The following is a 144179-nucleotide window of genomic DNA, read 5'->3' on the forward strand; positions in this document are numbered from 1 at the left end:
ACTCTTAGATGAGAATGCCTTCATTTGTTAGAATAATCTCCTGACTTATAGTAAACTATTTTTAACCAAGAAAAATTTAAATATGCATGCCTAATTGTGTACTAATGTCATGTTTATCCTGTTTTACTTGTTCTTGGAGAGATCTTGCTGTGACCCTAGGGGTCATGTTAAAGAAACTAATTCTTTTTTATTTATTTTATTTTATTTTATTATTTTATTTTATTTTATTTTATTTTGGAGAGAAAGAGAGAGTGTAGTGGTTGGGGAGAGGGGTAGAGGGAGAGAGAAAGAATCTTAAGCAGACTCTGTGTTGAGTGCCAACAAGGGATTTAATACCAGGACTCTGAGATCTCAACCTGAGCAGAAATGAAGAGTCAGACACTTAACAGGCTCAGCCACCCAGGTGGCCCTAAACTAATAAATCTTGAAAGCTAAGAAGTTTTATTTTTATTTGTTGTTATTTTTTAAATAGAAAATTTAATTTTTGAAGTGCTTATAAGATAGAAAGTTTTTAGGTAGGCATCTATCCTTGTCATTTACTTTGCAAAGTCTATTGATAAGTATGTGATTTACTCAGAAAATCTTATGAGTGGAAGTAAATACATATTTGTGACAGTTATGGACACAATGCAGATGAATCCATTAAAATTAACACTATATACAGATGCAAAGCAACATTAATGATACTCTGACTAGAAAGACATTACAGTACTAAAACTGTTAGAAATATTGTGGTTTAACATACAAAAAATTGCATTTATGATTTTTATAGGAACATTTCTCTTCATGTTACACTGTTAGAAGAGCCAAATAATTGGCATTCATTTTTTAATGCTTATATTTGGATCTTCTTCATGATTACATTTATTTGAAGAGAAAGAGTAGCTTTAAAACAGTAGTATTCATTTATCCATTTATTCAAAAAAGTAATTAATAAGTGCCTAGGTCATTGTGATCATACATTGTAGATACAGCTGAGATCAATGTAGAGGAGAGAAAACAGGAAGGAGAACTGAGAAAGACTGGTTTTCCAGACAAGGGAGGAAATATTTGAAAAAGAAGAAATGATAGACTTTCAAGTGGTGTTGAGGGGCCTGGTAAAATAAGCACTGTAGATTGACCATAGGGCTTAATACAGAGGAGGTCATTGGTGATCTTGACAACATCAATGTTGGGTAAACAGTTAGTGGCAAGGGATGGCTGGCAAGAGTTCAAGAGAGAATTGAAGAACAGGAAGGAGAAACAATGAGTATTGAAAACTCTTTTGAAGATTTTTATTTGAGAAGACTAGATTTCAACATATAAATTTTCGAGTGCAGGGGGAACAGACATTTAGTCCATAACAGGGAGATGGGAAAGAAAGGACAGTGTCTGCAGAAGAATGTGAAATCAAGGGAGTGTTGACTGGTTGGTTTTAAAATGGGAGATATAAAACATATAAAATGTGATATGTCTTCAGGCTATGATACAGATGTGAAGGCAAAAGCAATGAAAAGGAGAAATCTCAAAATTATAGGAGCAGTGTCCTTGAGTTTGCTCTTAGGATCCCAGTCATACCTGGGGATGATTGCTAATTGCATCTGGAGTACAGATAGAGTATATGGGCACTTATTTGTTCATTGACTGATTTGGTGTTTGGTATGAAGAGGAAGATCTATCAATTCTTTGCTCTTCAAGGCTGCAGAAAGTTCCCTCTGGGAGTGTTAGTATTCAGAAATAAGGCTTGATCATTACAATTAATTTTTAGTTGTCTCCTAAGAAAAGGTGAATCTCAAACAAGATAAGGACTTCAATTCACTCAGCCTACAGTATAATTATAAATCACATTTTAAAAGATGTTATCCTGGGGATCCCTGGGTGGCTCAGCAGTTTAGTGTCTGCCTTCGGCCCATGGCATGATCCTGGAGTCCCGGGATCAAGTCCCAGGATTGACTGCTGCATCAGGCTTCCTGCATGGAGCCTGCTTCTCCCTCTGCCTGTGTCTCTGCCTCTGTCTCTCATGAATAAATAAAATCTTTTAAAAAATGGTATCCTTTGAGAAAAGGAATTTTTGTCAATGAAATAAAAAAGAAGTACAAAAATAGGGAAAAAATATGCTGAGCCTTCATTAGAGGACAATTTTATCAACATACTGGTGTAAAGGTAAAGTTGGAATGTATTGCCTGTGTAAGGCTTATCTTGCTCCTGTGTTTAATTTCTGGTAAATTAGCATGATGTTTGGTAGGGCTTATTTGTAATTCTCAAAAAGTTCCACATTCCAGTGACCACTGAGAAGTTTATCTTAGCTATCTTAAATTTTCCATTTCTAACAAAGAAAGATCCTCTTGACAATGACCTTGCGGAAGATTCAAAACTTTGAGCATATAGCAGCTGGGTGATTTACAGCAAGATGATCATTAATGAAGATCACAAAAATAGAAAAGCATAACTCAAAATTAGACACATATGATTTTATGAGAGATTGTAATGCTTATGTTATGTAAGGTCTTTTAATTAGAGAATGCTACAATGGAGAGAATACCAAACTGCATTTGAATATTGATTTTACCACTAACTAATTCTGTGACCTTGAATGAATCATTTAATCTCTCTTAAAATAAGTTCCATCATATTAAAAAAATAATGATATCTACCTCATAATATGCACACAGATAATAAATGAAATCTTGTCTCTTTTGTGCATAACTGTGTCAGACATGCATTAGTTCCTTTGATGTTTTTTTCCCACTGAGGTAGAATTTACATGCAGTGTAACAGATAAATCTTAAATTACAGTTCCGTATGTTTTCACAAATTCATATAAACTGTAGTCCCACCCAAATTAAATATAGAATATTTCCATTATTCCAGAAATACTCCTCATGCATTTCCTGGTCAATATCCACCTACATGTGCAAACATTAGTTTTATTTAATTTTTATCACCATTTTTGCTTCATATATGTCAAGGTTCTGCTATTAGATGAGACTTATTTAGGATAGTTGCATTCCTTAGATGAACTGGCTCTTTATTGACATTAATGCCCTTCTTTATCTCTAATAATATTCCTCATTCTGAACTCTATTTATTTTTAAATATTTTATTTATTCATAGATACAGAGAGAGAGGGGCAGAGACACAGGCGGAGGGACAAGCAGGCTCCATACAGGAAGCCTGACGTGGGACTCCATCCCGGGTCTCCAGGGTCAGGCCCTGGGCTGCAAGCGGCGCTAAACCGCTGTGCCACCGGGGCTGCCCTAAACTCTAGTTTATGTCATATTAATATAAGCATTCTAGCTTTCTTTTGATTAATGTTTGCATGATATATATCCTTCTATCCTTTAGTTTCAACCAATTGGGTCCTTCTATTTAAAGCAAATACCTGGGATGCTTGGGTGGCTCAGCGGTTGAGCATCTGCCTTTGGCTCAGGGTGTGATCCAGGGATCCAAGATCCAGGATCGAGTCTCACATCCGGCTCCTTGCAGGGAGCCTGTTTCTCTCTCTCTGCCTCTTTCTGTGTCTCTCATGTATAAATAAATAAAATCTTAAAAAATAAATAAATAAAGCAAATATCTTAGAGACAAGCCTTCCTTTCTCAGTTTAGTCTGACAAAAGTGCCTTTTGTTTTCATTTAACTTTATTGTAATTATTTTTGTGGTTGCATTTAGCTCTACTATATTTCTCTGATATTTGTCCTGGATTCTATTCCTCCTTTGCTGTGGTAATCAAATATTATTTTTAGTCCATTTTAATCCCACTATTGCCTTTTTATTCTAGTTTTCATATAGTTAGTGGTATTCTAGGGATTATAATAGATACTCATAATTTATTACATTTTGATCAGAGCTGATGTACAATGAAAGTAAAATGCAAGACTTGTGCAATATCTCCAACTTTTGTAATACTCTTTACACACACACACACACACACACACACACACCAATATGACAAACCTCACATTAGGATGTTTCCATTTAAAGCTCTTAGTTAATTTTTTAAATAAATATAGGGAATAAAAATTAAAATGGTCTTTTATATGCTTTATGTATTTATCCATGTATTTTCTATTTCATAAGTTTTCCATTCTTTTTTGTGGAGCTAAGAATTCCATTTTACATCACTTTCCTTCAGTCTCAAGAACTTCATCTAGCATTTTTTGTAGTTCAGGCCTTCTGAGAATAGATTCTCTTGGCACCCGTTTACCTGGAAATATCTCAACTGTTAAGTCTGTGTTTGAAGAATATTTAAGCCAGATAGATAATTCTAAGGTTGATATATATTGTTTCTTTTAATACATTAAAGATATCATAACATCCATTGTCTTCTATCCTTCGTAATCTATGAGCAGAATTTAGCCAGTATTATCATCAATGCTCCCCTTTATATAAAGTCTTCTTTTATTAGCATCCTTCAAGATTTTTTCCATGTTTGGTTTTTCTGTAGTTTGACTGTGATGTGTCTAGATGGGAGTGTTTTCATATTTATAAAGCTTAGAGTTCTCTGAGCTTCTTAGATCTATGAGTTATATATTCTTCTAATATTTCTACAAGTATTATTGTTATTTTTGTTTTCCATTCTTTCTCCTCTCTTGCTGGATACACAATTTTATATATGTACATAATATTTATGTTTTGCATTTGTATCATATACATGTTTGATTTTTTGTTTTGTTTCTTTTTTCTTTGTTTTGCATATTAGATAAATTCCCTTCTATTATCTTTACATCCTCTGTCCCTGTCTCTCTCACTTTGCCAACTTTAATATTCTCTGAAACCTGTAAATTTTTAAATTCACATATTGTACTTTTTGCTCTGGAATTCCTATCTCCTTTTATAGTGTCCATTTATCTGTTGAAGTTATCCATCAGTCTGATTATCATGACCAGATTTTCCTTTAATTCCTTCCACAAAAAAAAAAAATAATAATAATAATAATTCCTTCCACATTTTATATTTGCTACTTTGAAGTCCTTATTAATCTAATCTCTGTGTTGCCTAAGTGTATGTTTTTGTGTGCTACTTCTTCTCTTGAAGATGAGTTCAATTTACCTATTCAGATTACTAACTTTTACTATCATCTGGATGATTTATTTTAAAGACACTTGTTCTTATTATTCATGTGAAAAATTGGTATTCTAAATGATAGGCTGACTGATTTATAATCCTGAAGTCTTGGTTGTATAGTTTCTCAGGGTAGCTCTATATTTATTTTACCTTTAGTCCCAGAGTGAGTTCCTTAGAGCTGAGAAACAGGCATGGATGTTCTTGGATTTCAACAGAAACCTGATCTGTTTATCAGTATCTAAAATGTCCTGATTTCTGTGTCTCTTGTGCTGTTAGCAATATATTATTTTCTGCTGGGCTCTTTAAATTCTCCCCATGAATGCACAGTTTCCCGGCATTTGATATATAGGTTTTGGGTCTCCCCAGTGTTTCCTACTGTGTGCCCTTCCTTTCCAGTTTTTCTTTTCCTTTAAATTCCAGTGGTCTGGCAGCCCCAAATCTTGTCTTGTGACACCTCAACCTAATAAGTCTGTGGCTTTTTTCCCCCCGAAGTTTAGCTACTCCTTGACCTTCAGATGTGGGAATGCCCTTAGGGGAAAATCTGTATAAACATGGATTTGATCCAATGCAGTTTCTTTCTTTCAGGAGTCAAATTCTCTCCAGTTTCTGTCTGATTTTGATCACTCTGTAGTGCCCTTTAATCTTTGTCCAGAGGCCACACTTGTTATCTGTACAAAAGTAAGTCCAGTAAAGCTATTCCACCAGTACCAGTCTTTCTTTCTTTTTTATAACGGTTAGTAGTATCTGTAATTGTCATTAGTATTTACTAAAACATGCTGAAGTTTGAAGAATGGATCTATAAACTAGCATATGTTATACGGAAAATATTTTTAAAAATAAGTTGTTGCCTGATATGCATTGAAATATTTTAGATTTTATAAATACCATAGGTGGTTTAAGATAAATAAACTATTATTTAGGTAAAATAAAGTTCATTAATACAAACAAAGGTCGTCAAGCAAATACACCATTAGAAGAAACTAACAATTCATAACTGGGTTGATTTTTCTTTCTAGGGTTGATTTGTGAAATAAGTTTCCAACTATAATTATTTAAATAATATTACCAATTACACCATGAAGTAAACTTTGAGGACTTATAAAATGTAAGATAGATATTGTCTCATTATATAAGTGAAACAAAATAAAGTTAGATGAAGTAAATAAAAAATATGTCACTAAAAGTACATGGGGGTAAACAAAAACAGTTCTTGAAACCATAGAAACCTTCAAGAAAGGAGAATTTCACAGTTAGAATTGTAAGAAAATTTTGAAGGGGACTATATTTGTAAGTATGAAGTATTCTTTATTTTTTTTTTTTTTGAAGTATTCTTTAAAGTCATTAGTGGGGGCATCCCCAGTGGCCCAGTGGTTTAGCGCTGCCTTCAGCCCAGGGCGTGATCGGAGACCCAGGATGGAGTCCCACATCAGACTCCCTACATGGGGCCTGCTTCTTCCTCTGCCCGTGTCTCTGCGTCTCTCTCTCTATGTCTCTCATGCATAAACAAAATCTTTTAAAAAAATTCATTAGTGGAAGTAATTTAAATGCCTTTTGAATTTTATTTTCTTACTTTTTTTTTAACCTAAATAACTTAGTTCTAGACTAAAGAACTAAGATAAAGTTTTATCTTCTCAGTATTCCAGGTTTTTCATTTCAGCACTTCTTGATACTTCTTTATTCCTGTGCTTAAAGAAATCCTTCCATGTCTACCACTAGCACAGGCTAATCTCAGGTCGCATTTGGTGGCCATCCAGAATATATTTTTTTTCACTGTGAGCTGACCAAATTGATCTACGTTCCCAATCTCATTGTCAGGATCAATTGCCAGTTGTTTTTCTTATTTATATAAAGTAATGTTGCAAGGCTTAGAACTGTACCTTCACAGTTCATTGTTGAATGAGAATATTGAATGAGAATATTGAATGATCTTGCACATCATGTCTATAGCACTGCTTTATTATATCAATACTCACCTCCAGCCAAACTTGGAAATGTGAGAACCTCACAGCAAGCAATGTTTACCCTACATTGCTGTGAAGTCACTCTTTCCCCAAGGCCTCTACTACAGCACCCCAAGTTGCAGGTATAAAATACAACTCTTCTATCATTTTCCTCCTATGTTGTGTCTACTTTGCCATTTTGACAGCCAAAAGCCCACAGAAAGACTTAAAAGGCAGAATTTCAAAAGATTTCAGAGGAAATGTGTCCTATTCCCTTTCCCTAGGCAGCTTTTACTATACACCTGGGTTTTGGATATTTTTTTCTGTAAACCTCTGGCACACATTTTCTTCTGAGTTGTGCTCTGCCACATGCTGTCATTTGACTCTTCTATACTAAGCAAGAAGAAAAGAGTTCCTGGCTCTCACTGGTATAGTATTAACCTTTTATTACCTAAATAGTCACATGTCTGAGTATAGCAGCCAAAGTTTATTGCTGTTATATTTCCAAATCACACATGTATTTAATTTTTACATCAAATAGCTAGAATTGAAGCAGGAAAAAGAAGATACAGGGGATGTTTTCAGAGTTATTGTTGGACTGGCAATGATTTCCTGAAAGAAAAGTAAAGAATTTAAATATTGGGTGCATTGGTTTATATTGTTGTTGTTGCTTTGCATGTTGAAATTTATTGAAGAAAACTAACATAGAACTAAGTCTGGATTATTATTCAACAAACATACATTTTAGATCTACTGTGTGCCAGGAACTCTATTAGATACTGAATAAAAAATAGCTAGAAAAGAACATATCTTGAGCATCCTTACAACTAGGAATTTCTAATATGATTTAGAAGTTTGAGTCATAGGATGAGAAAAAAATCCTTTACTATTATTCTGACTAGACTCATCCAGTCTCTTTGTTCCTTAAGGATCCTCTCCCAGAGCATCACAGCTCAAGATTCCAAAGTACACCTCCCAGCTACTTTAAGGTTTTCAACTTGTCAAATGATGTTTGTTGATCTGTAAGAGAGTTTGTTCTTAGATTTTATATCTTGGAATATCATATTTCTAAACTCACTTTACTTGTTTTTCCTTAGTTTTCCTGTTTCTCAAAGCTCTTCCTCCTCTTCCTCCTCTTCTTCTTCTTCTTCTTCTTCTTCTTCTTCTTCTTCTTTTCTTCTTCTTCTTTTCTTCTTCTTCTTCTTCTTCCTTCTTCTTTATTTACAACACACGAGTCATAATGTGAGAGATATTCCTGAAATTGGTGAACTTAAGGTACTTCAAGTTTCCCTCTTGAAATGGGCTCTGTAGTAAGTTATCAGTGAACAGTAAATTCCTCAATGAAATCCTTAAACTTTAACTCAGAACACAAGGAAACTGAGAATTTAGGAAAAAGAAAAGAAAACAAAAAGCATTGTGTCCTAAAATTCCAAAAACAAAATAAAACAAAACAGAAAACCAAACAGGTTAAAAAGTCACTATGACCAAACCTAGATAGACAAAAAATAAGTTTAATCCTAAGAAAACATTAGAAGTATTTTTCTTAATGTATGTCAAAAACAATTTCTTCTCTTTCAGAACAAATACATTAGCTATGCAACCCATTACTTTAACAATTTGAAAGCAGCTCACAATAGATAAGGAGATGGAAATGGGGGGATAATCTCATCCAGAGAAGAAACCCACAGCGTAACTCTTCTAATTTCACATAATACTTCGTGGAAAAGACACACCAGAAGAATCATAATCATATCACTGCCCCTTTACTTTGGCCTGTACTTTACATAAACCTCAACAAATTGATTTTTCTACCATCAGAGCAAGGCTTGTAACAGATAATTTTATGGTTTAGGTTTTATTAATGTTCTTCTTAAAATAAGAATTAAACAAGAGTTGACTAGAATTGGGATTGTGCGCAACAAGGTTTTTAGGAAATAAATGATGTTGATTTTTATCTCTATATCTTCATCAATTAAAAAAAAAAAAAAAAGAATCCAGAAGAGACAGAAAGCTTTTGACTGGAGTAATGATACTCAAAACTTTTGCTTTAAGAACTCTTTTACTCTTCTATAATCTTAAAAAAATCTGAGTACGCCAAAAAGCTTTTGTTTACAGGAGTTATATCCACCAATATTTATTGAATTGGAAATTAAAACCAAATTTTAAACTATGAATAATAGTAAGTTCATTATGATAGCATAAAATTATTTCAATAAAATAACTGCAATTTTCAAAATAGAAATGTAAGTACTGATAAAATCATTTAAAATATATCTGCTAATCTCTTTAATGTTTAGTATCGTAGAAGATACAAGAAAATTTTTTTCTGTCTCTGAATTCAACCTGCTGCAATGTTATTTTGGTTGCAGAACATAAGAAAATCTGACTTTATACAGATATACAGTTGAAAAAGGGAAGCATATTTAAGTAGCCTTTTCAGATATTTTGGAATATTCTTTGATTCTACCTCAGAAATCAACATATGGGGCACCTGGATGGCTCAGATAGTTAATTGTCTGTCTTCAGCTCAAGTCATGATCTCTACGTCCTGGAATTACACCCCACAAAGGGCTTCCTGCTCAGCAGGGAGTCTGCTTCTCTGTCTTCTCCCTCTGCCCCTTCCCACTGCTCTCTCTCTCTCAAATAAATAAATAAAATCTTAAAAAAAAATTAACATGTGATTTCTTTAAGGTCAATTGCCATATAGAATGTTAAACAATATCATTGAACGTTTTTGTAGATGATTACCTTAAAGTCCACTGTCTATTTTGCATTTTGATTGGCTCATTTTCTTGTGGATTATTTGTGACATCATACATTGGTCACTTGCAAAATATTTGTCCCCTGAATTATGAAAATCTTCCAGATTTTGGCACATTTCATCATATAAATCAAATATCAAAAGGTCACTTCCATTAATATTACCTCTCTACTTATCAGGAAATTATTTATCTATCAGGAATTTTTAGGCTCATGGGAATGGATAGACATTTTTCAGAATCAACTTTGTGCTTAAAGTCTTGGCAACATATCTGTCACTTGTTTTCCTTGACATGGCAGGTTCACTTTATCTATTTTCAAGAAAATGTCTACCAAAACCCCAAGTCTGAATAGCCATAGTTTGTGTGTCAGTCATCCTGTCAAGAAACTGTGTTTCATGAAAAAATGTGCTTAATTTTGGCTCAAAAAAACATATAAGCACACATATCTTCATACAAGTTTCCTGTGAGACAACCATTGTGCTTTATTATATAGCAGCAAGTTTTTGTATGTACTTCTCATATTATTGCACAGAAAATTAAAATGATGTATACTCAAGAGTTGAGATTTCATAAAATCAGTATATTTACTGCTTCATCAAGGACATTTTTAGCTAAAATTTGCATTTTCTTTCATCACAGTGCATGGTTGAGGAAGGCATAACTACTCATACAGTTTTGAGTCATTGCTTTGATTTGTGCCAAGATCCCACCAGTTTTGCCTACTTCTGCTTTTCCATCATCATTGTAATGTCAACACTTTGAAATGACAAGTAATGTCTTAGAATTATTATGTATTGTTATTATTACTTTTGATCTTACTCACTCCCTGAAAAAGTCTCAGGAGTTCCTTGGAGTCCTGAACCATACTTTGGGCACTGCTGGACTAGAACAGGAAAACAGAAAAATAGATGGTGAATCATCTTTTTATTCTGAAAGCCAGTGTTGAAGGCTTTGAGAATAACTGGGGCATATGAGATTAAAAGGCATGTGGTTTGGATTTGCTGTCCGTCTACCCAATAAAGAAACCAGTTCTATAAATTCCTAGAATTAGAAGCGTCAACAGGAAATGAACCTGCTTCCTACAGCCTGAACTCTTTCTGAAATATTTTTTTCATGCATCTTCCTCAGTAAGAATTACAGTAATGCTAAATACAGACTCAGTGAAACTGTATCCATAAAAGTAAAGAGCTGCTTCTTCCCTTGGGAGCTTTTTCAGAGAACTTGGGAGTTCTCTGAAGTTACTTTTTCTGATTGCTCAGTATCTAGACAATCCAAATGCAAATACCTTAACCAGGATTTATATGAAAGACAGTAAAGTGCTATAATAGGCAATGACAGAAATTAAACTCTCGATGTGCCTTGGTGTTGTTTTATTATTAGAACAGTGATCATGCTTGCCAGTATGCTCAGGAAATCTGGTTTATGCCTTCTTATGGGATAACTATTAAGAACATTCCTTTTCATTCTTGAAGGTGTCCCAGAGAATATGATTAACTATGAGGTCACCTTAGCTATAAGAGACCCCTGAAACTAGTTCATATATGCCTAAGGCTTTAGAATCTTCTTTTTCTCAACATGTGGGAATTTAATTTCAGCAGACTTTATGATAGGCCAACTGTCATAAATACAAATAATATCAGAAACATAGTTTCTGAAATAAATGGCACAGAAAAAGACATATTTCTTTTAATATTGAGTAGTTTTCCTAATAAATTAAACCTGGCATAATTTTCAATAGGAAGAACCTGTAAAATTAATCAGGAAAATTTTAGAGAAGAGAAAGTGATAAAATGGACAGATACACTGAATCATCAGAACACAGCAGAAAGTATTGGTCAGCTATTATATAAAAATTCTTGAAACAAACTGCTCCAAGTTTGGTGACCATAATGGTGCTACAAAAGTGATACAAGATGCATTAATAAAACCTTTCCAAGTCCTGTCTCCCCCTTCCATCTCTCAGTAGTTGCCAGGTTACCAGAGGGACCATGAATAGCTGACGCTCCATGTAGTTTTTTTTTAGATATTTTTTTTTGACAGATTTTATCTTTTCTACACTCCCTTGTATGTATTTGTCTTGATAATGAATACAAGGATAACTTTTATATTATTCAGACTGATTTTCATGAAGACTCATTAGAAATTTAATCTTTAATTTTTAATAAAGATTTTATTTATGATAGACACGGAGAGAGAGAGGCAGAGACACAGGCAGAGGGAGAAGCAGGCTCCCTGTGAGGGATTGGGAACCTAATGTGGGACTCGATCCCAGGACCCTGGTGTCACGACCCGAGCCAAAGGCAGATGCTCAACCACTTAGTCACCCAGGTGTCCCAAATCTTTAATTTTTAGGTTTAGAATCTATTCTATACATTTATGCTGCTTTGTGAATGGTGGGTCTGTGATAGTACCACTTGCCAAATTTCTCTCAGAGAATATAATATAAAAAAAATGATTTCTTCAGACCTCTTTTAGAAATAATACCCTAAAGTAAGGCAGGAAACACTAAGAAAAATGTATCCATAAGGACAAAAGTATTTTTATGCTGCCAGTTTGGTTCAGTATTTGAAGACTGATTGAAATTTCTAATCAAGATCCAGAGGTGTTTCATATTTAATGTTCACATTTAAATTAATATAATACTAAAAAAAATATATAATACTAAAGAAGAATAACTTAAATTACGTTAATCTTTTTCATTTTTCTTTTACTCCTACTGTCAGCCTAGGTTAACAATGCTCATAACTGGAATGTTAAAGTTCAAGGGAAAGAAGAGTAGTAGACATATGGTGTTTAGAAAAGGCACATTATCATTTTTTTTTTTTCTAAAAACCAGATGCCAGTCAGGAATGGCTGAAAGGCAGTTCTCTTCTGCAGAGACTTTATTCTCTTAAATTAAACCCACTTAGCTTTTAACTTAGGGGAAAAAATGACCTAAGATTGACAAAAGATTTTCATTGCATTATCTCATTTGATACTTGCAAAAACCTCGAAGAGAGAGAAAGATAATATTGCTAATTTTGCAGAACAAATTAAGGTACAAAGAGTATAGGATACTTTGTAGGGTAGGCAGCTAGTGACAGGAATGGTATTAGAATTCATATTTTATTCATTTGTTTTTCATCCATTTATTCATTGGAGACATTTAATATAGACTACCATGTCCTACATCCTTTGTAATGACTTCTACTTTAGATTGAGATTAATATTTTGTTTAGGAGAGTGTATTTAAATACATGGCATTTTTAGAATTGGAGAAAATTGCTTTTCATTAGAAATAATCTCCAGTTAGAGAGCATTGAGAGTGAGAGAACATATACCTGTGTAGAATCTCAGAACCCTGTATAGAATAGAATGTTTCTTGTCAGCTCCTTTACCTTTGGGCTACTATTGGCTAATAAAAACAAAAATGCAATGCCTTGTTTTATTCTCTAATCTCTCTCTCCTCCCTGTCTTTCTGTCTGTTTTTCTCTATTAGTTTCTGTGGATGCTTGTGTATTAGTGGTTTGGAAAGAAGAAGAAAAAAACACCAAGCAAATCTTGTAAGAAGCCTGTCCTATATCTCTCTTACCCACTCTATTTCTTCATCCATATTTGTGAATGTTTTATTTTGATCTATCTTCCAGTTCCTTATCCTTTTTGTCTATGTCTAATCTAATGTTTAAATAATCCTTTAAGCCATTGATTAAGCTAAAAGTTATTTTACCTTTCAGGTTTTTATGATTTATGATTTGTAATTCTCTGTTAAAATTCTTAATCATGTCTTTTTTAATTCTATGAATATACTTAGCATATTTTTAGAATACCATCTAATAAATTCATTATCGGAGGCATTTGTTGGACTGTTTTTATTGTCTGTTTTATCACTTTCTTGTGTGTTTGAAAGTCTGATTACGTTTAATTAAAAACCAATCATTCTATGTAAAAATTGGAGAAATATTTGAGGCCAAGAATAATTATATTCTTCTACTGAAGATTTATGTTCGCTTCTGAGAAGTAGCTAGGGGAAACAGAAACACTATTTTCTAATTTCAATGACTGAGATCATTTGAAGCTTGTCTCTTGTCTCTAATCTCTAGAAAGAACAATATCCATTTTTCCCTATTCTTTTGTATCTAAACCTAACGAGGGTGTGTGTATGGCGGGTAATCAAAAGCTCCCACATAGCAACAAATCTCAGGGTCAAATTTACTGATAGTCTTGTTACACCATCCAAATAGCTGCTTTAACTTTTGAAGCTCTCCTTTCTATAATCCACATATGCCCTTAGAGGTAAGTGATGAAATATCCTATGTTGTCTCTCTGCATTTCTTTATTCTTCTGGATCTTGACCCTATAGTTTTTCACTTTTTAAAAGCCTTCTTAAAATTTTCAAGAAAAGAGATCATCTTTTGTTCATATTTTCCAAATGTCTCAATAAAAGTGTTGGTACAAATTAGTCTGCCTTACTAAAACAAAAGTCTTAATGTTTTAAATCTCACTTTATCATTAACTCACTAAAAAGTCAAATGCAAGGTTTTATGAGTGCAATTCGTACCAAATAACAGTATTGCACTGATAAATATTCTTCTGAAGTACCTACTTTTGGAAAGCAATGCATTATAGCTTTTGGTTACAGAAACAATGCAATTTGATGAGAGATTGTATGTATTTGTAGGGTTTTGGGTAAAGGTGATAAAAATGTGTTATGTGGCAGTGGACAATTAACATGCACCATTGGCTTACTACATTGTTTCCTGTATCAAGAATAGCCTCCACTTTTTGTGTCTTATGAACTTCAAGTTTTATATCACCTAACACTTATATGAGAGAGTCCTCAAACATAATTATGTAGAAATCATCACTTCATTGTTTACTCCACAATACTTTGTTTAAACTCTTTTATTTATTTTGAAGCATTTATCCTGCTCTATTATAATTAGATAAAAAATTGTCTTAAGACAAGGAAATATATCTTCTTCATCTTTATGTTCACATTGCTTAGCAAAGCTCTCTTCTTAAATGTGTTAAATGAATAAAGGAGTGATGAATGGATATATACAAGAAGACTGAGATGGTGTGCTGATTGCTCTAATCTCATAATCAGACTCCTAAAATCAAAGTAATTCATACACTTTGGCTCTGAATGTCTATGGGTTCTTTTTTGTTTGTTTAACAAAAATTACTGTCATCTTCTTTTGTTTACACATATAAATAATAAACATTTTGTTCAAGTTTTTTGAAAGGGGCTTTGTTCCCAATAATATATCATATTAGAAGTGGTTTGTTTTTCTGGCCTCTGTTAGAATAATCAGAGATATGTAATTCTCGCTCTTGTTTTGATAAGAAATCCTAGCAATAAAAGAAAGGTCTCACACAGGAAAAAATGATAAATCAAACAATAACACATACACACTCTAATATATATTTTTGTATAGTTGATAAAAACATGAGTTTTGAAATAAAATAGGGGTTCATATTTTAGCTTTGTAAATTCCTTTTTAAATTTTTTATTTGAATATCGTTGACATACAATGTTATATTAATTTCAGATTACATCATAGTGATTCAACTTCTTTCTATACTCACTTTAAGTGTAGCTACCATCTGTCACCATAGAATGCTACTACAATACCATGGACTCTATTTCCTATGCTGTGTCTTTTATTCCCATAACATATTTATTCCATAATTGGAAGCCTGTATCTCCTACTCCCTTTCATCCATTTTACTCATCCCTGCAGCCCCTTTCCCTCTGGCAACCATCAGCTTGTTCTCTGTATTTCTAGGTCTGATTCTGCTTTCTGTATGTTTGTTTGTTTTGGTTTGTTTGTTTGGTTTTTTTTAGATTCCTCATATTAGTGAAATCATATAGTATTTGATTTCACTTAGCATAATACCTTCTAGGTCTGTCTAAGTCACCACAAATGACAAGATCTCATCCTTTTTTATGGCTGTATAACATTGCATTATATATGTACGTACACCGCCACATCTTCCTTATCCATCCACCTGTCAGTGGACATTTAGGTTGCTTGGTTATTGTAAATAAAGCTGAAATAAACAGGAGTGCATGTGTCTTTTTGAATTAGTATTTTTTGTTTTCTATGGGCAAATATCCAGGAGTGTAATTATTGGGTCATGTGGTATTTCTATTTTTATTTTTTTGGGGGGAAACTTCATACTGTTTTCCATAGTGGCTATACCAATTTACATTCCCATCAGAGGTTTATGGATTCCTTTGATGATGTTGTTCAACTGTGTATATCTCCTTTTCCTTATCTGAAAAAAAGGGCTTACTAGTAGTTCCTATCACATATAGCTGCTTCAGGATTAAAGTCAATACATGGGTAACATTCTTAGTGGAGGTCCTGACATGATGTAAGCACTTACTACATGTTGGTATTTAAAAATTTGGCTTCCTTAATTTCCAGTCTATTTCTTCTTAATAAACTCTGACCTTGGGTTTGAAAATTCAGTGAAATATGTGAGAGGCCCAGACTGCTATTCTGTCTTTGTTGTACTCTCAATTTATATTGATAAATAGCCAAGATCATGAGTTATCATGACATTCATCAGTCTACTACAGTGAAATACTATGGTTAGAAAGTGTTTGTGTATCAAATTACATCAACTCCTCATTTACCCAAGATTATCAAAAGTTCTTCAAAGTTTGAAGCTTAAAAACTATTATGGGGTCAGAATAAATGGAAAAGTCTTGTATCAGATTTCAACTCAAGTGTTATGAAATATTACATCAGTCTTCCTTTCATGTATTTTTAAATAATTTGTTCAGATTTTTATCCAAATTTTGTGATAGGCATCAGTCTGACAAATATGAAGACACCGCTCTTGCATTCAATGAACCACATTTCCATTTTATGCATATTATAAACACGTAAACTTTTAGAAAAAAACTCTGTTTACTATAGTAAATATGAGAATGTCTCATTCTGTATTAAAAATATCTTTTTTTCCATCCTAAAACCTGTGCTCTTTGAAATATCATTTGGTCTTTTTAAGTAGTGTCAGAAAGTGCACTTTGAGACAACTATGGGAAAAAAGAACTCTGTTTAATTTGGAAGATAGTATGCAATCTTAAAAGGAGAATAACAGAACCCACCCATTTGATCAATTTGCTAAATTAACTGTTGACACATTTTACATCTGACTGACCCTAGCAGGACCATTTACGAGCATAACTATTCAAAATCATACATTTGATAGAAAAGGTCAAGTTAGACAACTGACAACATCTCCTCTAAAAATATTCCTGGTTAAAATCTTATCTTCCATGCTTTGTGGTGCAGAAATCCAGCAATTCAGTTATGTGTTGGGCATTTAAATAGACCTAAATATTTTCCTATCTTTAGGGAAATGATCTTTTAGAGTTAGATTGGTCCCTCTTTTGGGGAAGAATGTAACTTATATTTTTCAAATTGCATAACAAATTTTGTCTTGACTTGGTATGCAAATTATATTTTTTTTTTCAAAAATGGAACTATATATTATGTGGTACTCATATGGGTACCCCTCAAATCTACCCATATGGTATAATATGAATTGTATAATATGAATTGTTATTCATCTCTCAAAACCTAACATTATAATTGATGTTCATGAAGAAATATATGTAACCATGAAGTATGGTTGCAAGATAGAGTTTATTAAAAAAACTAAAATAAAAGCTTTATGATCACAAATGTGTAATTCAAATAAATGAAGCTGTGTATGGAAAGAAAGGGCAAAGCCATAAAGACACATTTAATATGTCTTAACATAGACATATTTAAATGATTAAAATTGAATATTTTTAAGTCAAAAGACAACATAAATAAGTTACAAATGAAGAAACAGAATGCAAACTTATGACTAATAAAAATCAACGTGCATAATATCATAGGAATTCTTTTAATGATGAGAAATAAGTTAACCTAAGAGGAAAATAGATAATTAATAAAGATATAATTCAGAATAAATGAAATCACTTTACCAGTAAAATACATAACATTTTGTTCAATCTCACTAAATGTCAAGGAAATGGAAATTAAATTAATACTGTAATATAGTTTTAACCAACAAAGTTAGAGGATAAAAGAATAATGTCCATGGTTGATGATACTACGTGCAGAGATAACTATGTTAGGGGAAGTCTTGTTCCCTGGCTTTGGTCCTTGAATTCGACCAAGAAAGAATTCAGAGCTGAACTCTTAAGCAAGCATGTAATAGTGGTCCAAGAGAAAGTATACTCTCAAAGTGTAAGAGTAGGCAGGCCCAGAAGTGGTAGCATTGGGGGTTGGATGGTGGTGGAGGTGAGGATTGTCTTATTTTTTTATACTTGCATGGGTAGTGGGTCATAGCAAGGGTAGTCTCTGACTGAGGTTGCCTCCAAATCATTTAAGAGAATCCACCTACCATCAGGAGGGGAAGTGTTTGGTTCTATATGGTCCTTCTAGGAACTGTCATGGCAACCATCTGCATCCCACAAAAGAGGATCAAAACTGCAATGTAAATGTATTATAAGGAAGCTATAGGTTACTATAGGACCAGGGTTTTAGGGAAGGTCCAAGAGTGTTCTGCAGGGTTTTCCTTGGCTGTTTGCCTTGGGGAGGTGGTTGGCTATTTCTTTTTCAACAGTTAATTCCACTCCCTACTTATGTTTAGCTAACTGCCTACTCTATCGAGTATTTTCATATACCTCCACTCAGAGAGGGAATTACTATAAACTTACTGGAAAACAATTTGCCAGATTAAGGTTCTAGCTCTGGTGACAAGATTTTGTCACTCTCCCATCTCCCCAATGGTAAAGATTGGTGGATTAAAAAAATTCTTATACAGTTATTTATTTTTGCTGTAGACTCTGGAATTTTTAACAGCTTCCCCCAATTTCAATGGCCTATGCTATAAATATCTTTTAAAATTTTAAATACGGATCCATTTTTACCCAGAAATTTTACTTTGTGCATGCAATTTCCCCCAAAACTCATTAATTTTATGTATGTACATGTACATACATTTTGTAAATTCATATTCTAACAGATTTATACAAAAACATTTATTGCAAATTGTTTATGGAAGCAAAAATAAGAAATGTGTATGTTAAATGATGTCCATCAATTGAGAAATTATTTATGTGTGTGTATCTATGTTTGTGTGTATATTTATAAATAATGTAACACTTGTAGGAATGTCAAGGATCAATCTAAAAATATTGAATTTCTCTGTATTTATCTATATACAGATTATGCTAACATTTGCATACAAGTATATATGTAAACATGTATATGTTAGAAAGTACATAAAAATTAATCCATTAGGTATGTATGTATTAGGGGTATATCTCTTTTCTTATCAAGTAGATAGACCTCTTAAATATACCTCTTATGTCTTGCATATTATTTTTAAATATTACATGTATTTATAACTTAATTTTTATTTTTAAAATATTTTATTTATTTATTCATGAGAGACACACAGGAAGAGGCAGAGACATAGGCAGAGGGAGAAGCAGGCTTGCTGCGGAGAGCCTGATGCAGAACTCTACCCCAAGACCCTAGGATCATGACCTGAGCAAAAGGCAGATGCTCAACCACTGAGCCACCCAAGCATCCCTGTATTTATAACTTTAAATTTTATATATTTTTTTTAATTTTTATTTTATTTATTTATGATAAGCACACAGTGAGAGAGAGAGAGAGGCAGAGACATAGGCAGAGGGAGAAGCAGGCTCCATGCACCGGGAGCCCGATGTGGGATTCGATCCCGGGTCTCCAGGATCGCGCCCTGGGCCAAAGACAGGCGCTAAACCGCTGCGCCACACAGGGATCCCCCTAAATTTTATATTTATATAACTTATAGGAAAAATATGTAGTATAACTTGAAAAAAATAGATTTTTATTAGACATACACATATGATACTGACAGTGGTGACAGTGACTTCTGGAATGGACTGAAGTTGTTTCAGGAAAAATATTACTAATCTTTTCTGTAAGTCTATAACCAGTACTTAAAAACAATAAGATTGTATTCTTGTATAGTTTTAAAGGAGTGATTAAGGGAAAAGAAGAGGAAAATGGAAATTAAATCATTTAAACTTTTAATAGGTGTTTCAGTAGGTGAGTTTGACCATCAATTTATCTCAGGTCCTAAATTAGGGTCCCCAGAGCTCAAAGGCTTCCATGGGTTTTCTTTTTCTTTCTTTTTTTTTTTTTTTTTTTTTAGATTTTATTTATTTATTCATAGAGATGCAGAGAGAGAGAGTAGCAGAGACACAGACAGAGGGAGAAGGCTCCATGCAGAGAGTCCGACGTGGGACTAGATCCAGTGTCTCTAGGATCATACCCTGGGCTGCAGGCGGCACTAAACCGCTGTGCCACCGGGGCTGCCCTTCCATGGCTTTTCAATTGTATCTAGAGACATAAAAGAGATGCTGAACATGAACAAATATATTTATATGCTTTGACCAGGACACATTTCTTCTGCTTGAAAATAGTCAAGCATGAACTAAACTAGAGGCCCAAAGCTCAGACAGTTTAGGGAGAGGATGACACCAAATCAGAAAAGGTCAGCCAGAAACTTCAGTGAACTTCTTTATTCTGTGTTAAGAAAACACACCCAAGTGAGAGATTCAAGGCAGCAGTTACAATCTGCAGATCCTACTACAAATCAGTTAATAATAATACCAACATTTATTTAGTGAGAACTGCATTAAGAACTTTTCAGTAATTAAACCATTAATCTTTAGATGACCTTCTAATGGAAATACTATTTCTAATCTATTTTTCAATGTGAATATATTGAGGGGAAGAATGTATATGACTGCTCCAGGTCTCACAGCAAGTAGATGCTGAAATTCAAAGTCAATGTGATGATGGGCTTTATTTCACATGCGTAGCAACTATGTTTTAATGTTCTATTTGGTATATTTAAATGGAGATTTCATTTTATTCAAAACTTGTCATACTGTGAAACACTTAGCTTGAATTTTTCTTTCAACTTGTTATTTTTTCTAAAATGTACTCTAAAAGTTACTATTAAAGTGTGCAATGATATTTAAAATCAGCAAATATTATAGAAATCTTTTGGTTTGGTTTTCTATCATTGAAATGTACAAATACAGTTATAGTTGGTAAACATACTAATAGACAATGGAAATATTAATGTGACTAATGAATACTTCATGAGAAAATTATTACAAATAATTCTTTGTATTTCTATATTTTCTTTTGAGCACTCTAAAGTCTGTGTGGACTTTTATATTCAGCTGTTATTATGTTCTGAACTACAACGAGTTGGTTTTCTTTGGAACCTTTACATAATGGCTTTATTTTAATCTTAAAAAAATAATAGGCTGAAGTAAAACCTTTTGGTACTATTTCCATGTTCTCATCCAACTACTCCTCTAGGGAAAAAAGGGAATATCTAATTCTTAAATATATATAAATGTATGAAAAATTTAACTCTCATTTAACTTATTTTAATGATCCATTTCATATTTATTTTTCTTTTCCTTGCAGAAAGAGTACTGTAACTATATTTGTTGCTTTCTGATATTTTAATACATTTCTATACTATGTATTTTTACTGATACCCATCTTCCGGTAAAATATATGTTCCATCTTAACCCCAGCATAAGCAAATTATAGGTCTTTAAAGAATTTGTAATTGAATTCATTATCTTCCCCAACAGATTTTTGATACCTTGTTAACATATATGAGCAGCCTTTCCCTTTTTCATATAGAAAACAGAGAGCATCTTCATAGTTAATTCAATTGCATGTGGATGGATTGACTAAAATTAAAAGTCATTCTGTTTTATTATTTATTTATTTATTTTTTAAGATTTTATTTATTTATTCATGAGAGACAGAGAGAGAGAGAGGGAGGCAGAGACACAGGCAGAGGGAGAAACAGGCTCCATGCAAGGAGCCCGACATGGGACTGGATCCTGGGTCTCCAGGGTCACGCCCTGGGCTGAAGGCAGGTGCTAAACTGCTAAGCCACCCAGGCTGCCCCATTCTGTTTTATTTTTTGAGTAAAACTACTTGATACAAAGTAGAATATGGTAATCTAGGAATTACAATTTTGGATTAAGTTCTGGCGCTCGGTATCTAAATGGGCCTGATACAGCATGCTCTTTTTTAAAGCATAAAAAAATATGAAGATGGCAACTTTATGTGATGCAAGGGCAAAGGTCAAGACATCAACATTAATGATCATAAATAGATTTCACCCATTCCTTCAAAACATAAAATTAGAGCCTCAGGTTTTTAAACAGTTTTCAAGCAATCTTGCTTATAAGTTTTGCATATGTATAACTGTTAGCCTTTGCACACATCTTCCTACACACCCAAATAGGAAAGACGTCTTCATATTTTTACAGTAGCTTAAATGCATATTACAAGCATTCTAACTTAATCTTGGAATATTTTTGGTTAGACTTTGGGACTGAAGTTTTATATAATTTTTTAAAAGAAACTATGGTAAAAAATATGTTGCTTAAGTAACTTAGAACCAAATAAATGTTATTAAATTCACTTGATATGCTAAATAGTTTTTTTTAATAAAGTAGGAAGTAGATCAAAGTGTTTTTGCTACATTTAAAATAGGATACAAACTCTTTTGTCTTTGGAATATAAATCTATTATAAAAACTTTTACCTTTCAATGACATTTTTGGCCTTTTAAAATTATAGTAAGCACTTCTGGACATTTTCTTTGTCCACAATGATACTATTTCATCTAGCTGTCATTTTACATAATCATACTAATTTTTTCAAGAAATATTTTGAAATAAGTATTTTAATATATTTTTATTGAAGTTTGATTTGCCAACATATCGTATTACACCCAGTGCTCATCCTGTCAAGTGCCCCTGTCAGTGCCTGTCACCCAGTCACCCCATCCCCCCCACCTCTCCTTCCACTACCCCTTGTTTGTTTACCGGAGTTAAGAGTCTCTCATGTTTTGTTACCCTCTCTAATTTTTCCCACTGATTTTCCCTCCTTTCCCCTATAATCCCTTTCACTATTTCTTATATTTCCCGTAGGAGTGAAACCATATAATGATCGTCCTTCTCTGAATGACTTACTTCACTCAGCATAATACCCTCCAGTTCCACCCACATTGAACCAAATGGTGGATATTCGTCCTTTCTGATGGCTGAGTAATATCCCATTGTATACATAGACCACATCTTCTTTATCCATTCATCTGTCAATAGACATCGAGTCTCCTTCCGCAGTTTGAAACAAGAACTATTGATAAAGATCTTTTGATCATTGTGTAGTTATTTTTTCAGAGTAGTCTTTGTTGATTAAAGGATACATCATATTTAATTTTGTAGTGTTTATAAAGGAAGCCATTGACTCTAAATAAACTATCCTGCCATTGTAAAAATAAAATAATGCCATAAGAAAAACGAGGAAAAAATGGAAATGTTATTTTATTTATTACTTATTCTGAAAAAGTGAGCTTTTTACTCACTAATTTAATTGACTTGTTTTAGGTAAATTAAAATAGATTTCACTGCAGTGTTTTACTTGTAATAATTTATTCTTTAAATTACATAGAGATTGAGTAGATCTATGTCTTATGCCATGGGGATATTAGAATGGGACATTAACAGAGTTTTTATTATAGGTTTTTCCATTTTTAAGTACTAGATTATGTCATCCAATTTGTTTTTTGAAAGAAAAATGAAGGCAAGAACCTGGAAGTCAGGGGGAAATGAGAAGATCCTGATAGTTGGAATGTCAGCAGAAAGGCTAAAAGGAGGCAGTGCAGTTGTAACTATGAGGAGGAATCAATTTAATATCATTGTTGAGTCCTACAGTTTTTTTCTAATAAGTGAGAACAAGAAAGATGAAGAAAATGAGGGATATTGATAACCAAGGTTCAAAATATATTAGGACCAGGTGTGAAAGTTGTTAGGTTCATAAAGTACTGATGGAGATATGTAGTAACTGTATCTTAGCAATAGGATGGAGTCTTTAGAAGTTTCTAATAATACTGTTTTCCTACTGCTCTTTCAGTGAATCTCTTGCATCTACTTTCTTTTTTTTTGTTTGTTTTGTCTTATTTTTTTTTTTTATTTGTTTGGGCTAAGTTTAAGAGTACCGTCATTTCTGTTTGAGAACTCTCCTCTTCTATCGGATATATGTGATGGGTAGTAACTGGGTGTTGTCATTTGATCCAGCCTAGACAAAAACAATGCTCCCATGCTGAAATATGAACTTCAAATGTTGGACTGGAAAAATGTTAATTATATTTAGCATTCTGTAGTATGGGTCCTTCCTTCTGGCACAGGAGTTACATTGGTTCGTAAGAATCCACTTCAGTCATTTGTCAAAAGTGTGGTTTACCAAGAGTCTAAAAACTGTGTTCAACTTGTAAAAACCTGTTTCTTTTATTGCAACCAAAAAAATTCTAATTGATGCAGTTTGTCTTCAAGCATCAATGGGTCAAGATCAGATACTTACATAGATGTCAGGTTTACCTCACCAAAGGAATTCTAGCACTGGAGTGTGGAGCTCCTGATGGATGTGGCACTACTGCCCCTTTTGGAGAAGTATAGGAGAATTTAAATATTTCTTTAAAACTATTGTGTATTTTCAACATTATTTTAAGCTATGAAATACTGTGAACATTCAGAAAAGTACATATAATAATATCATGGTAAGAGTTTTACTCTCTATAGAAACATTACATAATCATTCAAATTTGGACTGTGGAGACATAATCTTTCCATGAATTTCTCATTTCTGCACGTGTTAGAGGAGTGGCATTGGCAGGTTTGTGCTGGACTGTCTTTCAAAGCATATATTTATAGCAAGAATTCTTGAAAGACTTCATTCTTCATCTCCGTTTACTCTTTGCATTCTTAGCATTTCCATTTGATTCTTTTGTATAGGTTCCATGTATCCCTTGAAATTACTTACCCAGCATTGCATATTGTTCATCTTTTCCTTTAAAGCCTTTATTAATCATAGTTATTTCAAGTTTCTTCTGAAAAAATTCCAGCGTCTGTGTGGCATATATTGATCTGGTTCTGATAATTAATTCACCTTTTAGGGTATTGTTTTCCTTCCCCTTTAATAGGTCTCATATATTTCTGTAGAAAGTTGGACAGACATCATTTGTAAGACAATAAGAAGTGAAGTACATCAGTGTTGTATCTGGAAATATTTTTCTTCTGTTTTGTCTCTAGTGCAAGATGTGAGATAATCTCATTTGAAGTTGAGTCAGATTTGAGGTTTGTTGTTTCCATAGTTATCCCCAGTGCACCCCTGGCTTCAAATTCCTCTAGTGATACCTTGTGTTTAGTGTGGGAAATGGTTTGCTGGAAGATTTTGTTTTCTGATCATAGATTGCTCTCCTTTCAGCTTTAAGTTTTCTCATTGTACTGTGCCTCAGAGAGGCTCTGTGTCTCACAAATTATTTTTTCCTCAACACTTGCTAAAAGAGGGAAAACTTGTGAGGCATTCTTTGTTGCTCTAATGAAGCCTCTATGTGAGATAGTCTGTAAGAGTCCTGGGTGTGTGGCCCAGTGATTTTTATTCTCTCTAGGCATAGTTCTGAACCTAGCTTGTATTTCTTCCTCTCCACCAGAGTTTGGTTTTTTTGTTTTTTGTTTTTTTTTTTTTTCTTTCTCATCTCTACCACAGATGCAATGGGATTTCATTCATGCACCATGACCGACAGTGTTTGTCACCCCTCTTTCCACATTTTAAGGCTTTTATTTTGTGTAAGAGATAGGAGAGAAATGTTCAGATGAGTTTCTTATTGTTTTTGTAAGTATACTTTCATATTATAAACATCAAAATATTTCCTTGCATGCCCTTTGTTCACACATTTTACCTTATTGAATAAGAAGACAATCAACAATTTGATAATATTTATGATGATAAGAATAGAGATAATTATATCCGAAAGGAAAGCAGAGTGGTATTATTTCCCTTTAGGAGATATATTAAATATCCTTTGTCTCTATTTCACATTATTGTTTTTCATCCACAGGTATTCCTTCAGGGTCTGTTAGATCTTTGGTTTTACTCTTCCTTTCATATCATATTCGTTATTGAGTCCTTTAAATTTTTATTCTCCATCATCTGCTCTCTCCTCTGTCATCATTTAATATGTAATCTTTTTTCTCCCATAATTCTAAGATAATTATGAATATTATGGTATTTTAGGTAAAAATAAGAATTACTTCATCCATATTTTATTAATAAATTAGAGAATTCTAACTTGTGGATTCTTTCAAATATGATTCATTGCCTCACTCATTAATACTGATGGCTTATTTGTGTTACTGTCATAGCTATTGAAGAGACTGATACTATAATGAGAAAAATTCTTGTCATTTCAGTCTGTCTTTGAGACAGTGTCTTTGAATGAGACAGTGAAATCTAAAATTTTTTCAATATTATAGTACGTACATACATGAAAAATACTTACGTTCTAGAGACAATACTCAGTGCACCTGAATGACCTGTAAAACTCCCATAAGTAATGCTGCAGCCTGTCAGATGTCTGAAGTACACAGACTGCTGACAGAGCTAGGAGTTATTATTAAACAGCTAACGGTTCTATTCCATGTTTTCTCCTCTGCACAATGGAGAAACTTACATCTACCCTAAAAATTTCACAAGATATATAAGGATCCCATGAAATTTTATATCCACAATAACAGAAAATAAAAATTCCACAAAACAGTAAGCAACCCTTCTATAGTCTTTGAATTCATTTTATAAAATATTTTGTACAGTGTCATTTGTACTGTTTGATATTGATGATGAAAAATACATTGTGGGGTAGCCAGTTAGAAGGTGGAACATTGTTATTTTAGAGATATTCAGAAGCATTGGCTCTGTTCAATATCTTGTTTTCTACTATTGAAGCTGAGCCAAATGCAAAGATCTTTCTGGAAGTCAATGGGAGTTCTGAACACAAGCCGGAGCAAGATGAGAAAAATGAAACAAGGTGAGAAACTGGCCTGAACTCAACTGTTTAAAAAAATGAAAATAAAACTTTCTGATATGTTCCCCTAATGGAAGATAATTATATATTATGTTTTAGATGGTTTTCAAAGTACCTAATTCATTCATTAATCAGTGCACTTTATAATAGTCTTTGAATAAGATTGAAGTACTGAGGACTTACCTTTTGAGTTCAATTAACTTTCATATGGGTAACACAGGTACTATTGAGAGAGTTACCCTGCTGCCCTTCATGGAACTTATAGGGGAGGGAAATGGAGCCTTAATAAAAGAAGTACATGATCCACATTTAAATTTCCTTTTACTAGGCTAAAATATTTTCCCTGATAGATATTAGGGAAAAAAAATTATCTCTTTCCATCAAACATTTCCTTTCCCATCCTCATTTTTTAGTTTCTGAAACCTTGAACACTTCATATAAGGTTATAAAAAAAAAAATGACCTAAATTCTACAGCACCAAACCTTAATTTCAACAATTTTAGTGCTTGACCTTATTATAAAGTAGAAAAAATATAGGGAAGCAGAATGATTTCAGTTTTCACCTCATTAGTATCATGGAACTATTTAAGAACTATTTCACACTTATTACATTCCTACTTTTCCGGAGGGCATCATACACAAAACTGAGATCTCATTTGACATTTTCTAGTTGTTCTTTAGTATGAGAGTCATTCTATCACTATCCATGAACTGCAGGAGTAAAGATACTGTGAGTATACCTTGTCTGTGGATCCCCAGGAGCATGTAAGATGTTGGCTACAACTCCTGGCTAGTGTTCAGGCAAGACACAGAGAGCTAAAGAAGTTGGCCCACCCCAGAGCAAAAAACTCTTGATTTAAAAAAAGCTGATCCCATGCAAAATGTTGTAAAAGAGAATGGAAATTTTAATGTATTATAGAAGAGAAAAATAATAATCTTGAGAAAAACTTTAAAAATCCACATAAGAAAGAAAATATTTCTCTATTTTGTAATGGATGGAAGATGTAGATAATATATTTAAAAGAGATATCCAGGGCTAGGATTGTGAAAACTTCAGTTTTTTTGTTTTGTTTTGTTTTAAGATTTTATTTACTTATTTATGAGAGACACAGAGAGAGAAAGGCAGAAACATAGGCAGAGGGAGAAGCAGGCTCCCTTTGGGGAGCCTGATGCGTCACTTGATCCCGGGACTCCGGGATCACACCCTGAGCCAAAGGCAGGCGCTCAACCACTGAGCCACCCGGGCGTCCCTGAAAACTCCAGTGTTAACCAAATCTTATTTCTAAAGCAATTGTGATTAATGTAGCTATAATGTTTGCATCTTATATTTACTATTAATCAGTAAAATAAGTGAGGTGTGAGTGAAAGAAAGATAAGTCTTACCTTGATATTTTTCTTATAAAACTAATAAATACATACAAGTCTTACCTTGATATTTTTCTTATAAAACTAATAAATACTCACCATTGAAAACAAATCCAGATAATATTAAAGAAAGTAGCATTCACCTTAGTCATCTTACCTAGAGAGACCTATAATTAACATTTTAGTGTGTTTATCTTCTGGTATTTCTAAGTTTTGTTTTTTTTTTTTTTTTTTTTTACACAGCTGAGTATGTACTATATATGCCTATTTCTGTCTTGTTTTTTACACTTAATTCATTTTGCACTTGCTAAATAAATCTTAAGATTCTTTGGCACACTTCTGTCGATACCAAGTGTTTACAATACAAAAGCACTTATATTTTATAGGATACTTCTAATTTGTAAAAATTTATTTAGATTTAGATTTCATTTCATATTAACAACGATCCCTTAAAATAGAGAAGGAAAGAATTCTCTTCTCATTTTCAGAACTGAAGCCTAGGGCATCTGACCACTGTAATGGTTGGAATCTGTCTCCTGGATATTTGTTGTGTGCTTTTTCCTCAACATTACAAGGCATTTCACTGGTACTTTAATTATTAAAGCGCTCTGGATGGGATCCAGATGGAGCATACCTCATATCCAGGAATATATATATAATGCCAGAATTTCAAATATGGATTCATACATTTGAATAGAAATGGTATAATGAGAAGGGAATGGATTTTGGCTTCATATATAATTATTTGTTTCCAAAGTCTATAAATTCTGAGTGTATTTTGGTCTGTTTCAAAAACACGATCAAATACTAATAAAATGTTTTGAACAACAGCAGCCAAAAAAGTTATTGACAGTTTTTCAGTGTTGACATCTTTCCAAGCAATTTACTCTCCTTGGCAGAGCTCGGGAGGCAGTTCTACTCTTTGGTGACTAGCTAATGTTTTAAACATACATCTCAACCTTTTTCTTAACCCAAATGAAAATGAAAATAACTGCAATTTTGTAAAAGGGACAAAGTGTGGAAGAGCTAATTAAACTTTGGACAGAAAGCTCATAAAACGGTTGTTTCAAAGAGAAGAAACAGGTTATCCACATTTAGCACACATTTTCATATTAAAAGAAAACTCTAAAGAAACGTACCATCTGTCATGATGCCACAGATACTTCAAGTTGATAGAATCTTCAAGTGCTGAAAAAACCAGACTCACACAATATGCTTTTGTATTATTTTAAAGTGATTAGTTGATAACGTAATTGCAGTGTGCTAAAATTATTGATAATTCTTATTTTCTCAAAAAAAGAAATCCTAGTGATTTGATTGTTCAAACAATTACAGTTATTACTCCTTTGTTTCTACAAATGATAGCATGTCCTGCTCATTCTAGACCATAGAAACACAAGAGTTTTAGCACAGAGTTGCATTAATATCAATAAGGAATTCCTATTTCTTATTTCAAAGGGAACAATTAGTGTCGGGATAATGGGGGAAAATGCAATTTTAAGTTTACTAAGTTACACAAGGTTATGGTTATGTTCTTTTCAGAGAGGTATTAAAAACATGTCTAATTCTCAATAAATATTGGTTGTTGAATGAATGAATGCAGGTTTTGATGAATCAATATTCTGCATTCCAAGAATTTCTGCGATTTCTGATAGTGCTTGCTATTGCTTTTCATTTTAGTCAGGCATTTTTGTTTTTGTTTGTTTGTTTGTTTGATGTTCAGGGAAGAAACTAATGTTAGAGAGTAACTTAAATGAATCAGAAGAAAATCTTTTGGTAAGGAAATGGGAGGGGAAGTTAGAGTCAGAAAAGAGAGATGATAAATGTGTTTGCAGTAAAGGAATGACTACTATGAAAGCATGTAGACAAATTGCTAATCCACTTTCTATGTTTATATTGTTTTGTTTCTCAAAATTAGTGTAGTTTACTGAAATTTATCTATGCGCTAAGCCACTGACACAACTCAGGGTATGATTTTTTTTCTTAAAATTTCTAAAAAGTATGCTATCACTTTTTATAGTAGGGATGCCAAAGATTTCTTTTAAGATTCTGTTAAAATATGGATACAGTGTGTACTATTGAGAAAAAAAAAAAATACTGCTCATTCCTTGCATTCAAGGTGACTCTTGTTCTTGGTGGTGGTGACACTGCCTATCCCAAACAAGCAAACAAAAAACACTGAATATAAAAGATCAAGTGAGAATTCAACATTCCTGTCCATGATGTGTTTTAATATAGTATTCTTTGAAGAAATCTTTGAGGTATGAGTGCCATCTATTATCTGTGTTTTAACACTTGCCTACTTTAGTAGCCTTTCCAGTAATAGTGTTTTCTAGAATGGTTCTATGTGAAGCAGTTTATAGAATTTTATAAGGCCAAAGGAGCTTATCACATAGAAACTGGAAAGAGCAGATTGCAATATACGAGTCTATATATTGAGCAAAAACGTGATCTGCTATTGAAGTACACCACCTAAGAGATAGTTCTATTTCTCTGTCTGAATACAGGGGTCCTTCATGTTACTGAAAGTTTTTGTATTTAGTATATACTAAATACTTTTCTAACATTTTAAGTAATTCTTAGCCATTATTTTGAGATAACCCAAGAATAATCATCAATTGCCACATTTTACACTGTAAAGCTCTAAAAGTTAATTTAATTATTGTGTATTTAAACACAAAATGTAAGATCTGAGGATAGGGAGAGGAATGAAGAGCTCAGTGACTGAAAACAAGGTAGTGTTGCTCTAACCATGGAGTCCTGAGCTGCCCCCAATTCTAAGAATCCTTGCTTTTATTTTGTATTCTGGATATTTTTGAAATTTGGAACTAATCAAGGGGAGATGCAGTGTTTTCAAGAAAAACAGTATTCTTGTGTTCAAATTCTAGCTCCACCACTAACTACATGAAACCTTAGGTAAGTTACTTTACTCTGGGTGTTAGTTATAAAGAATAAAGTAACTTATGTAAGTAAACAGTAATAAACTAATTTATACTATTTATCTCCTTGTTTTTTGTGAATATTAAGTGAGATAATTAATATGAAGGAATTACTACAATATTTGATCCAGGATAAGAAATGAATAAATACATAACAACCATTATTGTTTGAGTTGGGGGTGGGGGGATAATGTTTAGAGAATTCCCTAAAGTATATTTTTTCCTGGAGGTTATTTGATGTAGAACAGGGCTGTCTTATCTGAAGACCAGAGCTCTTATGGTTATATTTCTGCAAGACTAGGGTGGTACTTGTGTAAGGTAGAAGCAATAACCAATGACAAAAATACATCATCAATTATTTTCTCTCTCTACTCAAGAAATTTGAATCAAGGCCCACATCACTGTACTTAATGTGAATATGTGTGGATGGCAACTGGCAACCCATGAGTGGTTGCAAGGTTTTCATGAGAAGCCTAATGTAATTCTAAAAGATGAATTGTTTTGACTCATACTTGGGCTTGGGAGAGTATTGCAGCCAAAGAAATAAATGATATTTGCTGAAAGAGAAAACATAAACTACAACCCTTAGTTCACTGTAATTCAGTAGACCGATTAAACAAAAGTCCATATCCTTTCAATGGCTCTGGAATTGTTCTAGGCACTGAGACAATATCTATCCTGAAGAAAACTGGAATCAAATGAGGGTCCAGTCTTTTGGTAAAATGGAAACATTTATCCCAAACAGAAATACTATTCATAGAAGCATATATGGCTTGAGATGTAAAAATACATCCAAGGCAACCAAATAATTTAAATTAGTTTTTCTCATAAACAACAAAAAAAATTATAGAGTCAAGATTTCTAGGGCATGGAAAACAGAAAAAACTGACTACTGGTGACTATTAAAGAAAATATATTTTGTCATTAAATATTCATAGATAAGGGAGAGATCCTATTTTGTATGCTGAACCATAGTGCTTCTAGTAATTACAGATCCACCTATTTTTGTCCTACCCTATCCTCTGTGGGTTGTTTTAAATGCTTTTCTTAGTAGGGTGGAAAGCTCATAAGCTTTAAACTATGGCTTTGTAATGACACAAATGTTTGCTCAGTCTTTAAAATGCTTTGGGGAACTCTTAAAATTGTATCACTGCCTGTTTGAAAAACCAACCTGGTGCTAATTGTGAATGTGTTATTTCACACCGCAGCTTCATGTAATACTGCCCTTAAATAAACACCCTCCAATACTAATCAAGTTGGCTTATGGAGATATTATAACTTTTTCTCTAAAGCACTGTGATATGAAATATTTGAAAGCTTCTTATTGTAGGTATGTATCCTAGTTTTCAGGCTGAGATGGTATAAATATCAAAGAACCTTGAGTAGGGTCATTGTAATACCATTTGTTACTACAAACATTATCGAATTATTGGATTAATTTCTGATGTAACAAAGATCTTAGGAGAATAAAGACCTCTTCAGCCCTCTATTAATAGTTTATGACTTTTATATTTTTGTTTCTTTTTTTTAAATTAATTAATTAATTAATTAATTTATTTATTTATTTATTTATTTATGAGAGACAGAGAGAGAGAGAGGCAGAGACACAGGCAGAGGGAGAAGCAGGCTCCATGCACCGGGAGCCCGATGTGGGATTCAATTCCGGGTCTCCAGGATCAGGCCCTGGGCCAAAGGCAGGCGCTAAACCGCTGAGCCACCCAGGGATCCCATATTTCGTTTTTAAAACCATAGTTTAAATATTGCAGGAATCTAAAATTCTCAATATTTTCCTGTTTATTGGATGGAAAACTTTAAAAATACAATTAGTTTATTAATTTGTTTTGACATATTAATAGACATTCCTATTTCACGAAATTTATATATATATGTATATATATATGTGTATGTAAATATATATATTTATTTGAGAGGGAAAGAAAGAGAGTTTGAGTTGGAAGAGGAACAGAGAGAGAAGCAGACTCCCCACTTTGCACGGAGCCCAACATGGGGCTCAATCCCAGGGCCCCTGAATCATGACCAGAGCTGAAGACAGACGTTTAACTGACTAAGCCACTCAGATGCTCTTCATTAAGTTTATATTTTATGTAGCTATGTTCAATTTCTCTTTTAGAGAAAATTACTCTTTGTGCTTTAGTCACTTCAATAATTAAGTACTCTACATTTGAAGTGTCTTTAGTGTCCCAACAGCCATTTTGCAAGCCCTCAGCCAGTCACTTAACCTCTTTAAGCTTCATTTTCTTTATCTAAAGTGCAACCGAAACCTTGTAAGTTTATGGTAAAGATTAGAGACAATGTATGTAGATCACATAGCCTAATGCTTATCATGTAATAACTTATACGATAAATATGTATGTGAAATACTATAATAAAAATAAATGTATTATTATTATTATAGCTTAAGGAAAAATAAAATAATATTGTGTGTCTTGAGGGATGCTTGGGTGGCTCAGTCGGTTAAACATCCAACTCTTGATTTCAGGTCAGGTCATGGTCTCAGGATTGTGAGATCCAGCCCTACCTCCAACTCCTTGCTAAGCTGATGTCTGCTTAAGATTCTCTTTCTCTCTCCCTCTGGCCCCACCTCCCTAAAAGAAAAATAATAAAATAATAAATAAATAAATAAATAAATAAATAAATAAATAAATAAATAAATAAATTATATGTCCAGAAAAGTCTCAACAGGTGTTGGGAAATAAGATGATTTGGTCAGCTATCATAGCAAGTTTTGTTTTTCTACCCAAAGATGCCAAAAAAAAAAAAAAAATCCTAGTGGTAAGTATAATAAAGAAAAACTAATACCTTGCATAAAAGATGAATCAGTTGACTTTGGGTTTTCTTTAGCTTACTCTTATGATTTATTATTTACCTTCTGGTTGTTGTTGTTGTTTTCCTGAGTAAGATAAATTACCTGTCTGCCCGCACTTATCCAGTGACTTCTGTGATCGCAAGCCCATATTTCTAAGATAATAGACAAATGTGAGTTCTTTGTATGTTAGGCATTGAAAAGAGCAAAGAAGATATAAGGTTAGGAATGATAAGGGTCTCCCATTAGCACAACGTAGAAGACAGTAGAAGCTCAATAATGTGGAACATGATTGAATTTATTAGTTGTCCTGTGATTTAACAAGGTTATTTTATGACAAAGTATTGTTACCTTTCCTGTATTTCACAGTCTCCCTTAAGCATGGCACATGTGAAGACAATCAGAAGGAAAAATCCTGAGGCTCACAGCAATGTGTAGTATTTTATTAGGGATGCCTCCATGTAGCCCAATTAAATATGGCACATCTGAGGGGTCTGACTGTTAAATCCAGAATAAGTACAGTTTCTGAAGCAGAAGAACCTCCAGGGGACATAACAAAAAGTAATAGCAGTTATTTCCCACTTTACATGAGCATAACATCCATCACAAGGAGAGAAAACAGCCGCCAAGGCCTTTTTAATGAACTGTCTCCAGGAAAAATGTCTGATACATAGTTACATAGTAAAAAAGCTACAACACAACATTCTGGATTTCTCTGTGCTCCTATCCAAGATAATGTCGGAAGGATGTGGCTTTGAGAATAATCTTTAGCTGATATCATTGTCTCTTAAACAAACAAACAAACAAACAAAAAACTGAATTTGGGAATGGTAAGAAAGAGCATATCTAAGCAATGAGATATGCTTAAAATCACGTTTTAAAATTATTCCATAGGAGCTCTGACAGCATGAAATACTAAATGAAAAAAGAAAACAAAATCACATAAGGAAAAAAAAATGAGAGCATGTAATAAAGATACAAATGCCCAGGGCAACAAAAGAAGAAAAATATAAAATTATATTCAGTAGGTTTACCAATTTGCATGGATTTCCATATAGTTTAATGTATAATGATATTAACAGATATTGACAGATCAATGTTGCATTCAGTCGCTTCTAAAGAGCATCATGGGAGCTATAAAGATATAGCACTAATTTCCCTGCATCTGTTTTCTTTTCAAAGTATTCCAAATCATATGCTTTGTCCTTTGCAAGTGTTCTCTCATTAGGTTTGGAGTTCATGTTTCCCGAGGGTTTTGATAAATCTGCTTGCTGTATGTGCTAAAATATTCATATTATAGTGTTTACACTTTGTGGTATTTACTTAAATAAGGAGGAACCTCAGTTATGCATTTCAACTGTATCTTTTCTTTCACTTAAAAATCTTTAAAAGGACATGAAACATTCTTTTGAAACAACTGGCTAAATCAGGTATAAATCTGTTTGTAATGAGTCTACTTTAAATTGCCTCCATTCAATATGTATCTTTGACATTCTTCATATCTCTAGGAAATTGAAGAATTTTGTATATAAAGAAAACAGTTGATCAATAGGGAATTTTAAAAGATAAAAATATGTGGGGTGGTTCATCTTAGGCTGCATATTAATACTTTAAACATTTGGTTTATGCTAGTTTTGTTAAAAATAAAATATATTAGGAATTTTTTTCTAGATATCCAATGCATAACAAATCATGAGAGATTAATGGGACATTTCAGTTTGCAATTAAAATCTATTTAAGCTCATTAGTTGCTGTAATATATTAACATAGTGTTATTACAGAATTACAATTATTACAGTGTTAACCCAGTATTAACTATAGTAGTAGTCAACTTTCAAGATAATAACAAAATATTAAAGTTATAATTATATTCCTTTTAGATTTTTTACTCTTAGCCAATTATCTTCCATTCACTTTCTGTGTATGTGTGTGCATATATGTGTATAGGTCTTTGTGTGTGTGTGGATTGGGGAATTGAACTGAGTTCTCAAATTCAAACACTTATTTATCTCTTTATAGTTTCCTTGATATTTGTATCCTTAAATTGCTTCTCTCTCACAATGACTTAGGTTTATTTCAATCTCCTATCTTGTCTCATTAGTATTTCCTTGTCTCTTAATATCTTGCTCAATGCCTCTCCCTTCACTCCTCCCACCCCTCTTCACTCTTAATATATACCTCAAATCTTCAAGATATACCCTTGCTTTTATTACTGAAGCTTTCTTTCCACTTTGATCTGGATATGGTTTCTGTTTACTCCTGTGCTGTTGGTCTCCATCTACTGATGCTCAGTAGCACGGTCTTGCAAATATTTTATATTGAGTCTCCTTGAAATGGGTTTTCCAGGCCTGAAAGTAATCCATGTATCTAAGGCACTTTTGAAAATAGAATGTGGTGGGAAGGAGTCTACCAAGTGGACTTGAGAAATAACACAAATTCTACTTTCAGTAGCTTCTAACTCTATATTGTATAGTAGGACAACCAATAGCTTCATGTGGCTATTGAGCACTTGAAATAAAAATTAGATGAGGGGATCCCTGGGTGGCGCAGCGGTTTAGCTCCTGCCTTTGGCCCAGGGCGCCATCCTGGAGACCCGGGATCGAATCCCACATCAGGCTCCCGGTGCATGGAGCCTGCTTCTCTCTCTGCCTGTGTCTCTGCCTCTCTCTCTCTCTGTGTGTGACTATCATAAATAAATAAAAAATTTTAAAAAATTATATGAAATGAAAAACTATAACATAAATACACTTGAACCGTAGTCCAGTAAAAAACAGTATCTGAATTGAGATGTGCTACAACTATAAAGTATACACTGGGTCTTGAAGACTTAGTATGAAAAGCAGAATGGAAATTTTCTCACTAGTAACTTTTAAAACAATGAGCATATGTTTAAGTGGTATTATCTTAGATATTTTGGATAAAATAACAATATTATTAACATATTTCATCTTTTGAAATGTAGTGGCTGGGAAATTTAAAATTACTGATCACTATCAGATAGTGCCATCCTGGCTAAATATAGTTCAGTCCTTATCTGTAAATAAAAGGAATTAATAGAAGATTATTTGCTACAGATACTTTTCATAAACTGTTTGGAACAATGAAAATATTTAATAGCAATCATGGAATATTTTCAGCATCGTATACTCTGTACACTTAGATATTCTAAATCTCAGAGATCATTTTGCTTATATAGAACCCTCCTCTAATACAGAAAAATTCATGAGGGAAGGCATAACCTTTGTTAAGAAGTATTTATGTGCCAGGGCACCTGGGTGGCTCAGTGGCTGAGCATCTGCCTTTGGCTCAGGTCATGATCTCAGGATCTTGGGATAGAGTCTCACATCAGGCTTCCTACAGGGAGCCTGTTTCTCCCTCTGCCTGTGTCTCTGCATCTCCCTCTGTGTCTCTTGTGAATAAATAAATAAAATCTTTTAAAAAAGTATTTACATGCCAATGCTAAATAAAAATGAAGATCTAAATGATAGACATATTGACAGAACAATAATAATTAAATTTGTATATGTTATACTTTACAAAGCACAGTCTTATGTACTGTCCCACATCATTTTACAGTGACACTAAACAAATTAAACATTACAATACAGATAGATATTTGTGTGCTGCATGTGTATACATGTTTAGGGCAGGTAACTTCTCATGCTTTTAACTTATTAATATACACATTTTTTTTAAAAGGAAGGGAGTTTAAAAAAAAAAGGAAGGGAGTTATGTTGGGAGAAAATTCTACTTGGATTATTCACATTCCTGTATGTATGCTGTGTGAGCCAAGGCACTGCCAGCTTTATGCCCAGTCTTTTTGAGATGTTTGTGTAGCAAAAAACCTTGAAAGATAAAGGTAATATCTTCCTCTAGAGCAGAGAGTATGTTAATTTAGTATGCTGAATAAAAAAGACAGTATCTCTCTCTGGGGAAAAGGTCAGGCATGTTTCCTTGCAGCCCATTACAAGATAACATATCAAGGTTCCCTAAGCCTGAGGTACCATAGCAGTAACACAAACTCGTTTTGTGTGCACCATTTGCCTTGGCTGTTCCTTTTTGCCCCATGAGACTTGAAGGGCAAGAGTGAGTAACTGATGCAAATATGAAGCCAGTGCTGTCTGCTATGCTGTGAGTAATAAAATACTTTGTCTCTGACCCAGGCGTCTCGTGTCTTCTGTCACTATTCCTGAAGTTCCTGCAGCTTAACTTGTCAGCTCACAAGTAGGGTAATATCTCAAACCCTCTGAAACTTCAGAGAAATTAACATGATCAAGAATAAAAGTTGTTTAGGCTCAGAAAAGAATAATAAAAAGACAGCAAAAAGTAAGGGCCAAAGGAATTATTGGGGATGGGGTACAAATTGAGGAGGGAATATCCCTATGATTTATGATCACATAAGGATGCATACATAAAAAATAGACAGTTTTACTCAATTTGAATGTCACTTGATTTTTATACTTCATATGAAGAAACAGTTTGGCTTGCGCGGAGGGAAGGGGAACTTCTTACCCCCTCAAATAGCAAGAAACTTATTTTTCTCTGAGGATGAAATTGGTAGTTCATTTAAAACATACTATACAAACAGGAAAAGAGAAAGCTATTATTTTTAAGTTTCACTTGGGTAAAAATGAGCAGAAAATGTGATGTTGGTTAGTGTACATAGATCTATATCTTGCTTTTCAAATGTTTCAGTGTTCTAGTGACTGGCTCAATTTTATTTTTTCCTGAGGGAAAATATCAGTTTTGTTTTTGGTAGAAAACATAATTGTTAGGATTAAAAGAATTTTTTTTTCCTACAAATTTAATTTCTTACTGTCATTTTGTATGGAGCATTAAGCAAAATGCTCCTGATTTAGTCTTCTGAAGGGAAAGAGAATAACTTAGGGAACTGCAAACAGTTTAGCTTTATGCTGATGATTTTAGTAATTGTATTTATATATTTTAAATTTAGATGTTTTGTTTCACTCTTGCTATATAAAATATGTCTTATGAAACATATTTTTTCTTGATTCAATACAAGTTTATACATTTCAACTATATTAGTGAAACCTAAATATACCATCTTCATAAAAATAAAACAAATGACATGAAATGAGATAATTCATTGGGTATTACAAGCAGAATCAGCCCTACATATTTCACATAGAGAAACATTTTTAGTAGCTAAAAGTTAGTAAAATTACAGAGAGAAAAGTTTTATGTTAGCAAATGGCTTTTGAGTTTCAGGTTTAACTGTAAAAATATACAAATATATGAAACTGAACATGCTCTGTGACTATTAATTTTTTTCATCGTTCCAAATATTAAATTTATGGGGTTGGTGATGGGAATTTAAAATATATCCCCACTTTGAATTGAGTCCCTGTACCTTTATTATTAATAAATACATATCCTTCTGGTGATTTGAATGACCAATAATTGAGGTCTTTGACTAACATCAAATGAGACACTGTATTTCTAAATAATTATTATTTACTATGAAAATAAAATTTTTTATACCTTTTACTGATTCCTACTTTTCTCAAGTGTCTTATATATGAATAGTATGAATAAGTACATCATTCTAGATTTGAGCAGCTAATATATGATCCAGATTCTAAGGAAACAGATCTAAGTTATATTTTGGTAATTGGATGTTTGATTAGAAAGAGCAAGACAGCTTTACCCAAATAGAGAATAGGAAGAAAATTTATCCAAGGCAACAGAGAACTGAATGTAGCCATGACAATAACTCCTAACATACCATGAATTCAGTTTCAGTTAAAAATTATGATTCTGTTTTCCATGGGCTGTTAAAAAATATGACCTTGCTGTTAATACTGTCTTTTTAGTGTGAAACTGAGTGAGATATACATATCTGTTAGACAGCAGATTAAGACTTAAGAAATAAATACTGTCTTGGTCTACTTGGACTTCAATAACAAAATACCATACACCAAGGAACTTAAATAACAGAGATTTATTTTCTCATGATTCTGGAGGCTAGAAGTCCCAGATCAAGATGCCTGCTGATTCTATTTCTGGTGAGAGCTCTCTTCTTGGCTTGCAGATGGCTGCCTTCTCGCCACGTCCTCACATGGGTACACAGATATAGAGAGAATGATCTCTTTCCCTTCCTTCTCTTATGAGGCCATTAACCCTATTGGATTAAGGCCCCAACCTAATAAACTTTTTAACTTTAATAACCTCCTAAAGACCTTCTCTGCAAATGCAGTCACATTGGGGATTAGGGCTTCAACACAAGAATTATGGGTGGGAGGCACAATTCAGTCCATAGGAAATACCGTGACAACATATTCAATGACACAATTTAGTCATAATTCCTTTCATTTCATTCAGCAAATACAACCAGAGTAGCTTTTCCAATTGCTAAATTTCTGGAAGGTATCACCATTACATACCATAGCACCTGCTCATGTTAATTTGAACAATTCAGCAGCTCCGAAAAGAGTTCATTTATTTTTTAAAGAGCTTTAAGTGTTAATGTATCTGACCCTATTCTTCAGGTAGGAAACTTTATGCTGCAGTAGCAGGACCACAAGGTTCTTTCTGGAATTGTTTTACCTGTGGATTAAAACTCTTTATCCTAGACAATACTCTAAACCAGAAGTTTTCCATAAAGCCATTCATTCATCAATGTGTGTACTATAGTACCTGTGTCATCTCTTCCTTTTTTCTGTGTTCCATTCTCCCAGATAAAGATACTGATAATGCCGCTAAGAGTTCTTGCTGGCCACCTCAGGAGTATGTCTGTTTTCTATGAAAATACTCAAATAAGCATTAATATTCAATTAATCTTTTTTTTTTTTTTTTTTAGTTGGCCAGAGAGACCAACTTAAGTATAGTGTTCCCAGCCTTGCAGAAAAAGACTAAAGGCATGGGAACAATGCTAACTTTTATTTATTTCTTAAATGCTTTCCTGTTTTGAAAAACAATGTGAAATTTTGGATTAAATATAGTAACATTAGCATTTTCTTTAGGAAAACCTTCTCTAGTTAAAAAAAGAAGATGTAACTTTTCCTGCATGTATAGAAAAAGGACCTTATATGAAAATGGAAGCTTCTAAAGAATTTGCTGAAAAATCTTGTGTAGGACTTTGGACAACTGCACTGAAAGGAAATAGCTTAGAAACGGTTTATGGAATAAGTCAATTCTCCCTGAATTTTGAGTGGCTGGCATCTGGGATGCATTCATTTCATTTAACCAGGCACCTAATATCTTCTACTAGTTGTATAATGGAAGTATACAATACTTTGTAATATTTTAGTGCAAAATTCATTAAAAACAAAGACAAACACACACTGTATAATAATGGTCTTCAATACTGTGTATCTTCCCATCCAAACATGAACAAGGTATAACACATTTATGAGAGTGATTCATTATTGTTGATTCTAAAGATTTGGAAGCTAATCCCAGGGGCAGGAATCGGAGTGTTGAAGGTGTATACCTGACTATCTAGGACTTGTGGAAAAGATTATAATGCTTTCTTAAAAGAAATCCTCTCATTTCCAAAACTTGCTGTTCTTCAGGTTGATTAAGCAAGCATTAGTCATTAATTACCAGATTGAAAATATACCTGGCTGAAAATATACTGCTCAGGCAGTAGAGCATGTTACTCTTGATCTTGGGCTTGTGAGTTTGAGCCCCACACTGGGTGCAGAGATTACTTAAAAAAATAAATTCTTTAAAATAAAAAAGAAGAAGAAGAAGAAGAAAGAAGAAGAAGAAGAAGAAGAAGAAGAAGAAGAAGAAGAAGAAGAAAGAAGAAGAAGAAGAAGAAGAAGAAGAAGAAGAAGAAGAAGAAGAAGAAAGAAGAAGAAGAAGAAGAAGAAGAAGAAGAAGAAGAAGAAGAAGAAGAAGAAGAAGAAAGGAAGGAAGGAAGGAAAGAAGGAAGGAAGGAAGGAAGGAAGGAAGGAAGGAAGGAAGGAAGGAAGGAAAGAAGAAAGAAAGAAGAAAGAAAGAAAGAAAAAGAAAGAAAGAAAGAAAGAAGAAAGAAAGAAAGAAAGAAAGAAAGAAAGAAGAAAGAAAGAAAGAAAGAAAGAAAGAAAGAAAGAAAGAAAGAAAGAAAGAAAGAAAGAAAGAAAGAAAGAAAGAAAGAAAGAAAGAAAGAAAGAAAGAAAGAAAGAAAGAAAGAAAGAAAGAAAGAAAGAAAGAAAGAAAGAAAGGAAGGAAGAAAATATGACTTTGGCACTACAAGTCACAAAAACTGTCACTTAAAAGACAAGCAGCTTCCCCTGTTATTAGTTCAGACATTTCTCCCTAATTCATCTTCAAGATCCAGTGCAATGTCAGTTGTAACAATGAAGTGTTAGCTAACTTCTCCATGTAATTACACCCTTCTCTCCCTTATACCCTCATTGATAAGTGAGAAACTGTGAAAAGTAGGAGATATTCCCCAACTTCAAGTTACCAAGTTAGCCTGTCACCATTTCATAAATTATAGCAGAAAACACAAGGCTTTTGGATCCAATGTACAAGAGAATTTCTTACTCACTGCACTCACAGAAGCCAGAGATATATTTTGTGCCAGCTGTCTGAGCCTCGGTTCCCAAAAAGGGATGAAAAAGAGGTTAGGGGTTCCCTACACGGGCAGAGTAGTTGGTGTGTTTCCCACTATAGGAGAGAAATTCTGAGATTAGGAAACCCTCCTATAGAAGAGCTACTGGAAAAATTGTCCATCCTCTCCTACAGAGAGAGAGATTATCTTTGTTAACCTGGACTGAAAAGGTATCTACCCTAAGGTAGGAGAGAGAGAGTCACTATTTTCACTACCCTGGAATGTAAATAAACCTGGGATAAGGTGGGGGAGACATCTCTATCTTTCTTTCAGGGGAAGGAGAGAAACCACCATTCATCTGAGACTCTCTGTTTATAAGGACATTCTTGAAAAAAGGTAATCTGGAGCAAATTGACAATGATATACAGAAATACAAATTATCTCTCAATACTCAATAACTTGCAAATACCCCTCTTAGAACATTTTTTTTCACTTCTGTGGTAATAACCTATTGATGTTTTTGACCCCCTCAGCTCTTGGTGCAATACAACAGCTTATAGTAGAAATTTAGCTAATGTGTTGTTAAGGAAGTAGTGAACACAATTTTATTATAAGTACAGAAAATTTGTTATCTTATTTCTACCATCAAGGCCACTCTGCTTCATGTCACTATTACCTCACACATGTTCTAGTAAACATCTCTTTCAGGCTTTATTCTTGAAATCATTCTCTTTCAGTTGTGATACATTTTACAAAATGTTGCTAGCTTATTCATTGTAACCAAATTAATAATAATGACCGTAAAACCCATGGAACAAAATAAAATTGTTTACTCTTAATCAAAACTGTTATTTCTTTTGTTACTGTTTTTACTCTAATATTAATTTTACCTGGGACACCTGGGTGGCTCAGCAGTTGAGCATCTGCCTTTGGCTCAAGGCATAATCCTGGGGTTGGGGCTCCTTGCGGGGAGCCTGCTTCTCCCTTGCCTATGTCTCTGCTGCTCTCTATGTCTCTCATGAATAAATAAAATCTTTAATAATAATAATAATTTTACCTATTGCTACTCACTGCAACCAAGGTGAATGGCTATTCTCTTAACCTTTCACTATTTGTATTAAACTCTCCTTCCAGAGTGTCTATAAATTAGGATGCTTCAAATTTTCTTACAGTATAGGCACTAGTGACTAATTCTTTTGGCTTTTCATTTTCTGAACATGACTTGACTTTGCTTTCATTTTTGAAGAATATTTTTACTAGTTACAGACTTGTTGAGTTTTTATTTTTCCCTCTCAATGCTTTAAAGATGTTCCATTGATTTTTGGCTTGCTTTATTTAAAAAGAAAGTGATTATTTTTACTTTTCCTTCCCTGATGCAGTGTGTCTTTATCTCTCCTTTAACTATTTTCACTTTATCATCAGTTTTCAAAATTTTGAATATGAGACGTTTTGGTATAGTATTCTTTCTGTTTACACATATTTTTTGAGCTACTTCGTTCTGTGGGTTTATGTTTTTCAATAAATCTAGAAGATGTTTGACCATTATTTCTTCAAATATTTTGTCTGCATTCCCTACCCCATTTCCTGTGACTTAAATTACATGTACTCTAAATTGTTTGATATGATCCCAGAGATCACCCTGGCTTTCTTCATATTTGACAGCCTCTTCTGTTCATATTTATTATCCTTTCCTGCATTGTCTAATGTGCTAAGACCATCCTATGAATTATTTTGTTTCACATTTCCTTTGAATTTTTGAATATTTATAATAGATGCTTGATATACTTGTTGGCTAATTTCATGATTTCTGTCACTTCTGAGTCTATTTTAATTTTCATTCTGTGTTGGACCCTGTTTTTTTGCATGTCTAGTAATTTTTTGATTGGGAAGCAAGTGGTGTGAATTTTAATGAATGTTGAATTATTCAGTAGTTCATGAGTATTTCTAAATTGTGAGTTTCCTGAATTCTCTATTGAGAATTTTCAGAAATTTAACATGAAATTTCTATTCATGCCTATCTCAATCCAACTTTAGTGCATAGAGTGACCACAATGATTTTTATACAAGGAATAAATAATTGAATTATAATCTTTCTATCCTTCCAAAACAGAGTCAAAGGTCACGCATAAGATTCCAGTCCTACTGATATAAACCTTTTAAGGTTATTTACTGAAAAAAGAATACATTAATTTGCCTTTTGAGGATTATGGTAGGAGAAAATAACATTCATAGGAAACAAGGAAGATCAGAGAATTTTCTTAATACAAATAGGAAACACTTCTTAAAAATTAGTGAAAACTTACCTTTTAAAAATCTTTTTATTTACTTACAGTAAAATTTATTTACTCAGTGTACAATTCTATGAAATTTAACAAACATACTGATACTTAATTACAAACACAATCAAGGTACAGAACAGTCCCATCACCTCCAAAATAATTTACTTTCTCTCTCTCGGTTCAAAGTCCCAAATGGTTTTGTCTCATTGAGCTAAAATAAGGATATTGATAGGGGTGTTTTCCTTCTGGAAGCCCTTGGAGAAAGTTTTGCTTTTTTTTTTTTTTTTTTTTTTCCAGTTTTTAGAGGCCAGTTGCATTTCCTTGGCTCTTGGCCCCATTCCATTATCTTGAAAACTAACAAGATTGGACTGAGTTCTTTTCACATTACCATCTGATTCTTTCTCTGGAGTCATACAAGGGGCCTCGTGATTACATGAGGCCTACATAGATAATTCAGAAAATCTCCCTGTTTTCATCTCCTCAATTCAATTACATTGCAAAATCCCTTTTATCATGTAAGGTACATATTCCTAGGTTTTGGGGAGTAGAATGTGGATATATTTGGGGGACATTGATTCTGCCTATCACAGCATGGTTTACACACTCTGACTTTGTGGAAGTATAACACCTTTCATGTCTTCTTTGATGTTTTCCTGGCCTATGGTTCTGAAGAATGGCATTGTCTATAATTATGCTGACTGGAGGGTACGAATTGAATGCTCACCTTATAACTTTATCTTATTTATGAAACTTTTTTGGTGAAGGTTGAGATTTAAGGAAAATAATTTGATCCAAAGTTTATTTCAATACATGTAATAATGAACTCAGCTCTGATGGAATGCTAATATGTTTATGAAGTGCATAATTGTGTTTCAAAGCCATTTCAAAGAGCACTGTAGAAATAATCTGGCACCAGAGTTCAAAGCTATTTGTTACTTGTACTACTAATGAGGCTAAAATTACTAATGCTATATTCCCCCTTAAAATGTATATTATTCTTATTTAATATCAAGATGTTTTCTTCTCACTTCCATTTTGTCTAATTCTGTGACAAATCCACAGAGCCCCGGGCCTAGGTCATGTTATTTTAAAAATCGCCAACATCTATTTCCTGCATTGATATCCTTAGAGTTCTATTTGTATGGTGAGTTGAGAAAAGAAATAAGTCTCTGTGATCCCTGAACAATTTGTATCTAGATGACAAAACCAAAGGAATCCAAAATTTGTTCTTGGCTCACATGACCACTGAGAAAATTATGTAACTTTATTTTCTGTCTTTTTATCCTTAGTCTTTTATTATTAGAAATTATATTTTGACAGAGTAAGAATTGTATTATAATTCGAACTTTTTGCCCTTTTAAGTTTTCCCTTTAGCTATGTGCACCTTGCAGCACTGCTGAATATAGTATGAGTTTGTAAAATCAAAGCCACATTATCACACATCAGTCTTTGAAGAAAAATACCAGAATATTTCAGGTTAGCATCCAAGAAATAGTAGGGTACATATTCTCACCATGGATATATATTTTTATTTAACATAAGCATTCATATATACAGCAATGTGTTTTAATGGACCTTATAAATTAACTAAGAGAAGCAGAAGGGAAAAAGAATGAAAAATATCTTATGCTGGCAAGTCACTCCAAATGTGAAGCTATTTTTGTCTAAATGAGAAGTATTTAACTTGGATAGTTTTTTGAAATTTCTTTTCCTCTATCAGTACTTTAAGTATGAACTTGACTTAAATTAAAATACATAATAATACATGTGAACATTAGTTCTGGGCAGCTCATTTTGCTTAGCATGTCTTTGAGATATTTTGAGATAATTTCAACTGCAGTCTGCATTGCCTGACAGATCTCTTTGAAAACTTTTCTGGAAGAGCTTTATGCCTAACACAGAAATACTGTTTTTAAATTATCATGACTTATTTTTCAGAATCTTGTTCAAGATCAAAATCTTGAGTAACTTGGAGCTTAAGTTTAAAATATTCTCTGTGAAGTATTTGGATCATAAAGGCTAAAAAAGTAAGAGTATTGTTTTCAGCCAAATTTCAGATATGTCAGTTTATTCTTTGAACTCATAGAAAACCTATAGCACTTTATTTATTTATTTATTTTAAATATTTTATTTATTCAGGAGAGACACACACAGAGAGAGAGAAAGAGGCAGAGACAGAGGCAGAGGAAAAAGCAGGCTCCTCACAGGGACTCCGATGTGGGACTCATCCTCAAACTGGGATCACGCCCTGAGCCAAAAGCAGACGCTCAACTGCTGAGCCACCCAGGTGTTCCCCTATAGCACTTTAAAAATAATATCCAATTTCAAATAATGGGATTTTTTTTAATTTCATTAGTTATATCTAATTATATGGTTATAGTTATTGGTAATCTGTCTAAGGATAAGGATGTGCATTATCTCTATTTCTACAAAATATATTATGATAGGGTACAGAGAATGTTTTATGTTCATTGTAATTTAATTTATGATTTTGATTACTTAATTCAATTACTTTGGTTGAAATGTGACAGTCTGATAATTCTTCTTTACACAAATTGTAACTATAAATTTTACCACCATGTTATTTTAAAAGTTTATCTATACAAATATAAGTGCATTCTGAATTGCTTTATTATGCTATAAGTAGGGAGACATTTAATCACTTTATAATAAAGTAAAAACTTCTGTGTGAAGCTCATTGCCACCTGAGACTAACATCAACAACTTTTTATATTCCAAAGAAAAATTAACCAAAGTATTTGGGTTATTTTCCAAAGAATTGTTGTTTGGTAATTAGTAGTACACAAAATTAAAAATCAAGTTTGAAATATAGATAATAAATAAATTACAGTTGATTCTGTTATTCATGGTAGTTATGTTCCGTAAAGTCTCACAACCACTGAATAAGCAAACATTAAATCATTATTCTGCTCTCAGGGAATATTTTCTATTTGTCTATTTATCTATCTATCATCTATTATAATCTTAAACCTCTAAACCACTTATCCTGGTAGATTTATTTCATTTTACAAAAGAGAAAACAAAGATTCAGAAGTAAATGACTTTTCTGAGGTTCCCTACTAACAGGTGTCAGAGTTGAGATTCGTGATTTGAACCCTCTCCAACTAGCTCCAGAGCAGGAGCTTCTTGCACTACACTACACTGTTCCCTACTCTCTCCATCCTTTGCCGGTGTCTGTGTGACAGCGAAACAAGAAGGCAGTCTTCCTTCACCTGATGTCAGGTAGGAGCATGGCAGCTGGGCAACTCAAACCCCATCTCCCATCCCCTGCCCTTTGCTCTCTGTATCTCAGTGAATTGCCCTAAAGTGCTGCGAGTGTTTATATAGGGGTTACAAATAAATTTTAGCTATTAGGCAAATTGGTGTAAACAGGATCTGTGAATAACGAGGGTTGGTCAGTTTTGCTTTTTAGTATTCCTCCTTAGGTTATATAAATAAAAATACTTGTGTCTAGGCAAAAAAATAAATTAATAAAGCAAGGGGAAATAAAGGGAAATAATAAAGTTCATTATTTCTTATTAACGGAATTTCTCTGTGACAAATTTAGATAAACATCAGAATTCCATTAATCTTTACTGTTATTATTGAAATTTGGGGGTAACAAATATATAAATATATACAATCTCAAATAGCTGTATTGTGCCAGGTAAGATGTCCTTTTTGTTCACTATTTCATTTAATATTTGAGGCAAAACTGTGAAGCAAGCTTAGCCAGCGTTCAGTTAGGGAAATAGTTTCATACAGGTTAAATAACTTTTCTGAGATAACAAAACTAGAATGTGAGTGAGAATGCTGAAAGCAATTATCTGCAACTCCAAAGCTCCTGGTCTCTCCAGTACACCACATAGCTCCCTGGAGAAAATACTTTATGAGACATATCATTCTTAATTAGATTTGTGTGTTTAACTGAATGTCTAATTTGCTTGGGTGAAAGTTCTGTGAAAGCATGACCAAGGCCCTCTGGCCCAATATTGTATCTCTGGTTCCTAGTAGAGTGTCTGGCACACATTAACAAGCTGTAAATATTTGTTGATGTTATGCATGAAAATAAATGGATTAATGATATCCTAGTTATAAAGATTAGCTTCCAAAAGCTTTTAGGTAATTATATCATTCAGCTTCGGTTTTGTTGTTGTTGCTGTTTCTTTTCTTTTTTCCTCTCTTTTACTTTTCTTCTTCTTCTTTTTTTTTTTTTTTTTTGGCCAGGTATACTCTGCCAAAATTGAAAACCTAAATTTTATAACTAATGATTACTTGTGTTACTTTCAGGTTTTTAGGATATTTCTGTATGCAACACAGGGTTCTCCTTTGAACCATTTCCTGCCATTACTATGCTCATTGATGACTCTTTATTCTACCTTCTAAGTCTACATTGTTGGCAAACCTCAGGCTGAACACTGTGCCCATTCTTAAACAGCCATCTGCATGTGCCAAGGAAAAATCGCAAAGAACAGAAAAAACCCTGTCAAGCTCTTATTCTTTGCCAATTTCTTCATTCAGTTTTACTGTGTCCTATGAGTGCTAGTATAAAGTGGGTATTCTGATAGCTTCACTTCTTCTCAATAGTTTGTGTTTTAAAGAGGCAGGAAGAACAGAGACACAGAAAAAAGAAAACAGCTAGAGCTGTCATTACAAAACACTGGATTGATATATATTATTATGTGATGTATGATGGCAAAAAATACTCCAAAAGACATAATCTCTAAATGTTAATCTTCATACTCAGGCTTAAATTTTCTTATGAGTACTTAGACATATGTAGAAATATAATAGAGAATTATTACAATAGCTTAAACTCAGAAAAGTTTACCCAGGGAAATTCTAAAAGAAGGAAAATTTACTAAACAGCTTCTTATGTAAATATATTTTACTAAAACAGTATACAAACAAATTGATTAAATTTAGAGCAGAACCAATAGTTTAGGTATATAGTATTATCTTTATAAGTAATAACTTTTATCTTGTAATTCATATAAGCACATGGCTACTAAGACATTCTTAGAAGCATAGAGCTTTTTGGTTACATTTTAAAGAAAAGAGGTGATTCTGCTAGCAGTGTCCCTTCATTCAAGCATTCTGGCTAGAGGTATTAAAGATAGAGTTTCTTAGAATTAACCCTTTAATAACTAGGAAAAATCCTTGTTGCTCTTGGGTGCAGTGTCTTCAAATATGTCCCTTGGAGATGTGAGTTCTTCAGGAGTAATTCAGGGGAAGCTGAAGGTGATGAAGGAGAGAGACCAAGCAGACAATCTTTTGTCAGTTTACATTTGGGAGTTTTGAATCAGAATTTATGCACTTAAAAGGAATCCGTGCAAACACAAGATTTGAGAATCATTTATCTAGTCTTGCTTCCTCAGCACTAGATCAAACGCCTGCAGAATGCTTATGCATGTACTCTGGGTAGGTCACAAAGAATTTGTGTTGGACACTATAAAATATTTGAGGGAATGATTATTACTTGTATTTTGTGGAGCACATGATCTGCAGAGATTCTAGACAGGATTCTCTACCAACTTGCTTAATAAGACCTAAAATCCACACAACACTGAATCTGACTATTAATTCCGTTTTTTCATCTTGCGCCAGCACAATGCCTGGTACACAATAGGATCTCAATTAATGTTTGTTAAAAGAACAGGTCCTTGAGGAAAGCATTTCTGCAGAGTAGATGTCCCACTCCATATGAAATCTTTGGTCAGAGAATGCTGATTCCTTTACCATGTTTTTGTTTTTCACTTTTGTTTTCCACAGAGAAGTTCAGCTCCTTTTCTCAAGGGAGAAATAACACAGTAAACACTTTTGGGCTGTCTTTATACACCTCACTCCAACCTCCCTTTAGTATACTGATGGGCTTAGCTAATTTCTGAGTTTCACATTCAGTGGCTCCCATTTTCAAAGTAGTGATTGCTATTAGTGCATTCTGATTATATTGCCTGTTTACCTTTAAAGTTCTCTCCTCCTCTGATTCTAACTTCTGGCTGCAACCTTCAGGTTGGGTGGGGAGGTGGAGAGGGGAGTGTGTTATGAAGGAAGAGGGTTATGTCACTCTTTGGCCTCTCTACCTGAGAAAGTCAGGACTGCATGGGTCTGGTGGTTTCAGTTCCAAGTAGGATAGAAGACTCCTTCATGTTTTGTAATCTGGCTCCGCAAGTGAGAATTGATAACTGTATATGAATTCCCATTTGCATGCTTGTGTCATTTATCATTTGATCAGAACTTGAAGAAAGAATGATTTATTAATGTGCTCAGACTACAAACATTATTTAATAACTATCTCATACTTGGGGCACTCAGGTGGCTCAGTCGGTTAAGGATCTGACTCTTGATTTCAGCTCAGGGCATGATCTCAGGGTCATGAGACCCAGGGTTGTGTCAGGCTTTATGCTTGGCATGGAGCATGCTTAAGCTTCTCTCTCTGCCCCTCCCCACTCCTGCTTGTACTCACGCTCACTCTCCCTCTCTCAAAAAAACAAAACAACAACAACAACAACAAAACAAAACAGAAAAACATCTAACAAAAACTATCTTATTTAATGTATGTCAGATTCTTCCAAGCACTTTATGTGAATTAATACATTAGTCCCTATATGTCCATTTGAAGTATGTAGAATTGAGATGAGAAAACAGAAGCATGGAATAGTTAGGCAACTTTTCTAAGGACACAGAGCTTAGTAAATAGCAGAACAAGAAATTGTATTTAAATATTCCAGACTCAGAAAACCTTAAACATTCTGTTATACTGCTTCTTTCATATTATCCACCCTTATCCACTCACCTGCAATTAACTAGAAGTGTCTTGAATTAGAAGTCTGAAGACCTGGGCTCTGGTTTTCTTTGAATCTCCTATGACCTTGAAGTTTTATTGTCTATTGTAATACTACACTTTTCTACTGGTTAAAAGAAAATACTGGTCTAATGGGAGGGAAATGATGGATTTGGCTTGGGAAATGTTTAATATAATGGCATAATGGAAGAATTCAACTGAATTGCAAACTCTTATATTGCAGACATGGGCTAGAATTCTGCTTTTGAAATAGGTCTTTTGGAGTCATCTCGCTAAAAATGAAAACATATCAATTCCTTCATATATAAAAAATGACAATTTGCAAGGCTTTTTCTTGCACATCTTCTATCACATTTGCCAATGGTTCTGATTTCTACTTTACAGAATTTAGAAAACAAACTCAAAAAGACTCAGATGTGTAGTTCTGCAAGTTTGCACTAAGTCACTCTGGTCAGGGTCCGAGAAAGAATATGGCCCAAAAGCTTGGGTGGTATTATATTTTAATTTAATATAATTTAATATACTCTATTATTATTTTTTAAATTTTATGTATTTATACATGAGAGACACGGAGAGAGAGGCAGAGACACAGGCAAAGAGAAGAGCAGGCTCCCTGCAGGGAGCCCGATGTGGGACTGGATCCTGGGACTCCAGGATCACGCCCTGGGCTGAAGGCAGATGCTCAACTGCTGAGCCACCCAGGCATTCCTATTTTATTATTTTTAAACTGAAAAATGCTGTGATATAAAAATGGAGGGGGAACTATATATGCTATTTATTATATTTTATAATATGGTTTATATGGTTATAAAATATAATAAATATAAAAACATGAAGAATGTTGCTTCTTTAGCCATTCACATTCACATAGCATACTTTCTTTGGACCACAAATTTAGCTTTCAAATTAGTTCTTTCTCTTATATAGGGACAAATACACGTAAGTGCTTTCTACATAACAAAGCTGTCAGATTCCAGTGAACTCTTTATTTCAACAATATTGTGTTAATGGTAATAGCTGAAATTGATTGTAGTTTATGTGATAGGCTCTATGGTTATTGTTTTACATGCATCCTTGAACTTCATCTTTGGACATATTTAATAAAATAGTTTTCAGGCTGGTCTTGAGGAGACAGAATTGCTGAGTGACTAAGAATTTGAAGAAACTAAGAGCCAAACTACATGCTCTGTTCCATCAGTAAATTTTAGTTGATCTTGGGCAATTGATGTCACCTCTCTGGTTCCCATTTTCTTATCTACGAAGAGGAAAGAATAATTGAGCTTAAATGATTTATTGTTTTTGATTATTTGTTTTTTTTAAAGATTTATTCATTTATTCATGAGAGACAGAGAGAGAGAGAGGCAGAGACACAGGAAGAGGGAGAAGCAGGCTCCACGCAGGGAACCTAATGGGGGACTTGATCCTGGGTCCCAGGATCATGCCCTGAACGGAAGACAGGTGCCCAACCTCTGAGCCACCCAGGCATCCCAGTTTTTTAATATTTGAACAATGCCTGGGAAAGAGAATTATTCAGTGACTATAAGCTTTAAAATGAAGAAACCGGGCAGCCCAGGTGGCTCAGCAGTTTAGTGCCGCCTTCAGCCAAGGGCCTGATCCTGGGGACCCGGGATGGAGACCCACGTTGGACTCCCTGCATGGAGCCTGCTTCTCCCTCTGCCTGTGTCTCTGCCTCTCTCTCTCTCTCTCTCTCTGTGTGCTTCTCGTGAATAAATAAATAAATAAAATCTTTAAAAAAAAATGAAGAAACCAAGGTTTAGGACAGATGAATGTCCAAAGCTAGCTACTATAAGTAAGTCATATTTGAGATGTTCTTTAAAATATAAATGTCCTTTCCAGCCTTCTAGGCCTTGATGCTTAGCTCACTTGGATGCTTACATTTTCATCTTCTCTAATTAGGACTGGTGTCCCAGTTTTTTTCTATCACTTTATTTTTATTTTCTATCTGTAGTGAGGCCATCAGCCTCTCTTCTGGGCTTAGAAACTCCTTGCCTTCACCTCACAGACCATAGATAGTCACAACAACAATCACACATTAACTGTGTGATTCTCCTGGGCAAGGTACTTTATGTACTTTCATTTACCCTTAAAAATAGCACTTTGATTGGATCTTATTATATCCATTTTGAAGATGGAGAATTTGAGGTACAAAGTATTAGTAACTTGCCATATGTCACACAGCTTCTAAATTCCAATTGGCATTTGAACTCCAATCTTCTGAATCCTGAGAGGAGCAGGTGAGCCTCTGTGTTCCAGAAGTGCTCCAGAACACTAAATTGATGGGGACTTTCTGTGAGAATTCATGAGTCTATAACAGTCCACTTTTGACTGCTTGTTTGGTTCATAGGGCTTATGTAACGTGGTCATCAGTGCCAAAATAGAGAGCATGCCATTAGGAAGCAAGGAACATCAGCATTCCTTAGAAGTGCTGAAAAGCACAGCGCAAACAGATATGCTAAATCTGCACAACATGAAAGTAATAACTCAGCTAATGGGAAACATGAAGCCACGAGCTAATATAATAATGGGTTTGGAAGAGAGTTAGAAAAATGCATTCTTAGGAATTTTTGTGAATTTTGGTTAGAACTGAAGGGTTGATACGATATTCAGCAGAATATTCCTTCTTTGCTATTTAGTATGCAGCCGTTTGCAAATTATTAGTTTTCTTTGCTGATGCTTCTAATTTAGTTGCATTTCTTAGCTTGTTATGTCAAAGCACCTTCCTAGAGAATAACTCCTTGTGAAAGCCCTAACATAATTAAAATAACTGGGTTCTACTCCCGGCTCTGATATTTTCCGGGGTTTGACCTTGGACGAAATACACATTCTTTGGGCCATTAGCATAGTTGTCTCTAAAATAATGGAATCGGAAGTAATTATCAAGGCACCTGAACTTTTCAATCTATAGCTGGTTACTTTAAAATTCTTTAAAAGAAGAGAAGCCTGGGTGGCTCAGCAGTTGAGGGTCTGTCTGCCTTAGGCCCAGGGCGTGGTCCTGAAGTGCAGGATCAAGTCCCACATGGGTTCGAAGGAACCTGCTTCTCTCTCTGCTTGTGTCTCTGTCTCTGTCTCTCTCTCTCTGTGTCTCTCACGAAGAAATAAATAAAATCTTAAAAAATAAATAAATAAAATTCTTTAAAAGAGACAACTTTTGAATGGGTGTATGTAGTAGGGATCTTTTGTTTTCTCTCTAAGACTATCACCTTTCTTTGGATAATATGTTGATTTCTCCCTGATGGGCCACCTCCTCTTTCGCCCTACACTAAACTCATTTACTTTCAATAGAGGTAGGGTAATGCTTTGGCTCAAACCCGGCCCTTTTATCATTATGTTACTTGACCACAATGACTCATTGTGTTTTACTTTTGTATATGATAATGACGGTAATGGAAAGGCTGCAGCAATGGCAACAGGAGCAGACACTTCTGGCCCTGGGGACTCACCATTTGACTTTGTGTTTTTCTTGCAATTTAGTCACCTAAAAGTCCAGTATTTTTTTTTTTTTTTTAATTTCTGTTCACTTCAGAAGTAGGAAAATTTGGATGTGCAGTGTTTCGGATAGAGCCACTTCACTAATGCTGGAGGTGAAAAAACTGAAGTTAAGCAAATAATGATAGAAAAGACATATCATTTACTGAGCATTTACATGTGCCAGGCAATGTTCTCAATGTATTTCATATATTATCTTACTGTATTTGAAAGTAATAAAGTAAGATGGTCCTTCTATTTCCACCAAGTGGACATAATTACTTTGCTTATTAACGTTGGCTTTTTGAGCCAGAAGAAGAAATAGAATATAATGAGTAATGTATTTGCCATAAAAACACATGACTTAATGAGGAAAAGGAGAGCCATATTGCGTGTTAAGAAAGAATATTAAGTGTGATTCATTAAAAGGAAATAAAGAATGAAAAAGTAAGTTGGGTTCAGAATGTGAAGGTCTAAATTAAGGAGTTTAAATTTCATTCTGTGAGAAGAATGAATATAACTTTTTAAGCAGTATTCTAACATTATAGGATTTGGGGAGGGAGGGACTCATTGTAAAAAGTGTGCAGGAATGGACTGAGTGGGCTGCATTTATTTGTCTTCAGTATCATGGAATTAGTAGCTTGTTCCACCTTACTGTTTGCTTTAAAGTTAGGCAAAAAGAAAAAAGAATAAATTAATCTAGTACTATAAAATATGTATTAATATTATTAAAATGAAGGATTTAGAAAGTCTTGAGACTTCCATCAATCTTGTTGTGGTTGCCGATAGTAATTAAGATAAACTTTGCTCCAGATTGGAAAATATGTAATAAAGGTAAAGCTTTACTTTCTTCAATTAATCGTAATGGGGGAAACTGGACAGGAATTAAAAAAAAAAAAAAAAAAAAAGATGCAAGGGGTGCCTGGATGGCTCAGTTGGTTAAGCATCTGTCTGCCTTCAGCTCAGGTCATGGTCATGATCCCAGGACCCAAGGATCTAGCCCTTGCAGGGCTCCCTCTCAGCAGAGAACCCACTCTTCTTTTTCCTTCTGTCCTTCCCCCACCCCCTCCCCTGCTCCTTTCTCTCAAATAAATAAATAAAATATTTTTTAAAAAGATGCAAGAGTTTATAGTTGATACTTTTTATATTCTGTTAAGAAGGAAAACAAAGCAACAGAATCAGTGTTACAAATCCAGTTAGGAGAGGAGGTAAAAGAGACACACTCATTGATAAGATAAATAGCTATGACAGGAATCAAATTATTGCCTCTCAGCTGTGCTATTTCTCCTTGGCCAGCCGAACTAATGTTAAGCTTTACCAGTAGAGTGCTTTGCCAGAAGAGATGCTGGAGGAGGCAGGGGCTTTTTCTTCCTGGTTCTGCTGTGTTCCTCTGAGCTTGTAGTTTCTGTAGCTCCTGCCTCTGCAGTTCAAGGCAGCCAGCAGCACTCAGCAACACGCAGTTTTCCGGACATCCTTTTGGTTTGATTCAAATTCTGAAGAGTGGCACTTTCCTGTGGGTGGTTTTGCCAAGCACCCAGAGGACAGGTTCCTAGCAAGTTCCAGAGGGAGGACTTCCAAGTTCATAGAGCCCAGCACCAGCACAATGTCTCTGTCATCTGATGAGTCATGGCCATGCCTTCTCCAAGGAGGTGTGTGGATCCTGGCCCTGGGCTATGGGTGAGGGCACACAAGGAGGGAACACTACCCCGTGTGCTTTCTCTCCACCATTTGGGTAGTGAGTCTGAATCAGTCCAGCCTGATTTGACAGACTATCATAGACTAAGTGGTTTAATCAAGAGAAATTCCATTTCTCACAGTTCTGTAAGCTGGAAGTTTGAAACCAGGGTGCCAGCATGGTCACGTTATACATTATCTTCACTATTATATTATTCATTATATCTGTGATTCCTGTGTAACTCAGAATTCTCTTTATGGCCTACTAGCCAATCCTTTGTTTCTCCAATCTCTTGCTATAATTGATAATTCTCTGTTAATTTCTTTCTGTTCAAATTATTGTATTTTTATTTCCTAACTGAACTCTGATAAAGTTAAGTAAGTGGGAGAAGATGGTAATCTGTATTAAAGAAATAACATGTAGCTCTTTGCAGTTTCTGATTACTATAAAAATTTCAAGTTTTTTTTTTTCTGATTTAAAAAAAAAAAGGTAGAGCTGAGTTTTAAAATATGTTACTTTGCACTTTGTTCAACTCGTTTTAATTTGTATTGCAGATTTTAAATCTATGGTAGCTAGCCAAATCTAGAGTAACTGGCCAACTGATAAAACTAACCAAATATGGAATAAAAACTAAGTACTAAGCAATCATAGCCATGCCTTATTAATTGGGTCTTATTAAGTAAGCAACTAGCACTGCTCCAAATTTTTTTAATTGACTTTTAAATGAATTGCTAAAGATTGTGATTTCAAAGTATACTCAGTATTGATTCAAGTTATCTAAATAGAGCTCCATATATGCCATTCTAAAAAGTGACTGGTTGGATTTCTCATTACCCTTTTTTTTTATACCATAGTTTTTTTCATTTACTGTTTTGTTTTACTTTTAAATGTTTATTTTTGTTCTGGTAGGATAAATGGAGAAGGAATAAAGCCTGGAGGAATTTTTCTTTTTCTTTTTTTTTTTTAAGATTTTATTTGTGACAGAGAAAGAGGCAGAGACACAGGCACAGGGAGAAGCAGGCTCATCGCAAAGAGCCTGATGCAGGACTTGATCCCTGAACTCCAGGATCATGCCCCAGCCAAAGGCAGATGCTCAACCGCTGAGCCACCCAGGCGTCCCCGGAATTTTTCTTTAATTAGCAGAGGAACTACAAATTGGGCCATTCTAAAATCTTTTGGAGATAAGGGAAGGAGAATGAGATGATGATTCTAAAGCAGTTTCATGATTGATTCTGTCATAGGTGAAAAACTTAATTTTTTTTCTTTATAAATACTGAAATCATGTGAAAAGTAAACATTCAATAGCAGCAATAATTTGAAGTAATTTACATTTAAGTATGAGAAGTCAAGGATGGTGTAGAAAATTTCTATGTAAAATAAAAAAAAAATGGATTTAATTACTTTTTTTTCCAATACTGAGTGCTTTAAGTCTATAATGCCTTTTGTCCTTATTTATAATATTATTATTTAAAATTTATTATCAAGAATTTGCAAATGCTATGCAGTTGCATGTGAAGTTATACATGAGTATACATTATAGTAATTCTAATATATAATGTAAAATTTAAGAGCCATTATGTATTTTTAGACTTCTAAGTATGGACTATTTAAACATACTAATTTATAAAATCTGAATGGTATACTTACATTCTAGAATGATTTTTCTTTTTGAAATGTGACTTCAAAAAGCATTACTTATTCTGATACTTTTCTAGTGAAGTCAAGAGTTTAATATATGTGGACATGTTAATACATAAGTACTGAAAATTGCAGTAGAATAAATGAGTTTGAATTCATTGTCATCTGCCAAACAAATTCTTCACATCTAATCTAATATAAAAAGGCCACAAAATGTAATATTATTTACCTCTCCAGATTTCAGCTTTAGCAACCTACATGGGGAGAAATATCTATTAGCTTTTCTATTTACTGTGTTGTTGGTTGCCGTTTTTTAAAAATAAGAATTGTACCTGCATCTTTTTTGCTTCAATTGAAATACTATGAAGTGTTTTCATAAGCTCCCATTTAAAAGTATTTTCTTATTGAATAATTGCAATATAATGGCCTGCAATTGCATTAAGCATTTGGAATGAATAGGAAAGAATTGAGTGAAAGCAAAAGGAATCTATTAAGTCTCTGTGGAATAGAGACAGGTCAATAGACAGAAACCCTTAATGAAAACATGTATTTACGTAACTATACAACATGTTTACTCCTAAACTCTCTAGGTAGGGCCAAAAGTGAGGTTAACTTTATACAATCTAAAAGATTATACCCCGATTTCATGGGGCGATAAATGTTGTTGTCATGGTAGTCTCCTAGACAGCAGTGACAATCCCTGCCCAGTGTGACTCTGCAGGCAGAAGAGTCTGGAAAGAGAGAACAGAGTCATGGAGATACTTGTGAATCCAGAAGTTGACCCTGTCATTGGAGATCAATCCAAACCACTCTTGATCAGATAGAATCCAGTTCTAATATGTCATTTACCTAGGATAGAGGGAATGAAAGAGACGGGAAATTTTACTCATGCCTTAGGGAAAGGACAAGAAAGAAATATTTTTAAATTCCATGGTTGTTCTTTATTAAAAGGCTAAAAACAATACTACCTTGTAATGTTGTAATGTTTAATATATATTAAATACCTTATCTTGGTTTCAGCGCAGATGAAGTTTCTTCATTTAATCCTTCCTGCCTTCAAGCCTACCATTTTAATGTTTCATTAAAATTGTGGTCAGATTCTGGGCTTCAATGGGTTCTAGTGCTACAATTTCTCCTGGAGTTTTCTATATTTTAAGTGTTGAGATAGCCCTAGATTGTTGACCTAAAACAAACTTGTTTACCACCCACTTGCAGAAACTAAACAACCACTTTCAATATATGTCATTTCTCATCTCCAAATGGTTTGGTAACCCTGGTAATGGTAACTAGTTACATAAGTATTTAGTGACCTGTCTATTTAAATAAATAAGTATACCAACTACATTCAAGTTGTTTACCTTATGAAAAAATGATATAGAACTTCTTGCATCTTATACTTTCTGGAGTCAAATAGATATTATAAAACCTAGCAAGCATATACTTCTTACTTTTCTTTCTTGATCTCTATCTAAAAAATTGGAAATATAACAGTTGTCACTCTCGTATTTTCATTTTTAGTCTTTTGCACAGAAAAAATAAAATTGAATCTGCCTGGACATTTAGTGCTTTTTTCATATTGCAATGTGCATTTTTTGGTGGCTTTTAAATTTCTTTAGACCCTCTCCAAAGCTTCTCCAAAGCTCTCACTTTTATTTTCAAATGTTAGTGGACAATTTTTAATTCAAGAAACATTTACTGGTGAACACAATATGGTGTGTCCTACAGGGATATAATGTTGAATAAAATATGATCTTTATTCTTACAAAGAGTATATATAAAGGTAAATATACTTGACCTTTTAATTTTTTTATTTTCATTTTTATAATTTTTAGGATTTTATTTATTTATTTGAGAGAGAGAGAGAGCATAAGGGGAGAGATGATGGAGGGGCAGAGGGAGCAGGAGAAGCAGAACTCCCCACTGAGTAGGGAGCCCTATATCTTGGGGTTTGGTCCCAGACCCTGAGATCATGACCTGAGTGGAAGACAGACTGGGCCTCCCAGGTTCCCCTATTTTGACCTTTTTAACTTTGCAATATATTATTCAAGCATCAGTTACTAAAATAATGCTTTTGTAAATTTGTGAACTTTAATAAAACCTCTCAAACTCTTTTTACGTTGTGGGCATTTAAAAATATAGACTCTTCTTACTCTGACATAGTCATATGGCATTTTCTCTCATCCAGATGGTAATATTAAAGTTATTTTTAGTATAAAATTACCATATTTTTATTTTTCATATGCTCCTTCCTTAGTTGGGCTTCAAATCTACCAAAATATTCAATAGAATACACAGGATTAGTGTTTTTCTTAGCTCTTCCAAATTCTTTAGTTATTACATGCATAGTAATAACCACCTTGAAGCGGCTCATTCACTGGAGCCAGCTGCTAGGGTCATGTCCTAAATACAGCTTAAACAGCAAGCTCCAATCTGATGAAACCTGACCGGAAATCGTGGAGCAAACAGAAGCCCAGCACTTGTTCATATTTAAGATTCAGCAAGCACACAAAGCTGAAAGCACCTCTTCTGCTTTGACATTATCTATAGGTCCAATCCTCAATATGCTGATTCTATCGTAATACAGAAAATTGGTTAATTCCCTCTGGAAATTAGCAATAAAAAAAAAAAGTCTCTCCTTGAATTGCTCTTGCTTCTTCTTTTGATTGGCTGATGCTATCTTTCCTTTACCTGGGGATAAAAGGAACATTTTTTTTTTAAAGCATGTGCATTTATAAGACATCTGTATAGTTTCTGAATGTTTTCAGGGTACAGCATGAGAACTGACATGTGCAAGTGTATTAAGGTAGGTATTCTCCAAATCTAACTAGAATATTCTCAAAGAATTCAGGAATTCATGAAGATTTTTCATTAATTCTTATAGACATAGCTATTTTATGATATATAGTTGGCATTTGACTTGGAGATGTGTTTAAATGCTGGGCACAGACTTCTGAATGGTCTGAGTAATTACCTCCTGCTTCTCAGGTGCATTGATGTATCCTCCCTCTACTATAATTCAGGAGATGTGCACATGCACACACGATATAGTATCCTGATTGTGTGATACATTAAAATATGATATAATACAGGCAACCACTCACATGAAAACTCATTATGGAAAAACATATAAAGAGATCTTTCTATCATAATCATTCTGAAGGTGACAATTTTGAGATTTGTGGGTTACTCAGTGTACCTTACACTAGCTACTTCCTCTGGCTTTTGCAAATGGGCTCGGATGGTATCTATTAAATGTGCCACAATATATGTAATTACTGTAACCTTTAAAATTGGGATTAAATCAGTCTTGTGATGTAAGTGCACACTGATGAAACTCTCTATTTTAAGGAACAATGGAAGAGCTACTTTCCATATAGAATCATTTAGAAATATGATGGATCCTCTTTTTTTCTGTTTTAATCCTAATGCATATAGTTTTCTTATCAATGTATTTGGTTAATGTTATTCCATTTGTCTTTCATACCAGATATACAGTTTTTTATCTTTTTCACTTTCCCCAGAGTAGGAATCATTATGTTTTAAGCTGCCTTGTTCACAATGCCCAACACTGCACCACCAGCCAATTTAGATGTGGGTTTAATGAATGCTCTTGATTAAGATAATGATACTTATCTAGTTACTATTTACAGACCATTTAGCAACAGTGATCACTTTTCAATTCTCCAGCGTACCTTGTGGGTTGTATGCAAATTTGAAAGAGACAAGTACAATTTTTAAGAACTATTTTGATCTTAACCTTTATGGCTTGGTTGCCCTCTTCACTGATTCTGAAGTCATTTCCCGGTCTTGGATGTCACGTTTATATTAGACGAGCTTACACAGTTTCGAACTCAATTTCCTTCTTGCTGAGCAATTCTTCTTCCTTTATTCTCACTGGTTTTGAATTAGAAACTCATGACCACAGGGTAGAGAAAACAGAAGTTTCTTTCAGTGGCTTAAACATAAATTTTATCTATTGTCACCATTTCAAGTACTTATGCTTAGTACATTAGACAGTGTTCACTGAGGTAAATTTTTTTTTCTATTAAATAATGGGATTGTGGTGAATCTGTTTCAGTGACTCAGTAGCACTTTAACTATCTGCCTCTACTAATCAAATTTATGCATATTGCCCCCTTATAAAATGAGGATAGAGAGTCTAGAATGTACTATTGTTAGCGCAATAGATTATCATTCAGATATGGCAGAAATAAATCTTTGAAGTAATAAACTACTATGACTACTACTATCTATCACTACTATTATTAACAATGGTATTTGCTATTATTCTCAAATATTTACTCTGAACCTTATACACATCATTCCAGTTAAGGCAATCTTTTTATTTATTTATGAATTAGATATTTTCTTTCCTAATTTTGCAGATAAAAAAATTGAGGTTTAAAAGTTTGAGTAATTTGGCAAATTAAAGCTACTAGATGACAGCCCTGGCATCAAGTCTAGGTCTGTAGAAATCCAAGTGTAATTCTCCTAGCCTGTCCATTTTACTCTGTATTTGAACATGGGGCAAAAGTTTGAACAGAAAAAAGTTTCACATATCTGGTAGCTAAGCTTTAAAATGCATTTTTAGAGAGTCCTAATTATCTAATGCCATTCTTTCTGACCGGCTATTGCTTGAGGGTGACTAGAGGCAACTGTGACATTTTGGGAAGTAAAAAAATTCTGTCCACACATTTCTTAAACTCAACCCAGTGAGAATTCATTGTCAGAAACAGTAATGTCTGGCTAGACAATCTGAATTCTTCAAATGACTGATGCAGATTTGGAATTGTAGGGATAGGAGTTTGAGAGAAAACATGGAAAACATCCAGTCTGTTAGAGTTGAAGCTTACCTTAAGCAATATATCCTTTGCTCTAATAATAATGCAAAATTAATATGGATTCCCGATTAAGTTTGAAACATTAAAATTGTGTATAATAGCCTAGCATATAATTACAATCTTTTCAACATCAGAATCAATTTCATAGCATCCTACCTAGATTTTAGTCAATACTTTTTCATAAAAATCCCCATACGCATGTCCTGAATAATGTAAGGACCAGCTTCTGATCTTACTGAAATATATTATTCACAAGCAAATATGCATGATTTGAAATTTGTGGTTTCTCTGCTAAATAGTTAAGGGAATTTCACCCTTCTCAGATAATGTCCCAGACTTTCCCCCTAACATGTTAGAAATTATTCACAGAAAAAATATTGTAGGCAAATCTTAAATTTCCATTTCATTCATGAAGCTCCATATCTGCTTAGTACCACTCTACTTTTTTCCAAGGATATAAAAGTCTTTCTTTTAGTTCATCCACCATCAACATTTTTAACCATTATCCTGATCTGAATTTTGTCAAGAAGATACGATAGTTAAATGAAATTTACCTAAAAGCTAGGGGGAAATAAGATAAGACAAATAAAAACATTACATTATTGATCATTTAAAAAAAATAAAACAAATTTCCTGAATAAATATGGCCAGTGAGCAAATTTGTAAAATATGTAAAAGTAAAAATCGTTAGTTTAAAATCCACCCAAAATCCCCTCAAAAAAAGATAAAATTGTCATTATTGGCCATAATGCGTTGCACCTAGACTCAGATCCAGGCTGTCTGATTCTCTAGCCAGGCCTCCTGTCTGTTATCTGGCTATTTCTGTATAATATCAAGTGTTTCATTCAGTCTAAAATTCATTTTTCCTTTCTACATCCTTGATTGATATTTTCAAATTGGTGTTCCTCATACGTGCAAATACGTTACTCAAAAGAACCTGGCTACCGTTTTGTTCTACTTCCTTAACAGAGATTTTTAATGAAATGTTTATACTGAAGATATTAGTATTTATATAAATGTTTATTGGAAAAAAATATTTTTGTTTTTAAGTTTTGTTTAGGAAGTTTTGCTAATATGAAGACATTTAAATTTTATGACCACGTGTATCCATAATTTTCTTTGCAATATTTTTATTGCTTTAAGAATGAAATGAAACTCCTTATTCCAATGATTATATGTATATAGTCATCATAATTCCCTTTATTTTGATTTTTTTTCTATTACATCTTTTATTTCATTATTTTATTTGTAATGTTGTATAGCATATAACTTGAGCTGAGGATCCAAATTTTACTTTTTGTTCAAACAGAAATTGATTTAATATCATCTGTGATTTCCTATTTCTCTTAAGCTAGATTTTAATAATATGAGAATCTATTACTGAAAACTTTATAATACTTAATTCATCTTAGTCCTGTATTTTTGTTTATTGTCGCTTATTGATATGTTAAAATCTAATAAGCAAAATGTTTTCTTTAGTCTAACTTTTAAATTGTTCATAGTTTGTTTTTTTTTTTTTGGAAAAAAAAATATACAGTCGTTTATCAAAAAGAGACGCCATCCCCATCAGTTCAGATATTCTGAGAAAAAGAGACCAAGACAAAAACAAGCACCCACGATATTTATTTAGGGCAATGCTTGTGAATGATAGAAAGAGAGGGAGCAGCAGCAGGTGGAGAGCCTTCAGACTATAGTGCAGGTCTGGCCCTCATGAAAGGAGAGAGCTAGGGAAGCAGGATTTGGTAAAAAGAATCTCAGGTGCTAGTGTAGCTCTGATCAAGTTTTGGCCAGACCAATAGGGAGATTTAGAACAAAGATTTCCCATTACAGGAGGCTGATGTCAGGCCAGAATGGCCTGGCTCTAGTGCCCTCACTGTGCTCAGCCATGACCTGGAAGCAGCCCAGTCAGTGAGTGACTTCAAAGGAAGTAGGGTGGCAGATTGTGAAGGCGCAGTGGCTGGAAGTCATAAGCTAACTACACTCTTCATGGCAGTTTGTCTCTTGAAGAAAGACCTGAGTGGCTGCAACATCACTCTTTTGAAATTCCTTCGACTTTCCACCATTCTCCATAATAAAGGGCTGTCCTTGCATCCGTATTTTTCTTTCTTTATCCTAATACTGAAAAGGATGTTCTTTTTACAGTGCAATGGCAATTCTTCCCCTTGTGTTGTGTGGAAGCCTTGTGTATATCACCATGGATGTGGCTCTTTAAGATATTTCTTTCTTTTAATTTCCCCCAGATCTTTGGTTTTTCTCCCTCTACCTACTCTTTCTCATAAGTACATAAATACTCCAAGGATTAACAATGACAGCAAAATTAAAAACAAGACATCATCTCCCTTCAAAGCCCCACTCCAACCATATGCTGTTGATTCTCACATTCTACTGTCCTTTTACCTATGGCTTAGAGCCGAATTTTTGTAAGAGTTATGTTCATCCTTTCTCTTTTGTCTATTTTGTATTATTCTTTATCCCCCTGTACTGTTTCTGCTTCTGCTATATTCTCATAAAACTTTTCTTCCAAAATCACCTATGACGCTGAATTTCATTACCAGCTTTCCTCTCTTTATGCTTTTTGATTTGTCAAGTTCAGTCCATTGTACTTTCTAAGTATCTATTGAATATATTCAAGATAAATATATATATATATTTCTCTACATGTTTATATGTGTTTATCATTGCACACACACACACATCCTTTCATCTCCATTGCTATTTCCAAATTATTTTTACCTTCTACGTGGATTACTCCAAAACCCACTAACAAGAGCATCTTGAATTGGTATTAAAGTTGTTGAAAGACATAACTGAGGCAATATTTGAATAAACAAAAATGAGAGAGAAATACATAGTAAAATGTTGCTGGTGAAATTATGGAGTTGACAAGCGGGATTGCTTAGGAGAAGGAAGAAATTATCGAACATAAGAGAATGATGCAGACTTTGGTATCAGGAGGATTATGGTGTTCTGATGTGATGACTTTTATTTTATTTGGAGTCACTGTTTTAGGATTGTTGGCAGGTTTCAAATTGCTACTGTGCAATGGATAAGAGTGAGAAAGTTCATAGAGGTTGATAACCTGGCATACATTTGCTTTCTATTGTTTATCTGTGACTTTTCCAAGAAAATTGGGGCTTCTTGGCACAGACAAGAAGAAATCAAATGGTTGACTTTATTGAATTTATTTTTTTTAACCTCTTCTTGGGGCCTTTATAATTCTAGCCTCCTAATTCTGGAATGCTTGCTTTATCATGGATTATGTCAATAATGCTCTAACTGATTCTCCTTTTCTATTCATCTTCTTCTAATGCATGAACACAGCAAACCCAGATTGTATAGTCTTGTAAACTATACTACTCTTGCTTAAAATCAAGTGCTTGTGTTTCTTCACTTATAAATGATCACACTGTTTAACAAGGCTCACAATACCCCACTTAAACTGGTATCTGATTACTTTTCAACAACTTCTCTCACGTCAATTAAGCGATTTTCTCTTTCTCTTCTTTTTCAAAGTCCCCATATATGGAGCTCTTTATTAGCCCTTTTAAATATCAACAGTCAGGAGCACCATCTCATTCTACTCATTCTTTATAACCTTGTCCTGTTTTTTATTTTAAAGAATTTATCATAAATAATTGTAACTTGGGGCACTTGGGTGGTTCAGTGGCTGAGCATCTGCCTTTGGCTCAGGTCGTGACTCCAAGTTCCTGGGATCCAGTTCTGCATCAGGCTCCCTGCAGGGAGCTTGCTTCTCCCTTGCCTATGTCTCTCTCTCTCTCTCTCTCTGTGTCTCTCATGAATAAATAAATAAAATCTTTAAAAATAATTATAATTGTAACATGTTTTAATTATCTACCTTTTTACTATAATGCAAATTTCAAAAGAACAAGATTTTGTTCACCACTTTAATTCTAAAACATAGATTTGAAAATGTTGAGTGAATGATGACAATATTTTTAGCCTCTCAAGTGCATCTCTGCAAATAAGAAAATGTTATCTACAGACAATTTTATGTCAAGAACTTTATATTTAGTGTTTTATTTAGTTGTTTTGCAAAAAAGGTACTATTATCCACAGTTCTTAAATTAAGAAAATAGCATTTATAAAAACTGTAATTTCTTTTTTGTCACATAGCAAGCTAGTCACAGAGAAAGGGTATAACCCCAGATCTAACCACAAATTTAGCAATTTTTGAATCATACCGACCTGGATCTAAGCATCCAGTTATTGCATATAAAATTAACAATGGCTTAGTACTAGATGGCAAAGCAGAAAGAAATGAGAAGGTTTCTGTTTGAGCCTTTACTGACCATTAACTACTTTAATTATAGTTAGCTCAATTTATCCAAAGGATGGAAAATGCTGAAATTTAGTTTTTTATCATTTACCCTGTGACTTACAGCATCATAGTTGAAATGGCAGTGCAGTGTAACTTATTTGGCTGATAATACTTTCTTTTTATATATAAAAAAATATTTATTTATTTGAGAGAAAGTGAGCGAGAGAAAGTGCAGGGGGAGAGACCAAGGGAAAGGGGAAGCAGACACTCCGCTCAGCAGGGAGCCTCACATGGGACTCAATCCCAGGACTCTGGATCATGACCCCAGTCAAGGGCAGACGCTTAACCAGCTGACCCACCCAGGTGCCCCTGATCATATTTTTTACAAGAAGCTAGTGAAAGACTACTTCAACTAGTAATTTTGTTTAATAAGCAATGCTTTTCGTTTTGTTTCTTTTGATAGTGTTTTGAAGCAACTTTGTTCATGAACATACACACAGATACACACACGTACATGTACACACATATACACCCCATCCCTAAAGCCTTCCTTAAATGCAGTGTTTTGTTTTGTTTTACTCTCTAAAAAAGTAGAGCTTTACAGTTTTTAAATGTACAAAAATATAAAGAATGGGTTTTTACTATAATTTTGCTCCTGTGACATGCACATTATTCTATAACCTTTGTGTTATGTTTATAGTTAGCATTATACACAGTCATTAAGATTGCTTATTAACTAAAAATTGCACCTAAATTATAAGCCACTTTAAGGGTGTACTTTTTATACACAGTAATGAAAGTCTTGTGAAGACAATTCAGGGATATGCATTCTGTATAAACACTTAGTGTTGGTACAAACTTCCAACATAATATAAGGATCTGCTGAAGTGTAAATCTACAATTAAGATGATGTTATTGGTCAATGAGGACAACGAGGTATAGCCTCAGTCTAGTTTATTCTATTTCTAAGCCTGCAATTGATGTCATTTAGAAGTTTTCCTTTGATTTGGGTCTGTATCTCTAATTAGGTATAAAGATAACCAGTTAACCACAATGCCTAATTTCAAAAATCTAAATTTCTTGATATCAGAATAGAGCTTATCCCATAATAAATAATTTCACCTTGGAAAAAATTGCATTACTCTTCTCTCATGCACATATACACAAATACAAAATATCTTGGATAAAATTATGACATAGATGAAGTTTGTTGTTAAATCAAAAGAGTAATTTATATTATACATACAGTATTATATATAACACATAATATTATATATATAATATTACTTACATTCCAAGTTTCCAAGAGATAGAATCAGGATATCCCAGTTTAGGTGATTTTTCCAACTGTATTCAATCACCTGCATCCAGGGATTAGAATCATAGAAAAAAAAATACATTGATAGAAGGAACAAACCTGTGGATGAGGAACTCTCAGTATAGAAGTCTGGACTGACACTCAAACTGGTGCCCATGGCAATTTCTTGTTATATGCTGTTACATATTAGCTAGCAAGTTTTGATTCTCTGAGATAACTTGACTACCATCTTCTCATGCTCTACAGGTAATTTCGGGAAAACAGAAGTGATATCCCAGGAAGCATTCACATTTTTTAAGTTTACTATATGTGAATTAAAGCATAATAAAATTGGTATCCCCACCCTCATATACATTTATTTCGTACACTCATTTATTATTCTTTTACTTTGTTAATAATATTTCCTAGAAGCATAATGAACTACCTCTCACATTTATTTATTCATTCATTCATTTATTTGTTTGTTTATTTTTAAGGATTTATTTATTTGAGAAAGCGAGAGAGAGCATGTGAGCGAACGAGTGCTTGATGGGGGGCGGGCAGAGGGAGAGAGAGAATCTCAAGCAGACTCCAAGCTGAGTGGAGAGCCAGTTGCAGGGCTGGATCTCACCGTCCTGAGATCATGACCTGTGCTGAAACAAACAGACTGTACCACCCAGGTGCCCCTAGTCTCACATTTAAATATGCATTTTACATGTAATTGCTTTTCTGTATGTGTATAGTATGAGTCATATATCAATAAATATATATATCATATTATTGTGAAAACTTTTCCTACTGTTCTAAAATGCCATTTTTGACATAAACAAATGTTATGCTCCATTAATTTATGTAGGTTCTCCTTGCACCAATAGAACACATTCCTAATTACCAAAACTTAAAATCAATCTTAATATTCTAATTTTATCCAAAATGCTATAAACTGCTACTTTTTAAAAACTAATTTGTCCAAGATTTGATTGGTAGGATCACCTTTTTGCTAATTTCAGTGTCTTTTTAACATTTTTATTCATTCTTTAGGCAAGATGATATTTCAGGATCATCCTGTTCTTTCCCTTCCCCAGTTATGGAATAGTCAATTCTCCAAGGAATTCTGGTCCCTTTTAGTGAAGAATTGTTTTTAAACATCAAGATCTAGGTGCTAGATATGTTCATGATGTTGGTCACAATGTAAAGACTAGACCCTGCATCCTGTGAGCTCTGGACTCCCATTACTTTCTTTTTTGAACTGAAACTAACGAAAGCTTTATTGGGCTTTTTAACCACTCAGCTACCACTCTTTCTCGGTTTCAGGCTTTCAGTTTTTATTTATGAATGAGTCAACAACTGGCTTCTCCAACTACTGTTTAAAATAAAAGGAAATGCAATAGTTACTGTTACTTGGCTTTTAGTTCACTTTGAAAAGAACAAGAATGGTTCCTTTCTGGGACTGTGTGTGTATGCGTGTGCATATGCTTGTGTGTGTGTGTCAGACTAGTTAGTAGCAGAAGTTTATGGCTACTAAGAGATGGGAGGAGGAGAGGGGCTGACTTGTTAGTCTTTGCTCTGTGTATTTGATAATGTCAGAAATTCCTTTAAAGGAACAAAAACTGTCAGTGTTTCAGTTCAAGTTAAATGACTCAAAGAGACCTAAGTTCAGATGTTTGTTTTGCTAATTATCAGCTGTGTCTCCTCGACAACTACTTTTCTTGTGAGAATGGTAATAATACCAACTTCCCAGAGCAACAGAGACAAATTAAATTAAAATGCCCTTATTTCCAAGTTGACTTAATTTCATTCAAAATCATTGAGGAGAAAGAGGAATGAAATATTACAAGAGTGTTTGTAACTGCAGTTGGAATTTAAGTTGTGAAATAAATTGCATGAGAGGAAAATTTAAAGTATCCTGAACATTAGTCCTTCTTACTTTAATATTTTTGCCAAGGGTCAGTTTGGATTCTCTGTAGGTTATATGCATACTAATAGGGTACTTTGAAGAAATAAAATTTTTTGAGTCTGCAAAAAAAGAAGAGTAAGGAGGATAAAGTGACATATTTTATGTCTGTAGTTTGGACTAATGTGTTGGGTTAAATCAGAATATAAAAGTAACCAACTCTTTATTATTTTTAGGCTTATACTACAAACAGTGATGTCTCAGCATTTTGAACTATCTTTTTTGGCTATGCCTTGATCCTAAGTCTTTGCTCAAGAAAAGCTCTTTAATGGTCTTTATATAGATATAAATTGATTATGTTGTGTTCTTTTTAAAATTCACACAGAAAGTGATCTATGATTGAAATATTTTGACTCACAAAGAATGAGAATAGAAAATACTGGAAATGTTTAACTATTAAATATTTTTTGTCCAATGAATTTCATTGATTTGACTCCTCTCTCTCTCTCTGAAGGTATAATACCATACATTATATTAGTTTTAGGTATACAAAATAATAATTCAATATTTGTGAATATTGCAAATGGTCATTACAATAAGTCTAATTAACATTCATTACTATAAGTCTAGTTACAGATTTTTTTTCATGTGATAAGAATTTTGAGATTTACTGTTTTAGCAACTCTCAAATATGCAATACAGTATTATTAACTATAATTGCCGTGTTGTATATTACATACCCATGACTCATTTTTTTTTTTAACTGTAAGTTATCTTTTGACTCTCTTCACTCATTTTGCCCACTCTCCACCCACTGCTTCTGGCAACCACCAATCTATTCTCTGTTTCTATGAGCTTGTTTTGTTTGTTTGTTTGTTTGTTTGTTTGTTTACTTCTCTCTTTAGGGGGTGTGAAGGATAACTTCCAGTTATAAAATAACTGGAATAACAGATCTCTATTTTTAGATTTTTGAGGAATCTCCATAGTGTTTTCCATAGTGGCTGCACCAATTTAAGTTCTATCAACAGTGCATATGAACTCCCTTTTCATCAACACTTGCTATTTGTAGGCTTTTTGATTATAGCCATTCTAACAGCTTGAGGTAATATCTCCTTGTGGTCTTAATTTTCTTTTCCCTGAAGATGAGTGATGTTGAGGATCTTTTCATGTATTTGTTAGCCATCTGTATGTCTTCTTTGGAAAACTGTCTATTTTGATTATCAGTCTTTTTTTTTCAATCATATTATTTGTTTCTGGGGATTTTTTGCTATTGAATTATATGAATTTTAAAAAATTTATTTTGGATATTAACTTCTGTCAGAAATATGATTTGCAAATATTTCTCCAGTTTAGCAGGTTGTTTTTTCATATTGTTGATGATTTTCAGTGCAGTAGATTTTTAGTTTCATGTAGTCCCACTTGCTTATTTTTGCTTTTGTTACCCTTGCTTTTGGTGTCAAGCCCAAATAATCATGGCCGGGACTAATGTCACAGAGCTTACTGCCTATGTTTTCTTCTAATGGTTTTATGGTTTCAGGTGCAATATTTAAGCCTTTAGTCCATTTTAAGCTAATTTTTGTGTAAGATGTAAGATAGCAGTCCAGTTTCATTCTTTCACATATGGTTGTCCAGTTTTCCCGGCACCATTTAGTGAAGAGACTTTCACCCCACTGTATATTCTCAACTCCTTTGTTGTAACTTAATTAACTATATATGCATGGGTTTATTTCTGGGCTATCTGTTCTGTTCCATTGATATATACGTCTATTTTTCTATCTCTTAGTTCCATATGGTTTTGATTACTATACTTTTGTAATATAGTTTGAAATCAGGGATTGCTGGGATGCCTGGGTGGCTCAATGGTTGAGTGTCTGCCTTCAGCTCCAGGCCTGTTCCCGGAGTCCCAGGATCGAGTCCCTCGTTGGGCTCCCTGCATGGAGCCTGCTTCTCCCTCTGCTTGTGTCTCTGCCTCTCTCTCTCTCTTTCTCTGCGTCTCTCATGAATGAATGAATGAATAAAATCTTAAAAAGAAAAAAAGAAATCGGGACAGTTGATGCCTTCAGATTTGTTCTTCTTTCTCAAGATTGCTTTGGATCTTTCAGGTCTTTTGTGATTCCATATAAATTTTAGGATTGTTTGTTCTATTTCAATGAAAAATGCTGCTGGAATTTTTTTTTTTTTTTTTTTTTTTTTTTTTTTTTTTTTTTTTGCTGCTGGAATTTTGATAGGAATTTCATTGAATCTGTATGTTGCTTTGGGTAATATAGACATTTTAACAATATTAATTCTTCCAATTCATTAGCATGAAATACCTTTTTATTTATGTGTCTTTTTCAATTTATCTTATTACTGACTTATAATTTTCAGTGTTCTTTCACCTCCTTGGTTAAATTTATTCCTGGTATTTTATTCCTTTTAATGCAATTGTAAATGGGATTGTTTTCTTAAATTCTCTTTCTTACCGTTTATTTTTAATGTATAAGAAAAACAGATTTTTGTGCATTGATTATTTCATCCTGCAACTTTGGTGAATTTATTCATTAGTTACAACAGTTTTTTGGTGGAGTCTTTAGGGTTTTCCATATATAATACTGTGTTATCTGTGAAGAATGACAATTTAACTCCTTCCTTTTCTTTTTATTTTTTTAAGACTTTATTTCTTTGAGAGGGAATGAATGAGGGAACACAAGCAGAGGGAGAGGCAGAGGGAGTCCCAGGCCCCAGGATCATGACCTGAGCTGACACCAGGGATGCTTAACCAACTGGCCATGTGCCCTAGTTTAACTTATTCCTTACCATCTTGGATGTCTTTTATTTCTTTTATTTGCCCACTCTGGCTAGAGCTTCCACACATTCCCTGTGTACCTACATCACTGGGATTTTTTTTTATCATAAATGAATGTTGAATCTTGTCAAATGCTCTTTCAGCATATATTGAGATGATCATATGATTTTTATCCTTCATTTTGTTAATGTAAAGTGTCACATTGTTTGATTTGTGGAGGTTGAATCATTCTTGCATCCCTGAAATACCACTTGATTAAAGTACATGATTCTTTTAATGTATTGTTGAATTTGGTTTATTAACATTTTGTTAAAGATTTTTGCATCTATGTTTATTAGGGATATTGGCCTGTATTTTTTTTTTTTTTCTTTTAGTGTTCTTGTCTTGTTTTGTTATCAGGATAATACTGGCCTAGCAAAAATGTATCTGGAGATGTTTTCACCTCTCTTATTTCTGGAAAAAATTGAGAAGAATTGGTGTTAATTCTTCTTAGAATGTTTGGTAGAATTCACCAATGAAGCTACCTGGTTCTAGGTGAGGGGTTTTGGTTTTGATTGCTGATTCAATCTCCTTACTAGTAATCAGTCTGTTCAGTTTTGTTTTTTTTTTTTTTTAAGATTTTATTTATTCATTCATGAGAGACACAGAGAGAAAGAGAGGCAGAGACACAGGCAGAGGGAGAAGCAGGCTCCATGCAGGGAGCCCGACATGGGACTCCATCCCGGGACCCTGGGGTCATGCCCTGGGCTGAAGGCAGCGCTAAACCGCTGAGCCACCTGGGCTGCCCGTTCAGGTTTTCTATCTCTTCATGATTCAGTCTTGAAAGCTTGAATATTTCCAGAAATTTATATTTCTTCTAGGTTGTCCAATTTGTTGAAATATAATTTTTCGTAATAGTCTCTTAAGATCCTTTGTATTTCTGTAGTATCAGGTGGAATGCCTCCTCTTTCATTTCTGATTTCATTTATTTGAGTCCTCTCTCTTTATTTTCTTGGTAAGTCTAGTTAAAGTTTTGTCATTTTGCTTATCTTTCCCAAGATGACTTCATTGGTCATTTCTATTGTCATTTTAGTCTCTATTTCTGCTGTGATCTTTATTATTTTCTTCTTTCTACTAATTTTGGGCTTCATTTGTTCTTTTTCTGGTTTGTCATGGTGTACAATTAGGTTGTTTATTTCAGAGTTTTATTTTGGATGTTTTTAGGCTTCAACATTTTACATATAGAAAACCAGAAGTCTGATAGGTTAAGTTCCAAAGAAGAAAATATAATTCACTACTAGCCACTTTTAAAATGCACTTTTTCCATGTAAATATGTAAAATCCATTTAAAATGACAATATCCTTCTCTCTAGAAACAGAAAAATAAGATGAGATTTCTGGGTTTTTTATTGTCTTTCATATTTAATGGTTAACTGTCATTGAGCAACCAAGGAGGATACAGTGATTATGATAAAAAAAAGATTAGCTATATAAATACAAAGAAAAATATGTCAACCTAATCAGAATTTCATGAAAAAATTAAAATAAAATAGTCATATAATGGATTTTAATGAACTCTAGGATTTGTTGTTTTGCCAGTGGCAAGTATTATTACTCATTAAATATATCTCTTAACTCAATGAACTATGGCAAGAGATGGCTAAGATCAAATTAAACCCTGTTTTCTATGTCTTATAATTAACCTAATGTGTTGAACTGTCATCAGTAACTAAGTTATTCAAACTTACAAATATTATCCTGTAAAAGAAGGACATTAATGAATTCCTCTTAGTCTGCTTCTATTTGGAAATACATAATGATAAAAGACATTCTTCTGAGCAATAATAGGAGCAAAAAAAAAGAAAGAAAGAAAAGGCAATTAATTAATCAAAATGTGAATTTACTGAAAGACAGGACTGGAAGCAGTATGACACTATTGGTACCCTAAATACTAATTATTTCCAGTATCTGCCTAATGAGCAAAAAGAGTTCCAACTTACAAGCTATATGAGTAATCATTAGATCATACAATGTGTGATGCCATTTCTGCATTTGTGAAAATCTCATTCACAAAACAAAAAGACATTTTACAGTCTTTAAAGCCCTCAGTACTATATAAGGCTTTAATGTCTCTTTCAAATGCCTTTAAAATCTATTATAAATACATTAATCCTGCATCTTTATGCAAATCCTATAATTGGTGATGTAAGTGAAAGTGAAATTGTGCTGTGGAGGTGTTAAGCCCTTTTATTCTTTGTGTTTTGTTTCAAATTAAAGTTTTAGTAAGTTTATATTAGACCGTACTCATTGTTCTTCCTGTGTCAGTCCTTTTACATAATATTTGATCTAAATTTTATTGGTTTCATAACTCAGAATGTGCTGTGTGAGAGATCATATTATTTCCTTTCTGAGTTTAAAATAAAATGTGACAAATGGGCTGTATTTACTAGCATTGCTACCACCAAGAATTTGTAAATCTAAACAGTCTAATATTGAGCCCTGCAAGCACTTTATTCCTCAGTAAACTTTCCTAGCCTGTGTGTACAAGAGATAGAAGATGGATGGTATTATTTGTTTGGTGCCCTTAGGAGGAAATTAAATATTTATTAAAAATGTGTTTTTTACTTTGATAACAAATCCAATAAACAAGTGCTTTGATTAATGAATATTAGCATTTCTTATTGTAAGATGTATGGATTACTTATAGCTTGAAGGCAATTTTAGGAATAGCTTTGTGGAAGAGGAAGTGACATTTGTTCTAGCACTGAAGATTTTAAGAAAAACGTTTCTGGAACAGGAGCAAAAATGTTAGATTCTTGATCTAGCACTGACATCTTTTGGCTAAGTGACCTTGGATAGGTCACTCAGTACCTTAAACTCAGTTTCTTTATTTCATAATTAGGATTAAAATAATACTTAAAATATTAATACTTAACAAATTGTGGCATTGTAGAATACCAGGAAAAACATCCATACACTACATATAATGTGTCATTATGTTTCAGATGCAAACCAGTTTTGGCTAAATGGTTTTGCTTGTGAACTGTTCTGTGGCTTTACTAGTATGTATTTTCTCCCCCTTCTTTGATCTTTCATTTTACTTATGGACACAGTATCTTTTGTAAAGTCTTGAATTGTTTTTAAGTGTTTAGGTGGAAGACTGTCTGTACATTAATATAGTAAGAGCTTTGGGGAAAAGAGGGACTTTTATCTTTGTCATCATCATCATCATCGTATACTCAATTTTATAAAAAAATATCTGTACTTCTTGGGGCACCTGGGTGGCTCAATCAGTTAAGCATCTGCCTTCAGCTCAGGTCATGATCCCAGGGTTCTGGGATCTAGGCCTGCATCCCAGGGTCCTGGGGTCTTAATCCCTTTTGCTCCTACCTGCCCCCCCCCCCCCACTGTGCATACTATCTCTCTCTCTCTCTCTTGAATAAATAAGTGAAATCTTAAAAAAAAATATCTGGACTGCTAACGGAATTCCAATTCAAATCTTATCTCTACCTTCTCTACCTTTGAGTAAGTTATTTGTCAATTCTTTGCTCCACTCTTGGTTTTATAAAACAAGGGGGATACCATTTTTTTTAGGGTGAGTGCAAGGGTGAGATGAGAAAATATACCTTGTATGATTCCCTCTAGGTTTTCCTGAATTAATATGAGGGTAGTTTCCAGTACACATTTTGAGAAGTTTACTTTAAGTTCGGATCTTAAATGAGGAGTTAAGAAAAGGATACTTTTTCAATAAATTAGCTCAAAGACTAAAAACTTTCTAATTTATTGGCTTGCTTATTTCAAGGAATATGGAAATTAAATGAAAGAGATTGAAATAATAGTAGATTAATAATATCATTCCATACTTGGGAAGAGGTATAGATTATGAAGCAGAGATTGCTTTTTCTGGAAAAATTCTTGCTGATATCTATGAGTTTTGTTAGTATATTTTAAAATTTGGAGCTCAAAGTCTTATGTCAATAATATTTTAGGAGAATTCAATTTCAGAGTAGATTTATGAAACAAGTATCTTCTTAGATGTTGTTTTCACTGTGGATTCCTTAGAGAAGCTTTGTTTTCCATCGTCCAAAGCTTTATTAAATGATATAATTTGGGTCTCAAAAATGTACTCTGTTGAGTGAAAATACCCTAAGCAGTACTAATTCTGTAATGGATGTATAAAACTGGAGGCAGCTCAATTCTATCTGTGATCCTTGGCATCCAGTGGAATTTTTAATAGAATCTATGCATTTACATCTGCACATCATTTAGCTTAATCTCAAATGCCAAACACAATTTTATTTTCCATAATTTATTAATACTAATTTTGCTTTGGTAAACTAATTATACATATTTTACTAGCAGGGCTGTTCAAGTGAGAGGTTAATTCTTAAAGAATATAACATAAAGTCCACCATATTATATAAAGTGTAATTGGATTTTATCTTAGCTTGAGCTGTCATAGCAAAATACCTAAGACTAGCTTAAACAAGAGAAATATTTTCTCCCTGTTCTGGAGGCTGGGAAATCTAAGATCGAGTTGCTGTCCAGTTTGGATCCTGGTGAGAATTATCTTCCTGGCTTGCAGAGAGGGCTTCTTTTTTCACTGTCCTCCCATGGTGGAGGGTGAACTTTGGTAGCTTTTCCTCTTCTTACAGGGCATCAGCCCTATCCAATTAGAACACTACCTTTATGTCTTCATTTAACCTTTGTCACTTTCTCTCAATAAAGTCTAGTAACATTGGGGGTAGGGCTTTAAAATACTAATTTTAGGCAAGAGGAGCACAAGCATTCAGTTCATAATAGATTTCAAGAGTTCTTTGTGATCTTAAACACTAGTATCAGTTGATAACTATGCATTTTAATTTGAACGTTGTGGGTTTTATTTATATTTAATCAATTATTTATTTAGTGCTAAATATTTAGGCTCTATCCTAGACATGAGAGGATAGAAATGGTGAAATAAGCCCCATCTCAAGGAACTCGTGATCAACATTGTTCTGCAAGATTGAAAGGTGGATGGTTCTATAATAATGCAGATTAACGTATGCACCATACATAGAGCAGAGCAGGCTTCAAACTGCTGACGAAGAGTTGAGAAAGAGTGGCATGGAGAGGAGACAGCATTCTCAGAGATACGGATGGTGATGGTACAATGAGGAAAGTATTATGAATACAAAAGAATGATAAAAAAAAGTTGATAAAATAAGGCAGGGCCATTTGATGAGAGTTATCTGCTGAGTTTTTAGGAGCAATATATAAATATTTATCTTAAAAGTTAGCAATAAGTGCACCCAAACTAAAGAATTGTTATTTTAAATGACCTTTCATTTTAAAAGCTACCATTGGGGATCCCTGGGTGGTGCAGCGGTTTGGCGCCTGCCTTTGGCCCAGGGCGCGATCCTGGAGACCCGGGATCGAATCCCACGTCGGGCTCCCGGTGCATGGAGCCTGCTTCTCCCTCTGCCTGTGTCTCTGCCTCTCTCTCTCTCTCTCTCTCCCTCTGTGACTATCATAAATAAATAAAAAATAAATAAATAAATAAAAAATAAAAGCTACCATTGGGCAGCCCAGGTAGCTCAGCAGTTTAGCACTGCCTTCAGCCAAGGGTGTGATCCTGGAGACCTGGGATCTAGTCCCCCGTCAGCTCCATACATGGAGCCTCCTTCTCCTTCTGCCTGTGTCTGTTCCTCTCTGTCTCTCTGTGTCTCTCATGAGTAAATAAATAAAATCTTAAAAAAAAAGCTACCATTATAATAATTGAAAAAAATTAATGAAGTATAATGTGATTTATCGGCCAACAGTAAAATTATTAATTAAATAACCATCACAATTTTTTTGGTGTTAAGGATATAGTAAGATGGAGACCAATGTAGGTAAAAGAACAATTTTATTAATTCTGAAAAAGTCTAAAATTTATTGAGCTGAGTTTCTATGTGCAAGACACTATGTCCAATGAGTTACATATAGTATCTCATTCCAGGTTTGCCATAACTCTGTAAGAGAGATACTGTTATCTCCATTTTACAGATGAGGAATTTAAGCCTCTGTAAGATTCAGGAATTTAACCAGATTCCCTCATTTAATAAGTGGAATTCCAGTCACATCTATCTGACTTTAAAGTCTACTCACTTTCCATTACTTTACCCTGCTTCTCCTAAGAAAGAGACTTAGGCTAGTTTAACTTACATCAGGTAATTGATTGAGGATTTTAGCTCAGTCACTCTCAGTGGAGAGATTACATGGCACCAGTCTGAACACTAGAAGAGTGTCAGTGGAAAGAGAGTTGGTAAAATGAATATGATATTAACTGCAGTGTTTCCTTTAGTCTTCTAAAAAATGAATGATAATGAGTCACTAATAATCTTTCAAGTTCTTTCTTACTTTTATACTGAGATTTCTGTTTAGGTAAACCCAAAATAATGTTCTCTCTAACATTATAACCTATGATCATATTAAGTGCAAGATATTTTACTATAAAGAAATATATTACTATCATTTTGAATGTTATCTTTAAAAAGGTACACTAAAATTCAGTTTACCTTCCATAGTTTAAGGCCCTGGAATCATCTTCAATTTGCCTTTTTCCCTTTTACCCCTCCCATCCATCCTATCAGTGAGTGCTGGTTGATCTACTTCTAGGTTCCCCATCCCCTCTGTTATCACTTAGGACAAACTTTCACATGGACACTTCTGATATCTCCCTGGATAGTTGCCCTATTCCATACATTCTCATTCACAGTTCTATCAGCTGCTAAACTTATGTTTTAAATATGTAACTAAGACCATATTACTTTATTTTTAAACATCAACCAATAGATTCCCATTCTTAAGATGCAACTGTATTTTTCCAAGGTCTTCTGCTAGACACTGTACACGAGCTGTTTAACTTTTAAATCTCCAGTTGCTCCACTTTTATTATCATTCAATTTGCTGTATCTACATTGGCTTTCATTCCATTCCTCTAATATATCTCACTCATCCTCTAGCTCTTTGTACTTGCCCTTTCTCTGGCTCCAGCCCCCAGTGGTGACTTCCTTCTCTACATTCCAGGCTTAATCTGATATGACTCTTCAGCAAGATCTTCATTTACTGTGCTATGGCTATTTAGTGTTGCCAACTGTTGATCACACCCATCAATCACACTGTATCACTTAATTATACTTATTCCTTTCATGATATTATCACTGTCTAAAATCTTATTACTTATTTATTTACTTGTTTATTGTCAAATTGTCCTGCTAGATTGTCGGCTTTATGAAGAAAGATTGCTTTCTATCCTGTTCACCTTGCTATTCTGAACATCTATGAGCAGTATGTGACACATGTAACAATGAATATTTGTCAAATAAATGAACATATAAGCTTAACCTAATGAATCTAAAATATCTCCTTTAAAATGTCATCTGATAATGTCACTATTTGTTTAAAATCCTAAAGTAGCTCCTATCCTGGTAGAACCACTCTTTAATTTGAGATATGCTATCTCTCATTATTTGTCCTGTGGCTTTCATCTGTTATAACTCTTGCCTTGTTGAACTATGTGCAATTTTCTCTACATAAGGCCAACTACACATCCCTGAATACTGTTCCTTTGAAAAGAAACTGATCAAATTGCTGACTGAAAATTAACCATATCCTCAGTCTGTAGCATCATAAAACATGAGGAATTTATAAAATGCTCAGGTGTGGCTAAGATTTCTAAGTTGTTCCTATTTAATTTTTTTCATTGACACTCCCACCCCTGACCTTTTGGGAAGGAGTTGTTCTCAAATTTTTCTTCTTTTACCCCAATTAAATATTTTAGAAGTTGCTTCTCTTTGTCAGGAGTATTTGGCTAGTGCAAATAAATTTGAATAAAACCTGGGACCAACATTGTCCAAACTAAAATAACCCTTATACTAAATGGGAAACACAATCCAGAAACCAAAACTAATCAAAGTTAAGTCAGTCCTTATTTTGTTCTTTAAAGAAAATGTGTGTTCTTAAGGCAAGTGTAGGGTCCAAGCACAGGCCACTCAAACGTGGGCCACTTTGATATGAAGATTATTTTGAGTTAAAAAACAATTGAAACCCAGTAGAATCAGGAAAAGCACTTTACTTTCTTCTTCCCAACTACCTGAAGAGAATGTAGACAAAGAAACAGCTCTGGGGAGAAAGCTATCACCATAAATATCTACATTATGATAGAAACTAGAAACAGTAGACAGAGAAGAATGGAGCACTATCTGTTTGACCAAAGTCCTCTATGTCCCATTGCTTCTGAGTGGACCAGTAAATGTTTGTTTACCAAGTATTTACTTTTTCATCTTTCTGCGATTTGGATTGTTTCCCTTCAAAATTCCAGAGTCTATCCTCTTCTTAATTCAGAATGACATATATACCTCATTTTTCATAACCATCTTTAGAATTTCCATGTCTCTGTGGATACTCCATATGTACAAAATTAAATTGGATTTTCTCCTATTAATCTATCAAATGTCAATTTGATTCTTAGCCCAGTTAGAAGAACCTCGAAGGGAAAAGGAATTCTTTCTCCCTAACACTAATAAATGTGTCTGATTAGTACTTACTTACTTACTTACTTTATTTATTTATTTAATTTTTTTTAATTTGTTTATTTATTCATGAGAGACACAGACTGAGAGAGAGGCAGAGACACAGGCAGAAGGAGAAGCAGGCTCCACACAGGGAGCCCAACAGGGACTCGATTCTCTCCAGGATCACATCCTGGGCTGAAGGCGGCGCTAAACCTCTGAGCCACTCGGGCTGCCCCAGTACTTACTTCAATATCCTTCACAACAGTGGCAGTTGCTCTCTTTATAAAATGCTTATGTATCTATAATTCTAGATGTTGCACTTTGTTATAGTCTAATCATTTTACGTGTATTAATCATTTAATTCTTGTAATTCCATGAAATAATTATTTTTATAATTTTTAAAGTTAAGCAAGCATTTATCTAGTACTTTTCTTTTTGAGTTGTCTCTTGGGTTGAAAAAAGAATTGAAGAAACTTCAAAGATTTTAAAACTTAGGCTCGAAATGTTATAAAGTATACATATGTTTACGTTCATCCTCTTACCACTATTGGGTTTGATGCTGCAGACTCAAAGGAATATGTTTGCTTGGCACAGTATGCCTAGGTGGATATTTCTGTAATTGGGACAGTGTCAGACATCAAGTCCCATAAGGCAACAGGTGATAAACCTACCTCAGGCATGAGAGAAGAAACCTGAGGCTGGCCAACAGGCTTCTATTCAGTTTCTGTCATGGACTTCTCAATTTAACTTAATTTCTTAAGGACCATGGATATAAATTTCCAGCATTTTAACTCTTAGGAATGGCTTAAATACAGAATTGGCTTCAGTTACATTAGTGTACTAAGACCTAAGCACCGAGGCAACACCATATGGTAGGTAGGACATTCTCAGGTTTTTACAAGATGGCCAGAAATGTGATATGTGGAGAAGCAGGATAGATAGAGCAACAAAACTGGTTTAGACATTGTAGATAAAGGCATCTGAACTATCAAAGGCATATTAAATCGCTTTAAAGGAATCTTTGTTGGATACAGTGGAAGTCTGTGTAGCTATATTGTCAACATCTTTCATTCTAGTGTACATATAAAAATGCATTGTTTTGAAATACACTACTGTGAGAAATTGCATACTTAAAGATAAAAGTGTAGTTTAAAATATTAAATTTTAATACATTCACAATAATCTCTTAAATTTCTTTGAAATAGCCTTAAATTTCATGTTAGCAAAAGTTATAAATTTTTATTGAAATTCTAAAGCAAAGTCAAATGTAGATATACTCAATTGGAGTGGCTGCTTTATTGTTTTCCTCAAATACATGAATATTAAATCCTTTTGAAATCTGATTACATGTACAAAGAATATCATGCAATTTTCCTTTTTTTTTTTTTAAGATTTTATTTATTCACAAGAGACACACAGAGAGAGGTGGAGAAATAGGCAGAGGGAGAAGCAGGCTGTCTGCAGGGATCCTGATGCAGGACTGGATCCAAGGACTCTGGGATCGTGACCTGAGCTGAAGGCAGATGCTCTACCACTGAGCCATCCAGGTATCCCCAATTCTTCTAATTACATTTTGGTAGCCATCAATATTGATAAGAAGAGTAACTACTTTAGACTTTAGTAATGTCTGCATCTGCAGTTATATTACTCACAAAAAAAAAAAAATCAAAAGATAAACACAGTCTTGTCTTAAAACTAACTTGCAAAAGCTAAATTCATACAAATAATTTAAGTCTTACTTCTTTCCTTTCCTATGAAATAATAATTTATTAAGTTAAATTGCTAATGCATGAATTAAAATAATTTGGTTTTAGAATGTTCCTGTTTAGGAGTTTATACATTTGATTCACAGCGGATATAAGGGATATTGTTTTGAAGAAATATGAGTGGTCTTATATTAACTTACAAGTTAAAGATCTTAAATGCATACTAGTTCAGAAAGTAATGATTAATATAAAAATATGACAATACCTTGAGTAGCTCATATTATTGATATTTGAAAGCTATCTGTAGAGATCCCATAATATCTAAAGAATAATAATTATTTTAACAAAAAAAACCACTAATGTAATATAATTAATTACTGTTTTCATTTAGATATATTCCAAACAATGTGTTTAGTTGAATCAAAATACCCTCATATAATGGCAACTTTTGGTTTCTTAAGACACATTGATTGCCATCTTCGTGCTTTTTATATGTGGAACTTAAAGGTCTAATTATAAATAAAATGAAATAAAGTTGATGAAAACTTTGAATTATAAATCTGTAACACATGTTTTATGATAGGATTATAGTGCCCACTGTTATGAATATGTTTTATATTTTAAAATACATAAATAATGCTTCAATTTCATTGCTTAATCAATACATCTTACCATGAAGATTATTGCATTGTTTTATTATGACTACATTAATATTTTATTTATAAGAAATCATAATTAATTTTTTAATAAATTTATTTTTTATTGGTGTTCAGTTTGCCAACATATAGGATAACACCCAGTGCTCATCCCATCAAGTGCCCCCCTCAGTGCCCGTCACCCAGTCACCCCCACCACCCACCCACCTCCCTTTCTACCACCCCTAGTTCGTTTCCCAGAGTTAGGAGTCTCTCATGTTCCGGCTCCCTTTCTGATATTTCCCACTCATTTTTTCTCCTTTCCATTTATTCCCTTTCACTATTATTTATATTCCCCAAATGAATGAGACCATATAATGTTTGTCCTTCTCCGATTGACTTACTTCACTCAGCATAATACCCTCCAGTTCCATCCACGTCGGAGCAAATGGTGGGTATTTGTCATTTCTATTGGCTGAGTAATATTCCATTGTATACATAGACCACAGCTTCTTCATCCATTCATCTTTCGATGGACACTGAGGCTCCTTCCACAGTTTGGCTATTGTGGACGTTGCTGCTATAAACATCGGGGTGCAGGTGTCCCGGCGTTTCACTGCATTTGTATCTTTGGGGTAAATCCCCAGCAGTGCAATTGCTGGGTCGTAGGGCAGGTCTATTTTTAACTCTTTGAGGAACCTCCACACAGTTTTCCAGAGTGGCTGCACCAGTTCACATTCCCACCAACAGTCCAAGAGGGTTCCCCTTTCTCCACATCCTCTCCAACATTTGTGGTTTCCTGCCTTGTTATACTAAGCTAGTAATAGTAAAACACTTTCTTGAGTTCTGTGAATCATTGTAGCAAATTTTCAAGTGGATTGGTAGCAATCAATCAGAAGTACAGGAGACCTGGGAGTTGTTATTAGCATCTGCAGTATGAAGGCAGTTTTGTGGGACGGAATCCTCAACCTGTGGCGTCTACATTAAATCTTGATAGTTAGTTTCAGGATTTAATTGAATTGTAGGACACACACTTGGTGTGCAGAGGGTGAGAGAATTGGTTGATGTGAGGAAAACCCCACACAAAAATGCTGTGAATAAAAACAATTCATAGTGTCTCACACTAAATTCATGTAAATATTGCACCTTTATCAAGAATTAGATGAAAAAAAACTGTTCTTGCTGTTCTTCAAAGGAAAAAAAGGGCCTAGATTAAAAATTACCATACAATCATATCTTTAGAAGATGTATTAGAAGACTAAAATCTAGTCCAAAAAGTCTTCATCTATATTACCGAGAGAAGTGTTTAGTTTGTCCAGCTGTACTTTTTTTTTTTAAGTCAAGCTCTAAAGACACAATAATTGCAAAATTACTGAAACCATATCTTTTCTCCACACCAGTATAAATTGTTTCATACCTAGGTCATTATATGACTGTTACTTTCCAGGTCCAGGATAGCTGTTTTAAAATCTCTTCAGAAAGATAGTATTTTTATAAATATTAAAGAAACTTACTATGTGAATTATGTAAAAAAATAGAAAAACTTAGTTATTTTAACATTTTTTGAAGGAGAATTTTAAACTTGTTTAGCTTAACTCAGTTGTATTATAATTTGAGAAACGGTATCCCCATGTAATCAAATGTTTTAAAAATATGCTTGTGAATGATATTCATATCATTTGACTATAATGATAGAAATTTTATGAAAGTGAAGCATAAACAATAAAACAAAAAATAAACATTTATTCAAATCCTCAAAAAAAGATTTATTGAGTTTATAATTAAAGCAGTATTTCAAATCAATGGGACAAAGATAAATTCTTAAATAACTGGTCTAGAAAATTGGGTAAATTTGAGAGAAAGCGTTTGATTCCCTCCTACATACCCTACACAAAATTGAAGTTTAGAAGAATTGAAGAGAAAAATAGAACAGTTTAAACTACAAAAGTATTCATAAAAAATAAATGCAAATATCTTGAAATTTTTGAAGTTGAAAATGTTTTCTCTCTCTCTCTCTCTCTCTATATATATATATATATATAATTTATTCATTCAGAGAGAGAGAGAGAGAGGCAGAGACACAGGCAGAGGGAGAAGCAGGCTCCATGCAGGGAGCCCAACATGGGACTCGATCCCGGGTCTCCAGGATCACACCCCAGGCTGCAGGCGGCACTAAACCACTGCATCACCAGGGCTGCCCAAAAATGTTATCTTAAGTAAGATAAAAATTAGAATCCATAAAGAAAAAGACTAATAGAGATAATTAGTAATTTTCAGCTTATATTCATCAAAGATGAATAAACAATGCTAATAGACAAATGAGAGGCTAGAACAAATATTTAGAGTGGGTATTACTAACAAAAAGTAAGAATGCATGATATAAAAATTGCTTATAATGCTATGCAAAGAACAGAATTAACCTAGTATGAAAATGTGTAGGGGCGAAATAAATGTGCAATTCTAAAAAAGCCCATAAATTCCAATAAAAATAGAAAAGAATCCAGAATTTCACATACACTTATCAGTGAATACAGTAGATACATGGGGGGGGGGATAAAGGAAGGAATGGGGGGAATAAAGGAAGGAAGAAAGGAGGGAGGGGGGAAAGAAAGAACAAAAGAAAGAAAGAAAGAAAGAAAGAAAGAAAGAAAGAAAGAAAGAAAGAAAGAAAGAAAGAAAAAGAAAGAAAAGAAGAAAGTGATAGATCATACTGCTCATTTTTTGCCAAGAACTGGGGTTGGGATTCCTACAAGCTACACTTCTAGTACAATCAGAATGCAAAATTAGATAATTTAAGAAAGTGCATTCCTTTCACCTCAGCAATTCTACTTTTATAATCCATCTAATAGAAATAAACATATGCACAGAAATATGTGTAAAAGGATGTTTATTGCAACATTATTTGTAATAAAGGAAAACAAACACTCTAACAATTCTTTTTTTTTTTTTTTTTTTTTTATTTTTTTTTTATTATTATTTTTTTTATTGGTGTTCAATTTACTAACATACAGAATAACACCCAGTGCCCGTCACCCATTCACTCCCACCCCCCGCCCTCCTCCCCTTCTACCACCCCTAGTTCGTTTCCCAGAGTTAGCAGTCTTTACGTTCTGTCTCCCTTTCTGATATTTCCCACACATTTCTTCTCCCTTCCCTTATTTTCCCTTTCACTATTATTTATATTCCCCAAATGAATGAGAACATATAATGTTTGTCCTTCTCCGACTGACTTACTTCACTCAGCATAATACCCTCCAGTTCCATCCACGTTGAAGCAAATGGTGGGTATTTGTCATTTCTAATAGCTGAGTAATATTCCATTGTATACATAAACCACATCTTCTTGATCCATTCATCTTTCGTTGGACACCGAGGCTCCTTCCACAGTTTGGCTATCGTGGCCATTGCTGCTAGAAACATCGGGGTGCAGGTGTCCCAGCGTTTCATTGCATTTGTATCTTTGGGGTAAATCCCCAACAGTGCAATTGCTGGGTCGTAGGGCAGGTCTATTTTTAACTGTTTGAGGAACCTCCACACAGTTTTCCACAGTGGCTGCACCAGTTCACATTCCCACCAACAGTGCAAGAGGGTTCCCATTTCTCCACATCCTCTCCAACATTTGTTGTTTCCTGCCTTGTTAATTTTTCCCATTCTCACTGGTGTGAGGTGGTATCTCATTGTGGTTTTGATTTGTATTTCCCTGATGGCAAGTGATGCAGAGCATTTTCTCATGTGCATGTTGGCCATGTCTATGTCTTCTTCTGTGAGATTTCTGTTCATGTCTTTTGCCCATTTCATGATTGGATTGTTTGTTTCTTTGGTGTTGAGTTTAATAAGTTCTTTATAGATCTTGGAAACTAGCCCTTTATCTGATATGTCATTTGCAAATATCTTCTCCCATTCTGTAGGTTGTCTTTGAGTTTTGTTGACTGTATCCTTTGCTGTGCAAAAGCTTCTTATCTTGATGAAGTCCCAATAGTTCATTTTTGCTTTTGTTTCTTTTGCCTTCGTGGATGTATCTTGCAAGAAGTTACTATGGCCGAGTTCAAAAAGGGTGTTGCCTGTGTTCTTCTCTAGGATTTTGATGGAATCTTGTCTCACATTTAGATCTTTCATCCATTTTGAGTTTATCTTTGTGTATGGTGAAAGAGAGTGGTCTAGTTTCATTCTTCTGCATGTGGATGTCCAATTTTCCCAGCACCATTTATTGAAGAGACTGTCTTTCTTCCAATGGATAGTCTTTCCTCCTTTATCGAATATTAGTTGCCCATAAAGTTCAGGGTCCACTTCTGGATTCTCTATTCTGTTCCACTGATCTATGTGTCTGTTTTTGTGCCAGTACCACACTGTCTTGATGACCACAGCTTTGTAGTACAACCTGAAATCTGGCATTGTGATGCCCCCAGATATGGTTTTCTTTTTTAAAATTCCCCTGGCTATTCGGGGTCTTTTCTGATTCCACACAAATCTTAAAATAATTTGTTCTAACTCTCTGAAGAAAGTCCATGGTATTTTGATAGGGATTGCATTAAACGTGTATATTGCCCTGGGTAACATTGACATTTTCACAATATTAATTCTGCCAATCCATGAGCATGGAATATTTTTCCATCTCTTTGTGTCTTCCTCAATTTCTTTCAGAAGTGTTCTATAGTTTTGAGGGTATAGATCCTTTACATCTTTGGTTAGGTTTATTCCTAGGTATCTTATGCTTTTGGGTGCAATTGTAAATGGGATTGACTCCTTAATTTCTCTTTCTTCAGTCTCATTGTTAGTGTATAGAAATGCCACTGACTTCTGGGCATTGATTTTGTATCCTGCCACGCTACCGAATTGCTGTATGAGTTCTAGCAATCTTGGGGTGGAGACTTTTGGGTTTTCTATGTAGAGTATCATGTCATCGGCGAAGAGGGAGAGTTTGACTTCTTCTTTGCCAATTTGAATGCCTTTAATGTCTTTTTGTTGTCTGATTGCTGAGGCTAGGACTTCCAGTACTATGTTGAACAGCAGTGGTGAGAGTGGACATCCCTGTCTTGTTCCTGATCTTAGGGGAAAGGCTCCCAGTGCTTCCCCATTGAGAATGATATTTGCTGTGGGCTTTTCATAGATGGCTTTTAAGATGTCGAGGAATGTTCCCTCTATCCCTACACTCTGAAGAGTTTTGATCAGGAATGGATGCTGTATTTTGTCAAATGCTTTCTCTGCATCCAATGAGAGGATCATATGGTTCTTGGTTTTTCTCTTGCTGATATGATGAATCACATTGATTGTTTTACGGGTGTTGAACCAGCCTTGTGTCCCAGGGATAAATCCTACTTGGTCATGGTGAATAATTTTCTTAATGTACTGTTGGATCCTATTGGCCAGTATCTTGTTGAGAATTTTTGCATCCATGTTCATCAGGGATATTGGTCTGTAATTCTCCTTTTTGGCGGGGTCTTTGTCTGGCTTTGGAATTAAGGTGATGCTGGCTTCATAGAACGAATTTGGAAGTACTCCATCTCTTTCTATCTTTCCAAACAGCTTTAGGAGAATAGGTATGATTTCTTCTTTAAACGTTTGATAAAATTCTCCTGGGAAGCCATCTGGCCCTGGACTCTTGTGTCTTGGGAGGTTTTTGATGACTGCTTCAATTTCCTCCCTGGTTATTGGCCTGTTCAGGTTTTCTATTTCTTCCTGTTCCAGTTTTGGTAGTTTGTGGCTTTCCAGGAATGTGTCCATTTCTTCTAGATTGCCTAATTTATTGGCGTATAGCTGTTCATAATATGTTTTTAAAATCGTTTGTATTTCCTTGGTGTTGGTAGTGATCTCTCCTTTCTCATTCATGATTTTATTAATTTGAGTCTTCTCTCTCTTCTTTTTAATAAGGCTGGCTAATGGTTTATCTATCTTATTAATTCTTTCAAAGAACCAACTCCTGGTTCTGTTGATCTGTTCCACAGTTCTTCTGGTCTCGATTTCGTTGAGTTCTGCTCGAATCTTTATTAGCTCCCTTCTTCTCTTGGGTGTAGGATCTATTTGCTGTTTTTTCTCTAGCTCCTTTATGTGTAAGGTTAGCTTTTGTATTTGAGTTCTTTCCAGTTTTTGAATGGATGCTTGTATTGCGATGTATTTCCCCCTTAGGACTGCTTTTGCTGCATCCCAAAGATTTTGAACGGTTGTATCTTCATTCTCATTAGTTTCCATGAATCTTTTTAATTCTTCCTTAATTTCCTGGTTGACCCTTTTATCTTTTAGCAGGATGGTCCTTAACCTCCATGTGTTTGAGGTCCTTCCAAACTTCTTGTTGTGATTTAGTTCTAATTTCAAGGCATTATGGTCCGAGAATATGCAGGGGACAATCCCAATCTTTTGGTATCGGTTCAGACCCGATTTGTGACCCAATATGTGGTCTATTCTGGAGAAAGTTCCATGTGCGCTTGAGAAGAATGTGTATTCAGTTGAGTTTGGATGTAAAGTTCTGTAGATATCTGTGAAATCCATCTGGTCCAGTGTATCATTTAAAGCTCTCGTTTCTTTGGAGATGTTTTGCTTAGAAGACCTATCGAGTATAGAAAGAGCTAGATTGAAGTCACCAAGTATAAGTGTATTATTATCTAAGTATTTCTTCACTTTGGTTAATAATTGATTTATATATTTGGCAGCTCCCACATTCGGAGCATATATATTGAGGATTGTTAAGTCCTCTTGTTGAATAGATCCTTTAAGTATGATATAGTGTCCCTCTTCATCTCTCACTACAGTCTTTGGGGTAAATTTTAGTTTATCTGATATAAGGATGGCTACCCCTGCTTTCTTTTGAGGACCATTCGAATGGTAAATGGTTCTCCAACCTTTTATTTTCAGGCTGTAGGTGTCCTTCTGTCTAAAATGAGTCTCTTGTAGACAGCAAATAGATGGGTCCTGCTTTTTTATCCAGTCTGAAACCCTGCGCCTTTTGATGGGGTCATTAAGCCCGTTCACATTCAGAGTTACTATTGAGAGATATGAGTTTAGTGTCATCATGATATCTATTCAGTCTTTGTTTTTGTGGACTGTTCCACTGAACTTCTTCTTAAAGGGGAATTTTAAGAGTCTCCCTTAAAATTTCTTGCAGAGCTGGTTTGGAGGTCACATATTCTTTTAGTTGCTGCCTGTCTTGGAAGCTCTTTATCTCTCCTTCCATTTTGAATGAGAGCCTTGCTGGATAAAGTATTCTTGGTTGCATGTTCTTCTCATTTAGGACCCTGAATATATCCTGCCAGCCCTTTCTGGCCTGCCAGGTCTCTGTGGAGAGGTCTGCTGTTACCCTAATACTCCTCCCCATAAAAGTCAGGGATTTCTTGTCTCTTGCTGCTTTAAGGATCTTCTCCTTATCTTTGGAATTTGCAAGCTTCACAATTAAATGTCGAGGTGTTGAACGGTTTTTATTGATTTTAGGGGGGGATCTCTCTATTTCCTGGATCTGAATGCCTGTTTCCCTTCCCAGATTAGGAAAGTTTTCAGCTAGAATTTGTTCAAATACATATTCTGGCCCTCTGTCCCTTTCGGCGCCCTCGGGAACCCCAATTAAACGTAGGTTTTTCTTCCTCAGGCTGTCGTTTATTTCCCTTAATCTATCTTCATGGTCTTTTAATTGTTTGTCTCTTTTTTCCTCAGTTTCCCTCTTTGCTGTCAACTTGTCTTCTAGGTCACTCACTCGTTCTTCCACCTCGTTAACCCTCGTCGTTAGGACTTCTAGTTTGGATTGCATCTCATTCAATTGGTTTTTAATTTCTGCCTGATTAGCTCTAAATTCTGCAGTCATGAAGTCTCTTGAGTCCTTTATACTTTTTTCTAGAGCCACCAGTAGCTGTATAATAGTGCTTCTGAATTGGCTTTCTGACATTGAATTGTAATCCAGATTTTGTAACTCTGTGGGAGAGAGGACTGTTTCTGATTCTTTCTTTTGAGGTGAGGTTTTCCTTCTAGTCATTTTGCTCAGTGCAGAGTGGCCAAAAGCAAGTTGTATTGGGAAAAAGAGAAAAAGAGAGGAGAGAAAGAAGGAAAGAAAAGAGAAAGAGAAAAAAAAAGGGAAGAAAAAGAAAAAAAAAGAAAAAAAAAGAAAAAAAAAGAAGAAAAAGAGAAAGAAAAAGAAAGGAGAAAAAAAGGGGGTGGGGGAAGGAAACAAATCAAAAAGCAAAACAAAACAAAAACAAAAACAAAAACAAACAAAAAAAGAACCACCGGGGAGTATCTTCTGATTCTGTGTACTTTAAGTCCCTTGGCTTCTCCTGGAAGTTGTCAGTCTAGCTGGTGTTCTGGGGGAGGGGCCTGTTGTGCTGATTTTCAGGTGTTAGCAGTTGGGGGAGCTGCTGTGCCCCTGCCTGGTGCAGGGCTCGGTGGGGGTTGTTTACCCCGTGAGGCCGCAGGAGGAACAGCCCCAGTGGCGGGGCAGCTCTGGAAACCTGGATTCAGCTCCGGCAGGAACTCCGTCTGCAGGGCCTGGAGGCTCCGGGGCGGGGCCGCTGATCTGCTCAGCTGGGGCAGGAGCGTCCTCGCTGTCCTGGGCCCTCCCGGCCTCTGCCTGTCCCGGGGGAGGCGGGATCCTGGGCTGTGTCCCGGCGCCCTGTGCTCCGGGGCCTGCGCTGGTGGATTCGCGCTCCCGGGCCGCGCAACCCCCTCCGCGGAGCTGCCGCCCGAGCCCCTCCGAGCTGCTCCTGGAACCGCGCAGCCCCCTCCGCACGGAGCCTCTTCCTCTGCCCGAGCCCCTTCAGCTGCTCCGGGTCCCGCCGGGTCCCGCCTGCGCGCTGCAGCCCTTAGGGAGCTCGGAGCACTCTCCTGGGCGCGCAGTTGCTCTGTTACTGTCCCCGGGAGCCCGAGGGCCTCCTCGCCCTCCTGGTCCTGCTCCAACTCCCCACGAGCCCCTTTCCGCCCGGGAAGGTCGGTGCAGCTCCTGCTCCTCCGGGACGGGGCTCTCCTGTCCTGGGGACACTCGCCCCGGCCTCAGCCCGGCTCCTCGCGGGGTCCCTCCCCCTTGGAGGTCTTTGTTCCTTTATTTCTTTTTCCCCGTCTTCCTACCTTGATAGAAGCGCGAACTCTTCTCACTGTAGCATTCCAGCTGGTCTCTCTTTGAATCTCAGGCCGAATTCATAGATTTTCAGGATAATTTGAAGGTTTTCTAGGTAGTTTGGTGGAGACAGGTGATTTGGAGACCCTGCTCTTCCGCCATCTTGCTCCTCCCCCCACTCTAACAATTCAATTAGAAAAATGGTCAAAGAATTTATGACATCCATGCTATAGAATATCACACGACTTTAAATATAAATAATTACACCTTTAATTAAGTTGACACAGATGTTTAGGATCTGTTCTTAATTGAAGAAGCAAGTTGTCAAACCATATGCATTGTATGATCCTATTAATGTAAAATAGGAAATACATATATATGTATAAAAATGTACTTCATGCGCATAAAAAGAATTGGACGGGTATACCAACTTTTATCCCTAGTTATGGAGTATAAATGGTAGATGTGGGAGGGTGCTGGCAAGAGAGGACAGTCACATGCTAATACAATTCTTTATCGGAAAACTTAAAAAATGCATCCTAGTTATACATTGTAAGAGAAGAATGAAAAAATTTGCCCTCAAAAATGTATTTAATTGTTCTGTTAAAAACCTTAACAGAAAACTCTCATATTTATCTCTTGAATGTAAATGCCTTGGTATCCAACTTCCCAAAAGAATGGCTCAATTTATTTGTCTTAATGACTCTGGGACATCTAAGTGAGTGAATTAAATAACTTCAATATTGCATTTGATGAATTAGTACATCATTGGTTTAAAAACCAAGTTGTAGAAAATGTGGAGCTAGTTTGAAATTCACTGGCTATGCAAATTTGTGATTTGTTTAATGTTTTCCTACAACAAATATCCTCAGTCAACAACATGAGGGAAAAATGATTCTTTATCAAATGTTTTTACTTTCTTTCAGTTTGTCCTAACGCTTTCTCATGAAATGTTACCTAGTTGGAGCAACATGGTTGACATTTCTTTGCTAATAGGCCAATTTGCACCACACATTGGCGTGAGTGGAATATCAGAATGGCCAGCAAAATAATATCTACCAATACTTGATATCAAGAGTGCAAAAATGAACGGAAGCTAGAAAAACCTATATTCATGCTAAATAATTTTTTTTCTGTTAGTATATAGCGCCACCCAGTGTTATAGAATTCTCTATGGAACCCTCTACAAAGTAGGCTATTGTGCCAAGGTGGAAAGGGACACAAATGACACTATGTGAGCTCCATAACTCTTCTCTTTATGGAACTTTGTTGCTTGAAAAAAAAAAAAAATCCAGGAAAACTGTTACAGTTTTATTAAGTCACTGTGTATTTCAAAGTACTTTAAGATATTCCAAAGAGATAATTCCAGAGGCCATTATAGATTCAGGCATACTTTACACTTCTGCATATCTAAAATGATAACTTCTCTTTTGAATTAAATTACAGCTGAAAATGGGAATGCATTTACAGAAAGAAGCAGTGGAATTTTTAGCTTTCTGTAGTGGCTTTTCCTATAGGGATCTGATGCTGTGTAGAGACACCATTTGGCAATTAGGCAACACAATTAAAACATAAATATTCATATTAAGGAAGATGTAAAAATTTTTTAAAAGTAATAAGACATTTCTTCATTACTTTATTGCTGAATTAATAAAGAAAATGTAAAATTCCATCTGAGTCCCCAGAACTTAAGTGGATTGGAAGAAAGTAACTAAATCTAAGATAAATTGCACTCTGTTTCTCATTTTATTCTGTTCCTTGAGTGTTCTTCAAGACCCTACTCCCCCTTGTCTTACTGCCTTTAAAAATCATGGCTGAAGGCTTCTTCTTTAGAAGAGCATATAGTCACATCAAACTTGGAACTCCTAGAACTCAATTTTTCTCATTAAAATTGCTCTTACTCCATGCTCTCTCTGGCACTAACACTGTTTCATTCTTCTCTGCTTGAAATATTTGTCAGTACTGAGCAATATAACCTGTTGTTGTTCTTGTTATTATGATTATCATATTTTACTCCTCTCTCTTGTGTTTCCCAGGTCTTTTCTCCCAGTAGGCCGACTCCTTCATACTCTGTTTCTTGTTTGCTCTTTTCATTCTTATGCCATCATTGTGTTATAGACCCTTCTTACGTCATTTTACCATTACAGGTTTCCCCCACCTGATCTGTCCGTTGCTCACATTCTCTTCTTTCATTCTAACCTGCATGGAACAAACAAAATTAATCTATTGAAAATTTTTCTCTTTGCAACTCTTAGACTGCAACTCTTTAAATGTAAAAATAATGTCTTTCATTATTTATTCTCAGTATTTAACACTGCATACCTAAGATACATTGCCATGAAGGAACTAAATGGTAATGCAGAATAAACTAGTGATGGTGAGTGGAACTGTGTTGTGTGGAAAGATTCATGGTGTTTACATTGTTTTGTCACTGGAGATCACTCCTCAGATGAAAACACATGTCAACTTTTTATTTTCCCCACCAGAGTTAGTCTAATAAGCCTTTTCCGTATCCTAAGCAGAGCAGAAACACACACTCACCAAGAGAAATACACTTCCAGAAATCTGGTTAGAAAGAAAAAGAGAGAAATACTATATAGCAATTACCATCATTAAGAAGGAAAAGAATAATGACTATCTGTGATTAACGATGAAAGACTCAATGCAAAACATATGTCAAGGAAACCAGAGATACACAAAGATCAAATGTAGACAAAATGCCTAGAGTCCAAAGCGCACTAGTTCAACTAGTGTACATCTATCCCTTGTTTCTGAATAAGGAAGAAAGAGAAGTTGTTATTAAAGTATATTTAATCATTATGATTTATTTTATCTATTTATACAGTGAACTTTACGTATTTCAATAACTGGGTTTAAATGCTTTCCTTTTTAGTGAATATTTTTATTGTCTTTATGCATTCCTTAAGGAAAGATCCTTTATAGCATATAGATATCTGGAAAAATAAATGTCACCTGATGTTTAGAGTCAAGGCTTTGCTGTCTAGGTGAGGATGGGGAACTTATGGTGAACATAAGCAGCAATGAGATTTAGGAGATTTCTGGTCAAGATAACTTTGTGAATACTCCAAGCTTCCCCTTTTCTTCCAAACATGACAAAACTAAAATAAATAAATATATATATGTTTTATATATTTAAAATATATATTTATATATCTACCTATATTTTATATATTTAAATATTTATGTATATTCTATTCTATTCTATTCTATTATAAATATATTTTATATATTTATATATTTTATATATATATATATATATATATATATATATATATATACCTATATTTTCACAAATTGTTGCTAATCCCATGAGTATGCTGGTATTAAGGATTTTAAATAAGCAGAGGCATCATATTTCAACTCCTATGGTGTAAAATATTGAATGGCAAAACTGAGGTGTAGGACAAGAACCAGTCACTCAACATGAAAATGAAGGTTGCAATAAGATTCCTTATTTCTGTAAGAAAGGAGACTAAAAAAGCTGTAGCCATTTCTAAGAGCTGTTTTTTTTTTTTTTAATAAAGCTGCTTGATAGAAGGAATAAAGTGAAGAAATCATCGTATACCATATCTACTCATTAATTGAGTAGCTAGATCTAGAGCCCTGAGTCATTACAGAATGAGAGTTGGTATATAATTCCTGATTCCAGAATAGGGTCTGGGAATCCAGATAGGGGCAAATGTAAAACCAATGGACAAAGATGGGAGAAGAGGTATGGAGCAGGGTGAGGGGGGGTAGTTCTCATGTGAGTCTTGTGCAAATATTCCAAGTATGTGAGGAAAGCTAACACTAAAAAAATTTTTTTTAATGATCAGCAAAATCAACAACAACAAAATAGAAACAATTAAATAAAATGCAAACATTAGGGCAATTTCAAAATGACTTTAAAGTACATTGAAGATAATAAAAGAGAAAATGGAAAAACCTAACATTTCTAAAATCATTTAGAAATTATAAAACCAAGGCAGACTCATATAAGAACTGATGGATGTTAAAATCAAATTATAGTTTGTGGGTATTAATATACAATAACTGATATAAAAATAAAACTTCCTACAGCACCATAATCTTCATACTGAACACAAAGAAAGATTTTTGAAGAGGAAGGTATACTGAGTAGTTCACCTGGAATGCAGCACAGAATGACAAAGTAATTAAAAATTATCAAGAGAAATTGAGAGTTACAGAGAATATTCTTAGGACTCAACCATATCTAATATGAGAGCACAGTGGAGGAAAAGCTTATCTAAGTAAAAATGCCTAAAAATATTTCTTAATTGAAAATTATCTTAGCCTGCAGATTGAAACTACACACAGACTTCTAGAAAGGATAAATGCAGTTAATCCTAGACCACATAGTGATACTGGAGAACATAGTAAAGAAAAAAATAACCCTTACAGGTATCAGAGAGAGAAAAGAAAAATTGGCTACAAAGGAATGGTAAATAGTCTGAAAACAAACTTCTTATCAACAAAATATAGTTGCCAATGGCTTATTATATTCAAAGAACTGAGAGAAAACATATGCAGACATAAATACAGGTACTCATGATCATTTTTGGCTATGTCAACTGTTAGATTTCATATTTGATTTGGTTTCCCTTAAATCAAGGAAAACATAAACAAAGAAAATAATATTCTAAGAAAAACTAATTCTTACATATAGTAATATACCATCAAGAAAATACAATTCTAAAATCCAATTATCCAGGGGCAGCCTGGGTGGCTCAGCGGTTTAGCACCGCCTTCAGCCCAAGGCCTGATCCTGGAGACCCGGGATCGAGTCCCATGTCGGGCTCCCTGCATGGAGCCTGCTTCTCCCTCTGCCTATGTCTCTGACTCTTTCACTCACTCTCTCTCCTCTCTCTCTGTCTTTCATGAATAAATACATAAAATCTTAAAAAAATAAAAATAAAATAAAATCCAATTATCCAGCTGTTAAATTTAGATCCTATTTATAGTTCAGAAATTTCTATGACCTTGAATGGCACATTTAGAACCAGTATTTTAACTTATTTTCTATAATTAAAAAAATTAATGGAGTAATTTATTTAAATTATAGTCACATAGGGAAATCCGTCATTAGGCTCCAGTTATTCATTGCTTTATAACAAAACCACTCCAAAATTAGTGGCTTAAAATAACAATTTATTTGGCTCATATTTTAAGGCGTAGGGATTTGGAAGATAAGTAGTTGGATGATTTGTGTCAGATGTGGTGTGTGTCAGGGCTACTAAAACTGGATGTTTTATTTTCAAGATAGCCTTTTGCTTACACGTCAGATTTCTTGGGGCTCCCTGGACTTGATCTCTCTCCTCTCATGTCATTTCATCCTCCAGGGCCTCTCCAAACGATTCAGGCTTTTTATAGCTTTATTAAAGGAGCCAGTTGGCACATTCAGCTTCCTGCCTGGATATCTTCTGTGGGTCTTCCAGCTGATTAAAAACAGTATCTATTTTTGATGTTATTACAGACACCAGTTTCACTAAACTTTCCACAATACAGAGTACAATCAACTTTATCTAGTCTTAGTATCATTTTCTCACCGCCCTTCCAATCTTCCCTTACAAAGGGTTCCTCTTGCTGTCTTGCAATGGCAGCATCCTGCTTCTAGTTAGCAAGCACTGCACAAGAAATTAATAACAAACCACACAGAAATATAATGGAGTAAAAATAATTTCATTTTGCCCAAATTGTTATGGCAGAGATTCTGGAAGAGTTCATTTAAGTGGCTTATTTACTTATTATTTTTTAAGATTTTTTTTTTTTTTTTTTTTTTTTTACTCATGAGACACAGAGAGAGAGGGGCAGAGACACAGGCAGAGGAAGAGGCAGGCTCCATGTAGGCATCCCAATGTGGGACTTGATCCTGGGACTCCAGGATCATGCCCTAGGCCAAAGGCAGGCGCTAAAACACTGAGCCACCCAGGGATCCCTAAGTGGTTTATTTTTTATTGATATGGAGTTGGTTGAAATGGTTAGGGATAGAGGTTTCACTTTCAAGATGGCTTTCTTTACTCAAGTGTCTGGCACCTTGATGATACTGGTTTCTCCATTTGTCTCTGTCTCTGCACTATCTCCTCTCTCTCTACATGGTAGCTCACCCTCCATAAGCCTGAACTTGAAAATTTCCACAGCATGGTGGTGCTAGGGTAACTGCACTTCATAAAACTGAATAGCTTCCAAGTGGCAAGCTATAGAAGATTTTGGATTAGTTAATGTTGACCTATGGAATTGGCACAGTATCCCTTCTGTTGTATTCTATTGGTCAATGCAGTTACAAGTCCTACCAGGCTAAAAGGGATTTAGAAGCCGTCTTTTAATGAGATAGTGCCAATGCCATACTACAGATAAGCATGTCTGATAGGAGATAATGTTGTGATCTTTCTTGGAAAATACCGTCTGTCACAGTTATCATCCTTTAACATAACTGAAACATGAAAATCATGAAATGTTCAGGTAGACAATTGTCTTAGTGTCTTAGGGCTACTTTAACAAAATACCACACCTCCGGTGGCTTATAAATAACAGAAATTTACTTCTCAGAGTTCTGGAGCCAGGAAGTCTGAGGTTGGGGTGCCAGCATGATTGAATTCTGGTGACGATTCCCTTTTGGATGGCAGACTACTGACTTCCTGATGGATCCTACACAGCAGGGAGCAGAGGGGAAGCAAATAGCTCATAACTCTTTTAGAACACTATTCCTATTCATGAGGGCTGCTTCTCCATGAGCTAATTACTTCCCAAAGGCTCCACCTCCTAATACCATCACCTTAGAAATTTGGTTTTCAACCATATGAATTTTGAGGATACACAAACACTCAGACCAGAGCAACAATTGAAGTTAACACTTTAACTTGTTAATATGAATATTCTAAGAATATTAGAGTTTTCTAAGCAAACTTTGTGAAAATTGGCAGGTATTTAACAGACTTTCATGAAAATGTAACTCCAACTGAGATATTATGAAGTCACATTTAGTATATCAATTAAACCACCTATAATATATAGCATATATAGCAGAATAATCTATACATGGTAAATATAAGAATAGAAAAGAGATGTCTTTATTATAAAAAATAATCTCTTAAATAACAAAAATAATTACATTATATTAGTCTTTCTAGTTTTTCAAATGAACTAAAGCACCATTATTTTCTCTTTTTTAAAAAAATGTATTTATTTATTTGAAGGAGAGAGAGCATGCCAGCATGAACAGGGGGAGAGGAGGAGCAGAGAGAGAGAGAAAGAGGGAGAAGTGGACTCCTCACTGGGCAGGGAGCTGGCTGCCAGCCTCAATCCCAGGACCCTGAGGTCATGACCTTAGCCCATGGCAAAACTTTAACCAACTGAGTCACCCACGCATCCCACAAAGCATATTATTTTCTTTGAATTGTATTTAGAAAGAATTAAAGATGAGGCAGCGTGGATGGTTTAAATGCAAAATTGATAACCCACTTTACATCATTATTAAGATAATAATTCTGTGAATGAGATTTTACATTATTATTGGAATAACAATTCATTTGGTTTATCCAATTTAAAAGGATAGCAGACAGCTTTCACATTTGGAAGATGCTCTTTATCAACTACATGTTTATCAACATGAACGTGGCATTAGTGGCAAATATAAGATTTCTTTTCCGATACTTGGAGTTAAGTTTTCTACGTTTGACCTCTTCCTTTCTATTTTATCATACATGAGTAATATTTCAGTATTTTTGTTTGGTTTAATTTTGTCATTGATCATATAGCCATAATATGTCATCATATTGTGAAGTCACAGCAGCCTATTAATGTTATAGGGCTACCTTCTTCTGTGCCCATTAAAAACCTGTTTTATTTTCAGTGTTTTATCAATGCAGTTATTTAATTATAGTTCCAGTTAAGATTTATTCATTTTATTTATTATATGCTATTATTGGAAAAGTCCACCTTATGAAATATAATAGAGTAAGCAAACAGTCATTAAAAATCATCTAAAATCTCAATTGAAATGGTTCTAATAAAATGGATAAAAACAAGATATATTCAATTTAATTTTCTAGGCACTGCTGTGTTCCAGGTAACTCACCAAGGGAATGTGGTGATTTAATTGTCTGGATGGCACAGCAAGAGATCCTCTGAAGTCAGATTGAAGTTGGCTCTGTAGTATCTTGCTTCTGTTTTAGAAAAATATACACTTTCTTTGGATACTCAGCATGATATTCAGTAAGCATGGATGTGAGAGGCTAACAAAGAAGAAATGCTGTTATTTATTATTCACTACTCTCCTAGGGTCCCTTGACACTTGGAGTTAACATACTTCCATAGAAACATTTAACTGTCAATGGTTCATTCCAGTAAAACCGGATCAGACAATGTACATGTCAAGAAAAACACCATTAAAGCTTGAGCTTTTATCAATGTAAATCCTTTTGTTGTTGTTGTTTAATGGCTAAACAAAGATTTTATGAATAATTTCAATGTTCATTGAAAAGATATTAAAATTTATCTCCCAAAATTTGTTCAATCAATTCTCAAATTTCCATAGGCACATTTCCACATTATTAAAATATCTTTAGTGAAACAAATGTTCTTGATTGCAACACAATTGTTTACTTTGTTAACACTTTTTCACTCATTTACAGATACTTTGAAAGGATCCTAAGACCAAACAGAAAGGAAAACACTACTTAACCCCATGATCCACAAAAGATGTGAGGAAATCAGTGTTCTGTGGGTATGAGCTTAAGAGAGCATTATTTGGTCCTCCCATGCAGATCTGTACTCATTTTTTTTTTGTTCTGGAAGAGGGAGTCTGTGATCAGATATGGGATTTTCATTTTCATTTTCATTACTGAAAAGAAAATCTATGTTGGCTGCTGCATTAGTTTTTTCTTGTGATATACCAAATTACCACAAACTTGGCAGATGAAAACAACACACTAATTATGGGTCAGGGGTCCAGGCAAAGCTTAGCTGTGTTAAATAGAAACCAGAGCTGGATAGTGGTTAAAGCAGTAAAAACAGATTCTGGGATACCTGGGTGACTCAGCGATTGAGTGCCTGCCTTGGGCTCAGGGCCTGATCCTGGGATCGAGTCCCACACCAGGCTCCCTGAAGGGAGCCTACTTCTCCCTCTGCCTATGTCTCTGCCTCTCTCTCTCTGTGTGTTTCTCATGAATAAATAAATAAAATCTTAAAAAGAAAAAAAGTAAAAACAGATTCTACTTGGACTGTTTTAATAGGGAAACAGATAACTCAATGTAGAACTGGACTCAAATTCCAAATGCAGCATGAGCAAGTGGGGATTTATACCAAGGAGCAGGGTAGGGGTCAGTGGATGGGAAATTACTCAAAGGAAACATCCAGGTAAGGAGGAATTCTGGCTAAACCAACTTTAGACAGAGTTTTAACCGCAGGCAGGCTAGGGTGCTCAGATCCTAACGGTCAAGGGATAAGAAATTTGATCAGATATTGAAGGTGATCAGATATCAAGAGTAAGGAGTCTTTCTGGGATGCCTGGGTGGCTCTGTTGGTTAAGCATCTGGCTCTTAATTGTGGCTCAGGTCACGTTCTCAGAGTCTTGAGATCAAGCCCCACATCAAGCTCTGCGGTGAGTGTGGAGCCTGCTTAATATTCTCTCTCCCTCTTCCTCTGCCCTCCAAACCCCTTTCCTCCCCTCCCCCCATACTATCTCTAAAAAAAGAAAAAAAAAAGAGCAACTTGATAAACTGATTTAGGATTTTCAATGAAATTAATTAAGTGATGCAAAAATGGACATGGAAGTCTATGGTTAAGGCCTAGTTGAGAAGAGGGTTGAAAAGAATCTGCCTAAAATTTGGTCAAAGAGGGCATCTTGTTAGCAGGATCCTCTGCTCATAGTCTTATTTTGGAGCTGCAATAAAGGCTTCAGGCAGACTGAATTTTCATTAGTCTTTCCATTAGGAAAAAAAAAAATCATTTTTCAAGCTCCCTCACATGGCTGGTAGAATTTATTTCCTTGTGGCTATAGAACTCACAGTGGCTCACTTGTTTGAGGCTAGGAAGAGAGTGAGTCTCTGACTTCAAGGAAGACACTGGTCCTTCTTTTAAGGGTTTTAACCTGATTAAATACCAATTAGAATAATCCCTCTTTTGAGAAACTCATAATCCAGTGATTTGAGGCCTTAATTGTATCTGCAAAATTCCTTCATCTTTGCCATATTCTGTTGGCTTGCAGCAAGTCATGATGGCTGTGATCCCACTGAAAAGGAAGGGATTATACAAGGCCATGATTCATTGGGGGTTGGGGGTTTCCGTAGGCTGTTTCTACCAAAGCTATTTTAGAAGAAAGTGTATATCATAGGCAGAAATAATCCTGACTATGAATGTTCATAAGAGTCATTTTCTTTTATGGAAAACCTATAGGTTTTACTACTATCAAAAATTGTAAGGATGAAGTAAGGAAATAGTCATGATGGGCAGTATGACACATGTTCATCTTTAACATTTAACAAATATGTATAGGCATAATTAATGAATAAAGGGCATTAAATATATTTTCACCTGATTTTTTCTTTTAGTAATGAAAATATTAATGATAATACTTTTTACATCAGGACATGGATTTCAAAATAATAGCAGTGATCACAATGACATCAGTAAAAATCAAGAAATTTAGTTCCATGACCTCATATATTATAATGGAATATGGCAAATGTGAAGCAGCCTAGCTTTTCTTTTCTCCTGCTACTTCCCACCCCCCACATTTAGTATACTCTAACTGATCTCCTTTTTTCATCTGTGTCTCTTGTTTGGCAATTTCTAGATTTTTACTGACAATACTGCATCCACATAGAATGCCATATCATTCTGTCCATTTATCCAAAACCTACCTCTCCTTTGAGGGGAACTTTAAAGGAAGTTACTATAGGATATCAGTTTTTGGAGAACCTCCTGCTAATAGAAATTTTTCCCTTTTCGGAAGCATCTTTGTTCTCCTTTAGAATATCATCACTTTAATGCCTACAACTTTGCTTTTAATGGAAATGTTTGTGTTTGTATGAGAGAATGTAACATGTTTCATTGCATTCCTGAGACTTATTAAGCATTCAGTGAGTTATAAATTTATATGTATATATATATATATATATATATAAACACATTTTTTCCTTCTATACCACTGAGCCATATTTTTTTCTATTTTATGGCATCTATTACATTTCCTTATACAGCTATAAGTAAGGGATAAAAAGTGGTTGTTGTTTTTTTATATATAATAGTAATGCACAGTAATGCATAATATTTTAAATTAGGACATTTTATTAATATGTAAATGTATTCTAAAATAAATTTTGTAATAAGGTGAACATGGATAAACTATATTTCTAGCTGTTCTTCAAAACAGAGTAAAAGATATAATGTAACTTTGGACATTAATCATAGGAAAATCAATAATATTTTCCACCATTTCTGTCTCACACTGATTTATCATTGCTCCTTTATACTCTGTAATAACATTCAAATTTAATCATCTTAAATTTTTTAAAATTTAACTTGGGGTTTTTGGAATTATGTTAGTTAAGGTACTAGGTTCTATTATCTTTCTACTAGTATGCGTATATGAAGAATGTAATGGCTTCCATCAAGGAACTTTTTATTTTTTATTTTTTTATCTTTTTATGATAGTCACACAGAGAGAGAGAGAGAGAAAGAGAGGCAGAGACACAGGCAGAGGGAGAAGCAGGCTCCATGCACCGGGAGCCCGACATGGGATTCGATCCCGGGTCTCCAGGATCGCGCCCTGGGCCAAAGGCAGGCGCTAAACTGCTGCGCCACCCAGGGATCCCCATCAAGGAACTTTGTAAATGTGTCTTCATATTAGGTTTTGCTCCTTATTTGTATATTTATTTTTACTTTTATTAAATTTTTCCTTTATGTTTTTAATGGGAGGATTGCCTTTTGATATTTTAGGCTATTGTAATCTGGTACTTTTTCATCATTATCTCCTGGATATTTGCTTTCTTTCAAGGCTCAAAAGTCAATAGGTAAAAAATATATATACATATGTCAATCTTCTGTGTATATATGTGTTAAATCTATTTTGACCTTTCTCACTTTCATATCAGCCAATAGCACTTCCAGGAACAGCTATCCATATATTCACATTCCAAGTGACAAAGTTTACCCACCTTATCTTACATTAGACCTTTCCCAAGCCGTATGGCATTAATCTTGACAGCATTTTAAAATTGCCACTTTTAGATGATTTCTCTCTGCTGATATTTTTCGTCCATTTGTCTTTTATATTATTTTTTCCAAAAGCACAGATTTCAGATTTCTGTCTATAATTCACCAATTCCCTTAGGGGAATTTTCTACTATTTTTTCTACTATTGTTTCTATTGTTGCTGTTCTTACATATCACTCCAAAAGGAGGAAAGTGACAGATTTTTTTTTCCTCCCAACCCAGTGTTTACTCCCTGATTCAACTACTTCTTTTTTTTTCTAACTCTAATATTTTTACCCAAACGTGCCTATGAACAAAAAGTTACCCTTTTTAAATTCACTTTTCCTGGTTCACAATTTATTCCATTCCTCTTAACCTTTAACTCTTATACATTATGTAATTCTCATATCTCCCAGTCCTATCTTATAATTTGACATACTTTTGCATATCTCCATACATCATTCAAGTCTTTTTCTTCAGTGTTTAACTATCTTTGCCTCTTCTTTCCGGTTTCCTCTTATTCTTGTTTTCTCTTTTGTTCATATTAAATCTGGAATAGACAGCCAACTATAAAATTACCAAAATGTCAGTTTCCTTCATCAGACAACATCTGCCAAATTTCCTTATAGATAAAAAGTTACTAATAATTTTTCTTTGCATATATGGCATTCACTGAGTATTGAGAATATAATCTTCGCTAGGTGAAGACCAGTCTATTGGAATCTTTAGTCTAGTAAACCCCAAGATGCGGTATTTCTATGGTGTAGTAACATAATCATGCCATGATAGATTTTTTTTTTTCCTCAAGGGACCAGGGGCTTATTTATAATAAAACCTTGTTTTTTTAATGCAACTCTGGATTCAGAATACTAATAATTAAATCCACACTCTAATAAATAAAATAAGGACTTGATTATAAAGTAATCTTATGTAAAAACACTTCTTTTAAAAAAACACAATAACAGAGGTTGGAAGACTTGAAAGTAAATGCAGGATGATCATCAAATTTACATTCATCATAGGCAAAGTCCTTTGAGGTCATGAGAAAATTATGTAACATAAATATTCATTCAATTAATTGATTTGCTGATTTAATAGAAATCCCCTGGTCTTATGTAGCTAACGTTTCTCCATAGATGATGAAAATAAACAAAAAAAGTGACTACATGGATATGTAAAATTGTAATGAGCTAAATGGTCATAAGAAATATGGAGAAATATAAAGAAAGGGAGAGGGCGTGAGGTTTCAGGAATGAGGATCAGGGTATACGGTACTTTACAATTTTAAAGGTGGTTCACTGAGAACGTGAAGCTTCAGCAAAGACCTAGAGCAAGTGTGGGGAATCCATGTGGATATCTTTGGATATCATGTCCCAGGCAGAGGAATAAACAAGTGAAAAAGCCCCAATGTGGGATTAGGTGGAGGCCAGTGTGTGGACAGCAGAATGAGCAAGGGAGAAGAAGAAGTAGGAGATGAGATCAGATAATAGTGGCCATATAAGATAAGTCCTTATACCTTGTTACAAGTAATTTAGGCTTAACTCTAAGTGAAATTTGAAGTCATTGCAAGGCTTTCAGTAGGGAAAAGAGATCCCTTAATCTTATTTGTTTCAAAATTTTCATCATGGGAGGCAATATATTAGAGAAAACTATTCAAAACACGAACAATAAAAAATACATGACATATAATTGCTATGTTGTACACAAATGCCTATGTAAACAGAATTTTGCCAGATTGCCCACAGCCATCAACTGCCTTTTGAATTAAAATCTCCTTCCTGAACTTTGAGTAAACATTTTCTTGACTTTTTATGGTAATCATATCCTTGCTTTATAGGTATACCAAATAGGTGCATGTCTCTAAGCATTATAATAAACTTGTTTTGAAATTTGTGTAAGTGGGAATTAAGCATTCTCCATGTTGTTTTATGGCAATTATTTTAACTCAATATTTTAAAGAAATTCTCCCATCTCGGGTGGAAATACATAAATGTAATTCGTTGATTTGCATTGCTCTGTACATTAGATTTCATAATTATTTTTTTCTACTTTTGATAGATTATTTTTAAGGCTTCTAGTTAGGAAATTTAATATAAACAATGCTGCTATCAGCAATGATGAATATGTATCTTGGATTACACAGCACATGTTTTTGCATAATACCTAGGGATGGAATTTAGGGTTCACAGAATATGTAGTTTTACCTTTACAGATATTGAAAAATTGTTTTACAAAGTGATTTTCAGTCACAATTCTCACCGGTATTAAGACAATTGCTCCACCTTCTCAAAAATACTTGGTATTATCAGGCGGGTTTTTTTTTTTTTTTTTTTTTTTTTTTTTTTTAAGTTTGCAGCAAACTATTGAATGTGATCTCTGTTGGTTAATTTCTATTTACTTGTTTGTTTATCATTAAGTTTTGCATTTTTAAGAGCAGTTTTAGATTCACAGAAAAAGTGAGGGAAAGGTACAAAGATTTCGCATATATCCCTTGCCCCTGCACATGCTTAGCCTCCCCCATTAGCAATATCCTTTGCCACAGTAGTGTATTTGTTACAATTGATGAAACTATATTGACACACCATTGTCAGCCCAAATCCATAGTTTGGATTATGATTTACTCCTGGTGGTGTATATGCTATGGATTTGAAATGTATAATGACACATATCCATCATTATAATATCATCCAGAGTATTTTCACTACCCTAAAATTCCCCTGTGATCTACCTCTCATCCTCCTACCTCCAACCTCTATCAATCTCTGATCATTTTATTGTCTTTAGTTTCCTGTTTTCCAGAATGTCATAGAATTGGAATCAGAAGCATGTGGCCTTTCAGACTGGCTTCTTTCACTTAGTAATAATATGCATTTAAGTTTCCTCCTTGTCTTTTCATGGCTTCATACCTCCTTTCTTTTTAGTGCTGAATAATATTCCATTGCCTGTATGTACGAGAGTTTATTTATCCATTTATCTACAGAAGGACATCTTAATTGCTTCCAAATTTTGGCAATCATGAATAAAGCTGCTATAAACTGCTGTGTGAAGGTTTTTGTGTGGACATGATTCAGCTCCTTCAGGAAAATACCAGGGAGTGTGATTGCTGAATCATATGGTAAGAGTGTGTTTAGTTGTCTAAGGAATCATCAAAATTTTGTCTAAAGAGCTGTACCATTTTGCATTCCCACTAGCAATGAATTAGAGTTCCTGCTTTTCATATCATCCTTAACATTTGGTGTTGTCCATGTTTTGGATTTGCCCACTCTAGTTAATGTGTAATTGTATCTCATTGTTTTAATTTGTTTTTTTCTGATGATGTAGGACATGGAACATCTTTTCATATGCTTATTTGTCATTTGTATGTCTTTGGTGAGATTTCTATTAAAGTCTTTGGCCCATTTTTTTAACGAAGTGCTTTTTGTTTGTTTGTTTGTTTTTTAAATTATTGCTGTTGCATTTTAAAAGATCATCATAGATTTTGGATAACAGTCATTTATCTAGCATGTGTTTTGCAAAAAATTTTTTTCCAGTATTCCTTGTCTTCTCAAGAAGACTTTTTATTATATATGTATATATTACTACATATGCATTGCATACAGATATTATGTATGTAAATATTGTGTTGCTAGTATTTTGTTGAGGATTTTTACATCTATGTTTATGAGAAATACTGGTTTGTAGTTTTCTTATAATGTCTGTACATGGTTTTGGTAACACAGTGACACTGGCATCATAGAATAAATTAGAAAGTATTCCTTTTGTTTCTATCCTCAGAAAGAGATATAGAGATTAGATATAATTTCTTCTTTAAATTTTTGGTAAGAGGGGGCGGGGCAAGCTCTTGGGAGAGCAGGGTCCTCACCTCACCAAGTCCCACCAGCTCACCTAGATAACTTTCAAACCATCCTGAACATCTCCGAATCCGACCTGAGATTTACAGAGAGAATAGCCTGAAGGCTAAGGAGAGAAGGGTTTGGGGACAGGCGGAGGCAGGGAGGGCCCAGGACAGCGAGGATGCTCCTGCCCCGGGGCCCCCAGCTGTGCAGGGCAGCGCCCCCCGCCCCGGGAGCACCCAGGCCCCTGTGGACCGGGAGACCGGGTGGTTCCTGGGGAGCTGACCCCAGGGCTGGGGACCTGGCCGCCGCCAGTGGTGGTGTCCCTCCGGGGTCACCCTGTGCCTGAGGGGGCGGGACCGCCAGGGAACAGGGGCCTCACGGGGTCTACAGCTCCCACTGGGCCCCGCACCTGGAGGGGAGGGGGCAGCTCCCCCAGGTGCACACACCTGAGAACCAGCACAGCAGCCCCTGCCCCAGAAGACCTGCTGGAAGGACAGGGGAAGAGCAAGTTCTGGACCGAGCAGTGTTGGAAAGCTCCCAGGGGAAGTTGAGGGATTTACAGTATATAGAACCAGAGGGTACCCCTCCTTGATTTTTTTCCTTTTTTCCTTTTTTTTTCTTCTTTTATCCAGTACAACTCGTTTTTAGCCACTCTGCACTGAGCAAAATGACTAGAAAGAATTCACCACAAAAGAAAGAATCAGAAACAGTACTCTCTGCCACAGAGTTACAGAATTTGGATTACAATTCGATGTCAGAAAGCCAATTCAGAAGCACAATTATAAAGCTACTGGTGGCTCTGGAAAAAAGCATAAAGGAGTCAAGAGACTTCATGACTGCAGAATTTACATCTAATCAGTCTGAAATTAAAAATCAATTAAATGAGATGCAATCCAAACTGGAGGTCTTAAAGACAAGGGTTAATGAGGTAGAAGAACGAGTGAGTGACATAGAAGACAAATTGATGGCAAGGAAGGAAGCTGAGGAAAAAAAAAAAAGATAAACAAAAGACCACAAGGAAGGTTAAGGGAAATAAATGACAGCCTCGGAAGGAAAAATCTCCTTTTTATTTGGGATCCAGAGGGCACTGAAAGGGACAGAGGACCAGAAAGCATATTTGAACAAATCATAGCTGAGAACTTCCCTAATTTGGGGAGGGAAACAGGCATTCAGATCCAGGAGATAGAGAGATCCCCCCTAAAATCAATAAAAACCATTCAACACCATGACATTTAATAATGAAACTTGCAAATTCCAAAGATAAAGAGAAAATCCTTAAAGCAGCAAGAGACAAGAAATCTCTAACGGTTATGGGGAGAAGTATTAGGGTAACAGCAGACCTCTCCACATAGACCTGGCAGGCCAGAAAGGGCTGGCAAGATATATTCAGGGTCCTAAAAGAGAAGAACATGCAGCCAAGAATACTCTATCAAGCAAGGCTCTGATTCAGAATAGAAGGAGAGATAAATAGCTTCCAAGATAGGCAGAAACTGAAAGAGTATGTGACCACCAAACCAGCTCTGCAAGAAATATGAAGGGGGACCCTGTAAAAGAAAGAGGACACCCAAAGAAATAATCCACAAAAACAGGGTCTGAATAGGTATTATGATGACACTAAATGCATATTTTTAAATAGTAACTCTGAACGTGAATGGGCTTAATGATCCCATCAAAAGACGCAGGATTTCAGACTGCATAAAAAAGCAAGACCCATCTATTTCCTGTCTACAAGAGACTCATTTTAGACCTAAGGACACCTACAGACTGAAAAGGAAAGGTTATAGAACCATTTACCATTCAAATGGTTGTCAAAAGAAAGCAGGGGTAGCCATCCTCATATCAGATAAAGTTTATCCCAAAGACTGTAGTAAGAGATGAAGAGGGACACTATCTCATACTTAAAGGATCTATCCAACAAGAGGACCTAACAATCATGAATATTTATGCCTCTAATGTGGGAGCTGACAAGTATATCAATCAATTAATAATCAAAGTAAAGACATACTTAATAATACACTAATACTGAGAGACTTCAACACGGCACTTTCTGCAAATGACAGATTTTCTAAGCACAACATCTCCAAAGAAACAAGAGCTTTAAATGATACACTGGACCAGGTAGATTTCACAGATATTTAGAGAACTTTACATCCAAATGCAACTGAATACACATTCTTCTCAAGTGCACATGGAACTTTCTCCAGAATAGTTCACATACTGGGTCACAAATCAGGTCTTAACCAATACCAAAATATTGGTATTGTCCCCTGCATATTTTCAGACCATAATGTTTTGAAGCTTGAGATCAATCACAAGAAGAGATTTGGAAGAAATTCAAATGCATGGAGGTTAAAGAGCATTCTGCTAAGAGATGAAAGGGTCAACCAGGAAATTAGAGAAGAATTAAAAAAGATTCATGGAAATTAGTGAGAATGAAGATAAAACCATGCAAAATCTTTGGGATACAGCAAAAGCAGTCCTGAGAAGGAAATAGAATACAATACAATACAAGCATCCCTCAAAAAATTGGAAAAAACTCAAATACATAAGCTAACCTTGCACCTAAAGGGACTGGAGAAAGAAGAGCAAATAAAACCTACACCAAGCTGAAGAAGAGAGTTAATAAAGATTTGAGCAGAACTCAATGAAATAGAGACCAGAAGAACTGTGGAACAGATCAGCAAAGCCAGGTGTCCGTTCTTTGAAATAATTAATACGATAGAAAAACCAGTAACCAGCCTTATAAAAACAAAAGAGACTCTAAATAATAAAATCACGAATGAAAAAGGAGAGATCACAATCAACACCAAGGAAATACAAACAATTTTAAAAACTCATGAGCGGCTATACGCCAATAAGTTAGGCAATCTAGAAGAAATGGACACATTTCTGGAAAACCACAAACTACCAAAACTGGAACAGGAAGAAATAGAAAACCTGAACAGGCCGATAACCAGGGAGGAAATTGAAGCAGTCATCAAAAACCTCCCAAGACACAAGAGTCCAGGCCAGATGGCTTCCCAGAGGAATTCTATCAAACATTTAAAGAAGGCACAATACCTATTCTACTACTTTCTATCTACAAAAGATAGAAAGTGATGGAATACTTCCAAACTTGTTCTATGAGGCCAGCATCCCCTTAATTCCAAAACCAGACAAAGACTCCACCAAAAAGGAGAATTATAGACCAATATCCCTGATGAACACAGATGCAAAAATTCTCAACAAGATACTAGCCAACAAGATCCAACAATACATTGAGAAGATTATTCACCAGGACCAAGTGGGATTTATCCCTGGGATGCAAGGCTGGTTCAACACTCATAAAGCAATCAACATGAGGGATCATATCAACAAGAGAAAAACCAAGAACCATATGATCCTCTTGATAGATGCAGAGAAAGCATTTGACAAAATACAGCATCCATTCCTGATCAAAACTCTTCAGAGTGTAGGGATAGAGGGAACATTCCTCAACATCTTAAAAACCATCTATGAAAAGCCCACAGCAAATATCATTCTCAATGAGGAAACACTGGGAGCCTTTCCCCTAAGATCAGGAACATGGCACGGATGTCCACTCTCACCACTGCTTAAACATAGTACTAGAAGTCCTAGCCTCAGCAATCAGGAAACAAAAAGAAATAAAAGGCATTCAAATTGGCAAAGAAGTCAAACTGTCCCTCTTTGCAGATGACATGATACTGTACATAGAAAACCCAAAAGACTCTTTCCCAAGATTGCTAGAACTCATACAGCAATTTGGCAGTGTGGCAGGATACAAAATCAACGCCCAGAAATCAGTGGCATTTCTATACACTAACAATGAGACTGAAGAAAGAAATTAAGGAGTCAATCCCATTTACAATTGCACCCAAAAGCATAACATACCTAGGAATAAACCTAACCAAAGAGGTAAAGGATCTATAGCCTAAAAACCACAGAACACTTCTGAGAGAAATTGAGGAAGACACAAAGAGATGGAAAAATATTCCATGCTCATGGATTGGAAGAATTAATATTGTGAAAATGTCAATGCTACCCAGGGCAATTTACACATTTAATGCAATCCCTATCAAAATATATGAACTTTCTTCAGAGAGTTGGAACAAATCATATTAGATTTGTGTGGAATCAGAAAAGACCTCAAATAGCCAGGGGAATATTGAAAAAGAAAGCCAGAGATGGGGGCATCACAATGACGGATTTCAGGTTGTACTACACAAAGCTGTGGTCATCAAGGCAGTGTGGTACTGGCAGAAAAACAGACACATAGATCAATGGAACTTTGAGTAGAGAACCCAGAAATGGCCTCTCAATTCTATGGCCAACTAATATTCAACAAAGGAAGAAAGACTATCCACTGGAAGAAATACAGTCTCTTCAATAAATGGTGCTGGGGAAATTGGACAATCACATGCAGAAGAATGAACCTAGACCATTCTCTTATACCATACACAAAGATAAACTCAAAATGGATGAGAGATCTAAATGTGAGACAAGAATCCATCAAAATCCTAGAACACAGGCAACACCCTTTTTGAACTTGGCTACAGCAACTTCTTCCTAGATACATCTATGAAGGCAAAAGAAACAAAACAAAAATGACATGTTGGGACTTAAGATAAAAAGCTTCTGCACAGCAAAAGAAACAGTCAACAAAACCAAGACAACCTACGGAATGTGAGAAGATATTTGAAAATGATGTATCAGATAAAGGGCTAGTTTCCAAGATCTATAAAGAACTTATTAAACTCAACACCAAAGAAACAAACAATCCAATCAGGAAATGGGCAAAAGACATGAAGAGAAATCTCACAAAGGAGGATATAGACATGGCCAACATGCATATGAGAAAATGCTCTGCATCACTTGCCATCAGGGAAATACAAATCAAAACCACAATGAGATACCACCTCACGCCAGTGAGAATGGGGAAAATTAACAAGAAAGGAAAGAACCAATGTCGGAGAGGATGTGGGGAAAGGGGAACCCTCTTGCACTGTTGGTGGGAATGGGAACTGGTGCAGCCACTCTGGAAAACTGTGTGGAGGTTCCTCAAAGAGTAAAAATAAAACTACCCTACCACCTGGCAATTGCACTGCTGGGGATTTACCCCAAAGATACAAATGCAGTGAAACGCCGGGACACCTGCACCCCGATGTTTCTAGCAGCAATGGCCACAATAGCCAAACTGTGGAAGGAGCCTTGGTGTCCATCGAAAGATGATGGATAAAGAAGCTGTGGTCTATGTATACAATGGAATATTCCTCAGCCATTAGAAACGACAAATACCCACCATTTGCTTCAACGTGGATGGAACTGGAGGGTATTATGCTGAGTGAAATGAGTCAATCGGAGAAGAATAAACATTATATGGTCTCATTCATTCGGGGAATATAAAAAACAGTGAAAGAGAATAAAGGGGAAAAGAGAGAAAATGAGTGGGAAATATCAGTGAGGGAGACAGAACATGAGAGACTCCAAACTCTGGGAACCCACAAGGGGTAGTGGAAAGAGAGGTGGGTGGGGGGTTGGGGTGACTGGGTGACGGGCACTGAGAGGGGCACTTAACAGGATAAGCATTAGGTGTTATGCTATATATTGGCAAATCGAACTCCAATAAAAAATATATACAAAAAATGTTTGGTAAAATATTCATTAGTGATCAATCTGGGCCTTGTGCTTTTTGTTTTGGAAGTTTTAAAAAAACTGATTTATTTTACTTAATAAATTTATTCAGTGTGTCTATTTCTTCTTATTTGGGTTTTGATAAATTGCATATTTCAAAGAATTCTAAGTTAACAAATTTGTGGGCATATAGCTGTTCATATTTTTTAAATTATTCTTTCAATATTTATGATCTATAGTTATAACCCCTGTTTCATTAATGATTTTAATCATTCGTATCCTATCTCTTGTTTCTTAGCTAGGCTAGAGGCTTGATGATTTTGTTGATCTTTCAGAAAAACCCAATTTTCTCTTTTATTGATTTTTGCACCATTAAATTCCTCCTTTGAATTTCATTGATTTTTGTTCTAATTCTTGTTTTTTTTTCCCTCCTTCTGTTTTTTGTTTTTGTTTTTGTTTTTGTTTTGTTTTGTTTTGTTTTGTTTTTGCTTAGTTTGGTAAGTTTTTTGATTGGTCTTTTCATCAGACTTTAACCAATTGTGCGACCCACGTGCCTGAATCTTTACTGTTTTCAAATAATTCCATGACACAAATTTTCCACTAAGCACTATATCCATTGCATCTTATAAATTTTGATAAGCTGTGTTTTCTTTTTTGTTGTTGTTGCTCAAAATATTTTGAATTCCTATTGAGATTATTTCTTTGATTGCTGTTTTATTTACTTTATTTTTAAGTTATTTATTAATTTAAAAAGTTTTAATTCTAGTACAGGTTTACATATAGTGTTATATTAGTTTCAGGTGTAAAATAGAGTGATTTGGGGCACCTGGGTCTCTCAGTGGTTGAGTGCCTGCCTTAGGCTCAGGTCATGATCCCAGGGTTCTGGGATCCAGTCCCACATCCAGCTCCTCACAGGGAGCCTCCTCCTCCCTCTGCCTATGTCTCTGCCTCTCTCTCTGTGTCTTTCATGAATAAATAAAATCTTTAAAGAAGAAAATGTAAAAAATAAAAAAATAAAACAGAGTGATTTGACATATCTATACATGTGCTTACTATGATAAGCGTATTCTTTAATCCCCATCACCTCTTTCACTCATCCACCCAACCACCTCCCCTCTAGTAACTATCAATTTATTCTCTATGGCTAAGAACATGTTTCTCTCTCTCTCTCTCTCTCTCTCTCGTTCCCTTTGTTCTTTGTTTCTTAAATTCCACATATGAGTAAAATCATATGGTACTTGTCTTTTTCTATTTCATTATGCTCTCTAGCTTCATCCATGTTGTTGCAAATGGCAAGATTTCATTCCTTTTTATTGCTGAATAATATACAGTTGTAGACATATAACTACATTCATCATTTATCCATTCATCATTCAATTGACATGAAATATTCCCGTAATTTGGCTATTTTAATAATGCTGCTATAAACACAGGGTTGCAGATATCCCTTTGAATTGTGTGTGTGTGTGTGTGTGTGTGTGTGTGTGTGTGTTTGGGTAAATACCCAGTAGTGCAATTTCTTGACCGTAGGGTAGTTCTATTTTACTTTTTTTTTTTTTTTAAGATTTTATTTACGAGAGAGAGAGAGACAGAGAGAGAGAGAGAGAGAGGGAGGGAAGGAGGGAGGGAGGGAGGGAGGGAGAGAGAATGCAAGCATGAGCAGGGAGAGGGGCAGAAGGAGAAGCAGACTCCCTGCTGAGCAGGGGGCCCTACATGGGGCTCTATCCCAGGACCTCTAGATCACGACCAGAGCCGAAGGCAGACACTAACTGACTGTGCCACCCAGGTGCCCCACTATTTTTAACTTTTTGAGGAAACTCCATATTTCTTTTTCCACGGTGGATGCACCAGTTTGCATAACCACCATCTGTGGTTCCTTTTTCTCCAAATCTTCCCCAACACTTCGTTTCTTATATTTTTGATTTTAGCCATTCTGACGGATGTGAAGTGATATCTCATTGTAGTTTGGATTTACTAAAAACTAATCTAATGATAATCTATTTAAAAATGCATTTTAGGTTATTACTGATTTTTGTCTGCTACATCTATCCATTTCTGGGAGAAGGATGTTGAAATCACCAATGACAGTGGGTTTAGCTATTTCTTCTTGAAGTTCTATCAGTTTTTGCCTTACATAGTTTGACATTTTTTAGGCACATACACATCAATATTCTTATGTTTTCTTGGAGTATTCACTCCTTTATTATTATGTAATTTCCTTCTTTATTGCTGGCAACTTATCTTGCTTTGAAATCTGTTCTACCTGAAGAGCTGCTCCTAGTCTCTTTTGATCAGTGTTCGTATACTTTTTGTCCATCCATTTTCTTTTGATCCATATGGTCTATATATTTAAGGTAGGTTTTTTTCTTTTTTTTTGGTAAACAATATATACTTTAGTCTTTTTTTATCTTATCTGACAAACTCTGCCTTTTAATTGATGTGTTTAGATTGTTGACATTCAAAGTGATTATTGATATATCTACCATATCCATTGCTCTTTTCTGTTTGTTTTTGTTCCTTTTTTTCATGTTTTTGTCATGGTTTTAACTGAGCATTTTATATAATTCCATTTTCTCTCCTTTCTTAGTATATCAGTTATACTTCCCTTTTTACTTTTTCTTTATTGCCCTAGACTTTGCAGTATACCTGTACAACTAATTCAAGTCCACTTTCAAATAACACTTCACCAAATCAAGGTGGTGTAATTTATAACAAAATAATCATAATTCCTCCCTCTTATCTCTCATATTATTGTTATCATTCATTTGGCTTATATTTATGTTTACATAACAAAATTTTTATAAGATATATACATAAGCATACATAGTTAAGTACATTATTAGTATTACTTTGAGCAAACTCTTATCTGTTACCTCAATAAAGAATAAGAAAAATAGAACTTTTTATTTTATCTTTGTTTATTCCTTCTTTGATACTCTTCATCATATGTAGATCCCAGTTTCTGACCTATATTATTCCCTTCTATGCTACTGGAAATGAATTCCCTCAATTTTGAGAAAGTCTCTCTCTCTCTCTCTCTCTCTCTCTCTCTCTCTTTCTCTTTTCTTTACTTTTGAAGGATAACTTCTGAGGTAGAATTTCTAGATTGGTGAGATTTTTGTTTTGTTTTGTTTTGTTTTTGTTCTATTTTCCTCTCAACACTTTAGTTATATAACTTCATTCTCTTCTTGGCTGCATGCTTTCTGAGAAGTCAGATGAATTCTTATCTTTATTCCTCCATAGGTAATGTTATTTTTCTTTTTACCCCCTTTGGCTTCTTTCAAATTTTTTTTCTTTATCTTTGATCTTCTGTAGTTTGAAGATGATGTGCTTAGGTATAGCTGTGGGGTTTTTTTTTTGGGGTGGGGGGAGGAGGAGGAAGCATTTTTCCTACTTAGTGATTTCTGAGCTTCCTGAATTTGTGGTTTGATGTCTGACATTAATCTGGGTGAAATGTTCAGTAATTATTATTTCAAATATTTCTTTTGGTAGTTATCTTTTCTCCTTCTGGTAGTTCTAGGATGTGTATGTAACACCTTTTGTCATTGTCCCACAGTTTTTGAATTTTCAATTCTGTGTTCTTCAGTCATTGTTTTCTTTGTTTTTGTGGTTTTCACAGTTATTCTTGATATATCCTTTAGCTCAGAGATTCTTTCCTCAATTGTGTCCATATTACTAATAAGCCCATCAAAGGCCTATTTCATTTCTGTTACAAGTGTTTTTGTTTTTCTAATTTCTACGTCTCTTCTGGTTCTTTTTCTTTTTCTTTTTTCTTTTGGTTCTTTCTAGGATTTCCATCTCTCTGCTTACATTACCCATCTGTTCTTGTATGTTATCTACTTTATCCATTAGAGACCTTAGGATTTTAATCAGAGTTGTTTTAAAAGCTTGGTCTGATAATTCCAACATTCCTGCCATGTCCGGTTATGATGCTTGCTCTGTGCCTTTAAGTTGTGGGATTTTTTTGTTTGTATTTTGCCTCTTGTTATGCACTGTGATTTTTCTTTGATAGCTGTACATGATGTCCTGGGTGAAAGTAACTGTTATAAGTAGGTCTTTAGTAATGTGATGGTGAGGAGTTGGGGAAAACAATCATTCTGTTGTCCTATGATTAAGTGTCAGTCTTTTAGTGAACCCATTCCTTTGGACTGTGAACATCACAAGAGTTTCTGATTTTTTTCTCCCCACTTAGGGGAGACAGGTTGGCTCAAGGGGGCTGAAGTTGGATATTCCCATTCCACTGTGTGGAAGGCTAGGGCCAGCTGGAATTGAGTATTTCCCTGCTCCTAGGTCAATAAGGCTCTGATACTATTTATCCCAATGTTGGGCTCTAGTTAACTAGTTTCACCTGAAGGCAGGCCTTGTTAAGAAGAAGTGTTCTGGTATATTTCAAAGTGGTTCCTCTTTCCCTTTTCCTGTTGAAAGCAAGAGGGAATTTTTCTCTAATATTAACTGTGAGAACCTCATCAAGGTCCTGGGAGTAAAAATTATGAAAGTGTGCCCCCCTCTTCCTCCCATGACTGGGTCTTCCTGGAAGTTTTAACTCTCCAAATTATCCATACAAAGCCTTCAGCAGCTAGTCATTACAATTCAAGTTTTCCTACCTGGGTACTGGTCCTGAAGACAGTTTCTACTCATGAGTCTGCTTTGGTAAGCCATGACTTCCTGTATTCATCTGTGTGTCTCTGCAATCCCTGATGTAGCAGTTTGCCCTGTGTCCTCCATTTTCTTACATCCTTAAGAAAACTTTTTGATATTTTATTATGTTCAGCTTTTACTTGTTCTTAAGATGGGCTAGTGACTTTTAAGCTCCTTCTATGCTGTCGGAAACCAGTCTTTTTTCTTCTCCTCCCATAAATGTAGTGGCTGAAACCACTGAACTGTATTATTTTACAGTTCTCGTAGGTCACACATGTGATACTGGTGTCTCTGGGCTCAATTCAAAGTGTAACAGGACTGCGTTCCTTTCTGGGGTTTCTAGAAGAGAATGGCAGGATTTAGTTTCTTGTGGTTATAGGACTGAGAATGTTCTCAGCTTCTAGATGCTACCTGCAATCCTTGGTTCCATCTTTAAAAGGTAGCAATATTGAGTTGAGTCTCACTCAGACTGAATCTCTCCTGCCTCTTCTTTTGTCATTACATTTATCTCACTCTTTTGTCTTTCTTTCTTCCTTCCTTCCTTCCCCTTCCTTCTTTCTTTCTTTCTTTCTTTCTTTCTTTCTTTCTTTCTTTCTTTCTTTCTTTCTTTCTTTCTTTCTTTCTTTTTTTCTTTCTTTCTTCTTTCTTTCTTTCTTTCTTTCTTTCTTTCTTTCTTTCTTTCTTTCTTCTTTCTCCTTCCTTCCTTCCTTCCTTCCTTCCTTCCTTCCTTCCTTCCTTCTTTCTTCTTTCTTTCTTTCTTTCTTTCTTTCTTTCTTTCTTTCTTTCTTTCTTTCTTTCTTTCTTTCTTTCTTTCTTCTTTCTCTTTCTTTCTTTTTTCTATTTACATCAGTCAGTGATTTGATTCGGCACACCCAGATAATTCAAGATAACCTCATTATATTAGCTCAACCCAGATAATCCAGGGTATTTTCCCTGTTTTAAGGTTCTTAACCTTAATCACAACTACAAAGTACCTTTTACCACATAAAGTAACATATTCACAGTTCTTGGGAGTTAAAGCATGGAAATCTTTAGGGGGACATTGTTCTGCCTACTACATTGCCTAAATTACTATAACATTATAGTTAATATGGATATCTGGAACAGTTCTTCCATTTTTTATTCTTAGAAAGAGTTTTTCCTGTTCTTAATCTAGAAAAAGCTTGCTTAGTTCCACAAAAAATTTATGCTGATCTTTTGACTGGGATTATATTGAGTCTATAGATCAATTTTAGAATTGATATTTTACATTGTTGAAACATAATCATAAACAGTTTTTTTCTGCACAATTATTTATCTTTTCCAAGTTTTTGTTTTGTTTTTCTTTAATCACTCTGAACAAAGTTTCTAGTTCTTCAGAGTGTTCAAAATCCCTTAAGGATTTTGTTTTGCTTGATTTATTACTAAGGATTTCATATGTTTTTATTCTACTGCATGAGATACTTTTCAATAAAAGAGTTTTAACTCTGATTTCATACTGCAGATCTGTAAACTGTTATTAAAAATTACTATCATCCCAGTTGAAAAGCTCTCTGTTCTTGGTCCATTCATATACAACTTTGGGGACTTTACTGTCTTTAGCATTAGGTTAATGGCTCAGTGTCTTGCCATTGCATGAGTGTTTACTCAAATTATGTTTCCAGTTTCCTGAAATCGGTAATACAGTGTCTTCAAAATGATTTTAGTGACAGGTTTATGTACTAAGAATATCATTAAAGGGCTGTAATTTAATGAGGAAATTATAAATAAGTGTGCCAATGGTAAAAAATGTGACATCATCATCACTACTATCCTGATGTAGGTAATTATGTAATTGTGTCACTCATTTTAAATTTTATTTATTAATTTAGGCTGGATACAACATACTTTATTGATGGTACAAAACAAAGGAAGGCTCCTTGAGTCCCTTCCCTTCTTTCAGGTGTCTGGGTTGGAAACTGTATAGAGGTTGGGAGATTTTCAGTGTGTTGGAGGATGAGTTGAGGTAAGGACTCCCTAGCAAGGAGAGAGTCTCTCTTCCTCTTGCTCTTCTTGGGGTTGGTGATACAGGGAGCTCTTACTTCTTGGAGGCCATGTGTACCATAAGGTCCACCACCCAGTTGCTATAGCCAAATTCATTGTCAAACCAGGAAATGAGCTTGACAAAGTGATCATTGAGAGCAATCCCAGCCCCAGCATGGAAGGTGGAAGAGTTGGTGTCTCTGTTAAAGTCACAGGAGACAGCTTGTCCTCAGCATAACCTAGCATGCCCTTCAGGGGGCCCTCAGATGGGCCCGTCTGCTCCATCATTTTCTTGATGTTATCATATTTAGCAGTTTTGTCTGGGCAGCAGGTCAGACCCATGAGTAATACACTGGGGAAAGGGACACAGAGGCCATGCCAGTGAGCTTCCCATTCAGTTCAAGGATGACCTTGCCTATAGCCTTGGAGGTGACAATAGGAGCAGGGTTGATTGTTCTATGTAGCTCCTAAAATCACGCCACAGATTCCCAGAGCAGCCATCCACAGTATTCCAGGTGGTAGTGATGAAATGAACTAATGGATGATGGTCATGAGTCCCTCCACAATGCCAAAGTTGTCATGAATGACCTTGGCTAGAGGGGCCAAGGTCAGGTGCAGAAAGCATTGCTGACAATCCTGAGGAGTTGTCATACTTTTCATGGTTCATGCTCATCACAAACATGAGGGCATTAGCAGAAGGGTCAGAGATGATGGCCTTCTTGGCCCCACCCTTCTAGTGAGCCCCAGCCTTCTCCATGGTGGTAAAGACCCCAGTGGATTCCACATCATACTGAGCACCAGTATTACCTCATTTGATTTGATTGGATCTTGCTTGTGGGAGATGCAGAGAGTTTTCCACAGATGACAGATTTCCCTTTTTCAGCCTTGACTGTGTAGTTGAATTTGCCATGGGTGGAATCATACTGGACTATGTAGACCATGTAGTTTAAGTCAATGAAGGTGTCATTGATGGAGACAGTGTTCACTTTGTCAGAGTCAAAAGCATGACTAGGAGCCCAGTATGTCCAAATCAGTTTACTGCAGCCTTCACGATCATGTTTTAGGGATGTGGCTGGCACTGCACCAGAAGGTGCAGCTGTCTATCAAACAGGGAAAAACAGAAAGTCTCATTTTAAATTTTAATTAATATTCCAGTCTCTAATCATTAGATTTCTATCTAAAATAACTATCTCTCTCTAAATAATGATACTTTAAGTGGTTTCACAATATTCACTGCAAATACAGTAAAACCTATTTTCTTAAATTTGCCACTTAAGATTAAAAAATATATATGACTTTAAACAATTCTGTTTTCTTTTACCAGCTTTTTCTTACCCTGTGGATCTTCTCATGACACTAATATTCCATTCAAAATGATCTCCCATGAAATCCTCTAATAATCTGAGCAACTTCATATCTATATGCCCTTTCTGTGTTGACTAGCTAGAAATCCTTTATGTCACTCAGCAAAATCCACAAAGATTCTTCAAAGTCTCATCAACTACAACCTCCTTTATTCATCTCTACAGTCAAAATTAAGCACTTCTGCTTTGTACTCCTTATAAACCTAATTTTTGCTTTAGTTTGTTAAAACTATGAACTTCTTGAGGACCAGGATTGTTTCTTACTCAGTTTTTCATTCTCTGGGAACAGCAGTTGTGCCTTGTGTGTGTAGTAGGCATTCATTGCAGATTTTTTATTTTTAACAAATCAAGCTTTTGTGTGGAAAATAGATTAATTTATAAATTTGGTTATATTTAAACTCAAGAAAATGAAGTGGCTAAATGGCTATTTTAGATTTTAATGATCATAGTTTTCATATATAAACTAGACATAGATCAACTTCTATGTTAGTCTCAATAAAACAACCTGTACTTTGTATCCTCCTGTCTTTGAACTTGAATTCTGTCAAGTTTCAGAGAATAAAGAGATTCAGATCTGTCAATTCTGAGATCTCTATGAAACATTTGTTCCTCTAAGAAATATGCCTGTGGTTTAGCTGAAGCTAATCATCTTTCCAGGCCTGAAAAGTGCACTGAACCATTATGCAAGGGTCAGGGATAAGAAGTGTAGCCATCCTAAATACACTATTTGATGAAGACTCCTAAATAGAGATGTCCCCAACAATTTAAGTGTTCCTCTTCCTGCATTATGTAAATGCAAAGCACATCCCAATGTGGTATCCTTTCAAAGTGAAAAGAATGCATATCTGGATATAACACTATACTAAAAAGAAATAAAATAAATTCCATGGAATCCAAGGAGACTACAGGTCTTATATTGTGCAGATGAGATGGAAAGGTAGATAAATATGAATTTCTGTATTTGAATATTTAAAGCCTTTTATATATAACATTATATTTTGCTCTCGAACTTCCAGTTCTTCTCATGAAAATACGTCTAATATTCTACTTAACAAAAATATACTCTGAACAACTCTATGGATAAGAGAGATTGACATGTTAAATAGTATCTCCAAATATAATGATGTAGAAAGAAATTTCAAAAGGCATTGGGACACCTGGGTGGCTCAGTGGTTGAGCGTCTGCCTTCGGCCCAAGGCGTGATCATGGAGACTCAGGATTGAGTCCCACATCAGGCTCCCTGAGTGGAGCCTGCTTCTCCCTCTGCCTGTATCTCTGCCTCTCTCTGTCTCTCTGTGTCTCTTATGAATAAATAAATAAAATCTTTTAAAAAAAGGCAATCGGTGAGTTAAGTAAAATGCCTGGAGTTGTCTAGTAAGGTTGCATAAGTGGCTATTGGGTAGCTAACACTTCCAAAGTAGATTAGTTTGCTTTATTCACCACCTCACCCTCCAGAAGACTTTGTCATTCTGATGTTTGTTTGTTTATAAGTGTTTGAATAGGGGCAATTATTTTCATCTTTTTTCTTCTATTTTGGGCAGTATTCATGGAAAATTGTATCTTTACTTCTTTAGAATCAGGGATTATCTAATTTATTATATGCATTCATAGTATTCATTTTCACTACTTGTCTACAGGTGAGGAAGAAAATGTAGATAAAAATTAATAAATATAGGGGAGCCTGGGTGGCTCAGTCAGTTAAGTGGTCATCTCTTGATTTTGGTTTGGGTCATGATATCAGGGTTGAAGGATCAAGCCCGGTGTGAGACTCCAACTTAAAAAAAAATAAAGACATATAATGAACAGATAAATTGTATGTTAAAAGGAGGTTACTACTATAGAAAAAAGAAAAACAATAGACCAACTTAAGAGGCATACTAAGGGTGGGAAAGTATAATACTAGGTTGGAAAGTATAATAACCACCCCTAGTATCCAATAATTATGAAAATTAGTTTTATAATTCAGGGTGAGCATTGATAAGGTAAGTTTTGAGCAAAATCTTCAAGAATGTGATTGATTTGTTCATGTGGGTTTATGTGAAAAAGGCTAATAGAGAAATAAATCAGGGGATTGCACAATTTGCTGATTAGAAACTGTTTGAAGGGAAATGTGTTGCCTATGACAGAACAAGACTCTAAAATGAAGCTCCTGCATTTTCAATTTTGAGAGTGTATTAAGTATCAGGAGACTTGCTTGATATTATACTTCCCAATCGAATACTAACTTTAAAGTTAGATATTATTCTTCCTATTTTAACAGATGAGAAAATAAGTCTTAGAGAAACATAGGATAGTTTAATCATTCATTGGGACTAGGATTCTAATAAATTCAAGTGTGTGTGTGTGTGTGTGTGTGTGTGTATGAGTTTATTTAAAAATTTGCACTTTTAATTATGCAAACTTTTCTTTGTATAAAACCCCATGAATATAGCTTATTTTTTCTGACCATTGGTGATAAGTTTTTGCATGAAGAATTCAATTTTTTTTTCAGTAGTTTTAATTCATTAATGGAAAACTAGTGAATGGAGTTTTATTCAAATCATCTTGTATAGAGTTCAGAGTCCTTGTTATTTATCTCTTCATCTCTATGGATTAAAATATACCATAGCTTTGAAAAAATCATATTTGAAACTCCATGTATTGTAATTGGAAAAGTAGAAAACATTAATACATTTATTTGATCATGTTAGTCATTTTGATAACAGGCTTGAAACCAATTACCTATATTTATAGAAAATCTGAGGTGTTTCCAATTTTTTACAATTAATCAGTCTTACTTATAACACATTGGGCTATAGGTCCCTTCAGTGTAGGCCCTGCAGGCCATTCCCCTCCTCTTTTTTTTATGCACTTATATAGTATATTTTACATGGTTCTGCTTTGATTCTACTTCAAGTTCTTTGTATTGTAACTTTACCAGGGAGCTAACTTATCCCCACTATGATAGAGAGTTAATGGTACCCTTAAAGTAAAATTTATTTTAACCAATTAAAGTCCTAGAATGTAATTATATTTCCATCTTTGAGAGAATTACATTTTACCATCTAAAGCTAACCATATGGTATTCAGTATATTATTTGTTTAGATAGAAAAAAATTACAGTTGTATGGTATTGCTTTAATGTATAGTCGAACAGATTCATCTAATATAAATTGGATCTTTTGAGGTTCTGGAGTAGGGAGAATGAAAAGGAAATTTCATCCATCTTTAATTGGTGTCATGAAGGATCCAAAAAGTCATGCTTTTTCAATTTTTTACTGGGTATCTTAGTGACAATAATAAATGGCTACTTTGCCATACTCTAAACATTAAATGTTGCAAATTTAAATACTTGTTTATAGTAAAGGAAGGTTCATCCACTGTTTTTCATTTGTCACCCATCAGCCCCAGATAACTCAAATTCTACCAAAGGAAGTAGGGAAATATTGATTCACATTTTCTAAGTGTATAATTATATTTCTCCTTAACAAATATGTTCCTATGTGTTATACTATATGTTGGCAAATTGAATTTAAATAAAAAAATAAACCATAAATAAATAAATATATTTTTAAAAAGATTCTAAATAGCTGATTCCTCTCCATTGTGTTCTATTCAGTGTTTTAAATGATAGCTTTAGATACAAATATGGTTAACTTGAAACTGAGAAGTAGTTTTGACATTTGAGGAATCTGGCTGAAATTCTTTTCTTTTCTTCTACCTTAAACACACATACATACACACACAGACACACAAACCCTAGAAACTGGTTGATTTCAGATTTGCAATTATTTTTATTAAAGCCATTTTCTCAATAATCATTCTCTCCCTAGTTCAGGCTTTCACTAGGGGTTTGTGCTTCACTGTCTCTATGCTTTTTCAAATTCAGAGTGGTCAGGATGCCTGGGTGGTTGAGGTTCTATCTTTGGCTCAGGGTGTGATCCTGGGATCAAGTCCCACATCATGCTCCCCATAGGGAGCCAGCTCCTCCCTCTGCCTATGTCTCTGCCTCTCTCTCTCTCTCTGTCACTCTCATGAATAAATAAATAAAGCCATAAAAAAAAACCTTAAAAACAACAACAACTCATAGTGTTCAGATGCCATGAAACACCTTTCCTTCACATCCTACCATGAGACTTGTATGTTATCATCCATTCATGTTTTGTTGAATGGTACCTTCATCCATAATTTTCTCTATAAATATTCTGGAAGCACTCATTATTTCTAATATTTAATTGGTATATAAATCCCCCCTTTTGTGTTTTTCATACCTATTTAATCTCTCTCCCTCTCTTCTATATTTTTCAAATAGCTTCTGAACTCTCTCATATCCCTCCATTTCATTCTCTACACTACTCCTGGTATGAAATTCCAAATGCAAGTCTTGTTTTGTTACTATACTGCTCACGTCTCATTTGTATCATGTTTACTTGTAAGGAAAAACAAATCAATTCCTCGCACTGTTGTTTAAGACTTTCCAGGATCTAAGATCTGGCTATGCATCAATCCTCATTTCCTGACACTATGAGACATATCCTATATAGTGATATTTTCTTAAATATGTTGTATTATAATTGTTTCTTGAAATATAATTTCCCTTCTATGAGACCTTAAAGTTACTGAGAGCTTGAATTTTATTCCACTCATCTTTGGATCCAGGTGTTTCATTTGGTGCTTGACATGTTCTTGTTTTGACATGTTGAATTTTCTCATTCTTTTAAATATTGTATATTTTGACTTAAGTATTTTTAAAGGTCACTGTAGTTTAACAGATTATTTGATAAAGGAAAATGAGCAGTGATATGAGAATCAGAGGGACTGGATTATTATTTCAGCACTACTGCCTACTAGCCACATGACTGTATAAACCCCAGGTTCCTTATGTGTAGTAGATAAAGAAGAGTAATCCTAGCCTGCCTACTTCCAAGTTGCTGTGAGGATCACAAATAATGACATTTATGAAGATACTTTATGCCTGATAAAATTCAATAAAAATAATATGCACTACTGTTATTAAAACTAGGTGAAGGGATACCTGGGTGGCTCAGTTGGTTAAGCATCTACCTTCAGCTCAGGTCATGATCTCCTGGAATTGAGCCCCATGTCAGGCTTTCAGCTCAGCCATGAGTCTGTTTCTCCCTCTGCCCCTCCCCCTGCTCATGCTGTCTCTCTCCCTCTCTCTCTCTCTCTCTTTCTCAAATGAAAAAATAAAAAATCTTAAAAAAAAAAAACTAGGTGAAAATACTGAAATCTATTTTGCCTTGTCAGTCAATATAGTAATATGAATGACAATAATATGTTTTAATCAAGAGCATTACTCAAATATATTTTGTCCTTAAAAAGAAACTTTCTGCCTCATGACACTTTTGAAAACCTTTACTACATTCTCATGACTGTGTGTATATTTGTCCATGTGAGTGCCCATGTATGTGGTTATTATTTACTATGATAGGGCACGGGTATGAAATTCTCCTGTATACTGCTCAAGGATTTGATAAAATTATGCCCATTTGATTTATGATTTACATATATAGAACAAAAATTCATTTTTTTGAATCCATTATTATTCTATAGAAACATAATTAAATAGTGAATTAAATAGTAAATAGTATTAAACAGCAAATTAAAATTCTATGAAGTGGAAATTTCAGAATCACGTGCTAACTCATTTAAAAAATTTCAATGACAAATCAGGGGAAAAGGATTAAAATGATTTTCTGTGAATTATGTAAGTTTCTAAATATCAAAGAATCAAAAGTTCTTCCCTCTCAGATACTTTTTTTTTTTTTTATCTCCAGTGGGAGACAGATGGAGAGGATGGCTAAGACATTGATGGATGTCTTAATCCAGAAAGCAGGTTTCTGAGTCTTGAATATATCTTGCCAATTATCAACAGTAGCCTTGCTTTTACCCTCAGTTCATTGCTGTAAGTGTGGAAAGAGAACCAACAAGTGATGTTGGTGTTGCCTGGAGACAACTGACATGACCTGAGAAGTGTTGTCTGTGGGAAAGTGACAGTGGTACCACCTCTAACAAGAATGATTAATTGCTGTGAGGTATGAGTGAAAGCATTTGTCAGAATGTTAAACCTTTGAGATCATTTTTTGGGGCAGAAGAAGATACTGGGTCATACTAATCACTTCCTTTCTTGTCCCATACTGCTTCCACTCTACGGTTCACTCCCACAAATTCATTTTGCGTGGGCTAATATAAAGCAAGAATATCTCTTCTTGTCTAATATTTTGCAAATAGCACACCTACTCATTCTCTCTCTCCTCACTAATTTTCAAAAACGGTGTCCTTAATATTCACATACGCTGTACAGATTTATAATGATAGGTTATAATTTGATTTGACGACATTGTTTTCATCTTAGTCACAATGTACTGGTTGTTTTAGCATGAGATAGGGCTGGTCAGTTCTCTATCCTTTTCTCATTTCCTTATTCTTTCCCTTTGGAGCCTCGGCTTATAGCTGAAGCAGAAAACAAAATAAAAATATGTACAACAGTCTTGGCACTGCGAGGGAAAATGATCTAAGCTGAGGTGAGGAGAGGCGAGGTGGGCTGCGGGAGCAGCTAGAGTGTGGGGATCCCATTGCCCCCCGCCCCCGCCCATTGCCCAGAGGCCTCCCAGCAAGTGGGTGCGGCACTGGGCCTGCAGGTGCTGTTATGGGTGTTCCACCTGGGCTAGATGGTCATGGGGAAGGCTGGTAGAGAGGACTATAAAATCCAATCTTTTGATGCAGAGACTCAGCTGCCAATGACAGCACTCAAAGATCCGGGTGCCCTAGACTTGGAGAAAGTGGCTAACATGACTGTGGAACATTCTCTGGAGGACTCTGTGTTCAGCAAAGAAGCGGAACATCATTCAGGCCAAGAGCAAGCAAGAAAGTCAGAGTGTCGTCTGGTGGGGACTGAACTGGTCACTGCAGCGGGAGTACAGGCTGGGGAAGAGCTGTGAGGCCGGTTCCTGCAGGGATGGGGAGGCTAGGTCACCTTTATCTGCAACATCGTTGACCACCTGAGGGTGAACAACATCCCACCTGATGGGCCAGATGAACCCCGTCCACCACTGCCTCTTCTAGCTGGCCCAGCCTGATGGTCTGAGCGTGGAGAAGGAGCTGGACCTCCTGGTGCTACAGCTGCACCGCAGGGGTATGCAGCTGAAGAAGATGAACAGAATGTATGGATGAGCTCTTGGTGTTGATCTGGGTTGGCTTCTTGCTCCCAAGCGGCTTCAGCTCTCTGGCCCAGGTGCTGCTACTGGAAATTCTCGAATTTCCCACAGCCAGCTGGAAGATAGATAACCCTGGCTGCTGTCCAGGGTTACATAGTGAAGTCTCCCAGGAGGCATCCAGATTAGGCCGCCTCACCAGCAGCACAGGCCTTTCACCTAACCTGCCTCCCAGGTTTGCAGTGGAAATGGCATCTCCCAAGGACTGTCCCTTCTAGACTTTCAGCAACTCCTGAGATGCTTCCTACTTACAACCTAATCCTTCCTGGAGCACCTTCCTTCCTGGATTCAGTGTTTGGGGAGACACTGAACAGACTCATCCCCACCATCCCATCAGCCTCCCCCTCCATAACTTCCCACCTGGGCCAGGCAGAGAAAGGCAGTTTCGAACAACCAGTGCACTGTATATCCACTGGTGTAACAGCCATCTTGATGCCTCAGTTTCCCCATCTGTAAAGTGAGTACCTATAGCTACTGGTGGGATACTTTGACATATCAAGGGATAGAACACAAGTCATACCAGAAATTGCTTTTTTATACATTTTGTGCAAGGACCACTCCAGAAACAAACCTACTTCTAGTGGGTTTTAATAAATGACAGTAATGACAGTACTACATCACAGGCTACACCAGTTCAGGGTGAGAATTTTCTAACAAACCTTTTCTAATACTAAAAATAAATATAAGAAACAAAGAATTACTTAGTGAAAGATTATCAAACTCATGTCTGAAAGTATGGTTGTTGACTCAATTGCAAGTTGCTTTGGGGAGCGAAATCAATATTGATATTTTCATTCTCTTCACTTCTTATTCTGGTTCATCTTTCAGCAATAGCAATACAACCTGTTAATAAGCACTCAGAACCTGAGTCTGCACTCGAGGTTTTATGGGCAATTTCATATTTAATCTCATAACTGTGCTATAGAGGACAACACCGAGGCTCAGAATGACTAATTTCCCCTTATTCACACAGTGCATCTGACTAATAGAGCAGAACATTTCATTAAGATCTGTCTGACTCCAAAACCAGTGCTCTTTGACTCTAAAACCAGAGCCTGACTCCTAAAAGCAGTTTTCTCTTCTAATATTCACTTCTATATCAGTATTCTTTTTTTGTTCTTTGTGAGATTTTCAAATGACTCTCCTCTTTCATTTCTTTCCAAAGATACTTAGTGTAGGAAATGTTAGGGCAGATTAGACAGGCAGACAAGAAAGAGGTCTGGGATCTCAGACTTAGGTTTCAATCATGACTCAGCCAATTTTAGACTGTGAAGCCCCCAGCATGTCACCATCACACTGAGCCCTAGTTTTCAGGAGGATTCAATGAGATAGTATGTAAAACATTAACACAGCATGTAACCTAGTATCTCACAAACTGGCATACTTATACATGTATTATTTGTCATTTGATATATAACATTTGCATTTTTTTACTTAAATATAATTTTTGGAGAGGAGCTGCTACTAAATATAAGATCTGTAAACCCTAGAAATCAACAATCATTTTACCATCAACTATGTAGAAATTCTCATACATGTGCATGGGAAAACATCTTCAAAATATTGAGCATAGTTTGTAATGAAGAAATATTAGAATCAACCTAAAGGTCCACTGATAGGAAAGTGAATCAATAAATTGTGATGTCATCAGAATAAATCTTGCAGAATGTGAGTGAAAAAATCAAATTGCCCCAGGATACTTAAGTAAGGCACAGTTTATATAAAGTTTAAAAAGTATGCAATGCAATGCTAGTTATTGTTCATAGAAACATACCTATGTAGTTTAGGTATTAAAACGTTTGTATGAATGATGAACACCAAATTATATATGTGTCATTTCATATGTGCCTTTTAAGTCACTGACATTTTTTTTCCTTTTTCATAACACTTTTTTTATGCAGAGATTTCTGAAGGTGGTTTTGATATAAGAGAACCTCTGGGGAAAAAAACCCAGAAATTTGTTCCCAGTATTGAGACATAGATGACAGGACTGGAGTAGAGGTCCCTGGATAGGAAAGCATGACCGCAAGTAACTTCTGTCCTTGTTGAAGGCAGTAATTTCCAACGAGAAAGCCATCACTTTACAGATTATACGTGCAAGCCCTTTAAATTTTGACAACTTATGTGTATTTTAATTTAGCTAAAGACGCGCATGCTTTTTGCTGATTTCAATGTGTCGTCAATTAATCTGGTACTGCGTGAATACAGTTTTATGACACATGGGCAGATTTTTCAGAAGAGTATCACATCACATTGTCCATTTTTACTTCTGAAAATTTATTAATAAATTTATTCCACTCGTGTCTGTATGTCACGAGTGGAATACAGCCAGTCATATGCTGGTCATTGTCCAATGACCAATTCTTTAGAAACAAACACACAGCCCTCCCAACACAGCCCAGGGCCTTATTTTTATTTTTCCGTTTTAGCAGTCTTCCTGCTTTCTCCTTTCTCCATTCAAATTCAGTTTACAAAGCCACAAGGTATCATTCAAAAATGCAATTTAAAAGCATGGCTATGATTTTCTCCCACTTATAGGGCAATTTACATAACATTCAAAGGTGGTCATGATGTGCTATTTCTCAGACCCATCATGTGGTACCTTACATTTTATGTTTCTGAAGCCCTATTTGGTTTCTCCCAAGTATAATATGCCATATATATATATTGGCATTTGCTATCTTTTCCTTTTCAGTTTTTATTTAAATTCCAGTTAGTTGGGCACCTGGGTGGCTCAGTGGTTGAGGGTCTGCCTTCAGCTCTGGTCGTGATCCCGGGGTCCTGGGATTGAGTCCCACATCCGGCTCCGTATGGGGAACCTGCATCTCCCTCTGCCTATGTCTCTGCCTCTCTCTGTGTGTGTCTCTCAAGAATAAATTAATTAAATAAATAAAGTCCAATTAGTTAACATTATAATATTAATTTCAGATGTACAATATAGTAATTCAACACTTCCATACAATATTATTATCATTTTTTTTTCTGGAATATCCTCTTCTCTCTGGGTCTAAATAAATAATCCTTATTCACCTACTGAAATTCAGCCTGGCATTTCCTTGGGTAAGCTGTTTCTAACTAACTTCAGTTTGGAATCCCTGTTCCCTCTTCCTGTTCACATACTCTGTACACATTTGTGATCATTACATTTATCTCCTCTACTAGGATTGGTGCTCCTTGAAATTAGGTCATGAGACTTATCTTCGAATTAAGCCCTGTAACTAACATATGTTAGACAGTCAGTTGATATTTACTTAAAAGATAAGAAATGAAAAAGTCAAGTCAGAAAATTTTTCTGATATTTCCCACTGGAGCAGAATGTCTACATACATTATAAATGTTTTGAAATCTTGAATAGGAGAATGGGACTAATATGCTCACCATTTTCATATTGTACACTTTAATCCTCTCTTTAGAATTGAGAGAAACTAAAGTATTTGCCTCCACCATAAATTACTTCGGTACATTTCAAAACATATGCCCTTAAAGCAGCTTTAGAGAGGCTTCTTATACACTTACTAATATTTCTAGGGATATTCTTTTTTCAGACAGGCACATTCAGTGTTGAGAGGTGAAGCCTTTTTTAAAACCACGATTTTAGATCTCAGATTTTTTATCCTGAGCAGTAAATCCACCAAAGATTCATTGTAAGGTCACCAATGATTCAAGAATCCAAGAGACAACTGCTCATGTTGAACAAATCATTTTTCTTTTTTTCTGGTCAAACAAACATTTTGATAATCTTTAACTAGGAGAACTCCATTCCATTGTTGAGACCAAATATTTCATTCCTATTCATGTTTCTGCTTTTCAAAATGTTAGTTGCTGACCTTAGAATACTAAGTCAATAGGCAATAACAGTAATGGTCAATAAACTGTACCATTTAAATAAAAGATTATGATGGGCAGCCCGGGTGGCTCAGTGGTTTAGTGCTGCCTTCAGCCCAAGGCCTGATCCTGGAGCCATGGGATCAAGTCCCACGTCAGGCTTCCTGCATGGAGCCTGCTTCTCCTTCTGTCTGTGTCTCTGCCTCTCTTTCTCTCTGTATTTCATAAATAAATAAATTTTAAAAACATCTTTAAAAAGAATAAATAAATAATAAATAAATATTATGAGATGACAGAAATTTTTAAAGATTTTTTAAAGATTATTTTTGAAGATTATTTTTTAGAGATTTTTAAAAGATTTTTTAAAGATTATTTTCCAGTGTGTGTGTGTGTGTGTGTGTGTGTGTGTGTATACACAAATATCACATCTTTACCCCAATGGGTTTCTCAAGCAATTCTCTAAATTCAATACTCATGTCAGTGAAGTGTTTTGTAACAACCCACTTTAAAATCTAGTGCTTTCAATGTCTGCTGTTAATCTAATGTACTTTCAATCAACAGATAACATGAGGTTTTAATAAAGAAATATTTATTATAATAAAAAAACTGTATATCAGAAAAAAATACCCTAAAGCTAGTCTATTTCTTTGTGTTATCTGGAATTGTATGCCATTAACTCTGACATGTGGGGTTATCACATCAAATAAAAGCATAAACCATTTTCACTTCTTCAATTTAATTGGAAAAATCTTATTTCAAAAAAGAGATGTAGCTGAATGCTTATTAAATGACTTTAAAAATACATTATTATCTTCCAAGATTTTGTAAGTAGGTCTCTGGAATGTCAAGTTCAGGGTTTATTTATTTTATGTGCTTGGATAGGTAGTAAAATTAGGCATTGTACCTATCAATGCTTAATAATTATGGTACAGGATGTTTCCCTCATTGTATATATAAAAATACTAGAGCATTTCCTTCTGTAATTAAAGATTTTTATGCATTTTCCCTTTATGATCTTACATTATTACAAAAGTATTTGTAGTTTCTTATGTTAACTGTAATTCATCTAGGAAAATAGTCATCCTAACTTTATAAAAACAATATTATCGCTATGCAAAAGAATTATATATAAAATAACAGTGTATAAAAAAAGTAAATAACACGGAAAGACAATTTAATATTGTTCCTGATGCTGAACTGGCATCAGCTTCTTAGAAAGCTAAGAAGTTGACAAGCTATTCCTTACTTATTGCTAATCCAGGGATATTAGAACATAAACATGAGCAAGGCATGATCCTCCCTTTTAATATAGTAGAGAAAGGACACATTCCCATGGTCATATAAAACTAATGACAGTGCACTCTGTGTTGTTAAAACACACACACAGCCACGCACATATACATAAACATACACATAATCGGCAGTTCTAATTCAGGGGAACAAAAATGAGGAAAAGATGTGGTATATTTGAGGGAAGTAGGGTTTGTAGAAGCAGTGATGATTGTAAAAGAGACGCAGAAGGAATTAAAATAGCACCAGCCCCAAGGTGGGAAAACATAGGCCACATCCAGTTAAAAGTCTCTGGATATGACCGATGCATATAATTAATTTTTCTAGGGAAGGTCACGGGGAGAGGCTGATTTAGATATGAAAATAGGAGCCATGATTGCTATGGTGAGTCATCTGCACATTATCTTTAGCCAAGGGGGAGCACATAAAGCTTTTTGAGCTCCAACTTAATGAGATTTACTCTCTCTGTTAATGGCATATAGGCTGAATTCTCACAGCAATCAAATAGGTATGGACTGTTGACAGAATATTGTTGTCTGCACAGAGGCAAGCATGTGCATCAGTGTATTTATTATATGTTTTGTATAAGTATAGGAAGAAATATTAGATTTTATTTAGGGCATCTGGGTGGCTCAGTCTGTTAAGTGTCTGCCTTCAGCTCAGGTCATGATCTTGGGGTCCTGGGATCTAGCCGTGCATCGGCTATCTGCTCAGCAGAGAGCCTGCTTCTCCACCCTCCTCTTTCTCAAATAAAATAAATAAAACCTTTAAAAAAAGGATCATATTTATATAATTTTTACCTAAATCATGACAGCATTCAGTTTTTACAATTTAATACATGGCTTTCATCAGAACTCTTGCTCATTTCATAGAGCATGTGTTCTCACGGATGCAAAGGCTGTGCCACTTTGCTTTCACTGGCATACACTTTTAGCTTATTCAATATACTATACTTGTATACCAACATTTCCTAAATGTGGTTAGTGTTATAATAAAACACATTTAAATTATAAATTGTATTATATTTCTATCAAGATATCATAAAAACCTTATATAGCCCAACATTTTACTAGTTACCGCTGTGTAGTCCCTAAAAGACAACTTGCCAAGTTAAATATGAATTATGTATTCTTCTTTTACAAAAAAATATTGCTCTGAATTTGTTGACATTTTGTGGAATGACAAGGGACTATTAATAATAACCTATTGAGCTATTATAACTGAGAAAAAGTATAAAAGTTCTGTTCTTTCAACATAAAAGTTACTTTTTTTACAATGAGTGAGAAAGCTAATGCTTTTAAAAAGAAACTTGGGATCCCTGGGTGGCTCAGCAGTTTGGCACCTGCCTTCAGCCCAGGTCATGATCCTGGAGTCCCAGGATCAAGTCCCACATCAGGTTTCCTGCATGGAGAATACTTCTCTGTCTGTGTCTCTGCCTCTCTCTCTCTCTCTCTCTCTGTGTGTCTCTTATGAATAAATAAATAAAATCTTAAAAAAATTAAACTAAAAAAAATAAAAAGAAACTCATGCAATGGACAGTGTCATTTTGAAAACAGGTGTTTGGAGTTGTGCCAGTTATGTGATTTTATTGTCATAATAAGATTAATAATACCTTTAAAATCTCTTATATAATGCACATAAAAATAAAAAAGATTATTGAAAATATAAGTGTCTTATCTCTTTAAAAAATCTAAATTAAAAGATTCAGGAGATATTTAAGCCAGTTTACTAACAATTTAAAAACAAACGAACATTCTATTAGTTTATTATTTATTAGCAACATGTCAAAAAAATCTGTGAACACTTGGTTGTTTAAAATAAATATGCTGACAAGCACAAAGTCATCACAGCTATCAATGGTCTTCCTTTTAGACCTATACAGCTTTCAAGTATATTTTTCAGGAATGAGAGTTATTAAAATACAGTTGTAAAATGTATTAAGGCTCGAATTGTTAAGCCACAAATTTCTAAATAAAAATGGTCAGAAATAAACTGCAAGATCAATCATATTTATTTCATTAAAATATTATTAATATAATACTTTAATGAGGCCTAAAACCTTGTTCAATAAGTAAATTTGAAATATGTCTTATATCCTTTAAAAATCTCTGATATACATTCATCATAATGAATGTAGTATTTACAATGACATGGCATTTATAACTAAATCCATATTAATATTTGAAGAGTATTTGGTCTAGCTCAGTAATTTCTATATTTTTATAGCTATAGACTCTTCCCTTCAAATAAAATCTTCATGCACATCCACCCACATATATTAATACAAAACAAAATTATTTTGATCCAGATGGATTTGCTTTGGACTTTGAAGTGTATATGAAAAATTCCAATCACCCAGTAACTCTTTCTTGACTTATCTCAACAGCTGAAGAGCCCTGGATGCTGGTAGCACCGTTTGAAAAGCATTGATCTAAATGACTATTAAAGATTGTTTTCAATTGGGTAATGGCATATGACATGTTTCATCAATTACATCTTCTTCAACTCCTAGAACTGCTTTTTTGTTCTTTTCTAATTGTTACAATTCACTCTTTCTCTCACCAGCATCATCCTAACAGCATATAATCCCATTTATGAGCTACTAACTACTAACAAAAACATCATCTTTGATACTCACTACTATTCCTAAGTTTGCGTTTGATCAAAACTGTCAGATTCTTGAAACAAACCCATGTATAGGTTATGGGGACAAATTCAGGTATGCCACATTTTATTTCTTAACCTCACTTCATTTGAAAGATATTTCTGGAAATTCCCTAGCACATAGGTCTCCTTGATGTGGAAAACAGTGAATGCAACACAAGTACTAATTGGACTGGACTCAGAAACCTGATTCACCCATGGGCTTTAAAGTTCTCCAACTGGGGAGATATTGAGAATAATCCATGTTGCAGTAGGTTTTGTTCTATCTGAAGACCTTCATTTCGACTATCATCTCTCCTCTGCTTGATGTTAGTGCTGATGGGTAATGGTTGACAGGGAGTGATTTTTAACTTTCTAGTGAAACTATTTAAGGCTGACCTAGAAAAAAGTCAGTAGTTGGTCTGGCTGCTTGGGCTAATGCTCAGATGGGGGAGATACCTACCTTCTACTCTGTGATTCTCTATCTTTATGATTTAATTCTCTGTGCATATTTAACAAGCTATAATGGTATTTTGAAAATCATTACTTTATATAAAATCTTGAGATACATTTCCATGGCATATGTTCAAGTCACAGTTATTGTTATTTAAACTGTAATAAGTACTGTTAATTTTCTTATATTTAAAATAACTATAATTCTACCTAATCGCAGGTATTAATTCAGAATACAAATAATACAAACAGGAAATCCATGTAGAAGGTTAAAATATCTTTTATTGTTGATAATATTATTACAATACCTATATTCCTTTTAAAGTATGTGAACATAAATTTTCATAAAAACTAATGTCTAATGCATCCTTTTGAAATATACTTGTTTCACCTCATGGGGCTGGCAATAAAATTACATGGCCCCTTCTCTCTAGCCACAGGGTTGGTTCTGTGGTTCAGGCTGACTAACCAGACACCCTTCTTTCCAAGCTACAGTGTTATAGGTATTGCCTTATGACAAAGTCTCTATGTTTGAGATATTCCATCATGAAAGAGCAGGTGAAAGAAAGAGAATATGATTTGAACACTCTAGCCTTGCTTGATAACTAACTGTGGTTGTTTCAGTTAAATTAGCCAATATATTTACTGCCTCTTTTTAATCTTCTCTATCAATCTGACAATTTATTGTATACTTCTTTTTTTTATTAGAGTTTTTTTTTTCATTAACCTATATTGAGTTTCATTTTGAATGAAAGATATCTGGCCATTTAATCAAATACTTGAATAAACACATATATAAATGTGGTGACACATAAAAAATGGCCAGGGAATTCTTTGACATCCCTTCTGTGGAAAGGTGGAGACTATATCCCATTTTCTTGAATCCAAGCTTTGAAGATGCTGGACAGTTTGGGACCTAACCTTTAAAAGGCTTGTCAGTTTCTTTTCTTTTCTTTTCTTTTCTTTTCTTTTCTTTTCTTTTCTTTTCTTTTTTCTTTTCTTTTTTTCTTTTCTTTCTTTTCTTTTCTTTTTTTCTTTTCTTTTCTTTCTTTTCTTTTTTTCTTTTCTTTCTTCTTTTCTTTTTTTCCTTCTTTTCTTTTCTCTTTTCTTTTCTTTTATTTCTTTCTTTTCTTTTCTTTTCTTTTCTTTTCTTTTCTTTTCTTTTCTTTTCTTTCTTTTCTTTCTTTCTTTTTTCTTTTTTCTTTTTTCTTTTTTTTTCTTTTTCTTTTTTTTTTTTTTGTGGTGGGGTGGGTGGGGAGGAAGCCCTGAACTTTCATTTAAGAAGTAGGATCATTCCATGTGATGGTCATACAGAGCGCAAAGTAACCACATGGAGAGAGGTCATGAGGGGTATGGAGGAAAGAGAGACAGACAGAGACAGAGAGAAGCTCCAGCAGCCCCATCATTCACATTATCCCTGCAGAGGCTTCAAATGTTATAGAGGTGAGATAAGCCTATGGACCCATATATTTTTTTTTTAATTTTATTTATTTATTTATGATAGTCACACAGTGAGAGAGAGAGAGGCAGAGACATAGGCAGAGGGAGAAGCAGGCTCCATGCACCGGGAGCCCGATGTGGGATTCGATCCCGGGTCTCCAGGATCGCGCCCTGGGCCAAAGGCAAGCGCCAAACCGCTGCGCCACCCAGGGATCCCTTGACCCACGTAATATTGAAATGAAACAATGACAAATTGTTGTTTTGAGCCACTTCATTTGAAGTGGTATGACAAAAATGGAGGAAAATTTGGTGGGATGATTACAAATGACATTTGTAAAATTATATTCTTATTTTCCAAGTTTTCTATCCTTTGAAAATATCATTTCTGCCAAACAAACAAAAATAAGCTGGTACATGTTAGCAATAAATCACTTATTAGCTTTTGGTTAACTTTATTACTGATTTTAAGACCTATAATTAAGAACACAACCCATTATTGGCTGCATCGGGTATAAACCACTTCTATCACCCCTAGTTTTTTATTCCACTCCCAGGGAATACTCAGACTCTCTACATTTTTTTTTTCCTCTTTATATGTTTACAAAACAGTATTACCTTTGTGAATATTTTGTACACTATTTATAACTTTTGCAATATAATGTGTCCTTGCCAAAAACATTTTCATATAAATGATATGTATCTGACTAGTATTTCATTACTTTGCCTAAAATCTGCTATTATTTAATATTTACCTTTTATAATTTTGGTTGTTACTACTTTCCCTTATGATTTCAAGATGGTTGCTGTAGGTCCAGCCATCATATCCATATTCAATGCAAGAAGAAGGAGAGAAGAGGAAGAGGAAGAAGATGAAGGAAGAGGAGCAGGATGGGTAAGGGAGGGGGGAATAGGAAGAGAAAAAGCAATCTTTACATTTGTCAACTTTTAACAAATAAAGATTTTACAGAAATACCCAACATACTCTGCTACATATCATTAACCAGAATTATATCATATTCCTCATTCCCTCAAACCTCTCTGGCCCTGGAACACAGTGGCCTGGGGGAAAAAAATGAATTTTTAATTAGATCAATTTCTGTCTACCTAAATTCAAGATTGTTTAATAGGAAAATTGGGAGAATTGATAGTGGCTTTGTCACTCTCCACTTTTAATCCAACTTAAAGGATATGTTTGAGAAGATAGTTAGATAATAGGTAGGTAAGAAGAGAGAGAAATATGATAGATAGGTAGATAGGCAGTAGAAAATAAAATTCTGAGTACTTATGCAAGTTAGATTCCTGGGAGGTGAAGAGTAGAGCTTTTTATAATTTTTATTTTTTCTTATAATGCTGCATACTTTGAAGTTCTGTTAAATATGAAGTTATATTTGATGAATTAATCATACAAATTGACTTAATTTTCTTTTGAATAATGCAAGTTGAAGAGAAATGCTCATAGGTAAATAAACATGGTGCATTTTTCAGAACGAATTTTGGATTTTTAAAATAAGCAGAAGTAAAATAGTTGACTTGAAATTTCTCTTAGAAAATCTAGATACAGAATAAGCAACTTCTCTTTGAGTTAAAATCTAAACCAAATTTAAAACACACACACACACACACACAGAGGGACACCTGGGTGGCTCAGGAGTTAAGCATCTGCGTTTGGTGCAGGGCGTGAATCTGGGTTCCTGGAATCGAATCTCACAGCAGACTCCCTCTCAAGGAGCCTGCTTCTGCCTCTGCCTGTGTCTCTGCCCTCTCTCTGTGTCCCTCATGAGTAAATAAATAAAATCTTTTTAAAAGAGAGAGAGAGACCTAAACAAAACGATCTATAAGTTCCTGAAGATGTAGTATACTATAGCTCAATATTATTTCAATTACTCAGCACCCATATTACAGTAGACTTTTTGTTTATTCACCTTGAGTCTTTGAAATTGATATACATAGTGTAATTATAACACCTCATTCCTGGAAACCTAGATGCTCTCAGTGTGGCATTTTAAACTCTAAACTGCAATATGCTGTATACTATTATTTAATATTTCTGACTTTTATCCCATATGTTTATCTCAGTTCCGAAATTGCCTAATTTGAGGTAGGAGTAATATATTTTTTTCTCAGTTGTTAAGAAAAAAAGCTAACCTTGAAATATTAACTGAGATTACATTTCTCATCATCCTAAACTTTAAAAGTTTTTTTTAAAGGTTTTATTTATTTATTCATTGGAGAGAGAGAGAGAGAGAGAGAAGCAGGCTCCACACAGGGAGCCTGATGTGGGATTTGATCCCAGGACTCCAGGATCACACCCTGGGCCAAAGGCAGGCGCTAAGCCGCCGAGCCACCCAGGGATCCCCTAACAGGTTTTCTGTACAAATATAAAGTACAGGAAAAAATATATGTGATAATATAAACTTTGTAGTATTGGGATAAATATTTGACCTGAATTGTGGCTGTAGCAACTACAGTCACAGAGAGCCCTCATCAACATTGAAAAAGAGGAAATAGTGTTTTTTCCCCTTTAACTTCATATCTTTCATTAGGAAATCTGTGCATTCCATGACTCACTATATTGCTTTAATATTGGGTCTCATGTGGATGAAATAATTTCACTCACATCATGTGTCAATGAGAAACTGCTAATAATTCATAAATCATTTGTTTTAGGCATAAAATGAGATATTGCATGTAATGCACTTAACGTACAATTACTGAGAAATGAATTGAGGGTTGAAATTTAACTAATTAAGCAGTCAGTGTGTGATTGACTTTGGCCATATAGCCATATACTTAACATTATTTAAATTCTTCTTCTCTTACCTTCCTTTCAATTCCCAAATAGTGAGAAGTTTTAGTTCTAGCCAGCTTATTTATTCAAATATGCATTTATTTGTTTCTTACCTCATGTAAAATATTCTACACCTCGTTTCATAGAGATTTGGGGCTGACATAGATCTAATATAAAATATGAGACCAACATATTACTGAATTAACATTGATTATAGTTCATGAGGTATTCTTTTGGTCTGAGACATATTTCCAATAATTTTTTTGTTTTGTTTTTTCCACTTGGCAAGAGCTCTGTCACTGTACTAGCTCAGAAAGTTGGAAAGTATTAGTCATCAGCTGGTATTAATATTTTTAGGATATTTGGTGGGAAAAGGAAATTAATAATATACCTAATAAAAAAGGACTAATATTTTGTGGATGTTAATAAAATCAGAAATAATACCTCACTGATTTGCATGGGATAAGGAGAATTTTATGCTTTCCAGCATAGCTCCATTCTGCTACTCGACACACATCACTGAAGAGGTTAATCTCCACCTACTAACCTTGATTAAAGAGAGACATAGATCTGAGCCAGAGGTGCACTATGAGAAATGCTGCTTCTAATAATAATTTTATGTTCTGGCTATAATAATTTTCTTAAAGGCTTTAAATATATTCTTGAAAATTAGAGGGTTTTATTATTGTAAGAACTATTTGAATAATAATCTGGACTGTCATATAGAGGCAGTATGGCACAATGAGTTAAGAGTACAGACTTTTGCACTAGACTATATCGATTTAAAATCTTGCTTTTATGACTTACTGCCTGAATGAACTTCAACAGATTTCCTAATCATGTGTGTCAGTTTCCTCATCTGTAAAATGGCAATAATAATGGTATTTATCATACAGTAAAATGTAAAATTTACAAAATTTAATACTGATAAAGTACTTAGAACCATGTTTGAGCATATTAATGACATAGTTATTATAATTACAATTGTTATCATCTTTCTCCCCTCTACCCAATCCTGCTTTTTAAAAAAAAGAAATTACTTGAGAGTGAGAGAGAGCACAAGTAGGGGGAGGGACAGATGGAGAGGGAGAGAATCTCAAGCAGACTGCTTGCTGAGTGTGGAACCAGCACGAGGCTTGATCCCAGGATCCTTAGATCATGACCTAAACCAAAATCCAGGGTTGGATGCTAAACCCACTGAGTCACCCAAGTGCCCCAAATCCTGTTCTGATTTATCTTTTCTGTTGGTGATGTCAGTAAAAACACACAAAAAAGAAATTCTTACTTCATTTTTAAATTTTCAACCAGGTAATTGGCTATTATTGACTTTCCCTCTTTGATAGCTCCATCATGTGTGTAATTTATATTTCTATCATCACTGACATAAAGTTCAGAACTTTATTGTTTTTCAGTAATGCAATTATATGAGCCTCTTAATTGAACTTTTGCCTGCCTTTCTTCATTCAGCATTTTTTAAGTGCCTTCTCTACACTTTCCAGTCCAAATTGCATACCACTGTCAAAGTAATTATTCCAAAGTGTGGCTGTAATCATAAGAAAATCCTGTTTAAAGCAAAAACAGTTTCTTATTAGACATAGAATAAAATATAAAGTACTTGGAAACATGAAAGCCCCTTCAGGAGCTT

The 144179-nt window shown here is 34.8% G+C and overlaps 1 long non-coding RNA gene and 2 pseudogenes across 1 annotated transcript; 2 read left to right on the forward strand and 1 right to left on the reverse strand.

Moving 5' to 3' along the window:
* The first annotated feature begins 13939 nt into the window (after positions 1–13939).
* LOC144283706 (uncharacterized) lies at positions 13940–101580 on the forward strand. The gene is made up of 3 exons (XR_013352268.1): positions 13940–14017; positions 83221–83376; positions 101268–101580. It is a non-coding gene; the product is annotated as an uncharacterized LOC144283706 (long non-coding RNA).
* Positions 101581–121572: 19992 nt separating this feature from the next.
* On the reverse strand, positions 121573–127558 carry LOC144283033 (glyceraldehyde-3-phosphate dehydrogenase pseudogene; annotated as a pseudogene).
* Positions 127559–129485: 1927 nt separating this feature from the next.
* Positions 129486–130792, forward strand: LOC144282967 (MIF4G domain-containing protein pseudogene; annotated as a pseudogene).
* Positions 130793–144179: the final 13387 nt, after the last annotated feature.

This window comes from Canis aureus, chromosome 14 (genome assembly GCF_053574225.1).
Source record: "Canis aureus isolate CA01 chromosome 14, VMU_Caureus_v.1.0, whole genome shotgun sequence".
Classification (NCBI taxonomy): Eukaryota; Metazoa; Chordata; class Mammalia; order Carnivora; family Canidae; genus Canis; species Canis aureus.